Consider the following 144,179-nt stretch of genomic DNA (forward strand, 5'->3'; position numbering starts at 1 on the left):
TTCTTCCATAGAGAATGGAACCTCCATTTGCTGATCTCGTGCAACCGGAACGTCATGTGGTAACAGGTCGGTCGGTATAGCGATGTCCCCAGCGATCTTGCCACAAAATTCACCAGAGACCTCAAGCTGTGAGCGACGACACCACAACCTTCTCTGAAACTATCTAGAAAGAAAGAAAATTAAAGATTGACACTTCGAAACACAGTCAAAATGCACAACCATTGACAAGGCAATGGAGGCATCTGCGAGCCATATTGTTCAGCGACAGGGCAAAGCCACGGTTTTATTTCGGGGAGAGGGGCACCAGTTGTAATAGATTTCGAAAACAGCTATGTTTGAAACGCCATAAGCGCGTTTTGCAAGAATAGATAGAGGAACGTAGAATAGGTGCATTTGATAAAAGAAGTGAACTTGTGTGCGAAAATATTTACTGGAACATTATCCGAGAAGGGCGCTAAGAAATACCTATAAGACATATAAGGTGTAGTCTTTTTATGAATTTTCATTATTCACCTTGCACTGCGCAATCATCTTAGAGCGGAGATGCTTACGTCGTCTATATAAACGTGTACACGTGGCGTCAAACGTTTAGAGACCACTAGGTCTGAGAAAACGTCGTGAGCGCATTCGGCCTAACTGAACGGTGCCTGTTGTTCGCACGTTGAGAACAGGCAGCAAATATGAATTCACTGCCATCTGCCGAAGCAACGGAAATAATCAGTTCTTTCTTTTGTGTTGTGGTCGTTAAGCTTTTTACGCTAAGCGTAAGTCGAAACAACGATATTGGACTTCCAGTAACTTGTATACGCAATGCTCTGTGGAAGAACGCAGTTGAGGAACGTACGCATGGTGGGCTGCTATTGAACGCTTAGGATCAAGTTATTTAGTGTTGAAATGTAAGATGGTACATTTCTACAGTATTTCGAACATCACGGTTGAAATTTAATCAAAAGTTAAGCCTAATATTTATCGTTTTAAAGCCACCGATTTCCAGTTCATACCTTGTGTCATCATGGCAATGGTCTTTGTTCGTCTTCTTTAAAGAAGAGCATGAGATGAAAGCACAATACGAACAAGGCCCTAAGACCTCAGTGCCTTGTCCTGTGGTCTTCTTTTTCTTGTGCTTCCGACTTTTGTGTTGCTTTAAATATGAACCTTAGCGAACGCATGCAGTCTTGCATAATTTGTTCTTCTGTATCGGCTCAGAATGAACTTGGTAGCTTTGCGCTGAATACTTTCTGTATGCATTCCTCTGTTAGAGGTCAACGTAATTAACGTCGGATGGCATATATGGCAAGCGCAAGCCAATATCCATGTTATGTACATCGTGCACACTTGATCGTTTATTTGACATTTCCAACATTCTAGCTTTTTCTTGACAAAGAAGGCCTCGTAAGCTTCGCAACTTTTTTGTTTTACATCTAGGCTACATGAACAGTCAGCGGAAAATGACCCATTGAAATATTTATGCAAGCGATGTATATCGTTTACGCCATTTGCGTTGTTAGAGTACTCACTTGAAATGTATTTTTTCTTTGTGAAAAATGTATTAAAGAAAGCTTTTATTTATTACCCCAATTTAAATTGTCTACAAATCATTCTAAATAACTTTTCTCCTCACGTTTCTAGCTAATTTGTCCGCACATAATGCAGTCTTCTGAAGATAAGCGCACGGCTCACAATATACACACAGAAATTTCATTACCCTAAATAAAAGAAGTTACGTAATAAGCACTAGCACAGAACCACGTGGAACACCTGAAGCTCCGTGACCTGAAATAAGACTTACCCATGGGTTATTGGCATCGAAAACTTACCGCTGCATCTTAATGTGCACGTTTCACAGGACGAAAATTTATTCAGAGAGGCTCCGCATGTTCCGAGTGGAAATCTTTTGCAGAAACCCGTTTTCTGATCAAAGTACCACGTTTGCTTCATCGGCGGACAGGGCCCAGCTTTCGGAGTAACGCTGCACAAAATGCCTCGCTGTTGTGGAGCTGCATTAACAAGAGAACTACTCAGAATCTAGTCAGGATGGCAAGTCAAAAGCCTAAATTCTGCTAAACAATATGTTCATCTTGCAGTCACAAGTTCATTAAGCAGCGTCTCCAAATCCCAGCTATATGAAGGTAATCAATGCACTTCTCGCTGATATCAGCCATATCAGAATGTGAAAGTTGGTCTCAGGGTGCGGATAACGACAGACAATATTTTTCCACGCATGTTTTATTTTCATGCATTCGTGTTTCACCCGCGAAGACTGTAAGCAACGCTCGACGCAGGCCACGCAGAATTGTTTGAGAAGCTTGACGATAACTTGAGATCATTCTGTTGAGAGTGCCCATAGGACGCGAATATTCTAGAGCTTACGCGGCCACCAGCGATAACGCTGGAATCTTGGATGGGACGCGTATAAAAGCCGATGCGCTGTACCGCTTGTCAGATTACTCGATGACCGAGGACTGTTCACACTGCTATCAGTTTGATGTGAATCACTCGCACGTCGTCTTTTCATTTTTCGGGCCCAAGTTCGCCCAAATAAAAAGTTAAGTTTGAACAAGCCGACTGCTTCCTCCGTCAACGTCCCGACCACGTGGCATGTAGTGGAGATGCTGGTTCCTTGATGTTCCGGACGGCGTCCAAAAGCCGTGATCCAAGCCCAAGCCAACAGGACACCGAAGGCATCGCGAATCAAGCTAGCCTCAGACAAGGACTGCCACCAGCGTACGCACCCTTACCCGACAGGACCAGCAAGACTTCGCCGCAGTCGTTGGTTTCCCAGTGTGCAGCCGACAATGACCGTTGTCGAAAGTGGGTGGGCTCAGCCTCCCTTGCTTTTCTCATTGGGGGGCTGAAGCCCACCTTGCACCCTGCCCCCCCTCCCCCGTAGATATGCCCATGACTGCAGAAGTGACTCCTTGGGCTCTGCCTCGCTTACCGGTGCGGGCGCAGTTGAAGTGAGTGATCCAGCGGACTGAGAGGTAGAAAAGCACACGAGGGCGCCGTACGCACTCTCCTGCTTAGAGATTAATACGTCAGAAGGCACAGCGATATACTTTTACATGCGCTTCTGTTGTCTTCAGAATAAAGACTTTTAGCTTGTACGTATACTTCTTTACCCTACCGTGTTAGCGGGTGCCGAATGCAATCTGTGCATGCGCGAACCTTTACGGAACGTAAACTACTCGCCGGATAGGCTTTACGTTTACGGTCCTACCTCGCAAATCCATCTTCGTTCGTGGCTACTCGCTATATCCGCCTTGCGAAAACTCGAGCCGCCGAGTCAAAATAAGCCCAAGTGCGAGCGCCAATTGCGATCACCTTGTTTCAGCAGGATTACCGAGGCTAGAGCGACATAGAATACCGAATCCGTAAACGTGAGAGGCCTAAGGCCCCTCACAGGCTGGATAGGTGGCGCCATCTAGCAGGGCCAAGGTGAACCAGGCAAGCACAAAATTATTATTGCAGAAACATCGAGCATTCTACTTCGAATGTAAATGCCTTGCAACGGCATCATTACGAATGAGTTGCCTTTTCAATATTTTTTTCTCTCAAAAACATTAACCGAAAACTTGAATGAGTTGAGCGCATACGAGGACACGGACAGAAGGAAGAGACGTACACACAATGGCGCTACCTAAAAACTGTTACACTGCTACCCCTTGCGTCAAGCTGCGTGGACATCTGTCGGTCAATTCTAGCTAAAAACAGATCGCTTAAAATAGGTGCTGGGCAGGAGCCGATACATACTCCTGCTTTCTGTAGGAAGGAAACTTGCTTCCTTTGGATGAAAGAGGAAGTTAGATAAAATTGGAGCAGCTCCAAGAAAGCACCCACCGAAACACCGGCTTCGCCGGAATACTTAACGGAGCCAAATTCGTCAATAGAGTCTTCAATGCAAAGCAAAAGCTTGTCACGGGGCAGAGAATAGTAGAGGTTTTTTACGTCGACAGAAAAGGTTTTCAGGCCTTCCTTAGCATGGGTGGCTAAAAACTCTAAAACCTGGTTGGAATTTTTGATAAGAAATGGATCCCGGACTTCGAGAAGCCTAAGCATATCGAGTAGATACACAGCAATCTCCTTCTGCCACGTCCCTTTTTCGGATATGATAACCCTGAAGGGAATGTTCAATTTGTGGGTCTTCGCGCTGAAGAACACATCTAAAAATAATTTGTCACTTTTTTCAACACTTTTGCGTAGTCTATCAAGGCCTAAGCTCTTGCACATTTTCACTGCTCTTGCCTTGACTTTGGCCAAGGAAACATTGTTGTGCTCGTTAAACACTTCCGACACCGTTTTGCATGCTTTTTCGTTAAAACAACTGCGCGAGAAGACGGCAAAGCCGCCTTCTTTATCGGCCGGTATTACACAGAGAGAATGTTCTTGAAGGTAGGAGCACGCGCGTTTCATAGGAAGTCTAGAAGCTGATGTTTTGCAGCGGAGCAACACGTCAACTCCCTCCGAGTTGATTTTTGGCTCGTCCTCAGGGGGGACGCGCTTTGAAACCTGCCGAACTACGGTAAGGAGCTCAGAGTTACTTCGCTTAGTTTCAACACCAAACTTAGGTCCGAGGCTAAGAACGTGGCGCACATCCGCAGGGAGGCTAAAACCTTCAGGAATGCAAACACTGCTGCTGACGTTTTGGCGAGCCTCTGCGCAGCGGCGACGAAGATGCTTTAGCTGGATACCCCAGAGGTGTTCCGTAACTCGATCCGCCAGACGGAGGTGCTTCTTGAGAAGACAGGACGCGACACTGGGTTCAAAGGCCTTGTGTAGCTGAACGCTGAGGTAGGTCCGAAGCAGGCGGGCTTGCCGCTGCCATTCCGAGGGCAATATCTTCAATATTCTTTTGCCGTGACCAATGGACGGAGTAAAATAGCCAAAGATGGCCAAAACGTCTTCTGGTAAAAAACCGTTGCGTATACAAAAGCTGAGAGAACGTGCTTTGCAAACGGCCGTGGCAAGGATGGCAACAGTGCGGCTAGGATCTTGAAACACACATAAGAAAGGGCCCGAAGAACGAGAGATGAAGTCGACGAGGGTGGCGATGGGGGCTTGTTGGTTGGTCATACTTGAATGAGTTGAGCGCATACAAGGACACGGACAGAAGGAAGAGACGTACACACAATGGCGCTACCCAAAAACTGTTACACTGCTACCCCTTGCGTCAAGCTGCGTGGACATCTGTCGGTCAATTCTAGCTAAAAACAGATCGCTTAAAATAGGTGCTGGGCAGGAGCCGATACATACTCCTGCTTTCTGTAGGAAGGAAACTTGCTTCCTTTGGATGAAAGAGGAAGTTAGATAAAATTGGAGCAGCTCCAAGAAAGCACCCACCGAAACACCGGCTTCGCCGGAATACTTAACGGAGCCAAATTCGTCAATAGAGTCTTCAATGCAAAGCAAAAGCTTGTCACGGGGCAGAGAATAGTAGAGGTTTTTTACGTCGACAGAAAAGGTTTTCAGGCCTTCCTTAGCATGGGTGGCTAAAAACTCTAAAACCTGGTTGGAATTTTTGATAAGAAATGGATCCCGGACTTCGAGAAGCCTAAGCATATCGAGTAGATACACAGCAATCTCCTTCTGCCACGTCCCTTTTTCGGATATGATAACCCTGAAGGGAATGTTCAATTTGTGGGTCTTCGCGCTGAAGAACACATCTAAAAATAATTTGTCACTTTTTTCAACACTTTTGCGTAGTCTATCAAGGCCTAAGCTCTTGCACATTTTCACTGCTCTTGCCTTGACTTTGGCCAAGGAAACATTGTTGTGCTCGTTAAACACTTCCGACACCGTTTTGCATGCTTTTTCGTTAAAACAACTGCGCGAGAAGACGGCAAAGCCGCCTTCTTTATCGGCCGGTATTACACAGAGAGAATGTTCTTGAAGGTAGGAGCACGCGCGTTTCATAGGAAGTCTAGAAGCTGATGTTTTGCAGCGGAGCAACACGTCAACTCCCTCCGAGTTGATTTTTGGCTCGTCCTCAGGGGGGACGCGCTTTGAAACCTGCCGAACTACGGTAAGGAGCTCAGAGTTACTTCGCTTAGTTTCAACACCAAACTTAGGTCCGAGGCTAAGAACGTGGCGCACATCCGCAGGGAGGCTAAAACCTTCAGGAATGCAAACACTGCTGCTGACGTTTTGGCGAGCCTCTGCGCAGCGGCGACGAAGATGCTTTAGCTGGATACCCCAGAGGTGTTCCGTAACTCGATCCGCCAGACGGAGGTGCTTCTTGAGAAGACAGGACGCGACACTGGGTTCAAAGGCCTTGTGTAGCTGAACGCTGAGGTAGGTCCGAAGCAGGCGGGCTTGCCGCTGCCATTCCGAGGGCAATATCTTCAATATTCTTTTGCCGTGACCAATGGACGGAGTAAAATAGCCAAAGATGGCCAAAACGTCTTCTGGTAAAAAACCGTTGCGTATACAAAAGCTGAGAGAACGTGCTTTGCAAACGGCCGTGGCAAGGATGGCAACAGTGCGGCTAGGATCTTGAAACACACATAAGAAAGGGCCCGAAGAACGAGAGATGAAGTCGACGAGGGTGGCGATGGGGGCTTGTTGGTTGGTCATACTTGAATGAGTTGAGCGCATACAAGGACACGGACAGAAGGAAGAGGCGTACACACACTGGCGCTACCTAAAAACTGTTGCACTGCTACCCCTTGCGTCAAGCTGCGTTGACATCTGTCGGTCAATTCTAGCTAAAAACAGATCGCTTAAAATTGGTGCTGGGCAGGAGCCGATACATACTCCTGCTTTCTGTAGGAAGGAAACTTGCTTCCTTTGGATGAAAGTGGAAGTTAGATAAAATTGGAGCAGCTCCAAGAAAGCACCCACCGAAACAGCGGCTTCGCCGGAAAACTTAACGGAGCCAAATTCGTCAATAGATTCTTCAATGCAAAGCAAAAGCTTGTCACGGGGCAGAGAATAGTAGAGGTCTTTTACGTCGACAGAAAAGGTTTTCAGGCCTTCCTTAGCATGGGTGGCTAAAAACTCTAAAACCTGGTTGGAATTTTTGATAAGAAATGGATCCCGGACTTCGAGAAGCCTAAGCTTATCGAGTAGATACACAGCAATCTCCTTCTGCCACGTCCCTTTTTCGGATATGATAACCCTGAAGGGAATGTCCATTTTGTGGGTCTTCCCGCTGAAGAACACATCTAAGGATAATTTGTCACTTTTTTCAACACTTTTGCGTAGTCTATCAAGGCCTAAGCTCTTGCACATTTTCACTGCTCTTGCCTTGACTTTGGCAAAGGAAACATTGTTGTGCTCGTTAAACACTTCCGACACCGCTTTGCATGCATTTTCGTTAAAACAACTGCGCGAGAAGACGGCAAAGCCGCCTTCTTTATCGGCCGGTATTACACAGAGAGAATGTTCTTGAAGGTAGGAGCACGCGCGTTTCACAGGAAGTCTAGAAGCGGATGGTTTGCAGCGGAGCAACACGTCAACTCCCTCCGAGTTGATTCTCGGCTCGTCCTCAGGGGGGACGCGCTTTGAAACCTGCCGAACTACGGTAAGGAGCTCAGAGTTACTTCGCTTAGTTTCAACACCAAACTTAGGTCCGAGGCTAAGAACGTGGCGCACATCCGCAGGGAGGCTAAAACCTTCAGGAATGCAAACACTGCTGCTGACGTTTTGGCGAGCCTCTGCGCAGCGGCGACGAAGATGCTTTAGCTGGATACCCCAGAGGTGTTCCGTAACTCGATCCGCCAGACGGAGGTGCTTCTTGAGAAGACAGGACGCGACACTGGGTTCAAAGGCCTTGTGTAGCTGAACGCTGAGGTAGGTCCGAAGCAGGCGGGCTTGCCGCTGCCATTCCGAGGGCAATATCTTCAATATTCTTTTGCCGTGACCAATGGACGGAGTAAAATAGCCAAAGATGGCCAAAACGTCTTCTGGTAAAAAACCGTTGCGTATACAAAAGCTGAGAGAACGTGCTTTGCAAAGGGCCGTGGCAAGGATGGCAACAGTGCGGCTAGGATCTTGAAACACACATAAGAAAGGGCCCGAAGAACGAGAGATGAAGTCGACGAGGGTGGCGATGAACTTGTTGGTTGGTCATACTTGAATGAGTTGAGCGCATACGAGGACACGGACAGAAGGAAGAGGCGTACACACACTGGCGCTACCTAAAAACTGTTGCACTGCTACCCCTTGCGTCAAGCTGCGTTGACATCTGTCGGTCAATTCTAGCTAAAAACAGATCGCTTAAAATAGGTGCTGGGCAGGAGCCGATACATACTCCTGCTTTCTGTAGGAAGGAAACTTGCTTCCTTTGGATGAAAGTGGAAGTTAGATAAAATTGGAGCAGCTCCAAGAAAGCACCCACCGAAACACCGGCTTCGCCGGAAAGCTTAACGGAGCCTAATTCGTCAATAGATTCTTCAATGCAAAGCAAAAGCTTGTCACGGGGCAGAGAATAGTAGAGGTCTTTTACGTCGACAGAAAAGGTTTTCAGGCCTTCCTTAGCATGGGTGGCTAAAAACTCTAAAACCTGGTTGGAATTTTTGATAAGAAATGGATCCCGGACTTCGAGAAGCCTAAGCTTATCGAGTAGATACACAGCAATCTCCTTCTGCCACGTCCCTTTTTCGGATATGATAACCCTGAAGGGAATGTTCAATTTGTGGGTCTTTGCGCTGAAGAACACATCTAAGGATAATTTGTCACTTTTTTCAACACTTTTGCGTAGTCTATCAAGGCCTAAGCTCTTGCACATTTTCACTGCTCTTGCCTTGACTTTGGCCAAGGAAACATTGTTGTGCTCGTTAAACACTTCCGACACCGCTTTGCATGCTTTTTCGTTAAAACATATATTGCGCTCGGAATGGCAGCGGCAAGCCCGCCTGCTTCGGACCTACCTCAGCGTTCAGCTACACAAGGCCTTTGAACCCAGTGTCGCGTCCTGTCTTCTCAAGAAGCACCTCCGTCTGCCGGATCAAGTTACGGAACACCTCTGGGGTATCCAGCTAAAGCATCTTCGTCGCCGCTGCGCAGAGGCTCGCCAAAACGTCAGCAGCAGTGTTTGCAATTCCTGAAGGTTTTAGCCTCCCTGCGGATGTGCGCCACGTTCTTAGCCTCGGACCTAAGTTTGGTGTTGAAACTAAGCGAAGTAACTCTGAGCTCCTTACCGTAGTTCGGCAGGTTTCAAAGCGCGTCCCCCCTGAGGACGAGCCGAGAATCAACTCGGAGGGAGTTGACGTGTTGCTCCGCTGCAAACCATCCGCTTCTAGACTTCCTGTGAAACGCGCGTGCTCCTACCTTCAAGAACATTCTCTCTGTGTAATACCGGCCGATAAAGAAGGCGGCTTTGCCGTCTTCTCGCGCAGTTGTTTTAACGAAAATGCATGCAAAGCGGTGTCGGAAGTGTTTAATGAGCACAACAATGTTTCCTTGGCCAAAGTCAAGGCAAGAGCAGTGAAAATGTGCAAGAGCTTAGGCCTTGATAGACTACGCAAAAGTGTTGAAAAAAGTGACAAATTATCCTTAGATGTGTTCTTCAGCGCGAAGACCCACAAAATGGACATTCCCTTCAGGGTTATCATATCCGAAAAAGGGACGTGGCAGAAGGAGATTGCTGTGTATCTACTCGATAAGCTTAGGCTTCTCGAAGTCCGGGATCCATTTCTTATCAAAAATTCCAACCAGGTTTTAGAGTTTTTAGCCACCCATGCTAAGGAAGGCCTGAAAACCTTTTCTGTCGACGTAAAAGACCTCTACTATTCTCTGCCCCGTGACAAGCATTTGCTTTGCATTGAAGAATCTATTGACGAATTTGGCTCCGTTAAGTTTTCCGGCGAAGCCGGTGTTTCGGTGGGTGCTTTCTTGGAGCTGCTCCAATTTTATCTAACTTCCACTTTCATCCAAAGGAAGCAAGTTTCCTTCCTACAGAAAGCAGGAGTATGTATCGGCTCCTGCCTAGCACCTATTTTAAGCGATCTGTTTTTAGCTAGAATTGACCGACAGATGTCAAGGCAGCTTGACGCAAGGGGTAGCAGTGCAACAGTTTTTAGGTAGCGCCAGTGTGTGTACGTCTCTTCCTTCTGTCCGTGTCCTCGTATGCGCTCAACTCATTCAAGTATGACCAACCAACAAGCCCCCATCGCCACGCTCGTCGACTTCATCTCTCGTTCTTCGGGCCCTTTCTTATGTGTGTTTCAAGATCCTAGCCGCACTGTCGCCATCCTTGCCACGGCCGTTTGCAAAGCACGTTCTCTCAGCTTTTGTATACGCAACGGTTTTTTACCAGAAGACGTTTTGGCCATCTTTGGCTATTTTACTCCGTCCATTGGTCACGGCAAAAAAATATTGAAGATATTGCGCTCGGAATGGCAGCGGCAAGCCCGCCTGCTTCGGACCTACCTCAGCGTTCAGCTACATAAGGCTTTTGAACCCAGTGTCGCGTCCTGTCTTCTCAAGAAGCACCTCCGTCTGGCGGATCAAGTTACGGAACACCTCTGGGGTATCCAGCTAAAGCATCTTCGTCGCCGCTGCGCAGAGGCTCGCCAAAACGTCAGCAGCAGTGTTTGCATTCCTGAAGGTTTTAGCCTCCCTGCGGATGTGCGCCACGTTCTTAGCCTCGGACCTAAGTTTGGTGTTGAAACTAAGCGAAGTAACTCTGAGCTCCTTACCGTAGTTCGGCAGGTTTCAAAGCGCGTCCCCCCTGAGGACGAGCCGAGAATCAACTCGGAGGGAGTTGACGTGTTGCTCCGCTGCAAACCATCCGCTTCTAGACTTCCTGTGAAACGCGCGTGCTCCTACCTTCAAGAACATTCTCTCTGTGTAATACCGGCCGATAAAGAAGGCGGCTTTGCCGTCTTCTCGCGCAGTTGTTTTAACGAAAATGCATGCAAAGCGGTGTCGGAAGTGTTTAATGAGCACAACAATGTTTCCTTGGCCAAAGTCAAGGCAAGAGCAGTGAAAATGTGCAAGAGCTTAGGCCTTGATAGACTACGCAAAAGTGTTGAAAAAAGTGACAAATTATCCTTAGATGTGTTCTTCAGCCGGAAGACCCACAAATTGAACATTCCCTTCAGGGTTATCATATCCGAAAAAGGGACGTGGCAGAAGGAGATTGCTGTGTATCTACTTGATAAGCTTAGGCTTCTCGAAGTCCGGGATCCATTTCTTATCAAAAATTCCAACCAGGTTTTAGAGTTTTTAGCCACCCATGCTAAGGAAGGCCTCAAAACCTTTTCTGTCGACGTAAAAGACCTCTACTATTCTCTGCCCCATGACAAGCTTTTGCTTTGCATTGAAGAATCTATTGACGAATTTGGCTCCGTTAAGTTTTCCGGCGAAGCCGGTGTTTCGGTGGGTGCTTTCTTGGAGCTGCTCCAATTTTATCTAACTTCCACTTTCATCCAAAGGAAGCAAGTTTCCTTCCTACAGAAAGCAGGAGTATGTATCGGCTCCTGCCTAGCACCTATTTTAAGCGATCTGTTTTTAGCTAGAATTGACCGACAGATGTCCACGCAGCTTGACGCAAGGGGTAGCAGTGTAACAGTTTTTAGGTAGCGCCAGTGTGTGTACGTCTCTTCCTTCTGTCCGTGTCCTCGTATGCGCTCAACTCATTCACGTATGACCAACCACAAGCCCGCATCGCCACCCTAAGCGAAAACAAACGTGTCCATGACTGCGGTTGCACGAAGCGTCAAAAGATGTCGACACCATCGTCCGGTAATGCGGTATTACTACATCCCTTTGCTGATACCGGGATAGTGCACATGCTAAAAACCTCTCTTATGATTTTGCCGCAGCGGCAATTCTGTATTATCTAAATTAAACGTAGTTTAAATGCAATTATTATCACCATTTAGTGGTTTGCGCAAATATAAAGGTATACGTTTAGGTACGTACCTAAATGTTTACGTATGGCAAGCTAAAACTCTTCTAAAGCATGCTTTCCGGTAATACGGTAAACGCAGTCCGGTATTCCGGTAACACCGTAACGTTAAAAAGTATACGTGCAAGCTAAAAGTCCCTATTATTGCACGCCACTCTACACAGTGTCTTTAGCTACAGGTAATCCATAGGTGCCGTTCTGTACTACAAGGTGCGCTTGTTTTTTAGGCAAAGCTTGTATAAGTTACATATTACGATGGCAGCGGTGGCGGCGGCGGCGGTGGCATAGTTCGCGAAAAATCCGGCGCCGGTTAGTGTACATAAATACGGGTGTATACAGATGAGGCCCTCGAAGGCGCGCCACTCTCGTGAGTATTTGTATACTCAGTCATACAATATTCGATGCTCTTTCGATCATCGGCTTTTCGGCCATCAGCCGTTTTTATAATGGCAGTCTGATGTTTTATCGAGGTGACCTGTCATTTCGCGTTGGCACATTTCGTTGTTGCCTAGATATGAAAGCATATGGCTGTCGTTGTTGCCTTTAGCTACTGAAAGGGTGCGCTGCTAAGCAAATGGATCAAGGTCCAATTCCCGGCATGCAGGAAGGAAATGGTTAGAAGGGAGCATTGCGCAAAGTGAAAGAAAGAAAGAAAGAAAGAAAGAATAAAGAAAGGAAGAAAGAAAGAAAGAAAGCAAGCAAAAAAGAAAGAAAGAAAGAAAGAAAGAAAGAAAGAAAGAAAGAAAGAAAGAAAGAAAGAAAGAAAGAAAGAAAGAAAGAAAGAAAGAAAGAAAGAAACTAGTACATTCGGCGCACACTCGCCGAGCTTCGCTTGGCTTTTTTTTCCCGATATGGCAAAGACTCCAGGTTTCTTTTTTTGCATTGCATAACGTTTAGGAGACGTGAATCCAGGTACTTCTCATCCAAAATTTTACATTTGCGACGATATAAACAAGACGGAGACAAAAAAAAAAAACATTATTCCCTTAAAAATCCGGCAGATCCCACGCGTTGTGGGAATCGGTTTCATGCGAAGTCCTCAGTGAGCGAGTATTCTATGCTATATTTTATGGCTTTGAGCCATGCGTTACGAGGTGGATCGACGTGTTTTTGTGAGTGTAATAGCTCTGTGCACATCGTGGGCTTACCAGGCACGCCAACAACACTGGCGTTCAAAGTGTAAATTATCGTGCGACGTAACGTCAGCCCTCACGTTGGAGTACATATGTCATTATTATCGAATTTAAGTGTATTTTATGGTGCAATCATGTAAATATCATACTAACTTTCGTTAATGTATTCCTCCACGGTCGAACCATGCTTCAATGCTTGCTGAATCATAGCCATAAAATGTAATGTTTATGAGACTGCTATAAAAGCGGAGCCAACACTAGGACCACAGACGTTAATCTGGCATGACACCTGTACCTTAAGAGTACATGTGTAGTGTTTATTGCTTTCTTGTCAAATTATATAGCCAGTACCACAACCACAATTGACGTTGCACCGATATTACGCCTTGCTACGCTGTTTCTCCAAACCATAGACCTGGCGTGGCGCTGTGGTAGAATACCTGATTGCCCCGCAGAATGCTTGGGTTCGATTCCTGATGGTATCCTAATTTTTATTCTTTCCATTCTTCGGGTAACCGCTGCCGATGTCGGTTTTTCTTAACGCTCTCGGATTTAAATTACCAATGTGTGTCCTCGCCGTTCCTGGGTAGATATAAATTGTCAATCACCTGTGGCGCATACCCGTACACCGCGGCCCGTGGTAAACGGGTATGTTCCACACGTGTCTGGAGGAAAGGCTTTGAGGACGCACGGGACAGGATTTTCACGTTATTCATGTCATGACCCGACAGTCATATTCGTAAAATCCTCTTACCCTTCCATGCCTATGTTGGTCTACACCAAATTAAAGAGGCGACCATGAGAGCACCCAGACGTAGGCGGCTAGATAGATAGATAGATAGATAGATAGATAGATAGATAGATAGATAGATAGATACGTAGGTAGAAACGCTCAAAGTGACAAAAGTTCGCTAGGAAATGCCTCGCATTTAAAAACTTACGACAGTTGTAACACCGATCTGCAAGCACATAAATGTGCTTGCAGATTGGGGTTGCAACTGTGGTAAAAAGAGGAGGTATAGGTATTAGAGCTGTAGGTATTATAAAAAGAGGAGGTGTACTCCTCTCGGTACTCACGCAGGCATTGTCGCTGGCACTGCGCTTCGGAAGGAAAGCTCCTCCTTCTGGTTATTATTTTTGTGCTTGTTGTTGTTGTTATTGTTGTTGCTGTTGTATTACATCTGTATTCAGCGTACATCTTGCACACTCGAGTTCCAAAGTCGATGCCCCATTCTTTCGCATGTTCTTTGCACGTTTGAACTGCTGCTTCTGTTATACAGCGTTGGTATATAAAGGTCCTGACAGCTGAAAAAAAAAGCAATTTCTGAGAGTTCATGAATAGTGCTTCCTGTGCTTAGCTTTATAACATGCATGGAGCCACGTGCAACCACGACTTACGGCGAATCCGTTAATGTGCGGCACACCTATAGTAGTACTGCACATTGTGAGTTGTCCTTATAAGGACAACTGACAGACAAAAGGCATTAATGACATTTCGAATTCCGGTTACTTGTAGCTATCCGATATTATACATCTTAGGGAAACATTGCATCTATTGAATCCGGAACGTGCAGTTCTGACATACGACAGTCGAGGTAGATATGCGTTGCTTTAGTGAGAAATATGGCGAGCACACAACTTGCATCTCCCCCTGCCACACGTGTGCAAGCAATACTCTTAAGTCTTTATGCCTTGTAGCCTACAGCAGGGGGCGCGCTCTGCCGCACAACTCAAGGATGCCAACGTGTACAGTTCCTTCAGCCACGAACTGCATTTGGCATTTCTTACGGCCTCTGTGTTAATATATTTCGGTACAAACGCGCTGAAAACGTCGACTTAAGTGCTTCGAGCCCGTAACATTAATATTAAGGTCCCGTAAAGCCAGTATTCATAATTAAAATAGTAATATCAGTACTGCTACTCCTCGCCACCGAGCGACCAACCGAAGTTGAATTCGACCTGGCATGTAGCGAGCGAAAGCTGTTCAGTACGCAGAAAAAAAATTAGCTACAGAAAGATTAGCATGATTAAAAGAGGATTTGTAAGCGTACGGTCCAAGTTTCAAATAGAGAGCAGTGTTTCTCTGCATGGGCAATGAACTTGTACATTTCAGATACCAATTAAATATTCTTTCACATCAAAGGCTAGAATGCAGAGAGTACCCCCCACCACATTCAAAGCTCAACAAAGAGGACAGCACCATACTCAGAAGACTGCAGAGAAACACTTACACCCACGGTATACTGATGCACAGAGTGTACCCAACGTTGCACGACTACCTCTGCCCAATTTGCGGCGTACCTGACACCTTGCCCCACATGATCCTCGCGTGCCCGTGCAGTATACAGACGGACACAACGCCTTCCCCGAATGCCTGTAACGCCACTCGAGAAAACGAGGACCTTCTCGAAACGTGGGAGGCCAAGCTCGCCTCAGAGGACCTGGACCAACAACGACATCTCGTCGCCAGGGACAAAGAGGCAGCGAAGGCCAGAGGGTTCCTGGAATGAGGAGACCTCCCACCTAGGGTAGATGCGGGACTAGCACCGCGACACCGTTTCATGCAATAAACATTTATTCCTCCTCTTCCTCCTCGCATAAAACGTTTTATCGGAAGATAACAAAAAGCAACAAATGGTAACCTACCTTCCACTTGCAGGAGGCAGGAGGACGCAACTAACAGGCACAAAAGAAGTTTCGCAGCTGTAGTTTCCCGGCGATTCGCTAAAACTTGTCGACTTTTCTGGCTACCCGACAGGTTGTCGATTATTGCAGTTGCTTTGGCGGCTTCCCTTGAAGCCACTAGCCTGCATTTGTCAACTTTCATTGACTACGTGGCAGGATTTCGCGTAGAATTTCGAGAGAAAGCGCACTCTGCTATGGCTGGCACGAAAGAACAACCGATTTGAACGCAATACACTCCGCGTGATTCCCACGGCAGCTCGGTGCTTCAAAGTCGTCCTCACTGCGCCTTATTCTCGCCGTTAGCATACAGAAGCAGCTTTCCATATCCTTAGCTATATTTCAGTCATTGTTCGTGTTTCAGGGAAGCATGTGCTCCGCGCATAATAACTCGGCTGGAAATATCAGCGTTTACGACAACACAAGGAATAATGGTGGACAATATCGCGGCAGCCTCCTTTGTCTTGCATGCTGTATTGAATAGTGTATAGCGTTTTGCGTTCATATATGTACCGGAACAAAGGCGGCGGACGAGATCATGTACGGAATGCTTGATCGAGGCATGGACCTGATTTTTACACGAATATTCCCGAGGCAATCGATGAAAATCCGTTCTAATGCAACGGTGTTTACCGTAGACTCACTGATATATTGATTCGTCAGCCCATGGCTGATGCTTGCTGCGGCACCCAGGAGTGAGCTTAAAAATGTGGTTTTCAACTTCCCTCTAAAGAAAAATTTAAGGCTTAAAGAAAAATGCCCCGCCGATGCTGTGTTCGGGACATTCGTTCGGGGGAGGAGGATGAGGAGGAAGAGGGGAGGGGGAGGGCGCCGTCGCGAGTTAGCTTGCGTGCGGTATTTTAGAAAAATGAATTTTATGGTTAAGGGGTGGTCACGTTCGCCTTCCAGAAATCAGGGCAGCAGGACCATCAAGTACATTACTTGATACCATACACTATATCGCACACCAATTTACAGATACGTCAACATCATCGTCATCATCATTAGCAGCTGACTTTAAATGCAATTAGGCCCGAAGGACTGGTCCAGTTATTTTTCATTCATCCTGTCATTGCGAGCCGATTCCATTTTATCCCTGCGAACTTCTTGATTTTGTCACTCCATCTAACCTGCTACCTTCCTTGGCTGCATTTCCCATTGCTTTGTGACCATTCCGCTGCTCTAACTGGCCACCGGTTGTCTGTGCTGCGCATTTCGTGGCCTGTCCATACCAACTTCTTCGCATGATGTCAACTACAACATCGGCTACCCCCCTTTGTTCTCTGAACCATCCTGCTGTTTTCCGGTCTCCTATGTCAAGTCTATCATCCTCTGTTCCATTGCACGCTGCGCGGTTCTCAACTTTTTGTCCATTCTGTTTGTTAACTTCCTAAAGGTACATAGATAAACTCATTACGCAAAAGACCTGGTTTAAGATATGCGTACAGGCGTTAAGGATGCAGTATGCCAATATAGACGAAAGGCTTCCTTTCGTGTGCCCAAGAAAACATTGTGTAGCGATGCTTGCAAAATATGCATTTGCTGCCTTTCAGACCTTTTTTTACGCTACATAAGTTGCTTACCGCGAAACTGAACCACACAGTAAGCACACAGGGCAGGTCCTGATATGCGAACCGTTTATCGTGCCTAAAAAAAAGAAAACATATAGATGTATGCTTCATATACAAATCTTTAAAGCATAAAATTGCACTTCTAGTGATGATAATGCTGTAGGCAGGGAAAGACCGGTAGGCTTCGCAGATATAACGGCGATGTTAATTATAGGATCTTTGAGCCACATCCGCCAACTATACGGCCATGGCTCATTATGCATCCAGTAGTACTAGCAATATACTTTTATCCAGCCAAATTCATAGGGCGAGCATTTCAACTGCCTGTGCGACCAGTTGACGCTGTTCTTCTTCCCCTTCGGCACCGATCCAATCGCGCCAGGTGGTGGTGGAAAGGGAAGGGGGAGGATAGGAGCTGGATTGCTGATCAGTTGGGCAGTAGGAAAGGTAGTGTGACAGGTCTGCATATGAGAGGGGCAATTGGGACAGCAGGGGTCCGATCTATATTTATAAAGAAAAAAGGCGAGATGGGGTGATCAGGCAGTTCATTTAGATGCGCCGTAGTGTTCGAGCCTCTAGCACCGTAAGAGATGGATGAGGAGGAGGGTAAAGACGCTTGTCGAGTCGGAGCTGGAGGTATACCTCTTTGATAGTATGGCGCAGGGAGATCTTTCCATTGTTCTTCACGGAGCTCCCACTGTCTTCCGATAGTGTCGGGCGGGGAATGAACGGTGCCCGGTGCGATACATCATGGGCGAGCCGGTGAGCCATCTCATTGCCCTCAATCGTCGAGTGCTCAAGAACCCAGCGGAGGAAAACAGGGAAAGGTTTCAGTACAGAGACTACTCGTTCGACCACCTCTTATAGGGAAGAGGTAAGGTGCGGTTCTGTATGTTCCGGATGGTGGCGTAAGAGTATAAGTAACTACACCTCCAACCATCTTCGTATTCCACGGCACATTATGTGTCTAATGAAGCACATTACCAACCATCTTGATATTCGCAGAGCGAGCGTTAAATTAATATACAGAAGAAACTAAACCACCCCAAAACAGTAAGAACCATGCAAAGCTGCATAGAAATAAGATGCAGGTTCGAAATAACAAACAGTATATAGCAATTCTGCATTACCAATACGCGTGTGCAGTTGAAATGACATGAAATTTACGTTTTGTATCAATGTGTTTATCGCAAAAAACAAGAAAACAACTTCCTCCTGATGACGTAAACGAAGCACGACGACGAAGCTGGGATATAGGCGAGAAGTTTCACAGTGTAAGTGTTCTCTGCAATGTGCCAAACAGCGCCTGGACTTTCCTATTATTAGAACTACAGAGGTATGCTCTAATACACGAGAAATTGTGGCACTGGGGATGTGACGTCCACGTTTTTCTTCTTTATTTGCCATAGGAGGAAAAATACAATTGTTGCATGGGCATTCATGCTATATAATCGATGTGCCTGCTATTTTGACCTGGCCGACGTTAGCCCTTATTTATAGAGCTGGCGTTTTAAAATAATTTCCACCTGTGGCAAAGAACGGGCTTGGCCTATGAGTCCTTTCAGCTCTTGAAGCCATGTAGCGCGTACTGTTGACGAGGCAACAGAGAAGAAAGAACCTGAAGGCGAACCTAATTTTTAGCAGAGGTGTCTGGACGGGTCCTCTCCCGTCAGCTTTTGCACCCAAGGAGACATCGGCAATGTGAAGTGTTTGACTCCAGTCAGCCAACCCCTCTTCACTCGTACCACGGCACACACAGATTAACAAATGGTGACGTAAGCAGATCAGCCTACGCTGTCAGAGAAGTAGGAGCAGTGTGCGCATGGACGCCCTTTTCACGACGACCACGACACACCCACAAGAGCAACCGTAGACGTAAGCAGGCGCGTTGTCTTATAGGGGCGAAGGGAAAATAAGGGTCAGGCGCGCGACATCTGGCGAGCGCCGGAGCAAGTGCACCGTACGCGAGTCCTGCCCTCTGATGCACGTAAGGCAAAGTCTTTGTAACCCGGCGCGCAGCCGACTCAATAGGGAGAGGGCATGCGGCGAGGAGGATGTGACGCCAACAACATCAGATGTTCGCAGTACTTTATCTTAAGTTATTACATACCCGTATGTCCATTATATCATATACAATTCTTAGCTTGAACCTATCTGTTCCTTTAATATATGTTTTCGATGTTCGTGTGGCCAGGTGTATTCATTAAGTGAACTTTGTATTTTGCAAGCTGCCGAAGCCGCTTTGAAAGAAGGGCGTGGTTGAGATCTGATCAGTCAGGAGCCGCAACGTGTCCGATCCCATAGGTTTCTCAGATTATTTGCTGTTTGTAATAATTTCTACTAATATACGACTCCAATTTTCATAGATGACCTACCTTGATGTCACCTCTGCTACATGCAATTCTTAGCTTAAAGGGGTCCTGCAACGCTCTTTTAGCATGGTCCGAAGACACTGCCGATCGGTAGTCGAGACTCGTGAAAGTATGTGAGACAAACAATACAGCGCAGTACGTGGCCTTGAATTTACAACTAATTCTCAAAATCAGTAAAAATTGCTCCCTCTTCTCGCATCAAATGATGCCACATACCCAAATTAGTGCGCCATACACCCGAAGTCCACGGCCTTTGGCTGATTTGAACATCGTGAGCTTCATAGTAACGGTGGTCTCCACGGGATGCCGCCACGTGCCCGCGCTCGCGATCACGCTAAGTCGCGCGTTCGAAGAAAAGAATGAAAAGAAAGTGCTGAATGCCATTACGCGCGCTGACGAAGGGACGCATCTTCTCGCTCCCTTTACATACACCCTCTGCGTAGCTTTCAGCGCGCTCACGGGTACCAAAGGATAGCGCTGGAAGCGTGCGACAAATCCTTGTAACTCCGCTCGTACTTGACGGATTCTAAATATGTTTGTCGGCAGTTGATCCGTGATTCAATAAGCTATTCTGAATAAGTCATCAGACGATTACTTTTAAAAGTGTTGCAGTGCTCCTTTAACCCATTCCATGCCTGTTATGTATTTTTTTTATTTCCATCGGAGTTTTCAGACAACTCAGACCGGCGCTTTACAGGGGCTCTGGAAGACAGCAGAGCCTCACTCGGCGCTCGTACCACTAAAAAAACACCGAAGACAGGCCTCCGTCCTGAAGTGGGGGTTGAACAGGCCGAGTATAAAGCCAGTGGTAAATCAATATTAAAAATTTTCTCCTGTTTTTTTTTCTTGTTCATCTTGTGTAATAAACTTTCAGGCTGAAGCAAGACTATATATATATATACATATATATATATATATATATACATATATATATATATATATATATATATATATATATATATATATATATATATATATATACTTCCTATTTTTTTCTCTGTTCCGTCATCTTTCCTCGATATTTTATCGCGTCTCGCAAACAGCGCCCAAGCTTACAAGCTTCAACGTTTAAAACGAAGAGAGCAGTTGGCATGTTGGTTGGTAAGGAAGTTAGGAATTTGACGCCTGAAATCGGCTATCAAGAAATACGGTAATCATGTTTTATTTACTTTGCAGGGGCATTTTGTACGTTCCCTATAAATCTGTGCTAAAGTAGTAACTGCGGAAAGTCAGAGTCTAGAGCAATGTAGAACACTCGTGGCCCATTGGATAGGCGTGCTGTGGGTCCTTGGTGCGTACGCGTGCCGCACTACGGATAAATGCGGCCTTCCATCTTGATGGGAATTCTCACAAGCTTACATGGGGAAAAGGGGAAGGAAAGGAAGAGCATGGAAAAAGGAAGGATGAAGGTGAGAACATCACTGGCAAAGCAACCTGGCGTCCCCTTTCTCCACCCTTTAGCTTCTCCAGGTTTCAAATCTCCGTGGCCATCGGTTTGGGGTAAATGTAGAAGAGAAACTTTATCTTTTTCAAGCCGCAATACGTTAAGTTTTACTACGTATAGCTAAATACCGTGAATACAAAGTAAGTCGTTCGATCATATCTACGGAATGTGAAACTAGAAAGGGCAACGTCGCTAGATTGATGAAGCAATAAAATGTCATCCGAATGTGTAGAGTCACACGGAAGATCCTTGGACAGTGTCCGACAAGGCGCGGAAACGAAATGTTATCGTGATAGGGCGCAAGATGTACACTGCAGCTGCGCACCTGGAATAGCATCCAAACTGTGGTCGGATACAACTTAAAAAGTCCGGAAAGACCCCGCCCATACCACGGAAGCGTGGCAGCGGATCGTTTCCGCGACAGATAGTCCTACTCATGAATTCGGCAAGATCTCCGAAGGCAGGGTCTCCGGCCGTGCAGTTCATGACACGTGTCTGGAGTGCGCGCCCACTGGTGCACACATGTGGGGATCTGCCTTCGAGGAGGAAATGCCGCGGACTTCTAAAGATGTATCCCACTATAGCTACCAGGCTTCTCGAAACAGGTGCATGACGTGGAGTGTTCGGAACTCTTGGCAGGTGTCATAAGTGTAATATTGAAAGGCTGAAGAACACCGTCATTATTTTCAGCTTGAAGTATAGTTTCGGTTCCGCTCAAGAAGAGTTGGTCAGGCGCGATGCGGTGAGAAACCATAGTGAAAAGCGTGTCCACCAGGCTCAGTAGAGTAGTGGCTGTAGGGCGTTGCACCGACATCGGAGCGGAGCCGATTGAGCGATTCGGGGCGATGCGTTCCATTCGACTTTTGTCTGCCTTCATTACACGTACAAGTGTCTTGCGTTCCCATCCCATCTATGGCTGAAGAAGACGTACACTCGTCGACTGAAATGGAACACAAGACGACAGCAATGACGTTTCGGCACCCAATACGGCGTTTCTGCGCCCAAGATTATCTTCCCGCCTGCTCATCAAACATCTCTGCACACAATCTACTACTGACACGATAGATCAGACACGGGGTCCTGAGGTGTACTCAAGCGCGTTGCGTCTTTCGACGCATATATATATATATATATATATATATGAGAGACCGCCATTCATTCGTTCATTGTGAACAAGGCACCCGTACTGGACGCAGAAACGTCACTTCTGTTGTTTTGTATTCTATTTTAGTTGGCGAGTGTACGTTTTCTTCAGTCATGATTTGTGCTCGCCATACGAGTTGTCGTATATACCCATACCCTAGAATCCATCACATCTATGTAGACATTCTTACGAATCACCTGCAAGACAATTGCACCCGTCTCACGCCCACGTAATGCAAGTGTCGCGCTGGCGATAACTGGATTTAGCTCACAGTAATTCCTTTCGCAACAGAGACAGCTGGACAATGGAGAAATTAGATTTTATTTAGTACATACTTGAATCCGAAGACCAAGAAGGAGGGGCAGGAAAAAGAACACAGTGCACGAATTTCAGCAAGTTACACAACAGATTACAGTAAGCATTACAACTGGAAGACAATCGTAGACTTACACACGTGAATAAATATACGTTTGTACGAAAAAAAAATGGCAGAAATTCGTCAAAACATTCTGACATAATTGTTGGGTTTTTTTTTGTCCCAAAACAGCGATATGATTACGAGGGACGCCGTAGTGGAGGTCTTTGGGAATTTTGACGATCTGGCGTTCTTAAACGTGCACAAAGATCTCAGTGCACGAGCCTCCAGCATTTCGTCTCCATCGAAATGCGGCCGGCGGGATTCGATCCCGCGACCTTCGGATCGGCAGTCGAGCGCTATAGCCAATAGATCACCGTGGCTGTTTCAAGGAACTAAGCACACAAAGAAACAACAAATACAAGCTAATTAAGTCACTGATGATGTCCAGTTTTCATCATCCGCGTTTATATGTTAAATTATGGCGTTTCAAATCTCTATTTACGTACATTCATTAGCTTTTTTTTTACTAAAACGAAGTAGTAGTGAGGATAACCGTAAAGGCACAACGGCCAGACTCATTTCCGTATCACTGCGCGTGCTCCAGGATTGCAGGGGCATCGCCACGGTGGTCTCCAGTGGTTATGGCACTCGACTGCTAACCCTGCGGTCGCGGGATCGAATCCCGGCCTCCATAAACGTGCGCAGGATTCGTCAACAGGGGGGGGGGGGCGAAGATTCATCGCAGCGCCCTTCCCTCCTATTAAGTCAATGTACGAGGCAGATTTCGCCCCCCCCCCTTCTTAGTGAAAAGAAGGGTCAATGTACGGGGCAGATTTTGCGCCCCCCCTCTTAGGTGATTAGGGGGGGGGGCTGTGCGCACGCCTATGCCGGCCTCGGCGGCTGCATTTTCGATGGCGGCAAAAATTTTTGAGGCCCGTATATTTAGATTTAGGTACCCCTTAAAGAGCCCCACATGGTAGAAATTTCCAGAGCCTTCCACTGCTGCGTCCCTCATAATCATATCGTGGTTTTGGGACGTTAAACCCCCAGATATTAATATTAGGATTGCGGGAAATAACGCCAGTCCCCTGCCTAGTCTGGCCCGATGTGTCCGTGCTTTCTCTCCACCCTTTCGGCGTGTCCCTCCTTTTTCTTCGGCTTCGGTTGTGGATGATGGGGCAGGCCACAGACTGCAATGGCATTGCTATCTGAAGCAAGAGAAGGTTAGGGCGAATTAGAGGAAAGTACCCCGTGCAAACAGATTTCGACTGCTGTGACAGCGTAATAATGGCTGCGAACAAGGGTATATTAATGAACCAATAAGATACATCTTCGTTTTGTAAATGACGTTACAAGCATTCAATCTAGGGATATATATGACGGACTGATACGTTTATCCACTCGGATATACTAACGTTCGGCAGCATGCTGCGCTCTCTGCAACACATGAAGGCGAAAGCCAGCTGTACTTTTGGTAATTCATTAAGTTATACAATCGGGGACGAGACTTCTGGCAAGAAATAACGAAGCACAGTGCCAGAGGCACATATTTAAATCACCTTGGGAGTCTATTATACTCGTACATTTCAAAGGGCGTTATGAATGCAGAATATTTCTTGAATTTTTCAGATAGCGGAACTTGTTAAAAACCTTTGCATAAGTCAACGCTCGTAAACACTCTGCATCCACCCGTGTCATCTGTCATAGAGTCTATACGTGGCATAGGAAACGGAAAAAGCTCTGTCTGCTTATTAATTTGTCTGTAGTCAGTGTCGAGTCGAAGACTTCCATCTTCCTTAGGTGCAATGGTTATGGGCGACGCGAATGCAGACGTGGATGGACGAATGATCTGTGCATCCAACATCTTTTAGATCTCGTTCTGAAGTCACTTTTTCTCCCTTGACATATTGTAGTGCTTTTTTCTCACCACCGTCGTATCATGTAGCTTGAATGGTACCTCAAACTTTGTAGTTGCCGTAGGATATCCTTTCAAGCGTAGCAATTCCGGGTAAAGCGTCTTAACATAACCTGACGATATCTCCCTTAGAGACATCGAAGGTGAAGGTGAAGCGGTGAGGCTGTGGCGGTTTTCTTCTGTAGTAACTTCTCCAGTCCAGTAGATGTTAAGGTGAAGGGCACTGATGGCTGGACGGGAAAGGAGTAATTCATAGGGCACTCCGTCCAGTACCAGTGCTTGCGCAGCGACAGTGTTGCCGTGACATGATACGGTAACACAAGTCCATTTATCGGGAACATCTCGCCTTCCATCGTATTCGTGCACTTCTACCGGCCGTCCCTGTTTTACTTTCTCACTCCCAACAATACTGGCATTTATGACTGTGACGCTGGCTCCACTCTCAACTAACGCGCTCCTTTGCTTTCCATTAACAAAAATAAATATGTACAATATATTTGTATGAGACAAATGAACAGCTTCTCTTGATGTCATCGGACGGAAGCCGAGACCCTCTCTATTCATATTTTTTTTTGACATCAGCTAGCTCCTCATTATGGCCTGAGTCTCCCTGGTCGATTAAAAACGACACACGCGTTGCAGTAGACTTCCAGTGTGCAAGGGGGCGTCTTTCATCAGCTCGTGTAGTACCTGCACACCTTGCTGCAGTTGTCATGGTTTGACGCTGGGTTCCTAGGTCCTGGAGGTAGAGGTTTCGCATTCCCCGCAGAAGGCCTTCAACCTTCTTGGGTCCTCTCACTTGCATCTGCTTCTGGAGGTCCAGACTGAAACCATGGATGATAAACGGAACCACAGACGTCTCAGGCAAGGATGGGTCAGCCAGCTGGAGCAACAGCCTTTTCTCAAAAAATAGCTAAGTGCAGATCCAGACGTGTACTTGAATGCGATTGCTTTGTCCCATAGCAACACCTTGTTCTCGCCAAAAGAGCTGAGAAAGCTTCCGTTCAACTCTGTCCATGGCGTGTTGCTGTGAGCGTTGACACGCAACTCGTACCAACTCTTCGCTATTCCCGAGAGGAATAATCGCATGTTTTTCACTTTATCCTCGTCACAATGCCAGTAGTTTTCATTGCATGCATATTCGTAAAATGTTAGCCAGGACTCGGGACTGCTAGACTCTCCGTCAAACATGTGTGGCTTCACGTGTTCGAGACTCCGTCTGCTTATTCGTTCGGTCACGTTTACAAGCAACCGCATTAAATCATTTTGCTGCCTGTTCTGTTCCTGTTGCATTTCAAGAAACTTGTCAGCTCGACGGAACTGTAAGACGAAGCAACGGTAGCAGGCTTCGCGTAGTTTCCAACTGGAGTCAGAACAAAATTCTCATAATCTCGAAGTTTCATATTGATCCTCACTGTTCCTTCGGGAATCAAATCACCTGGAGTGAGCTGGGTTATTGTGCTTATGTAGGAGACAAACGCGCCAGTGCTCACTGCTTCCGGAAGAGCTTGTTCCTCTTCATCTTGAGGCGTTGCAGCCAAGATCCGGATGCCACCGCGTTGATTTGCCCCAATGGTGAAGTCCACCCACATCTCGACTTGAATTTTCACAAAGAAACTTTACGTGGCTGCGCCAATTTGTAATAATACAAGTTGGGCTAGACTATGGTGTCAGCCATGTTCTTTATTCAGAATACCCTCATCTTCCCCGTCTTCCTACAGTCCTTCTATAACCTTCTAACAACGTCCACGTACAATCCTTAGCGGTTTTCTGAAATTCTGAGTAATAGGAAGAGGAGTAAACGTTTATTCAACTGCTGACCTATGGTGAGTGATGGGAGAAGTAAAAAAAAACTTACGACTGCATCTGTGCGAGCACACCTTGCACGAGGGAAAGGCGTTAGGATTTGCTCCGCATTTTGCGCCAACAAAACTTTTACAGGAGTCACTTGTGGGATCAAAGTACCAAGTCTTATTAAGAGATGAGCAGGGGCCAGGTTTTGGCATCAAGCTGCATATAAGTTTTCGTTGTGGTGGGGCTGCAGGAAATGTCATTACGAAAAATTTTAATATTCGGCAGAATATGGATAAGGATGGAATACAACACGTAAATTGGCTTACAAAAATGATCAATGCAAAAAAAGGTGACACTCTGCGATCCTAATATCCATTACACTAAGTAACAGCATCTGGTTGTACAAAAATGTGCGTATTTCTAAGCAGGACACGTGCAGTATATATAGAGTACGACACATTACACCATGCACCTGCCATTTTATTCGAACACATATAACAAATATCATGCAAGAAACCATCATTCTTCGCCTGTTCAGGAAGATTCTCTTGATGTACCGATACTGGGATGTCTGATAATTTGCGATATCAGAGGCTACGTTTGAAGCACCACTCTATACCCTTTTTACATGTTTAGTCTGCTCTTGTCAATTCGACACCGCTTATCTTGAACTTTCGCCTGTTTTAAGGGACTACAGTTTGGTGAGGCGAGACCATGCTTCACTGTTGAAGAAAAGCCTGTATCACTGAAACGGCGTTCGCATTACACCTGCGATGCTCTACCTACACCTCTTCTTTCATTCTCTCATAGCGAAGGCCTCGCCCCACAGTCTTAGGTAGCATGCGAAATTTTATTAGTCAGCTGCCACGCCGCGAAAAGGTCACGTGCCACGTGACGCCATCTGGCAAAAAGAGTTCTCCAGTTTGCCCTATCCTGTGTAGGCTGGTTCCACTTTATCCCTACGAACTTTTTAATTTCGTCACTCTATCTAACTCCCTGCCTACCTCGACTGCGTTTCGAATCCCTTGGTAACCATTCTGTTGCTCGTACTGCTCACCGGTTGTCTGTTCTACGCATTACGTGGCCAGCCCGGGTCCATTTCTTTCGCTTAATGTCAGCTAGGATATCTGCAACCGCTGTTTGTTGTCTGATCCATTGTGCCGTCCTCAGGTCTCTTAACGTTACTGCTTTCACTTTACGTTCCATTACACGCTGCGTAGTCCTCAGCTTTTTCTCTAGTTGCTTTGTTATCCTCCATGTTTTAGCCGTATATGGTAGCACTAGCAGCAATTTTTTCATTTTCGCTTTAAGGACAGTGGCAGACTTCCTGGCATTATTTGGGAATGCGTGCAGAATGCGCTGCAGCCTATTCTTATGCTTCGGTCAATTTTTGTTTCATGATTAGGCTCTCCTGTTAATACTTGTCCTATGGGTATACATATTCTTGTACACACTCCAATGTATGGTTTCCAGTCGTGGACTCTTTCTATTTCACCAGGTTATTGATCTTCATCTTTGTCTTAGTCATATTCATTTTGAGGCCTACCTTAATACTTTTTCGGTTTAATTCCTTCAATCATTTTTTGCAATTCGCTGCCATGAATACTGAACACTACTAGGTCATCTGCAAATCTTTGGTTGCTGAGAATTCTTCGTCAACTTTGATGCTTGCTTCTTCCCAGTCTATCTGTCCAGTCTATCTGTTTAAATACTTTATCTAAGTATGCAGGTAACAACAATGGGGATATTTTAACGCCTTGTCTGACTCCTCTTTCTATCGTAATGTTATCGCTTTTTTTCTGGAGAAGTAATGTAGCTGTGAGGTCTTTGTAGATTTATTTATTTATTTATTTATTTATTTATTTATTTATTTATTTATTTATTTATTTATTTATTTATTTCAGACACAGAATGAGTCTTGGATGGCAAGGCTAAAGGCAGAACACTGTTTGCCTGACTGAGGCCTTGTCACCCACACATTGCTCCAACAGTGAGGCAGCATAGAACATAAGGGCAGACAAATTTCTACAAAAGAGGAACAATAATAATAAATAAAAAAACAGTAATAATAATAAATAAGATGTCGCCTAAAGTACTGACATACGTTTTAGGCATTGCTTGTAGACTTAGCGCTCTTAAGACTGCTCGTATCTCTACTGAGTTGAATACCTTTTCGTAGTCTATGAAAGCTAAAATGAAGGTGTCTGTTGTATTCAGCAACTTTCTCCATCACCTGATTGATCACATGAATGTGATCCATCGTAGAGTTGCCTTTCCTGAAACCTGCTTGTTTTCTAGGTTGACTGATGTCAAATGCTTCTCATATCCTATTTGAAATTACCTTCCTAAATATTTTGTATTTCACCGAAATTAGGTTTGTAATTACCTTTTGTACATCACCGAAGTTACCTTTGTAACATTCGTGTATCGCAAGCGTGGGCGTATAGCCCAGTGGTGATGAGACCTGCCTTCGGATCGTGGGCACTGGGGTTCAAACCCTACTTCGCGAAGAAAATTTATCTACTTATTTCTTTATGCGTCGCCAACGCCAGCAAGGGTTATCTAAGACAGCTCAGGTGCAAAAAGAGTGCACCGTTGTACTCACGTACGCACATATGCTGACACGCCTTCTCTGACACAAACTTGGTTTGGTTCGTTAAAGTGCAAGTGTCAGGAGAGAATAGCTTGCACGCTCTTGTTACGAAATCAATACCCCAAGACTGTGCGTGTTCTCTGCATACACGGGCCGTTTGCGATGTCATGCAGTACTTGAAGATGAACTGTTTGATACCTGCATATACCGAAAGAGGAAAGAAAAGAGCTTGGTAATTTTCACGCATACTTTACGCTTCAAGTCATCTACACTGTGCTAAACGTAGAAGTGACATTTGCATTGTAAGGAAAGGTTACTGGGAAGGTCTATGGCCTTAACGACACTTTGGTTGAATTTTGTTTTTGTTTATTCCAGACGACCAGTTCGTAAATTCCATTGTGGAATATCTTAAACTTGTTCAGTAAAGGGAGGAAATCTCTGGCGGGACGTACGCACGAACACAAAAACACAAACATGGAAACACACGTGAACACTCGCACACAAATGCGTGCGTGTGACGTCATCCCAGCGAATATCTAAGCCAGATAAATGAAAAAAAAAGGCAGATCCCACGTGTTGTGGGAATCGGTTTCATGCGAAGCAGTCAGCGAGTACTTCTATGCTTTATTTTATGGTTTTGAACCAAGCGTTACGACGTGGATCGATGTCTTTTTGTAAGTTTAGTAGCTGTGTGCACATCGTGGGCTTAGCAGGCACGTCGACAACACTGGCGTTTAAAGGGTAAGTTATGGTGTCACGTAACGGCAGCCCTTACGTTAGAGTACATACGTCAGTATTATCGAAACTAAGCGCACTTTATGGTGCAATCATGTGAATCTCATACGTAACTTTCGTTAATGTATTCCTCCGGGGTCGAGAAATACTTCAATATAGCTTGCCGAATCATAGGAATAAAAATTTAATGTTTATTAGACCGCTATAAATGCTGGCCCAACACTGTAACCACATACGTTAATCTGATATGACGCCTGTATCGCAGGAGTACATATGCAGAGTTTATTGCTTTCTTGCAAAATGAGAAAGCCAACACCACAACCACAGTTGACGTTGCACCGACATTACGCCTGCAGAAGCTTTTTTCCAAACCTGTTTATAGAACTGGCGTGGCTCTGTGGTAGAATACCTGATTGCCTCGCAGAATGATTTAGTTCGATTCCTGCTGGGATCCCAACTTTCATGATTTCCATTCGTCGGCTCAACGCTGCTGGTGTCGGTATTTCTTAACGCTCTCGCATTTAAATTACCACTGTCTGCTCTTGCCGTTCTTGGGCAGCTATAAACTGTCAGTCACCTGTGGCGCATACCCGTACACCGCGCCCCGTGGTAAACGGGTATGTGCCACACATGTCTGGAGGAAAGGGTATGACGGCGTACGCGACAGCATTTTCACGTTATTCAGGTCATGACCAGACAGTCATATTCGTCGAATCCTATTACCTTCCCATGCCAATTTTGTTCTACACCAAAGTAAGCAGGCGGTCATGAGAGCACCCAGACGTCGGCGGCTAGATAGCTAGATAGATGGATACGTAGATAGAAACGCCCAAAATGCTAAAGGTTCGCCGAGAAATGCTTCGCATTAAATTTTTTTTGAAATGTGACAATGGTGGGAGCTGACCTCGAACTATCGTGCCGAAGGCAGATGCTCGAACCACTATTAAATTGCTCAGCGCAAAAATTTTACACGGTACACATACAAACGACGAGGACAAGCGCAGAATTCCAACAGATTTTTATTACAAATACGCACACATATATAGGCTACAGACCACAATAAGATCACATGCTTATCCAGACACTTAAAAACAAAAAATAAACCAAAAAACCTAAAAGGCAAGAAAGAACCCCCAAAGAACCAAGATATCACCTTGGGACACCACGTGCCGAAGAATTCAAATACGTCAATTCTTTTTCCGTGTTCTCGCCACGCAGCCTAACGAAGGCACTAGAGTCATAATTGAGGCCGCAACAACAGCTAAAGGAAGTTGCATCAGTAAACCGTCCATTTCCTTATGGGAAAAAGAATTGACGTATTTGAATTCTTCGGCACGTGGTGTCCCAAGGTGATATCTTGGTTCTTTGGGGGTTCTTTCTTGCCTTTTAGGTTTTTTGGTTTCTTTTTTGTTTTTAAGTGCCTGGATAAGCATGTGATCTTATTCTGGTCTGTAGCCTATATATGTGTGCGTATTAACGCGGTAGCGTTAGAGAGCTCGTGTCGCAGAAATTCCGCTGTCGGCGTCGGCACCGTTGGTTGTGAGCGAAAAATCATCCGTGAGCGAAAAATCGAGAAAGTAGCAAATAAAATAAACGATAAAATCTTCGGTCCCAATGAGGATCGAACCCGGGCCGTTCGCGTGGCAAGCAGGTGTCTTACCACCAAGCCACGGTGTTGCTTGCAGCTGCTTCGGACAAAAACACTACATAAATCTCATGTAGTGAAAGGAGTCTCGACGCATTTTGTTCGGCAGGTGTCACGACGAAAACGAGCCCATACGGTAGGAGCATTCGCGAGGCCATCAAACTACGTCGAAAAACGCCGGGAAATGCAGCCATCGCCGCTAAATACACACACGAACTTTCAAACAGCTCTAAAAATGGACAACTATGTCCATCTAGAGGAAAACATATCAAGCAAACGCAGCAAACGCTAGATAATGTGCTGCCATCTGTGAAGCCTTGTGAGAAATATGTCTCGACGTTTCATGGCATCCGAGAGGGCCGGCGCGCGGCGTATATCTTGGAGGCCATGCGACTCTTGCTTTAGATCGAAAGCCTGTAAAATTCGCGCGCGTGTGTGCGCGTGTGTGTGTAACAATACACATTAATAAGTATGCACTTAGTGGTTGAAGTGCGCACTAGGGGCTGGATTTCGCTATCGCGTTCAACTCTTAAAGGCGAAGCTTAAGGGTCCCCCAATTTTTTGTAATAAAAATCAGTTGGAAGTCTGCGCTTGTCCTCGTCGTTTGTATGTGTACCGTGTAAAATTTTTGCGCTGAGCAGCTTAATATTTGAATACCAACTAGCCCAATCCCACACTTTACTTCAGTTCGAACTACACCGCCTTAGGTGCCTTTCTGTCTTTGTTACAAGAAAACACAGCAAAAAATTATGGAGGCCTTGCCCTGTAGGGAAAATAGGAGCAAGCGAAACCTTGCGTCTGCGTGCCTGACGTACTACGTTGCTTGCATTTCCTTTCTTTCTTTCTTTCTTTCTTTCTTTCTTTCTTTCTTTCTTTCGCATTGCACAGTGCGCCCACGTTATGCTTTCCCTTGTCCATATGAGGAATCGGACCATCATCCACATGCTTGGCAGCGCAACGCTTCAGTTGCTACCGGTAACAACAACGGCAATGCATTCATAACCAGGCAACAATGAAATGTGGTAACGTGAAAGGGCATACCAACTCCATGAAAGATCACACTGACATATCCGAAACGGCCTCTCGCCGACAAGCACACAGTAGACAAAGCATCAATTATTGGAAAACGGCCCATACAAACACGCATGTGGCCGGCGTACCTTCGAGGACCGCGTTTCTGTAGGCTCGCCGTGTTTTTCGCGTTCTATACCATCGCCACCGCCACCAAAATCTCTAACTCAAAACGAGTTTCGCTTGAATATGTTGTATATTTTCGTGTGACGTCTACTAACCTATGCAAGTGTACATCTTCAGCCAAGATTGATTATGCGCCTGACTCAACCCATTTAAAACCAATAATAATGATATCTGGGGTTTAACGTCCCAAAACCACGATATTATTATGAGAGACGCCGTAGTGGAGGCCTGCGGAAATTTCGACCACCTGGGTTTCTTTAACGTGCACCTAAATCTAAGTACACGGGCCTCAAACATTTTCGCCTCCATCGAAAATGCAGCCGCCGCGGCCGGGATTCGATCCAGCGACCTTCGGGTCAGTAGTCGAGCGCCATAACCACTAGACCACCGTGGCGGGGCCCATTAAAAACCAGCATTACTTTACCAATAAATAGTGCACAATACAACAAGGCAAGTAAGAAAATGCTAAGATCCGTCGCAGTGAGTTGCAGGTCAGAATGGGCATGCAAATTGTCCACGTAAGCACAAGCGCTTCTATTCTGAAATGCCGATACGAGACTGCTCTGTGTTTCAAAACTTCATCACAAAACAAACGTAGACCTACCGTGTGTGCTAGGGGCGCAGCACAACAGAACTAGCAGGCAGACCAATAGTTTCATGGCGTTGTTCTCCAATTTTAACAGGACCGCTGCGCCTTTCTTACTGCTCGAACGCTATAACAGCGTGCATTGTCCTTCTTCAATAATGGGAGCGTTAGGTATTCGTATTGCTCCAGGGGTGACGTTGCTTTGTTTCTCTCCGCAGCACGAACGCTAGAACACTCGCAAGGACTCCAGGTGTGGGTGTGCAACGAGCTCGGTAGGTGCAATTGATGCTCTCTAACGAATGCGCAATGGTGGACAACGGCCTTTTGTAGCGTAGTTACAAGCAAAACCATTAGGATTTTTCAGGAAGGCGAGCTTCAATTGACGCTTTAGTTTGAGAAACCCGTTTGAATTTCATCACAGCTTACACTCGTTTTGCATCGCAAAGCTGCCAAGAACTCCAAGCGGAGTGCGTAATATCTTGCGCGATCACTCGACGATGGCTAGCAGCATCAGAGCTTGAATGATGTTGTCTTTACCTCATCGCCTTGAGCTGAGCAAGCTGCCTTATCGGCGTGTGCGTTGCTTGCCTATCACGTTGCAGTGACATGGCATCTACTGAAATGTCACGTGGGGTCCTTTCTAGCACGAAGTATGGATGAGGTACCTGATTTGAAATACGGTTTCTTCGTTATTGTCCATGCCACAAGGCTAATACCAGGGACAGTAGGGCGGCCTTTGAGTCGCTGAATACCTACCACCGTTGTGGTTGTTCGTGATTGACTACTCAAAGTATAGTGTCAAGAGCTGCGCGTTCCGCAGCCGTCGACGTCGTCGGGTAGTCTGTCTTAAAACTGGCGGCAATAGCTCTCGCTGGGACAACCCTAAGGAACAGTGGACTATTGGCGAGCCGTCAGTATAATCATGCACATGGTCGACATACCTCTCGTGCAAAAGAAACAGGGAGGAGGATACAACGTTTATTAATGAGAAGAAGAAAGAAAAATAAATAAAAATAAAAGCTGTTTCAGAACAGGTGGTGAGAGCTGAGACTTTTTTTAGCACGATTGCGTTAAAGAGCTCATTTCACAGAAATTCCGGTGTAGGCGTCCTTGACTGTGAGCGAAAAATCCTCATCTTGTCCGTGATAAAATAATCTTGAAAGATGCAAATAAAGTAAAGAATAAACATCTTCGTGTTTCGAGTGAGAATCAAACGCGGGCCGTCTGCGTGGCAAGCACGCGTTCTACCACAAGGCCACGTTATTTCGCGAAACTCCTTCGAAAAAAAAAAGCACTACACGAATAATTGAGAAAGATGCAAAAAAGTCGCAGTTTCGCCGCAACACCGAAGCAATGAATGCGATAGCACAAACTGGAATGTAACGGGGTGAACGGAAAGCAGCTCGAAGTTTGCAGGGCGTCGCTCAAGCGCAAACGTCGCACGAAACGAACACACACAGGACGAGCGCGAACTATCAAGTGTCACAGCTCGACACTTAAAGCGCGCTGCTCAAGCATAAAGAAGGACGCACGAAACGAACGAACAGGTATACACAGGACGAGCGCGAACTAACAACTGTCACAGTTATTTCATTCTGTTTGAACAACGCGCTACTTTCACAAATGCGGCCGCTGCAACGAGCGAAGTGATCTTCGTACGCTCTGTAACGTCAGCGGGGTGAAAGCAGAAGACATACAAACCACCCCACAGAGGAGATAAGCGCGCGCGCAGGCGACCACGCGCTGTAGGGCAAAGTGCACCGGCGAGGCAGGAGGCGCGAGGGCATCGCAACGAGCGGGGCGACGACCTTTAAAGCGCCCCCCTCGCGCACTTCGCGCCATCTCACTGGTGACCAAGGAAGCACGCTGAAGTAAATGGTATATATAAGTAGCTCGCCGTTAGTATGCTGAAAGACGTACAGCTCGTGGCCTATCCGGCTAACGCCGCGGGTTGCGCAGCGAGAGGTCGCCCGTTCGATTCCTCGATTCAGAAAAAAATTTTCTGAATTACTTTCCTTTGTGGCTTTTACACATCTATCTATCTATCTATCTATCTATCTATCTATCTATCTATACATACGTATTCAAGACATGACGGCAACGGCGACGGCAAAAAAAACGCCAGGCCTGCGCTGAAACCGCAGCACAGTCACAGCGAAAGCTGGAAGAGCGGCGTTTCTAAAGCAGCGTTGTAAGCTCTCTTGGGGCTACTAATGCAAGCACCCACCACGCCATAAATACAAGCAAGCTACCCACTACGCCATAAATCACAATTTTTGTGAAGTTCGGAAGCACCTACTAAGCCATCATCCGTCATTCTGCGGAGAAGCGAGGCACCAGCTACACGTCTGTAAGCATTATGTGCACTTTGTTGACGCGACGACTGATGACGATGAAGAATTGTGGCTCAACCCATTTGTAATGGGTTGGAAGCTTTAAACGGCCCACCAGCTTTGTAATTTGCATTAGGTGACGCCCGGTCGCTATGTCCCTATCCCGCCATGCTGTATAACATACGTTGAGGTGGGAGAGAGAGGTGGGGGAGGGGGGGCGAAGAACTTTACTGCGACCCCGAGGAAATGGATCATGCGCTTATGGGCTCCCTTGGCAACTAATACAAGTGCACTTGCGAGGAACCCACTATGCTATAAATCATTGTAATTTTTGAGATGTAGGAAAGCAGGCATTATGCTACTTTTCGTCATTCTACGGAGAGCCGTGGTAGGTGCTAAACGCATGTAAGCCATTATGCGCACTTTGTTGATGCTGTGCCTGATGACGATGAAGAATTATGGCGGAGCCCTTTGTAATGGGTTGGTAGCATTCAACAACCTTCTCGTTGCGCAATTCGCATTGTGTGACGCCTGATTACAGGATTAGCGTTGTGCGACGCTTGGTGTTTATTTTACTCTTCCACCCCGCTTATTGCATATGTTAATGTGGTTCCTTCCCGACATGAAGCCTGTATAGGACCTTTTTGCAAAGCAGTTTCAAGCACAAAGAAAAAAAAAACTGGCATGGCTCAGAGGTTGAATACTGGGCTCCCACGCAGAGGACCCAGGTTCGAACCTCGTTATATCCTGGAATTTTTTCTTATTTCGTTTTTTTTTCTTATTTCGAGCGATAGTGGTTACGGACACCAGCGGCGGCGGCGGACAACTACGGCGCCAAAAACGGCCGGTGAAATGGTCTCATAACAGCTTTCGCTGTAAATACAGGGGAGAGTGTCCATATAATTGCTATAGCAATTAAAATAAATCGCAAAAATGTTCGTGTTCGAGTGCGAATCGAACCTAGGTCGTCTGCGTGGCAAGCACGTGTTCTACCACAAAGGCACGCTATTCTGTTTTTATTCTTGATTACAGGGAAGGAAACCGGTGCACTTAGACTGATATTATCCCTTGAAACTGCTTCGGAAAAAAACAACTATATGAATGTCATATAGTGGAAGGAGTCTCCTTAACGCATGTGATATTGCGTGGCAGAAGCGTAAAATCGCGTCAGGATCCTTTCCACATGGTGTGGGCATGCCCCCCAAACCCAGCGTTCCCGCCACTTCACGCCCCTTCCCCCCCCCCCCTACCCGAGAGAGCTGGGAGGCTGCCCTGCTCGGTTGCTCGACCCAGAGGACCAGCGTGCCCTAGTGGCCCGAGCGCGTGCTGCAGCGGGCGCCACAGGGGTCCCGGAATAGGGATTCCTCCTAGATTTTGTAAGGGGCCGGCTCTTAAGGCTGTGCCCAACTCTCTCCTGTCATCTTAGTCAATAAAGTTTACCACCACCACCACAACCAGGCGTCAAAGCATGTGATTGGCGCAACGAGTGGGTGTTTTAAAGGCACACCCATTACAAAGTGCTCAGACATATTTAATCATCATCATCAGTAAAAGCATGAACACAGCGAGCGGCTGCGTAGGTTCGCGTGTTGCCTTACGGACGCGTAGTGGGCCCTTCGCTGATTCGCTAAAGGAGTAATTATGGTGTAGTGGGCACTTAACAACTGCACTTGCAGTAGGCATTGTAGGATACCTTGAAACGGCCAATATTGCGCGCACAGCCGTTCGTTACCTTACGACATGGTTGAGGCATGCACCGAGAATCAAAACCTGGCTAGCAATTGAGAAGGTGACGCGCAGGGGCCCGATTAAGCTGTCGCGTTCTACTCTTGAAGCCGAAGCTAAGGCGTCCTCCAAGTTTTTTTGTTATTCTACGCCATACAATAGCCTCCTATCGTAATACCTCCTTCTTTCTCGTTCTTTCCCTTTTCCCCTTACCCCCGTGAGGAGTAGCAGGATAGAAACCTGCTTTCAAAGCCGTCCTCTCCTCCTTCTTGTCATTGAACAACTTCTTGTTCTTCTTCCCGTTACGCTAATGTGCACTACAGGGCTAGTGAAACACGAGAAATCGATGTAGATGCGGAGCTGAAGCCTGACAGGAGGTTGCGGGAATAGTTCGACATCGTTGCACGGTAAGACGCTTGTGGTGTTTCTGAAGTTACTCTTGCAAGGTGGTGGCCATGGGATGGGGAAAAATGTCCGATGGGAATGTCCGATGGGATCTCTCAAGGCTTCCACTGCAATGTGCATTTTTATCGATTGGTCCCGGGCGATGGCAATAATTGGCCCTGTTGGCGCACATTTTGACAAACCAAGGCAAACTCTGAGCGCCTGAGCTTGTGCAGCCTGCATAGCGCACAGATTTCTCTTGCAAGTTAGTCATTACGGGCAAACTATTTCTTAAAAAACCGAGAAAAAGTGCGCCGCGCAGTTCCAGCATTGGGAAATGTCTAAGAAAACTACACATTTTTCATGTAGCGATCTACTATAATCAACGTGGTCAACGAAAAGTAAGTCATGTGAATCTAGGAAACTGCAATGCTGCAATATTAGTGAGATATTAAATGTCGTAGAAAACTCTCGTGTTGCACTGAAGAACTTTGGGCGGTGTTCTCAAATACGCTGAGGCGACATGTTGGCGGGATGTAGCGAACGAAATGTACTCCCGCTGAGCAGCAGAAACAGCACTCAGGTTCTCGGCACCAGGTGTCTCAGAGCAGTCGAATGACCAGGACTGCTTGCAGTGCTTCGAGAGCTCCCCACCTCTGTGGTGTACTAATAACAACTTCTGGTGCAACGGTGCGATTATGACGCAAACCGTAGTAGAGGGCTCCGAAAATTTCGTCCACCTTACGGTGAGCCTAAATCTAAGTACAGATGCCTCGAGCATTTCGCCTCCTTCGAAATGCGGCTGGATTCGAACCCGCGACTTTCGGGCCAGCAGCCGAGCACCGTAACCACTGCACAACCATGGTGGCTCCTCTGTGGTGTGCTAGAGGAAGGATGAAGAAAAGAGTCTGTTCTTGCAGCTTGAAGTATCGCGTCGTTCCGTTCGTCTGTCATGCTGCGGTATGGCACGCATGGGTGAAAGGGGTGAAAACACGGCAGTGTTTTTGCCCAGAAGACTCATTGCGTTCTTGGAGGCAAAGCACCACTCTGACTTCGCAGCTGAGCATGTCGAGCAATGAGCGACGATGTCATTCATTTGGCTTTTGCTCGTCGCCGTTGAGAGCAAAGGCACAACACTTCAATCGCGTATACGTTGGCATTCTAACCTATCTTGTGCAAGTCAAGCGCGTGTCGTTGCCGTAGCCATAGTGCTGAGGTGACTTTGGTGATAACTTGCTTGCAATCACAACAACTCACTAAGCAATAGGGACAACAACAAAACGAAACAACTGAGGCTTGTACAATGGAAAGGGCTTCACGATATTCAGTCTGCCTCTACGCATGAGCACGTAAACTTCATGCTTTCTTTCCTGCCTAATTACATGAACTAATTATTTATTACAAACGAAGCAACATTAAGGGTAACCACCTCGACGCGATGTCGGTATTCTTCATACGGTAACGCTGTGTGTGCTCCACACTTTTGTAAAACAACGCTATCCACCTGCTTAGTCTGGCCCTAGTCCTCGGTGTTTTCCTTCCAACTGGTCTGTGTGCCGTTTCTGATTTTTCTTCGTGTTTGGTATCGTATGATGAGGCAGGCCACAGACCGCGTGTTCATGCCTATCTGAAATAGGAGGAAGTTGGGACGACTTTGAAAACAGTGCATCACACCAACAAATTTAGAAATCAATGTCAACGCAATGCTGACAGCACTCGAGGGTGTATTCAACAGGCTGTACAATATATCTTTTTTATTGCGACCGCAATTATACAATTATATGGACATTCTAGGCCGTGCCGTTCGATATATATATATATATATATATATATATATATATATATATATATATATATATATATATATATATATATATATATATATACCCACAAAGAAAAAGCATTCACAGCATATCCACTGGGTGAATGATGATGAGTGGGGCGAAGCTCCGGAGAGAATCATCGGTAACCCGTGAATACTCCGAGCGAAAGTGAAAGCGCGCCAACAGCGAGCCGATTTTATTACAACGGTCCCCCTAGCGTACGTCGCCACACCAAATCAAACGATTGCCTTCCACCAACCATAGAGTTTCCTAAAATGACCTAGAGGGAACTCTGGCGCTGCGATCGTTCAGCCACCATGGGAATGACGGGTAGTACACGGATTTGCCTTCGTACTAGTCTTCGTGCTTGTGGGCTTCGAACGCACTTGTGGCTTTGTTTATTGCTACGTTTTGGTTTTCTTTCGGATAAAAGAATGGATCGTTGTGAACTTCGTGACCAGATTTGAATCGGTGAGCCTAAAGAAGTTAAAAGTGGTGAAGTGAAACTGCTGATTTTTGCTGAACTTCGTTTTGCGACAAAGCGGATGCAGGCGACGCGGAGCCAGACGGAGCCAAAAGAACGAAGTTTAGACAAATCCGTGTACTACCCATGATTCCCATGCTGGCTGAAGCGCGATGCATTGCAGGTCCCATAGACACTAGCGCCAGGGTTCCCTCTAGTAAGTATTGTAGGACTCTATGCCACCAACGACACGCGCCATATTTGAATCTTCCGTGAATTCTGCCCAGTACATCATCAACGACGTGAGATCGGGCGCGTTGATACTAAAGGGTCGATGAGAGTCATGGCTACTTGCAGCTCACTTTAATTTTACACGTACGCTGCGAATTTTTATTGCTTAATCACGCACAGGAGAAATCTCACACACGCACTACCTTGGAGGTGAAAATCCAGTGCCTATATATACGGGGTGGTCAGTGAACGGTTGTGCAGCGCGAGCAGTCGGTCTTTTCAATCAAGCAACTCGCTAGCAGACGCTGTCTGCGTCGGCCTCGCGAGACGAGAGAAGGGGGGGGGGGGGACTAGAGCACGCAACTGCAACGCAGCGAGCGCGGAGCGTCGGCGTCGCGAGGCGAGAGAGGGGGGGGGGGGCTAGAGCACGCATCTGCAACGCAGCGAGCGCTTCCGCGCCATCTAGGGATCTTTCTGAGAACTAGAGGTGGCCACGACAGCGCCATCTTAAGAACACTCCAAGAACTAGAGGTGGATACCTGCTACTACATACTACAGAGGAGGGACAGACCCACACCCAAAGGAGCTTCGCCCCTAAAATAGTCGAGAAGGAAATTTTTCAGAAGCGCGCGACGCGGTAAATCACTCAGCCGCGGACGCATACATCCTCTAGCATAAACGGCGAGATATTTATATAACCATTTACCGTTGGCGGTACGCAGATCTCTGAGGTTCTCCAGCGTGGCAGAGGCTTGTTCACTATCACCCGCTAGATGGGGGTGGCAAAGGGCGCGCTAGGGCGTCGCTCCGCCCGTCTTTCACTGAAGCGGCACTGCGCACACCCTGCTCCGTGCTTTGACCTACAGGGCGTGGTGGTCTGTGCTCACGTGCTCATCTCTTGAGTGGGGAGCTTTGTACTATCGCGCTCAGTATGAGCTACGTCACGCGAGCGCGTGGCTAAGCGCTCTGCAAGGATGTACAGCGGCGCCGATTACACCGCCCTTTCGAGTTATCGGGGGAGAGTTTGGCTGCTCTTGCGAGGGCGCATCGCCCCCACTTGCTTGCTTTCACCCTCGAAGTTATCATTTTCGAAGCTGATAATACGTCGCGCTCGCAGGGACAGCCAAACTCTCTCCTGATAACTCGAAAATATGCCATAATCGGCGCCATGTACAACATTGCAGAGCACTCGGCCACGCGCTCACGTGATGTAGCTCATACTGAGAGCGATAGTACACGCGCGTTCATCGCAAAGTTCGCTTTGAAGCCATCGACCACGCGAAGGTCACTTCGCTCGCTGTAGCGGCCGTACTTCAAAAAAGAGTGAGGTGCTAGCCTTTATTTTCGCTTTTGCGGTGAAACTCACTTTTTTGCAAGGAACATCACAGACGTTCAGTCTAGAGGCCGATCTTGATTATTTCATTAGTAATTAGTAAAGCATACTAATGATCCTGTAGAAAGTGAAGTATATAACAGCCGAACGTTTCTAGCATGAATAGAAAAATACGAAATACAGAAAAGAAGTGCTATTTCAAAACTTTTTCGGCGCTAACTGTACCGATATGTAGGAATAACAAGAAGCCCACGAAGAAGCGAAGGCCATAAAAGTTCAGATTTAATTCCGGATTTAATTACATAAGTAACACTATAAGTAACACTACAGAGAACGCGCTGCATTACACGAGAACTAATGGAAATAGCTTGGATATCTTCGGCAAGCAAAATGCGTCGTAAAAGCCTGTTGTAGGACGCGCTCTGTGATTCACTAAGAAAAAGAGTTACTTGAACCATGGCCTCCGCGATTAGCTCCGGCAACGGCGCGTCTCCGGAGCTACTCGCCGAGGCCACGCTTGAACAGTTATTGAACAACGCAGTTTGCCTCTCTTTCAAATTAAAAGGAGAACAATCATCACCAAAAAAGAACTGTCGACCAGCTGACATATCAAAGATTATCATCGGTTTGAACATGAATAATAATTTAGATTCCCTAGATGGTTCGAATAAGATTCGCATAAGTAGGATTTCGATTCGCACAGTAAGATATTGCCCTAGGTGAACAAGGTTAATCCGAAAATCCTCACTGGGTGCCTGATATTCATATATTCGTTTTTGCGCCGAAACTTGAGAATGTCGTTCAACTAAATCTTGGCAATGTTTTCGTTCTGCTTTCTCCCGCGTTGGCTCGTCGGCCTTTGTGAATTTCCTGTACAGATTTTCAGACGCACTAGCCATTTCCTCCACCGTCGGCAGCGGACGCACATCATACGATGTTTGCGTGTCTTCGGAAAGATAGTTCCTGGTGCTGTGTTTGCGGTGCGCAAGCATTTCGCGAGCGGTCGATATAGATTCCGAAGATGCACTTAATAACGATGTCTATATGGTTACCTCTAGGAAGGTTGGTTTATGACTGAGTCATTTTATTTCTCATATACTGTTGTATATATGGATAATTGTCCGGTAGCAAATATCAAGGTCAGGCACCTGTATTGGGCTTTGTGCACTATGGATCGCGGTGCCTAAAGAAGCCCCCCCCCCCCACACACACGCACGCACATACACATACACACACGCACGCATCTAAGAGAGTTTATCAAAGGATATACTTCAATGGTCTGGAAGTGTGCTCAGAGCGAAAACGAAGTTGCTGGGGTAAAATTTGAGAACTCATTGTTTATGTGTGCGAATTTCTGCACAATAACGAAAAAAAAAAAACTTACCACTGCATCTGTGCGTGCACGTTTTGCAGGAAGGAAAGGCATTCGAGTTTGTGCCGCATATTTTGGCACCAAGATTTTTACAGAAACCAGTTTCGGAATCGAAGACCCACGTTCTATTAAGCGCTGAGCAAGGGCCTGGTTTCGGCGTGAGGCTGCACACGAGTTTTCTGTATGATGGGACTGAAAAATATAGTGTTATACAACATGTTTAATTTCAAAAAGAACGTAAGGGTGTAAAAAGACGCATAAATAGAGTCATAACAATAACATATAAATGAAAGAAGGGCAAAGCCCCACTGTGTGCACTTCCACTACACAGGTGCGCATCCACCACATAGGAACCACCCCTCACGCTTCGTGAGAAAGCACATCCTGCGGAAAGCATACGCTGCTGTGAACAGCTCGATCAAATCTGGCAGACGTGCGCGGCAAGGAAAATTTAGAAGTGGAGCGCGAAGTTGCTATTCCGTCAGGCGCCCTCTTTTCGTATAGAGGCCTGTGTCCACTCTCTTCGGAGCTGCCGGCGCCTGCTACATGACGTCGAAAATGAGATAGCCTGCTGTTGGCCAACAGCCGACATAAATCAAGAGCGGCGTTTGAATCAGATATGCTTCTTGCCACGGGATGCCGCCACGTTCCGACACCGCTCTCCATAATCTGCTAATACTATTCGCGAATAATTTGAGTCAATACGCCACCTAGCGGAGAGAGCGCGAAACAGGCTATTGAGGTGAATCTAGCGGGTGATATTCACTTTCGTACGTGCGGTAGCGGTTCTTGCGGATGTATTCGTCGTCAGCAAATAAAAAAAAATGCGTTGCGAAGCAGTTTGCCCGCGTTTCGATATGCACATCAGTGAGGCGGAAAGGCTGGCATATTTTTTCACGAGTTTCCGTTATTTTGAGTGAACCGTGAAGAACGGCGTAAATAAGGAACCTGCGCACCAGCAAAGTTACTCCGACGATGGCTGTTTGTACTCGGCACTTCAGCAACAAGTATTACACCACTGTGCTATAAAAAGTTTGTTACACTCTTCGAACAGCATCAACAAATCCTAAGGATAACATAGCTCGAATTATTCGGTATCTTTTCGTGGGAACGTCACGAAGCGATACAAGCTGCGAGAGACGCCGTAGCGGAGGGCTCCGGATAATCTCGACCAGCTGGGGTTCTGAAATTGCACAGTGCGCATGCATCTAGCATTTCATTCCCTCAAAATGCGACTGCCACAGCTGGGGTCGACACCGCCTCTTTCGCGTCAGCATCCGAGCACCGTAACCACTGTGCCAGAGCGGCGAGCGAAATCGAAATCTTCGTAGTGTTGATGTCAGCGTGCTTGATGCGTGGCGTCAAGGCAGGCCCGAGATGCTTGCTATATTATGACGTATAGTAGCTTTGAGCCTTGCTCTTTAGCTGCTGCGCACTCGATTTTCTTGATTTGTGGGCACGCCTAAGTTGTATAGCCCAGCCTAATGTAGAAACTTTGGTATAGCTTGCCTCACGTCTCAATACGGTTCAGGCAACCGGAAAGGGCCAATTTACACCTACCTACAACGATACACTGCTGTAACAGCAGGTACGCAGAAGAATTTGCGGGCACCACAATTCCGCTCACGTATGCGGATCAGCTGACGCTCACACGCACAAACAGACAAATCAATAAGGCTCTGCGCATTGCAACAAATGGTGAACAAGGTTCCTGCGATCACTTCGTCAGTAGTTAATAGTCATTGTTTCTCTCCACCTCTTCTTGTACACGAAACGCTATTTCGCTCGGTTTACCATCACCACCTCGTTCTTTGGATTTGAACACATTTATACAAGGACGTGACGACGTAACCGGCTGACAAAGTCGTTGCAAAATGCTGACGTGTCGCCGTGATGCTCTAGGCAATCAGCATTTGATAAAAGATGCCCAGCGGTAACTACCGAGTGCATTAGCCCACCTACCTCCCAAACAGTGCCGAACAATTTGCCTGTCTTGCTCATTGACGTGGCCCGTGACAGCGCAGCAGCACTTACATAGCAGTACAAATGAGAATGGCTCATAGGCGTTTGCACTTCGCTAAAAAGCCAGCAGTGCAGGAGGATTGGCCATCGGAGATCACAGGCTCAACAAAAACACTTCACAGCTGCACTGGGATTTCTTGTGGCTCCGAATTCACGGCAGACGTTTACACGAACAGCGCAACAATATTTATTTTATCATCAACGTTGCCCTTTGCGACAATCAAAATGAGGTACTCGGCACCAAGTACGCTCTCACCTTCGACAAAACACAACGTTTTCACACCGCAATCTGGGAAACACGGTATTTCCCGCAGCAACAATCCGCACATGGACCTCCTTGCCGCCGCCATCTTTGCCAATGTCGCCTAACTTTGCAGCACCCCCAGGATTTCGTTTTAGGTGCGAATATAGTGACCCATCAAAAAAAACTAGGAGGGAGCGTCACGTGACAATCTTGAAGCCCAGCCATTTTTCTTCCATGCTAGCCATTAAAAAAATCAAACAGGGGCATGCTGGGAATTGTGACCAGAGCATGGAGCATGAGGGAGGAGTGGCGTCGGAGGAGATTGGCTTGTGGACTCTAGGCGCGCTCCCTGCTATTTTTCCCCTCCACGTAGACACCACACTAGCACCCACAGGAATCACAACGGGAAAGAGCGATACCGTTTCTTCACGCTTGCTCAAGCCCATGGCGCGCGCTGACCTAACTTCTTTCCCTCGGGCCAACATCCCTCCCTGTGTAGCTTCAAGCGTGCTTGACGGGACGACCGAAGAAAGTGCTTAAAGTGCGCGGCAAACTTTTGCAACGCCGCTCGTTCTTTGCGAAGTCGGCAAATTTTTGCGGCAATAAACTCGGATACGGAGGTCATTCGATGATTATTTGGAAAAGTGGTTCAGGAACCCCTACCAAAGAAGCGCCTTTGCTTTTACGGAGCATGATTCGGTTTGCGGGCTATGTGACGCCAACATGTCGCACCTGCGTATGATTTGAATCCTACCTGAGGAGTGCAGGTGGCGCCCTAAACACTGCTGTCGCTGCTAGTAAGTGCTTCGCACTTTCGGTAAAACTATCAGTAATTTTATAGAGTATGAAAAAGAGCCGGTACCGCAGTACTCACGTAAGCATATACGCTGACAGGCTGCCTCTGAAACAAACGTGCTATGATTTGTTGAACTGCAAGCGTCGGAAGTGAATAACTTGCACACCCTTGTTACAGCATCAATACCCCAAGATTGTGCGTGTTCTCTGCATGTGCGGACAGCTTGTGGTGTCAGGCAGTGCTTTAGGATGATGTATTTGATACCTGCAGCATACAGAATGCAGGAAAAAGTGCTTGAAACAATTTCAAGGGTGATACACACTTCAAATTACATACATTGCAGTAAATGCACGATTGATATTTGCAGCCTAGATAATATTGCCACATGCGCTCCTTTCTTTCTATGCTTTATGTTTACGCCCCCTTACACTCGTTACTAGTGCATTGCGCAAACCGCACCAGAATGCCTGAGAACTTTCCAGAGAACATTAGGATGATCGATTAGACTTGTGCGCGGAAACGCGAACAGCCGAGTCTTTTCTGAAATTAACGCGGTCACCAGCGATAAGGCTGGAATGTTCGATGTCGCATGCATAAATGCCGACGCGCATTAGCGCTGAGCAGTTTATCGACGGCCGACGCTCTGTTCGCCGCTATCAGTGTACAGCGTGTATTGCTGCACACTGATAGCTGTTTTTATTTCCCGGCCACAAGTTCGGCCAAATAAACAGTTTCATCTTGAACACGTCGACTGCCCTCTTCGTCGACGTCACGACCACGTGACACCTGGTGGAGGTGCTGCTCGTTCATGTACCGGACGCCCTCGCCAAGCCGTGAACCCAGCCCACGTCGCGAAGAAAACACCGACACCATCAGCGACAGTCGAGCCAGCCGCAGACTGAAAGGACTACCCCCCCCCCCCCAATACTGACCCCTACCGGACAAGCCAAAAGCCACGGCGATGAAGACAACAAACACAATGACGGCCGCAGTGTCCCCTTCAACTATAGTGATGCAGCCGTCCAAGGAGCCGCCGAAATTACGTGGTTCACCATGTGAAGACCCCGAGACCTGGCTGGAGACGTTTGAAAGGGTCTCGACATTTAACAACTGGAACTCCGACGACAAGCTGCGCCACGTGTACTTTTACCTGGAAGACGCAGCAAGGACCTTGTACGAGAATCAGGAGTCCGCACTCCGTACCTGGGACCTCTTCCGCGGCAATGTTTTGGCGACGTTCACGAGCGTCGTCCGAAAAGAAAGCGCCACGGCCTTGTTGGATACACGGGCGCAGCACCCGAACGAAAACGTGGCCATCTTCACGGAAGAAATGAACCGACTGTTTCGCCACGCTGACCCCAACATGTTCGAGGAGAAGAAAGTCCGCTTTCTCATGCGAGGAGTCAAGGAAGAACTGTTCGCTGGGCTGATGCGTAACCCACCCAAGACTGTCCAGGAATTCCTGACGGAAGCAACAGCGATCGAGAAGGTGCTGGAAATGCGTACGAGGCAGTATAACCGGCCGCATTCCTACAACGATGTATGAGGAGGTTCAGGCGCTGCAATCTGATGACCGGCGTGACACCATCAGAGCGATCGTGCGGGAGGAGCTGCGTAAACTGTTGCCCTCCGCCCAGCGTCAAGCGAACCCTATCGCCCACGTCGTACGCCAGGAAATCCAGCAAATTTTGGGAGCACCTGAACCAACGCAGCCTATCGAGCCACCTCGACGGCCGTTCCAGCAAATCAGGTTGGACTTACTGGTGCCGTTCCCAACGTCCAATACCGGAAACAGATAGTCGTAGCTACCGACTACGTCACCCGCTGCGCCGTGAAAAGGGCCCTGCCAAGAGGCAGTGCCGCCTAGGTAGCGAAGTTCTTCGTTGAGAACACCATCCTGCGTCATGGCGCCCCAGAGGTCCTCATCACCAACAGACGTACGGCGTTTACTGCTGACCTAACTCAGGCGATACTGAGATACAGCCAAACAAGCCACCGCCGGACCACAGCGTACCACCCACAGACCAATGGCCTCACCGAGCGGCTAAGCAAGACCATCGCCGATATGCTGGCCACGTAGTACGTCGACGACGAACACAAGACGTCGGACGCCATCCTTCCGTATGTGACCTTTGATACAACACGGCCATGCAATAAATGACGCAAATGACGACGTACAAGCTGGTCTACGGAAGGAGCCCGGCAAGGAAGCTCGGCGCAATGCTACCAACCGCCACCGACGAAGACGCGGCTCATTTGCGAAGGTTGCAGACGGGTGTGGCTGAAGCTGCGATAAAACACGCCGGCCGATTCCATCGTGTGAAGGAGCATGAAAGGGTGCCGGTAGAGGGGCTAGCTGCATTGCTCGGGCAGCAACTGCCAACTTTTATAAAAGGGCGCGGTCGCGCGCGGTATCTCGGTAGAGATCATTAGATGGCTCATACCTTTGTACGCGCAGTGCTCACCGCTTACTTCGCGTTGAAACAACAGACAGCAAGAAAACCGCTTCGCTCGTTGTAGAAGCCAACGTTACTAGAACAAACTCAGTTTCAAAGCTCCGTATCTCCGCCAGCTGAGGAGGATGGTCCGAACGGCGGTTGCGAGAACTAGCGGCGCTGCAGTTCCGTCTTGCGCCACTATCGGCGCGTCGTCTGCTGCCACGGCATAACGCTGCGGTCCGCCGCGCAGTTGCTCGCGGCAACTGCGCGGCAACTTTGTTATTGTACTAGTTCGGTGGATATGCATAAGGTCGTCTGTATGCATTGGCCCGCGTGCGTTGTTCATTGATTGGCTATGAATCGATGTTCGGTCTATATTTCCACGCCCACTTCTTGTTTTATTTTGATGTATTCGGGTTTGACCAGCAAGGACGGTTATCAACGCTCGACGCTGTCCGCGTAGCAGTGTTCGAGCAGCTTCGCGATTGTAGTAGATCGTTTTGGTAGGATTGCGCGCTGCACGCGAATGTTCCAGCTTTGTCGAGAGATAACGCCGCCACCAGCGATATCGCTGGAAAGTTCGATAGCGCCTGTATAAAGGACGACGCGCTTGACCGCTTGTCAGTTGATCGACGGTCGATGCTCTGTTCGCCGCTATCAGTGTATTGCTGTAGTTTGACTTTCAGTTTCCCGGCCACAAGTTCGGCCAAATAAAGAGTTTCACCTCGGACCTGCTGACTGCTGCCTTCGTCGACGTCACGACTCTGTGACAATATTTCAGCTGTCTACATTGCGCTTAACTTCCAAGCATAGAAGTTTTTAAGCGAATGAAGGTTTTCAGCGTAATTTTATAACTACCACCACAATTTTAGCCGCTGCCGTCTTATCTGGACCAAGAACAACCCAACATGTTTGTAAAAGCCTTTATAGTGTACAAAGAAGCGTACTTATTCGAGATACCAAAAAGGTTCTTGAAAAACAGTACTCATGTTTCTACAATTTAGTCAAAAAAAAAAACTTTATCGAAAAATATCACCAATGCTTTGCAATGTTTACAAGACACGTTTTCGCGACGGTTAAAGAAATACTGACCCAAAATCGGAAAATTTTACGAGAACTCGGTAAATGAAATCTCAGTGTGCAATTACATCGAATAGATGTCGTCTCTGAGCAATTTTTTCAGCGGATAGTTGTATTTTCGGTGTCTCATATTTCTACGTCGCATCCTTCTACGGTGCCCTAAACAATTCGAACAGATTGGCCGTGATGTGAGCACCGAGCAGTTACTCGCGCGTACTCTGTCGCTAGAAGAGTCGTCAGTGTTCAACTTCAGGTTTTCAACTTCACGGAGCAGATGTTCCATGCCCGCAGCACTTCTTACACTGTACGACAGCCGTTTGCGTTTCGTGCTGTAGCCGTTCACTACGCAGTTAAACTGCTCGTCAACTACAATTATCCTTTGCACAAGTAAGTCTCCGTTCCCGGAGCAAAGTGTGGGATTGGGCTAGTTGGTATTCCATTATTAAACTGCTCAGCACAAAAAATTTGACACGGTACACATAGAAAAGACGAGGAGCAGCGCGTGTCGACTTTTCTATGTGTACCGTGTCAAATTTTTGCGCTGAGCAGCCCGTTCCCGAGCCGGCCAGTGTAAAATATTCCGCACATCTTGTTCAATACCTCGTAGTAAAATCTCTTAAAAATCCACTGCTTTGAAGGCATAGCGACATCTGACAACTGATCGAATGTCAGTGTGGTGCAATTCTCAGTCTTGGTAGCGTATGTAGGTAATCGCCTGCCTTTCGTTTTGCTGTTCTATTTCTGGCGGCTCCCCCAAATTGGGCACTGGACTTTCGCGGGACGCCGTGCGTTTTGGGGGGGGGGGGAGGATTTGCGCCTAAACCCCGAACATTTTGGCTTTGAAATGTGGGGTGGAAGTGCTGGGAACAAGCGCGGCACGGCACCTGGCGCGAGTTCTCAATTTCCACGTGGGATCAAAACTTGTCCCGCAACGACACGACGATAGTGCTTTACAATGTCGTCACTCTCAAAATGAACGTCACAGACCTCGCATTTCGCAGTAAGATTTCTATATTTGCGATGCAAAGCTTGAATGGCGTAGGGTCTTTTAGAGGTCCGAGGAAAGTGTCGTGAAGCGGAGTCGTCGTTGCGGAAGCCGCTCTTGCAGCCCGGCGCAAAGCAAGTCGGCATACCGCACTGTGAATCTGTTCGCCCTCGTTACGCTTCGTACATCATGCACGTGTCTTCGTACAAGACGCTAAGCCTGGTCAAGAACAGTCGCAAAAATGACGAGCTAACAAAGCGCAGACGACGCTGCAACCAACGTTTTAGGGGCGAAGGTCCTTAAGGCGGCACCCGTTCGTCCCTCGTAGTCGTAGTCGTAGTGCGTAACTAGTCTTATGCTTTGACCTCCAAGGCGGTGCCGGTGGGAGATTTTTCCTGTGCGTTGTTGAACAATAAAAAATTCGCAGCGTTAGCTAAAAGCCGACTTCTTCTGTATCTCATTCCCATTAGCAGCCATTCTTTTACCTCCAAGGTAGTGCCTGGTGAGATTTCTCCTGTGCGTCATTAAACAATAAAAATTTTGTTCAAAACGCCGTTGATTGATGAAATAAACCAACGAAAGACGCCAGATGTTTTGTAAAAGCAAAACGAAGGAACGCCAGATGTTTCTAAAGCAAAACGAAAAGACGCCAGCTGCTTAATGAAAGACGGCAGATGTTTTATAAAGCAATGGTTTTCTAAACAATGAAAATTCACAGCGTACATGTAAAATTAAAGTGAGCTGCAAGTCGTCATAACTCATCGAACCTTTAGTATAAACGCGCCCGATCTCACGTCGGTGATGATGTACTGGGCAGAATTCACGGAAGATTCACGGTTTACCAATGAACCTCCGCAGCTTCGCCCACTCATCATCATTCACTCCGTGGATATGCTGTGATTTTTTACGTTGGCTGCAACCCACGTGCGCTCGTACATCGGCGGCGCCGATCACAACAAGCGCCAGCCGCGGGAGCTAGACGTGACTGCAGCGCCACTAGTTCTCACGACCGCCACGCGGACCGCCTCTCCGGCGGAGCTTTTAAACTGAGTTTGTTCTAGTAACGTTGGTAGAAGCTGTATCCTTTTACGCCAATGTTTTGTACAGTTACGCCAGATCGGATCCTTAAAGGAGTAGCGGTCAGTCTTACTTCGTATACCATTCCAATTTGTTGCTATGGCATTCATTGCTTCACATTTGCAGCAAAACTGGGGCTTTTTTATCGCATATTTGTTTAGCTAAGGCATTCGATTGGTGTTTCTTGCTTTACGGTATAATTGGGCAGGGTACCAAGTCAGCAGCCAGCACATCGGTGAAACTAGCTGGTAAGGGCTAATAACAACGTATGCGAGTGTTGTATACTGAATATGTACTGTTACACTTACTTCAGTCTGATTGCATTTTTTTACTGTTCTATGCTTCTCGTGTACTTTTGCAGATAGTTCATGTTTCGTTATTATCATTGTATCAATTGTATTTCCCGTTTAGGCATTTAAAATGCCTTTGTCGTAAGTGATGTGCAAATCCTACGGGTGAAGTACTTGAATAATTCACTAAGTAAAAAAGGACTAAATGAATAAATGAATAGTATTTATGATGTTTCTAAACCTAATAAGCCAATTGACTGGGATTCGGGATACTTTGCGACTATGGAGAAATCATGAGGGGCATCCCAAAACCTTCGACAGAATTTTTAGAACATAGCATCACATTAGCAAAAGAAACGCCAGGTCTGCGTGGAGCGCGCAGCACAGTCAAAGCGAAAGCTGGAAGAGCGGCCTTTCTAGAGCCCGTTCTAAACGCTCTTGGGGAAAATAATACAAGTACACATGCAAGGTATCGGCTACTCATCAAATCATAATTTTTGTGAAGTAGAGAAGCACCCACTATGCCATTATTCGCCTTTCTGCGGATAAGCGAAGTAACCAATGCACATTTGGAAGGCATTATGTGCACTTTGTTGATGCGGCATGTGGTTGATTTGACTGAGTGAATGAGTAAACTTTTATTTGGTCCAGCAAAACGCGATAAAACGCGCACTCGGCTAATCCCAGGACGGGACGGACAGGTCTAGCCTGCCGGCCCGATCACGAGCGCGCTGATGACGATGAAAAATTATGGTTGAGCACATTGTAGTGGGTGGAAACATTAAAGCACGCACACGTTGTGCAATTAGCATTGTGTGATGCCTGGTTGTTATTTTACTCTTCTGCCACGCTATCTTACGCATGTTAAAAAAATCGTTGCCCGACATGACGCCTGTATAGAGTCTTTTTGCGAATGAGTTTGAAGCACCAGCGTGGCTCTGGAAGTGTTGTAGAATACTTGACCGTCACTCAAGGGGCCCTGGTTCAAATATCATCCGATCCTGGATATTTTTCTTTATTTCATTGTTTTTTATTTCGCGCGGTAGTTGTTACGGACACTGGCGGCGGCGGACAACTACCCTGCTGCCGTTGGGATCTGATAACAGCTTTCGCTGTAATATGTACCGTTATATTTACGTGCATGGTCTAATAAACGATCCACGTAGACACTTCTAGCGGCTACCACTTATGAACCTGAGGCAGCCATTTTAAATCAGCGAAAATATCGCGCAGTGCACTAAGTAATATATAATACAACAAAACAAGATATACTCCAAGATATGTCGCAATAAGTTGCGGGTACAAAATAGGCACACGTTTTCTGTACATAACAACAAGCGCATGCTTTCTGGAACGCCGATATGTGTTCCCTTCTTGTTTCAAAAGAAACTCCGAAAGCAAAGTGTGGACCTACCAAGTGTGTAATGGGCGCAGGACAACAGAACTATAAGGCAGGTCAGTAGTTTCATGGCGTGTTTCTAGAAATTGAGCAAGCCGGTACAGCTTACTTGCTGCCCGAAAGGTATAGCAGCGCATTGTCCAGCGTTAATAATGTAAGCTTTCGCTATTCGAGTTGCTCCAGAAGTGACTGTGCTTTGTTTGTTCTTTAAAAATAGCACAGGCGCTAGAATACGCACGAACGTTCCAGCTGTGCGTACGAAACGATCTCGGTGTGTCTGCAGCTTCATATTTCCTTTATACCTAACCGTTTTGATATCTTGAGAAGCATTTTCCGTAGAATGGTTATTTTTTTAAAGTTAGTATTGAATATTTTGCTTCTTTTTCTAAAAAGTGAGTTTTCCTGCCGAAAAGTAACTGACGCGCATACAATGTCAAATTAGCAGAATGAAGTTTATTGTTAATTACTCAGGAAAAAAAAAAGACTGCCTACCAGCTAATAAATACCAATAAAAACAAAACAAAAGCACGAATGCCCTCAGAAATTTTTTGCTCTCAGAATGCTCTCAGAAATGCTCTCAGTTCGGCAAGGACAGCAAGGTCCGAAACGGGGGAGGGGTCAACAGGGAAAGAGTTCGTTCGAAGCTTGAATACGCCGACTGAGTTTGAGACCCGTCGCATGATAACCTAATTAAACTCACTTGAAATGATTTCTGAATGATTCGACACCCTTTATTATGTCTAATTTGGCGTGAATCGCGAGTGTTACTAATACTGTATGAAGGCGAGCCTTTAACTATCATCACTATTTACCGTTTGTCACTATTTTACTATTTACCGTTCGTCAAATTTACCGTTTGTGTCTTTTCCATCGCATATTTCATCATCGTTCATTACAAGATGACTCCGTCTCTGCTCTCCCGTATGTATCGTCACGCATTATTCACCGACAGGAGGTTGACGTTCCTTCTCATAGGACTTCTACTTTCCATAACTCATTTTTCCTGGGACTTGTGAGGATCGGAATCACCTTCCTGCTCTCATTGCAGTTATACCGATCATCAACGTTTTCGGACCACTTTAACTAACTGTAACTAATTAGTTTACCACAAGTTTTTTGTTGTTTTTCTTTGTTTTCCGATGTTTACTCGTATTAGTGCTTGATACCACTTCCGTGAGGGTACAATGAATGAAATGATAAATGAAATAGTAGTCCACGTTATGCAGATTTGTGTTTGGGTAAGTCAGATCACTTGAGAATATCAGGGCTCGGATTCCTAACCGGTTTCTTTGAGCACTGAAGGCTTTTGGTCTCTCGCCCAGTCACCCATACTTTCGCATGCCGTATCGGGTGGGTTGTACCTTTACGTTCTTAGGAGTATTATACAATATCTACAGACCAGTATCCACGAAACATTAGGCGTTCCTCTGTTTGTAATTCAAAGAGTTCTGCCGGCGAAGACCTTAAAGCAACATGTCCATCTCGGTGGTGAGGTCGTTAAGGTGTTCGGCCGCTGATCCGAAGGTCGCAGGTTCGACCCCGGTTGTGGCGGTCGCATATCGATGGAAGCTAAATGCTAGAGGGCCGTGTACTGTACGATGTCTGTGCACGTTAAAAATTATGAGATAGTCGAAATTTCCGGAGCCTTCCACTACGGCGTGCCTGATAATCATGTGGTTTTGGCGCGTAAAATCCCAGGTATTAATATTTATAGCTACATGGCCGTGCTAGTTTATGTTTGATGCTTTGTATTAAGGGTGCTAAACAGCTCAGTTTTCTATTTCGAGTAGCTCTGCCTTTCCTTGTCGTTAAAAAAATAGGAACTTATAGACAGGAGTAGGGAAATTCTGACAGCGTACATAGAGTCCACGTAATGATCAGTATTTGAAAGTATTTTTACTCCCACCCATTACAAAAGGCACACACATTACTGCGCGTATTCCCTTAAGACCACGTAGTGGGTGCATCGCAGCTTCGAAAAATGTTCTCGCGCATAATAGCTCCTGGTTTAAAGCATGCTGCCATTGCTTGGAGCTGCACTGAAAGTAACTTTCATGCTTCCCAAAAATGCGCGTCCTGTGTACAGGTGTCACAGTACGAGATGTAATATCGGAGTAATATTGCGTGGTACAAGCGTACATTGCCATTGGTCGTCACACCATGTGAATATCATAACGACTTGGTGTTAAAGACAGCCACCCATTACAAAAGGCACACACATTACTGCGCGTATTCCCTTAAGACCACGTAGTGGGTGCATCGCAGCTTCGAAAAAGGTTCTCGCACATAATAGCTCCTGGTTTAAAGCATGCTGCCATTGCTTGGAGCTGCACTGAAAGTAACTTTCATGCTTCCCAAAAATACGCGTCCTGTGTACAGGTGTCCAGTACGAGATGTAATATCGGAGTAATATTGCGTGGTACAAGCGTACATTGCCATTGGTCGTCACCATGTGAATATCATAACCACCCATTACAAAAGGCACACACATTACTGCGCGTATTCCCTTAAGACCACGTAGTGGGTGCATCGCAGCTTCGAAAAAGGTTCTCGCGCATAATAGCTCCTGGTTTAAAGCATGCTGCCATCGCTTGGAGCTGCACTGAAAGTAACTTTCATGCTTCCCAAAAATACGCGTCCTGTGTACAGGTGTCACAGTACGAGATGTAATATCGGAGTAATATTGCGTGGTACAAGCGTACATTGCCATTGGTCGTCACACCATGTGAATATCATAACGACTTGGTGGTTTAAAGACAGCCACCCATTACAAAAGGCACACACATTACTGCGCGTATTCCCTTAAGACCACGTAGTGGGTGCATCGCAGCTTCGAAAAAGGTTCTCGCGCATAATAGCTCCTGGTTTAAAGCATGCTACCCATTACCTAAGGCACACACCTTAGTGCGCGCATTCTGTTAAACACTTGTAGTGTTGGAACTGCGCACTAGGAACAGAATACCGCTATCGCGTTCAACTCTTAAAGGCGAAGCTTAAGCGTCCCCCAATTTTTTTGTGAAGTAGAGAAGCAGCAACTATTATATTCGTCATTCCGCGGAGAATCGTGGTATCCGCCAAACACCTGTAAGCCATTATGTGTACTTTGTTGATGTTGTGCCTGATGACGATTAACAATTATGGCAGAGGGCCTTGTAGTGGGTTGGAAGCATTTAGCAACCTACTTGTTGCGCAATTCGCATCGCGTGACACCTCGTTACTGGATCCGCGTTGTGTGACGCCTGGTAGTTATTACTCCCTTTGCATAAGTCAACATGCTATTCTCTGAGGAAGCCTGGCCATTTCAGTGATGACTCACGCATATGTCGTTTGCTAAGCAAGTGCTATACCTAGCCTGAAGAAATATGACACTTGCGCAGAGAAACAAGGAGTGGCGCGTCCGCTGGTTATAACAGCAGCATTTTGTCATTTCAGTGTTAGGGATGCAGTAAAGTGGTAATGCTACTTTAGCTTTGAGACAGTACAAGCTTCCGGCATTGAAATTTGAACGTTTGTGATACACAATTGCCGTTAGAAATGAATAACTTGAACGAAGGCGCATTAGAAGCAGTCTAGGGGTCTAGGAACACAGAAAGAGGCTTTGCCATGTGCTGGGTCTGGACAGCAGCATACTCATCACATTGAGAGCCCCGATCTGTTGACGAGGTAGGCACCTTGTATCATCTTTTTGTCAAGTTTTATGTCTACTCATTTGCTTTATCTCATTATCTTATTAGTGGCTGGACTCAATGAATCGATAGCTACCTCAGGACGTCCCTGGTCAGGCATGTAAGTTGCTTTCGCAACATGGCCTACCTTCTGAGAGATTGTCCTTCAGCTGCTCAACGCCAGAGTGAGAGGTACTGCATCGCTACCCAGCACATCCACCAAAATCGTACGTGGAAACGATAACACTGACTGAGCATTAAATTACACCACAGCCAAAACAAGGACGTCGCTTTTTCCCCCTTCTTCTCAAAGCCCTTCAGGATTTATCGCACTATGCACTGTTTCCGCCATTAAAAATCATGCAAGAATATTTTCGCAGAGCCTGTTAAAAAACACAGCAGCCACTTGATAGAATTAGTATCATTATAAATCAATCACTTCTTATAACCCTACAATGTTCTTTTCCATGTGTTTCTTTTTAAATTCACATACACTATTTCGTAACTTCATTCCTGTGAACCCGCCACGGCGGTATAGTGGTTATGGTGCACACCTGTTGGCCCGAAGGTCGCGGGATCGAATCGCGGCCGCGGTGGCCATATTTCGATGAAGGCGAAATGTTAGAGGCACATGTACTTAAATTTAGGCACACGATAATGAACCCCACTTGGTTGAGGTATCCGGAACCCTCCACTGCGGCGTCCCTCAAATCAATACGCGGATTTGGAACGTAAAACCCCAACAATTATTTTTAGTTCATACCAGTGCTCCCTAAGTTTGCTTAATCTGATGCTAATGGGAAGTCTACCCACAGTTTTTTGCTTTGGGACCCCCACCACCTGAAATTTCGTGACCTTGATATATGTATTGTAATTTCGTTTAAGATAATAGACCAGATGTATGGCGTAAGTACCATATTCTAATACGTACGACTTGGTTTTTGCGAATTCTTCGGCAATTCTCCCGCATGGCTGGGTGCCCCGGTTACGCAGCTATACAATACAAATACTATAAGTAGTAAAGCTATAAGGAGAGGAAGGAAGCTGTGGGCCAGCTTAAAAGCCAGCGTCCGTTATCGTCAGGTTTTTCAACGCCTGTTTACGAGCATTTCACGCTTATTTGATCAAAATTATTACGTTGTTTTGAGGAACTGAGCCATACCGACTTGTGTCGTTGTGCCTTGCTATTCGTATTATGCTACGCATTTCAGCGGCAATTCGTAATTGGAGTTTTTCAGTATGCGTAATAAAGTGCGGTGTTAAGGACATGCATGTTAACAATCAGAATTGTACAAATAAAGACACCATTTCAAATCAAGGAGAGTATTCTTTTGACAGGAGCAACATACGCAATCTAGTTTAAAACGCACAAAGGTTCCTTAGAAGTTTCTCAGTGCTTCAGCACGAAAATGATGCGAACTCACCTGGAACTTAAAACATACAGGCGAACAGAATTGCTGAAAGTGGACCAGATGTTCTAAAGCGACGGTGTTTTCTTCGTCCCCCAGTCGGTGCTTCGCTGTCCTATTCACCGCACATGCGATTTCATGTGCAGCATTGCAAACAATAGTTCTGTAAGAGATTGGTGCACAGAAGCTCCATTCTCTAGTTTCTCATTTTTAGCGACGCAAATGTTTAGGCGTTAACGAGGATGCCAGATCTGAATCTCCATCGTAGTCAATTTACACGAGACTGTTGCTCCGTAAGGACAGTCAGAGTTTTGCGCATCAAAATTGGATGAGTCTAGTGGCGCCTAAAGGTCATGACAGCCAACTTAACTGAGCTTCGTTTCAGGCCGGCACGTTTGGGTCCGGCACAATAAAGCATGTAATAGCGACCACAGCTTCTATGGGAAGTTTGTTTCTGAAGACGCTTCGATAGAAGGGCATATACAAGAGTATTAAGGCAGCTATCGTTTATTACCCAATACCTTCCTTGGCTCCGCAATATGCCCGCTTCGTGCGAATGTCCCTGAAATCAACAACAAATTTTCCCTGTTCGTATCACCGCATTTTATTGGATTTTAATGTTATGTGACTGGACTGTATTTTGTGTTGTTTTTCGTGACGCTACGTGAACGGACATCGTGAATATGTGATAATTTTTATGGCTTGACTTACTTACATGAACTGACCCTATAGATGCTATTTTTATCTAATTTTTGAATTGCTCTCATTTTTACGAATTCTAATATCTGTGAAAAAGAGTAGCCGGCGCTTTATAAAAGCGCCAACATCTCCTCAACAGCATAGAATTAAACAAACACATTTTCTGGAATGCGGTGAGTGAAATCTATGCAAAACGACAAAGATATTTTGCGGAAATGGAAGAGTTTATGTAAAGTTTTCTAGCTTTGTACATTTCACAACTGCATTATATTTTTTGCCAGATAAAGTCGTCACTGCTAATTCCGTCTGTGAGGAAGGCCTACCAATCGTGAACTTTCAAAACATGCTACTAGATCCCTGCTTAGCAGTTAGTTTCTTTTCGCGACTACATGCAGCATGATTCTGATATCAGCTCTGCTAACCTAAAGATTCTAAAGGACGACCGCACATAATCGCTTGAAAATATATATTTGTTTAAATATTTTATTTGCGCGAATTTGTTCCTCCACTAGAGGGCTATCCAGACCAAGATGTCATTATAGAAAGACATATGCGTTCCAAAGTTTTATTCTTTATTTTATTATTAATTGATTACCCCGCTTAGCTCGAAGGCGCTGCAGCAGGGGTGTTACAATGTCAAAAAAAAAATCGTCATTGGTACAGCACACTTGCTGACCTGATAAGCGATCCCGTTTGCTAATGGAATGAATAAAGAATTGATTGCCATAGAGATTAGATCTTGTGCAGTATTCTAAAACCTTAAAACAATGATCTCTGCGCGAAGAGATATTTTTAGGACTTTGTAGGTACATTTCCTTTCAAATGCCGGCTTTGGCATCAAATATTTGGTAGAAGGGTTTAAACGTAGTTTTCTTCGACGTGATGAGTAAAATTCCCCTCCTAATTCATTTTTTCGATTTCGGTGTAACAGTCATTTCTTAAGTACCGACTTAGGACTGACATTCCTGCTCTCTCCTGGATTTTTTTCAAGTTTGTCACTTAGAGTAATTTGCCAAGGGTTTCACACGGCACATGCGTATACGAGCATAGGGCGAACGTGTGTCAAATACGCCATTAATTTCAAACAAGCCGGCCCATGTCTCAGGTTTCGCTACATAAAGTTTAATGACTTGGGGGCCTTAGCAACCACTGAATTAGCGTGCGCATTCCTTCGCTAGATGAAGCCAGTTAGAGCAGACTAGTGACATACGTCTGAAAGCAGTGATCGTATTTGAAGACTGCGAAGTTTTCTTTGTCAACGGGAGCAACTCATTAGTGCGAAGAACGATAAAACGTTTCTGGCGGAAATCACAATATCTGTACTAGGCTTCGTGTCACCAGATGTCTTGAAATAGCTTCAAAGTTACGATGCAAATACTTAGCAAATATTTGATGAGTCAACCACGTTCCAAATATGAGAACGCTTTTGTGGAGATGTACTGCACGCGGGCTTCGGTTTGTCAATAGTGGTATGTTTCTAACTGAGACTTGACTATTTGTCTACTAGTGCCCATCAGCCTTTAGCTATATACATTCGGTTTCTCTGATTTTCAGGCATTTGTATTCCTTTTTATCACCGCCTACGATGCCATCATGTTTTTTTTTCTAAAGACAATGCACTCGACAAGTATGATGATTTTTCCTCTATATTTAAGCAAGAAATGTTTGCCCCACCTCTCGTATATTGGCCTGGTTGCGTAGAGAGGACGCTTCGCGCCTGTCATGTAATGCACAAACCTCTTAGGTCCCTGACGCCTGACTTCTATAGAATTCCACACTCAGAGTGTTTATGTAGTTGTTTATCAAGGTGTCTTCGTCTCCATTACTGAACAGACGATAAAAAGACACAATTCCATAAATGTTATGGAATGAGTTTGTGTCTTCATCTTATCAACTTCATGTTGGGATACGTGTCCAACAGCTGTAGTCTCCACACACTGGTTTGGTCATTCAGGTTCTTCCGGCCCCGGCTCCGATTTCCAGATATTTCGGCAGAGTCCCCACGAATCCATATCTGAGAAACAAGCTAGAATGTAGTAACAATCAATTTTTACATAACTGTCGGGGATGCTGGTAGATGACTATCACTCGTTGGGCACGGACTTTGAAATGCTGCTCCCCGCCACAGTGGTCTAGTGGTTATGGCGCTCGACTGCTGACCCGAAGGTCGCGGGATCGAATCCCGGCCGCGGCGGCTGCATTTTCGATGGAGGCGAAAATGTTTGAGGCCCGTGTACTTAGATTTAGGTGCACGTTAAAGAACCCCAGGTGGTCGAAATTTCCGGAGCCCTCCACTACGGCGTCTCTCATAATCATATCGTGGTTTTGGGACGTTAAACCCCAGATATTATTATTATTATTTGAAATACTGCTCTGAGTGACGGATACTTCCTTGCAGAGCGTGTCATTTGCCAATATCTTTAAGAGTTTTGCCACAACGGGAACGTGAGAGCTAGTGTTCATTGATAATTGCGAGTTGTTCTTGGTTATATAACAAGTACCTTCTTAGCATCGCATGTTGTTTCAAATAAAAGAGTACCGATTTTGATTTACTCTTCTACGAATACTCTTGGCCTGGTGGTGTATCTGTAAACTGTGTTTCGCAAGGTTGAACAAAACTGTAAAGGACAGAGTACCCTGTATATTTGTTGTAACGGCTGAGGGCAGCTGTCTTGTGTTACCAAGGCAGTATTTTGTTATTCGGTTAGTTACGTAATTCTTCACCTCAACTATGCGAAATTTCGGTAATTCGTAAATAGTATGGGTGGTATTTGAAAACTGCAACGTACGTAGAAACGGGTCATAAGCTCCATTTCCCGTATTTTAATCTTTCGCTGAATCTCGTCATTCGCAGAATTTCAGAAAAATATTGCCAGAAATAAAGAAAAGCAATTATGTCAGTGTGCGCTAGTACGGCTGCATCGTGACTGTATTATTTTTGATGTAGTTAGAAATAATTCAATTGCACCAGCTAAATTTTTTTCAGTTGTTTAATCTAATCAAATATGACCTCATCACTTTATAAAAGATCCGTTAGATTTTCAAACAATTGAATCGGTTTGTAAAAAGAATGTTTTTAAGCTCCCAAACTAGACAAGAACGTGTTCAGTAACGTGATCTCGAAATATGAGATGAAGCCTTGATCAAACCAATCGGCTTTAAGTAATCAAATTTAATTGTATTGTGTTTGGCTAGATGTATAAAATTAGACCGAATTGTGTCATTGCTTTTGATGTCTTTAAAAGGATGCAACCTTGAAGAAGACAAGTCCGCTTGTCGAAACGTCGCCTCCAGCCACTCCCCATGTTCAAAAATTTTTCATTTGTTTAATGAAACACTGTCTGATTCGTTTCTCTTTTGTTTATCCTTGCGTTGTAATATTCTTCCAATATATCTGTTGTAACTGTCTTGTAATCTGTGATAAAATGTGAATTTTGTCCATAAAAATAAAACTCTAATAGCATGCTCTCTAATGCGAAATGTGGACACAGCTCTAGGCGTGTTTTCATTTGGCGATAAATTGAGGCAAGGAATGTGACAGACATGTATGTAAGTACGTACCGTTGCACACTACTCATTGTTTTGAACTTAAGCTCTACAGCAGAGCTGTTATCCCCACCGTTTGTCCGGTTCACGATGTAGACAAGAAGCTATCACTATCATGCCGGCGCTCGCTCCCTTCGTCATCGTCTGCTTCGCTCCACGAACACGTGCCACGTGCGAGTAATTTCTTAGGCATCAGAGCTGTTATGCCCATCGTTTGCCCGTATGAGCAGAAAGAGAGGGAAAGAAAGAAATAGAAATAAGAAATGCAAAGCTTGCACTAAGTCGCGCCGTCGAGCACCGTTTTCGCTGGACTGCGAGTGCTTATTGCTCGTAATATATTAATAATTGCTAAGGTAGGCCCACAGTCCGAGAAATCGACATACGGCCTTCTTGTCGGTGGGTGGCGGGAATAGAGTCATGGCAGCGGTCTTCTGTGGGTCAGGGCGGAATACAGAGTTACTGATGACATGTCCCTAGGAAGAACAGCACTTCGCATGCAAAACAGCACTTTTGCGGCTTCAATGTAAGCCCGGATGAGCTGGTTGCTTGAAGGATCATTCAAAGGCGCCGGATGTGTTCGTCAAAGTTCGAAGCGAAGACAATGACATTATCCAGGTAGACAAGACAAGTCTGCCACTTTAATCCAGCCAACACTGTGTCCATAACGCACTGGAACGTCGCAGGCGCGCAGCAAACAACAAACGGCATGACCTTGAATTCTAACACACCATACGGTGTTATAAAGGCAGTCTTCTCGCAGTCTCTCTCGTCGACTTCAATTTGCCAATAGCCCGTATTGAGGTCCATCGAAGAAAAGTACTTTGCTTCACAGAGTCGATCCAACGCGTCGTTTATCAGTGGGAGTGGATATACGTCGCTCTTGGTGATCTTTTCAGGCGACGGTAATTGACACAGGGAACGCAGACTTCCCTTACTCTTTTTCACGATGACTACTGGGGACGCCCACGGACTCCTCGAAGGCTGTATGACATCATCCTGAAACAGTTCGCCGACATATTGCTTCATAGCTTCTCGTTCTCGCGGCAAAAGTGGTAGGGATTCTGACGGAGTGGTCGAGCATTGTCTTCTGTTATGATTACCACTCCCTGTTTTCTGATAAATCCGGAGAAATCCGATAAACACTCGGCGGTGAAATTTTGGAGAATTGGGATTTATCCGCTAAACTCCGATTTTAACGGCCAATGTGACCCTGTTCCGTTCTTTATCGAAAGGGCATGTTCTAAGCGGTCATTGATACATGAGCCGGTTTGGCCGACATGAAGTTTAGCTCAAGTCAGACCGCACGCATCACACGTTTAAGAAAAGGCTTATCGTGCACGGAGAAAGAGACATCAACGTATGCAGGGCGCCCGGGATCGCGAGACGACATCTTGATGTACGGTTCACCTGGCGGCACTAGAGCACGCCAGACGACATCGAATATACGGGCCTCGTAAAATATGCTCGCGTCTCTTACAAGACTTTAAATTGTAATGGGCACAAACATAGGTGTTTTGTATTCAAGTATTTGCGCTTGTGTGTATGCGTGCGTGCATTCAAACCTCCCAGACATCTAAGATACGCTCCGTGTGTCCTGATGTCTTCGTGTTCAAATATCATTTCAGCTAGGATATTTGAGTATTGAGAATAATGCAAGATTAAGCTTCGAATTTCGGAGAATTGGGGATTTACGATAAATAAACTGCGGTAAACGCCGATTTTCCGCCAAACGAATGACCTCCGAATTTCAAGAAAAACAAACCCGGAAATTACGGAGTCCTAGTTATGATACGATGCTTAGTAGGGGGGATTTGTCGAACCGTTGATGATGGCGAGAAACATTCCTTGTGTTGCTGCAGAAGAAATCGGACCTGGCAAGCGGGAAGACTCGGGCTGACGTTGAAGGATGGTTGTGGTACTGAGGTTGTCATCGTAGCTTCTACAGAATCCGAAAAGGCGGACGCGCCGCTGACGAGAACGATTTCTTCCATACATGCAATCGCCGTGCCCCTGATGAGGTGTCTGTATTCTTGGCTGAAGTTCGTTAGCATCACGCACCCTTTTCCTTCATGCAACCGAGCAACGCCTCTAGCGACGCATATGTCACGGTCCAGCAGCAAGCGCTGATAGCAATCGATCTTCAGATTTTTCGGTGCCAACAGGAATTATGACGCTGGAGCGAGGCAGAATGGTGACTTGATCCTCGAGAACGTTCAAGGCACGGTGGCATCAATTCGTATCCGGCATTGTCTATTTTTCTGATGATAGAGTTATCGACTTGGTTCTCAAGTCGATGACGGCGCCGTGATGGGTGACGCCATAGTGACGTCACAAATTTTCGCTATCTTTGACGTCATGACGTGACGATTTTTTGCATCACTCCTCTTGACGACACCGACGCGGGACGACTGGTCAATTTTCGCGTTTGATGAGCAATCTAAGGCTTTCGCCTTAAAACAGCACAGTGAGAGCAATCGGGCAAAACAAGTTTGCGTCTTTATTTTGTCTACTGCATAGTGACGAACCTTCTCAAGGGTCGTTTTTGCCATATATTCGTTATTCGGATCAATTTGTCATTGTGGCGCTTTTCCTTGTCTGTTGTTCGTCCCTGCTGCGTATGTACAATCCTTTGCGCTAGATTCTTGCAGCAATAGCACCGGGCCCTGGTTCGTATTTTCTGGCTGCTCTGCAGTAGTTCTCGAATTTCATATCTAAAAAAACAAACATAAGATCGGCAGTTAAATTTCGGCCTCTGGGTGGTTTAGGGGCCCTTTAACAGCCGTTTGTTCCCTCACACACTCAGCCCTCTTCCTGTCTCTTAAGCTTGCACCAGTCATTTTCCTTCAGATGGCTCGCTACCTCGTCCTCACTTTAAGTTTAACCTTCTTCGTAAGCCTCCAGGTTTCTGCTCCGTAGGTAAGTACCACTGAGATGCAGCTGTTATATACCTTTCTCTTGAGGGATAGTGGTACACTACGATTCGTCGTTTGAGAATTTTTGTTGCCTTATTCTTCTAGTCATTTCAATCTTGTGGTTCGGCTCCTCGGCCAATACCGGCCTTAAGTAGATGTATTCCTTTACCACTTCCAGTCCCTCGCTACCTATCGCAAAACGGTGTTCTTTTGCAAGGTTGTTAAACATCACTTTTCTGCATATTAATTTTCAGACCTACCATTCTGCTTTCCTTGTCGAAATCAGTAATAATGGTTTGCAATTCGTTCCCTGAGTTACTAATCAAGGCAATGCCATCAGCGAATCGCAGGTTACTGAGGTACTCTCTATTGACTCGTATCCCTAACTGTTCCTAATCTTGGGCCCCAAAAACTTCTTGTAAGCAGGAGGTGTAACCTCCTATACACAATTAAATCACAAGGAAGCGCACAAGTTCAGGGGTATATGGAAGCGTGAAGAGATGAAAAATCTTCGAAAAAGGGGTGTCGCTAGATCTGACGTTTCGACAAGAGGACAGGAGTTTGCCAAGACAGCAACTGCGCATGCCTTGATACAGGCTTCTGTCTTGACAAAGACAAACCTGCTTGTTGAAACGTTGGCTCTAGCGACAACCCTTGTTCATAAATATTTCGTCACTCAAAGGAAACGCAGTGTAGTTTATAAAGCCATGAAGCATACTTACTACTGCAGGAAGCCATGCACTTCTCGCAGTAGAAATATACGTTAAATCCCGCCGGACACTGACCAGCTTTATACCTGTGGCAGGTGGCTCGTAAAGGATCGAAGTACCACCAATACTGAAAATGGCACCACCATACTGGTCTCGGCCGTAGACCGCAGACGGGGAAGCGTTTCCACCAGGCTGTAAATTAAAGAAAAGTAGATTAAATGCAGCCAGCTTCACTCCGTGAAAGCCATCGTAACAGCGAAGCGGAGGCTCCTCTTTCGTCAGGCTATTTATTTATTTTAGCATACTGTTTGCCCTCAGGCAGTTACAGGGGTGGATTACAGTTGTTATCACTAATACAATACAATACAAAACAACATTATTCCAACACTGTTGCCTTTCTGTGGTTTTTTGCAAGTTTTTTTTAAGTATTTGTGTGTTTCTCAAGTCTTTTCTAAGTATCTCTATGTTATATTATCGCTGTTCATTTGACAAGCTATGGGGCGACGATATGCTCAGTCACAGACGCACTGGAGCGCTACCGTAGTGTTCCAGTGCGTCACAGACGCACTCAGTCACAGACGTCACAGACAGTCTATGCTCAGTCACAGACGCACTGGAACACTGCGGTAGCGCTCCAGTGCAGCCGTGGCCCATTCCATCCGCCCAAAACGCGTATTACTATCACGGCTGCGCTGAACGCAAGCAGCGTTGCAAGCGTTGCTGCTGTACATGGCATGCGGGCCTCGCCAATGAAGTTTGGTGGGGCGTCGTTGCGTGTACATCCTCTCCCCATCCGAGAGAGCATTCACAACGAACACACACCGCGCCACCTAAAAAAGTTTAGGTGGAGTTGGCGTACAACGACGCTCCTGACCTTCTCCCCCTTTTGAGCTAGCCTTTCTCTCGCCACTCTCTAACGAAGATTCTGGAGAAACTTCTCTAGGTGGCGTCGCTCTGTCTCGCCACACGCCAAGGCCACGTGGCCAGCGTGCCTCTCTCTCTACCAGCGCCACTCTCTACATGCCTTGCTCTCACCACACTACCGAGGCCTGTTGAGCGTACGACGGCTCACTGCGCAGGGTCGACCAAGAACCGCTTCGCTGTTAAATTAGCTGTGCACGCGGACCGTGGCGCTATGAGCGGCCGTCGGTCTAGACTCTAGGCTTCACATCGCGTCAGCATTATCGGCAGTGGAACACACCGAGGAAAAACAATCGCCCCTGATAAGCAATAGTTTGACGGCCCGCGCGCACGGATGTTTCGCTCGTAGCACGGTTGAGAGCGCGGCAGTACCGTAGAGTGTGAGGGGAGTCACCTGGATTTATTTTACATTTCGCGGGCTTTCTCTAAACGTGGGAAAAGATTATGCAACATGTAAGTTGCCACAAAAAAATGGACGCGTATCTGCGTGCTTCGCTGCAAATGTCGTCTAAAGACGATAGAAGAGGCGCTGCGTGAGATATGGACGCCATCAGGCAGTACGTCGGGAAACATGAGTGCTGTGTTGCGGGCTGGTAGTCCCGGCGCAGAAGCAGGCGAAGACCGGCGGTGACCAACGCGACCGGCGGGGACGCCAGCCTGCCCGAACACGCGGTTTGGCGCGAAGCGCCGAAGCAGAAGAAACGTCCGCACTCAACGAGTACTCTCCACACAGTCTTTCATTTACACGTCGCCTGGGTAAAACAGGAATGCCAGAGCGGCGCCCCATGGTATTTGTATAGTGCAATACTGAACCGAAACCGAAACACAACAATGAGCTCGTGCAGAGGGCACGGGGAAGGGCAAGTTTCAGCTCAGCTTAAGAAACTAGGGTCTCTGGAGTTAAGTATGTATTATAAGGAACCGCTTTATTCGAGTCGAGCTCGAGCTGACACACACTGATGATGATATCTACAGATGAGGAAGTTGTACAAATAATGATAATATGTCCAGTTGACAAAGAAGAATCAGTGACTGCGCTCACACTAATTCCCTCTCGCGCTGGAAGCGGCCGCCTGGCCGCGCGACAGTGTTAAGAGGTACGTCGTGTATACGGCTTCAACCGAGAAACATGCACGATTTCTGTCCCACGGCAACGGTGATCGGAAGGAGGTCTAAGCGGTGAGACACGGTAATTAACGGGCGATGTTTGCTCAATGACCGTGTAAGGTCCAATAAAGCGACTCATGAATTTTTCGCATAAGCCGGGAACGCGCACCGGAGTCCAAAGAAGAACTTCGTCGCCAGGGGTGAAGGCGACAGCACGGTGAGTCGAGTCGTAGCGAGACTTCCGAGCTTCCTGGGAGATGCCGGTGTTAATTCGGGCCAGGTGACGGCAGTGTGCAAGGCGAGAGAGAAATTGTTCGCATAAAAGACTTGCTGAGGTTGCAGGAGCCGAAAGGAACGAGACGTCCAGAGCGAAACTCGGTCCAGGAAACAGGGAGCAAAGCCGGTGGTGCGTTGCGTAGCCGTATTATAGGCGAACGTCACGAACGGCAGAAGTAAATCCCAGTTCGTGTGGTCGGGGTTGATGTACATGGCAATCATGTCCGAGAGGGTGCGATGAAAGCGTTCTGTCAAGCCGTTGGTTTGCGGGTGGTAAGTAGAAGTGGTCTTGTGAATGGTGTTGGCGGCGCGCAGAACCTCAGCAACAACAGAAGAAAGGAAGACTTTGCCGCGGTCACTGAGCAGCACGCGTGGAGCTCCATGGCGTAAAAATATGTTTCGGAGAAAAAAATCGGCGACTTCAGTGGCAGTCCCAGCTTGTAGCGATGCTGTTTCCGCGTAGCGGGTTAGATGGTCAACAGCCGTCACAATCCAACGATTGCCATTGGAGGTCACGGGAAGGGGGCCGTACAAGTCTATCCCGACAACTTCGAAAGGCGAAGCGGGACAAGGAAGAGGTTGCAGGAGACCAGAAGGAGCTGTGGTGGGTCGCTTGCGGCTTTGACAGTGGACGCACGATGCAACATATTTGGCAACGGCTGAAGAAAGGCCAGGCCAGGTGCAGCGACTTCGTATTTTCTCGTACGTTTTGTGGTAGCCGAGATGACCGGCGGTGGGATCATCATGGAATGTATGAAGAATCTCACGTTGTAGAGAACGTGGTATAACTGGGACCCATTTGTTTCCATCGACGTGATAAACGTAGCGATGTAAAGCACCACTGTGTATCTTGAATTGGTCAAGTTGTCGACGCAGTCGGGCGTTCGGTGGAGTAGAAATACCTTCCATGCGTGCTAGAATAGAGCTGCGGTAAGGGTCGACGCGCTGATGCGACACAAGGACAGATGGGCTGCCGGATCTTAGCCAACTGAGCGCTGAGATGTGCAGAGCAGTCTCGGTGGAAGTTGGCGATGGTGAGTTATCACGGCTGGGAAGAGGGCAGCGAGAGAGAGCATCAGCGTCTTGGTGCTTCTTTCCAGGTCTGTAGGCTACATCGAAATCGTACTCTTGCAAGCGAAGCACCCAGCGACCAAGGCGACCCGATAAGTTCTTTAGGGACGAAAGCCAGCACAGTGCGTTATGGTCGGTAACGACTGTAAAGTGGCGGCCATGGAGATATGGGCGAAATTTTTGTACTGCCCAAACAACAGCGAGGCACTCTTGCTCTGTTATTGTGTAATTCTTTTCTGCAGTAGTCAGAGCACGACTGGCGTAAGCGACGACTCGTTCGCGTGCGTTGGTGTCCCGTTGCAGGAGAATGGCACCGAGACCACGACCGCTAGCGTCAGTGTGGAGGATGGTTGGTGCGCCTGGATCGAAATGGCACAGTACTGGGTCGGATGTCAGGGCTTGCTTCAACGCCAAGAAAGCCCTTTCACAGCTTCCGCACCAAACGAAGGGCGCGTTACTTGCGAGCAGTTGATGGAGCGGAGACGCAAGCTCTGCGAAGTCGCGTATGAAGCGCCGGAAGTACGATGCCAAGCCGAGAAAACTGCGCAGGTCCTTTTGACGCAGCGGACGGGGAAACTCAAGGACAGCAGCAAGCTTCTCAGGGTCCGGCCGAATCCCTTCTTTGCTAAGTGCCCGAGAACCTTGATGGTCTTGCTGGCGAAGCTACATTTTTTTGTATTCAGCTGCAGGCCAGCTTTTGCAAGGCAGGCTAGGACTTCTTCGAGACGTTGCAGATGTTGCGGGAACGTGGACGAAAACACTACTATGTCGTTGAGATAACATAAGCAGGTTTTCCACTTCAAACCGCGCAGTACGCTGTCGATCATGCGTTCGAAGGTAGCGGGCGCATTACAAAGTCCGAAAGGCATTACATTAAATTCATACAGCCCATCTGGGGTGGAAAAAGCGGTCTTCTTTTTGTCAGATTCGGACATCGGTATTTGCCAGTAGCCCGATCGCAGATCAAGGCTAGAAAAATACTCGGCACCATGCAACGAATCCAGTGCGTCGGAGATCCGTGGCAGGGGGTAAACATCTTTGCGGGTTATCTTGTTCAGCGCACGGTAATCGACGCAAAAACGTACTGTTCCATCTTTCTTTTGCACTAAAACAACTGGGGACGACCAGGGGCTCGAGGAAGGACGTATGATATTCCGTCGAAGCATGTCTGAGACGTTTTCCTCGATGATCTTGCGCTCTGCCAGAGACACGCGATACGGGCGCCAGTGAATAATACGAGAGCCGTCAGTCTGAATGCGGTGAGTAGCGGCAGTGGTCATACCAAGGGCGGGTGAATTAATGTCGAACAGAGAACGATGCCGGTTCAATAAGGTGAGTGAATCTTGACTCTGGGCTGCTGTCAGGTCAGGGCTTATGGTTGTCGACAGAGGTGTAGAAGGGTTCAGTGGCGGCGAGCTTGACTCTGGTAGTTCTTCTTGACGCGGAAGGGCAACAACTGCAACGGGATGAAGGTCAACCGCGCAAGTGACTGTTGATCCACAGGGCAGCATTAAGGGTTCGGGGGTTTGATTTAGGGCAGTAAGCAAGGCAGACCCGTGAGAGAGGCGAATAAGCCCTGGAACAATGAGAATGCCTCGATGTAGGGTATGACCGTAAGGTAGCACGAGCACATCACCATCCACAATGTTGTTGGAATTAACGCTGATTATTTCTTCTCTAGATGGCCAAAGCACATAATCTGAGGTGGTGACGAGGCGAATGCGCCCCTCGTGTTCAGACAAAGAAGAGTCAGTGGCATTGAGCTGTATGAGGCGCTGACGACAAGATATAGCAGCGGATGCAGAACACAAGAAGTCCCACCCCAAAATGAGTGCGCGGGTGCACTCACGCAAAACAGCAAATACTATATGATGACGAATACCATCTATGCAAACACGAACCGTACACTGTGCCAGTGGGCGAATGATGGCGTTCGTCGCTGCACGGAGAGATGGGCCGCAATAAGGCGTGGTCACTTTTCTGAGGCGAGAACAAAAGTCAGCGCGAATAATCGAAATAGCAGCGCCAGTATCCACAAGAGCTTCGACACGTACACCTTCTACGAACACTACTAATAAGTTCGATGGTCGCTCTGGAGGAATTGTTGGCTGTCCGGCGGATGCAGTTTCCCCTCCTAAAACTGCATCGGGGAGTTTTCCGAGTGGGCGTTTGAGAATTGGGAGGCGGGTCGCAGAGGCGACACTGAACGGCGACGTGGAGATGGTGACCGGCGGCGAGACTCACGAGAATTCCCAGACATGTCAACACTGTAAGGAGGAGAGGGTGAACGGCGGAAGGAAGAGCGGTAAGGCGTTCGTTGGTAGCTCGCGGTTGGACGGACGCCCGTGCGTTCCTCGGAAGCGTAGCCACGTTGCTCGTCCTGTTGGCGCCGTCTGCAAAACCGAGAGATGTGTCCTCGGTAGCCACAGTAATAACAGATGGGTCGAGGAGGTCGTTGTGCGGTATAATAAGGCTGTAGACGCATCGATTGTGGCAACGAAGCCATAGGTGCATGGTCTCCTGGTGTAGGCGCCGGGACGGGGGTGGCTGCAGAGAGCGCCGCAACATCGGCGTACGTTGGCACCTGACGCGCGCAGGGACCGTCGGAACACGGTAGACGTGATGCGGCCGCTATCTCTTGCTTAATGATGTCCCGCAAGTTGGTTGGAGCTGAAGGTAGAGGAGATTGCGGAGCGCAGGAAGAGCAGCGCCTATGAAGCTCTTCACGAACGATGTCACGGATCAGCGAACGTAAGTCCAGAGCCGCACCCCGCACCTCCACCACTTATAAGGAACCGCTTTATTCGAGTCGAGCTCGAGCTGACACACACTGATGATGATATCTACAGATGAGGAAGTTCTACAAATGATGATGATATGTCCAGTTGACAAAGAAGAATCAGTGACTGCGCTCACACTATGTACTTTCTGTTAAAGAAACACACCACCTAACATTTACCTAGTGATGTTGCGCCTCAGATATCCGTAATGTTTGCTTTTTGATCAACAATGTACACAAGTATGAACCTAGTCAGCCGTTCAAGATGGCTGGCCCTTGGGCAAGTGGTTCAACTTTGGCCGGGTGGCTGAATCGAGTGACGTGCCGACAAACAGAAAGACAGACAGAAAGACAGACCAAAATTTCTGCGTTTAGGTTCCCCAAGAAAGACTATCGTCTTTAAAAATGGATCGGCCGTCCTTGGAATGCCCTCTACGACGTAACGAAACGCACTTGGCCCTAAGGTGAATATTACAGTTTTTGCATAATTGATGTTAGTAAATTTACCATTTAAGTGCAATATAAAAATACCCAAACGTGCGCCACACGAGGGCGAACCATATGTCGGCGGTTTCATTCAATCGTGGTTATCCACCTTTTTTTTAATCGTTGATTCTTTTTGCGTGAAACACCCTTCAGAAGTATGGGCCATAAACATTAATAAAGTTGAACTACAGAACGACGCAGTAATATCGCGGCATAAACACAACAAAGTTTCTAGGCAAAACAGAATTGAGGGCCACTTAGTGCGACACATCTTAAGGTGTAGCGCAATGAATCGACGCAGGTCAACAGAAGAGCTGGGTCTTTGCGTTGTTTCTTTTGCTCTAAAGTTCAAGATATACGAAAATATTCCCAATTTTTGTCATATCCTTATGCGGTAGAAGGAGGGTACATCGAGGGCTTGATTTCTTTTTTATTTTTTTTTGTTATAGAACCGCTAATAAAAACGATAGACAATGAAGCTAGGGAAGATATAGGGGGCATTACTTGCATGTTTTAACTGTAGTATAGTAATTATGACATTAATAGAAATGAACTGAAGTGGATGTAAAATCAACTTGCCGCGGGTACGGACCGAACCTAAATCTTTGAGATAACGCGTCCGATGCTCTACCAACTGAGCTAAAGCTGGCAACAAAAGAGCGTTGCACACTCGCCGTCATGTATAGGAGTGGCACTGGCTAACTCTCCCAGGGTTACACGAACATAAATAGCCAATAAAGCTGCTGGGAAAGCGACCACCGCTGTAGCTCAGTTGGTGGAGCATCGGACGCGTTATCCGAAGGCTTTAGGTTCGGTCCCTACCAGCGGCAAGATGAATTTTTATCCGCTTTAATTCGGTTCCACCTGTGTCATAACTACTATACTACGGTTAAAACGTACAAGTAATGGCGACTATACTTTCCTTAGTTTCATTGTTTGTTGGTTTTATCATGTTGTTCTTACGCCGTAGACACTTTTCACAAGGAGAAGTCTTACACAGGGACAGATGGTTACGATCGCTGATTTTTGCGACTGATTGGATTGGTAGCATTCGAGAGGAAACTGGCTTAAAGGAACACTTCCGATATAAAGTAAGAGATATTCAAGTTTAGCGTAATTTTGGCGTTACTTATGTATGCACTCTATTTGGCACTGCGCCTCCGTATCAAATCTATTCTCATTTCCGCGGCATCCACCGTAGACGAACACTTTACATTTCCTCGATTTAGGATCAGAGTACCACGTCGGTTGGAACATGCGGCAGGGACCGGGTTCAGGCGGCATGAAACATTTTTCTGGCCATCCATTACTGAGGATTGCTTCTATACTGGCTGAAAAACAAATTTCACAACACTTTGAATGAGCACGCCATTACGCAGCGAATGTTTCTAGCTAGAAAACTGATGAGTATACAGCTTTAGGACAAAGATAGTTTCCATTTGAGTTTAATAATAACTATCAATATCTCCGGTTTAAGTTCTTCTTAGGTCCTCCAGGAGCGGTGGTGGATAGCGCGGCTCAGCGCGGAGGTCGGAGACCAAAAATGGGCTACCCAGTGGGCGAGGTAGGTTATAAGGCTAAAGTGGAAGACAGGGTCTCCTGGCCTCTTACTGTGCGGTCTAGCACAAACCACAAACCAGCCGGTTCTTGAAATAAAGCTCACTCACTCACTCACTCACTCACTCACTCACTCACTCACTCACTCACTCACTCACTCACTCACTCACTCACTCACTCACTCACTCACTCACTCACTCACTCACTCACTCACTCACTCACTCACTCATCACTCACTCACTCACTCACTCACTCACTCACTCACTCACTCACTCACTCACTCACTCACTCACTCACTCACTCACTCACTCACTCACTCACTCACTCACTCACTCACTCACTCACTCACTCACTCACTCACTCACTCACTCACTCACTCTGGTTTTACGTGTCAAAACAACAATACGATTACGAGGCACGCCGTAGTGGAGGGCTTCGCCCTGGGTTTCTTCGACGTGCACTGACATCGCGTAGTACCTCTAGCATTTCGCCTCCCTCAGAATTTGACCGCCGCGGCCGGAATTGAACCTGCGACTTTAGGTTCAACATTCAAGCACCGTAACCACTGCATTCCCGATGCGGATTTTTATTTGAGTTTACCTCGGCAAATCTATACAAAATCAAAGTGTGGCTACAAGCGCAGTTTTGAAAAACCAAAAATTTATTTAAGTGATTACGATAGAAATATTACATAAGGGCAGTCGATAAAAACTTTGGTATTTGGCATGGCGAATGAAAGCAACCCTCGCCTACCTAAGGAGGTGTGAGAATTTGTGTTTAAGCGAAATTATTTTCATTATTTTCGTTTCATCAGCAGGTTCTTTTCCTGACTCAGGCAGGCGAAATTTCATAAAAAACGATATTTGCAAATCATGTTGAGAGAGCCAATAGAAAAAAAGCAGGGGGGTTTACTGGAACATCAGGTTTACTACCCTACACTAGGGAAAACGGAAATTAAAGATGGAAAGGAGAGCAAAAAAAAAAAAAAAACAGGCGTACACACACACAAAAAAGGAAAAGCGACGAACGGGAGTATTATAGTCCCTCTAATAGGCCACTACTCATTACAAAAAATTCAGTGAAGCCTCGAGAGAATTCCAATGAGACACAAATGTTATTTCTAAAATGAGTAAGTGGACTACTTTATTTCGGAATGAGTAGATCTAGCAGTAGAACTTCAAAACGTTTTTAAGCTTATGCTTAACGAGGACACATGTATAATGATCAGACAGTTAATTCTACATTCGTCTCAGTCAGGCATCTACACACTTTTTTAGTTGTAACATCAGATATAGTAACGTGTAAAAGGTGTCTTTAAGATGCGATTCTTCAAAAAGTGTGTTCTGCTGTTTTGTAATGCATAACAAGCAGTAAGCTACTAATAAAAAGGTGCGTTCTATATATCGCTGGCAGGGGCTGCATGACGCAAACTGAGAAATGCACAATATTCAGGAGCCAACGAGACAAAGCGTAGTCGTTTCTTTCTTCAGCCGACGTTTCGAGCGTATGCTTTTCGCAACATATTCAATATATAACACGGTAACAGTGTTGCACGAGCGCCTCCGGGGGCACCGTGTACATTCTCGTCGCAAATCTTCAATCATATTTTGTAAGTGACCTCCATAATTGAGGCTTTCTAACCTCGTTGATAGTTACACATGAAACTTCAATGTTCTTTTAAAGACGATAGTCTTTCTTGGGGAACTTCAATCAACGCTGAAATTTTGGTGTGTCTGTCTTTCAGTTTGTCTGTCTGCCACCCGATTCAGCGAACCGGCCAAAGTTGAACCACTTGCTTACCGCCCACCCATCTTGAACTGGTACGGCTGTTCATACTTGTGAACGTTGTCGATCAAAAAGTAAATACTACGCATATCTGAGGCGCAGCATCACTAGGTAATAATTAGGTGATGTGTTCCTTTATAGACTTAAAGACCCTAGTTTCTTAAGCTGCGCTGAAAATGCCTATGCGCGCCGACGAACACCCTCTGCCACGGAGGAAGGAAACCCTCTGCACAAGGTCGTGTTTCCCGACGTATTGCCAGATGGCGTCCATATCTCACGCAGCGCCTCCTCTATCGTCTTTACACGGCATTTGCAGCGGAGCACGCAGATTTTCTAATTTTTTCTAATTTGATATGACTCGATGTTGGATGATTACTCCGCACACTGCATTGTGCAAAATAGGTTTTTTTACTGAAATGATGAACTACAGAGTTTGGTGCCTGCATGGGGGCACTGGCTACTCGTTCTCGCTTAGCCAATGAAATGTACAATACTTAAATAAGAAAAAAGGGCATGAAAATATACCATACAGTATAGAATACAAGATGTGCAAGTACAGCACAATCTAACAGAACATGAGTCAAATATTCGAGCACGAGTTCAGGTAAGTGAAATAAGGTCCCATCTACCCGTACAAACTCAGATGTTCTTTGTGGCTTCACAACTAAAAATAATTACACATAACGTATAACACACGCTTACCGCATTGTACACTTCTTAACACATAACAAAGTTAATGTTCAACATATTACTTCCAGGATGAAGTGTCACTTAATGTATTCATTAAATATTCTTTTCTTCTATAAACAATTCTCCTACCGTGTCACTATGTAACTGAAGTTTCTAATAACATTGGCCCGCTTACCTATTAGCGCGTTCATTTTGGTCCTTCCCACAGAGTACTTCCTTTTGGCTGTTTCGACGCTGCTGGCTCTTTTACTGATCCTCTTATCTTTTGAAAGTTGATTACTTTATCTTCCGCTGCTTGATCAGCTTTAACGGTTGAGCGTGTTCTGTTTCATTATCTCTTGACGTAGTTATCTCCATCCGTTTACACTGCTCTATTAAGTCTTGTGTGGCTTGACCGAGCTTGTTTACTTGTTCTTTTGGTTGATTTGCATCCATCATCAGAGTTCAGTCTGCTTCAGGTTATTGCCTCTAAGTCGCCATTTTTAGTTTTGCTTTAAACAGCGTACTTGCTCGCGAGGCCAATCCTAAGTTCATCTGTACTTACTCTGACTTTATCTGAAGGTTAGCCTCCATTTTAGTGGTTGATATTGCTCTTGATCTCGGCAAGTTGAGGGCGATCCTCGCCCTGACTAACCTATGATCACTGTATACTTCACTTTACCCGCTACCTTTATGTCCTGTGACATGGCTGGGTCTCCGCACATTATGAAGTGTATTTTGGCTTCTGTTTCTTCGTCCGGGCTTGTTCACGTGAACTTTCAATGCTTTGTGAGGAAGCTGTTCATCATACGGAGTGAATTGCTATTGCTACACGCGCATACTTGTCTTAAATGCGAAGCATTTCTTAGCGAACCTTTGGCAGTTTGAGCGTATCTATCTATCTATCTATCTATCTATCTATCTATCTATCTATCTATCTATCTATCTATCTATCTATCTATCTATCTATCTATCTATCTATCTATCTATCTATCTATCTATCTATCCGCCTACGTCGGGGGGGGGGGGTTAATGATCGCCTCCTTAACTTGGTGTAGACGAAAATTGGCATGGGAGAGTAAGAGGATTTCACGAATATGACTGTCGGGTCATGAGATGAATAACGTGAAAATCCAGTCGTCTACGTAGTCAAACCCTTTCCTCCAGACACGTGTGGCACATACCCGTTTGCCACGGGCCGCGGTGCACGGGTATGCGCCACAGGTGATTGACAGTTTATATCTGCCAAGGAACGGCGAGAACAGACATTAAATGCGAGACCGTTAGGAAAAACCGATATCGGCAGCGTTGACCCGACGAATGGAAAGAATGAGAATTAGGATCCCAGCAGGAATCGAACCCAAGCATTCTGCGTGGCAATCAGGTATTCTACCACAGAGCCATGCCAGGGCTATAAACTAGTGGTTTGGAAAAATAGCATATATATATATATATATATATATATATATATATATATATATATATATATATATATATATATATATATATATATATATATATATATATATATATATATATATATAATATATGCAGGCGTATTGTCGGTGCAACGTCAATTGTGGTTGTGGTGCTGGCTATCTAATTTTACAAGAAAGCAATAAACACGTGCGCGTGCAAAAAGATATTGTAAGAGGTGTAGATGAAAGCGGATGATTATGTGCTGCACTGCCACTTGTCAAGATAAAAAAAAGCCAGCTGGTTCGAGAGCTAGATTGAGACTAAAGGGACTTTGAAAGATAATATTGAGAATTAAGTGCTGTCCTGGCACGTATAAAGATAAAAAGGCGAACTATTGATCAGGAAGAGATTGTGAGAGGTTTGAATGAGAACGGATGAAAGAAAACAACTCCTGTGTTGATCCTATATGCCGCCATATAGGTCCTGGCCGGCCCTATTTGTATCCTATAACCGCCATATGGGTCCTCTGGAGGTCCTATTTGAGTCCTATATACCGCCATATGGGTCCTCTGTAGGTCCTACTTGCATCCTATATACCGCCATATGGGTCCTGTTTAGGTCCCATTTGGATCCTGTTTGGATCCTATATACCCCCACACGGTCCTATACAATTCCTATATTTAGTCCTGTAAGTCCTGTATAAAACCATACGGATCCTGTATGAAACCATATAGGTTTTTTTCAGTAGGGACTACATGATACTCCTACGATGTCTATACTCCTACGATACAGGCGTCATATCAGACTAACGTCTGTGGTTCCAGTGCTGACTCCGCTTTTATAGCAGTCTAATAAACATTACATTTGTGCTCCTATGATTCAGAAAGCTATATTGAAGCATTCCTCGACCCCGGAGCAATACAATAATGAAAGTTACGTATGATATTCACATGATCGCACTGTAAAGTGCACTTAGTCCGCCAGAATGACGCAGTGTCCTCTTCATTTCTGACAAGGCTGGGTGATGGCCTCATGCTGACCGAGGATGATGCCAAATTTATTAACAGCCGCTTTGTAGGCCAGGCTACGAGGCCACATGCGCCCAGGTAGTCTACGAATACAAGCGCCATCCACTGATGTTGGTCTACGTAGCACTATCCAGGCCTACAGCCTCGACGGCCTATACCTCACCAACGCGAAGGGTGACTTCAGATTCCGACATATCGCCGGCTCTATCGAGAGACGATTTGTCGACGAAATGACCGAGGCATCCACGATTTCGAACAGCTGTACTATACCTCATACTACATTACACATTGACCTCTTGTGACTGCGATCACGACCTGATCCGATAACAAGTCATGACCAGCTGTTGGTGCTCCCTGATCATGGGGATGACGGCCTTGTTCAAGAACTGTCAAGAACTTCTTTCACACATGCACACGGGTTTGTGAAACGTGCGCGCGTTCTCGATCATAAGGGACAAGTATAAGCACAACATATCAGCTTACCGCTTCTGGTGTTGGTAATAGCCACGTTACCGTTGGCAGCGTCACGAAACTGTAAACAACTGGTTATATAACACATATGCGGCTCTTCAACATATGTGTGTGCATATAAAATTTATACAAATCTCCAGCGTCATGTTGTAACGTTTCGCTCAGTAAAAAAGTTACGCCACAGTCACCTCCCGCCGCATGCTTAGTATAACAACCACAACCATGATACGTGGGATCTGCCTAATTTTTGCATATGTTTATCATTTTTTCGTTGTTTACCACACCGTCCGCCTCGGTGGTAAACTGGTTACGGGGCGGCTCGATTGCTGGCCCAAACGTCGCAAGTTCAATCCTAACCGCGGCTCTTGCATTTCCATGAGGCGAAATGCTAGAGCCTCGTGTACTGAACCGTACTCTGTGATGTCATTGCTCGTTTAAGAACGCCAGATGGTCGAAATTTCCGGAGCCTTCCACTAAGCCCTGCCTCATAATCGTATCGTAGTTGTGGCGCGTAAAACCCCAGATATTACTATGAATTGTCCACCACACAACACTGACCCTGCTCCCATTGTTGCTCAAGTTACCAAACATTATTACTTCTACATGCTGGTACAGCTGCACAGTGAATTCACACTCACCAAAAACGCAGGCGCAAAGAATAAAGCCGCCCAACAGCCTCATGGTCAGTATTTGCCAGAATGTACAGGTTCAGTAGTAACGTCTTCTGCCAAAGTATTGTGGGATGTATAGGGAAATTGCCATGTACAAGTTATGCAATGATGAGCCTACACAATTCCTTCTTCAGGCGATACAAAGAATCGGTTTTATCGCAACAACGCTCGCGGAACTCGTGTATCGAAATGAATACTCCCGCTGTTGCAAGAGAAACACTATAATTGTTCGCCCCCTGCTGCATTTCTTGGAGCACATATTCCGCGCGTGGATTAGCTTAGCCTGTGGGCGCCAGCGGCGCATTTTTATTGGGGCTTTTCATAGGAAGAGTTGGACCAGTATTTCCAGAATCGTACCTCTACTTGCTTGCGCATTTAAAGGACAAATAACTTGGTTCGTTTCTTTTAAACTATTGGCACATACATAGTCGATGTTGCACACATCTTGTAGCGGGCGATGTAAAAGAAAAAAAAATGTGAAAAGTTCAACTCTAACTTAGATCGAGCAGCCCTACTTGGAATTTCTTTATGTGCATATTTAAGCGTCGATTATGCGGTCACCAAGTATTTTCAAGCCAGTGGTGATTTGTTCCAATACCTTTAGTCTCGTGTTGAGAAAGGTTGCTTCAGAGACTTGTGAGTCAGCGCGACAATTAGACGTTGCAGTTCTATAGAACTCGGTGGAGCATCTAAGGCGGATCAACTTAAACTTATAAATATACAAAATGTAGCGAAAGTCTTACTGAGTACTCGCCGTGGTGGTATAGTGGATGGTGCTCGACTGGTGACTCGAAGGTCGCGGGATCGAATCCCGGACGCGGCGGCCGCATTTTCATGGAGGCAAAAGTGCTGGTGGCCCGTGCGCTTCGATTTAGGTGCACGTTAAAGAGCTCCAGGGGGTGGAAATTGAAGGAGCCTTCCATTACGGCGTCACTAATAATCATATCGTGGTTTTGGGACGTTAAACCTCAACGCTTGTTATATGTCCCCAAGCATTTTCAAGCCAGACGCGAGGAGTCCGGTCTCTCTAGTCTCGTGTTGAGAAAATTCGTTTTAAAAAATTGTAACTCAGGACCTGAAATGCATACGTTGCGGTTAGGTAGAGTTCGGCATGTAAGGCAAATAAACTTATCACATAAAACTACGAGTTGTAGCGAAAGTCTTACTCAGTAACTAGTGTATATCATAAGACCCTGTGTAATGTATTCAATCCAACGATTCAGTTATCGATCAAGCCTTTAGGCTAAAACGGCACGCTTATTACCATCATTCAGAATGAAAGCGTATAACTCTGTCTGCTTGCGCTGAGGAATTTATTATTGATTCGACGAAATTTCTTAGTTATGTCAGGTTCCTTATCTCAGTATCAGATTGTGTACGTTTCAATTCTAGTTACCTCGTACAGTTCCTCGCACCAGCCGCATTCCACGTTTCTCTTTTTATTCAAGACTTGCAAATGTTTCAGGTTGCCCGTTCATCAGCTTGATGATGACTACGCATAATCTTGACTGATTCATAATAGCGAATATAAGCCTCGATGTCAAATCAAAACAATAAAATCAACAGAAGTGTTTTATTCCGGATTGTATTGCTGACTGAAATTTAATTCTCAATTCGTTGCTCTATTCTTTAAATTACCCTATTCATTTTTGCACAAACGTATCAGACGACAAAAGGCCCTGCCAATCTACTGCAGAGGGTGTGAGCCACAGTGACTAGGTGAACAAGAACAAGCACAGATACAAGAAGGGTATGGCACCTAGAACTGTGTGCTTCCATTTCCACGGAATCCGAAGCTGTGAGTACATTGCATCATTGTGTAAGAATGCCTTTTTATTTACGTTTGATAGGGCTGCTCGTAGTTATCAATCTTAACAAAGAGTGTACGCCTCGACACGAGGATATGGCAGCCCTAATTGATATGGACTTTCTTTCTATGTTTACATTCTTCTGTTAATTGATCAAACGCTAAATGACCGTGCGGGCAAAGTGAGAGCGCCATGCAACACGTTCCACGACGCCGTGCAACCAGACTCACTAACGCACAAGCTTGCCGGTCTTCAGTAAAGCTCACTGCACGAAAAAAAAAAAGATGTCTAAGTACTCGTAGAGGTTTGGTCAGTGGGGCTGAAAGGACACTAAAGAGAAAAAAGAAACAATTTTTCTCTTATTAGCAAGTCACTCTCTCACAATACCGAAAGCACCGCTCTTACCTCGATAAGACGCTTGGTAAGCGTGAGAGCGCGTAGAAAGAATATGCGGGCGGCGGCGCCACCTTAAAGATCCCGCACTAGTCGCCGTGACGTCATAGATTTTGACGGCCTCTACTAGGGACTAAGCATTTCCTAATTTGTAAAATGAAGTACGCTGTTTTCTGAGAGGGCCAGAGAATAAACATGCCAAGTTTCGGGAAAGTTAGTCGAGTCAATTTGACCAAAATATGAGAGAACACCTGAAATTCGTCTCACCATCAGATTGTCGGTGGGACATTTAAAAGTGAAACCTTCAATAATTGTTGGGGTTTAAGGTCCCAAAATCCCGACATCAATATGAGGGACGCTGTAGTGGAGGCGCTGGAAATTGCGACCACCTGGGGTTCTTTAACGTCCCCTTAAATCGAAGCACATAGGCCTCAAGCATTTTCGCCTCCCTCAAAACTGCGGCCGCTGTGGTCCGGGATTCCATCGCACGACGTGCGGCGCAGCAGTCGAGCGCTACAACCACTAGACCACCGTGTCGGGTAGAGGGAAACCTTTGACATTGGTTTTCCAATATATTATTAAACCTACGGCAGTGAAAGCAACGGCACTATGGTTCTCGTAGTGCAATTTCGAAGTTGAAACTGATTTATTGTTTCAATTTTGTGATCCTTTAATGTCCCAAAACGACTCACGAATCGGCGCAGCGCATGGCTCCGAATAATTTCGACCACCTAGGGTTCCTTTAACGTCCGCTCACATCCCACAGTACACGGTTCTCTACCATTTCTCTTCCATCGAGATGGGACCGCCGCGGCCGGGATCGCGCCTACGTTTTAGATGCGAATCAGCTTTTGCTCGGGGCTGTGTCCATCCTTCCATTGGCGACCGTCCGCTCGGGAACCATGCGTACTGGCACGCGCTAGCGCGTTCGGGCCTGTGTAAGGGGCTGGGTAAGACGCTGTGGCCTCTCCCCCTTACACTCTCTCAGCAATCACGTGATGGCGTCGGGGAACGAGATTCTGCAGACGCGCGATGAGCCCAGGTGCTCCCGCGTAGCCTGGCGATGAACCAGGGTGGCGTGCTCCAACAAGAGTTCGGGACGAGTAACAGCAACAGCAACTGCAGTGAATCATGGTATAGCACACTGAAACGCGTTCCGAACACAGCGGGGCGGTTTATTATTGGTATCTTCCCGCCATGTTCCAACTCTTCTTCTTTATCCACAGCAGAGCTACCCCACTACTAGTTTATGTCCCAAGTGCGTCGTGCCAGACAGAGAAGAAAGAAAGTATGCCACAGATAGGGCCCCCCTGCAGACAAGTGGGCCCGTGGGCACTGAGAAAAACAAGGGTCAGGACGGCGCTTGTTCAGAATTGGGTGCCGGCCTTGATCCTTTTCAATGCTGACTGTGGTCTTCATGCCCATTTACGCAGGATTGTAAATGATGTTCCAAGAACGCTTTGATGACTGGAAAGGGACGTCATAGCGAGGCTGAAGAGCACGGCGAGACGCATCGACACGACAACAAAAACGGGTGAAGAGTGTCTGTAGGTTTGCCGGCAGAAAAACGTCGTTCTTAGTATGAGGCTGAAGTTGGTGATGGGCGCAAGTTTTGCATGAAGACCCGCAGACGCTGGACGAAAGAAGATGGATCCGAAACACTCTGCGTAGTAACGGGGCTGATGAGGTCACCAGGCAAACGGAGTGTAGCAGCCATAAACCATCTCGGCTACAGGAGCAGGCAAGGTTCTGGCCGAAGTGTTTGAACGCAGGCCGAGAAGCACGATAGGGAGGTGTGATACCCAATCTTCGCGCGTGAGGCTGCGAGGCGAGTGCTGCTTTTAGATGACGGTGGAGTCTCTCCACTAAGCCATTTGATGCTGGATGATACGCAGTTGTGCGAATACGCGCACAACCCAGTAGAGATGTGACAGAGGTGAAAAGCGCTGACTCAAACTGTCTCCTCGATCGGTAGTCACCGTTGATGGTACACCGAAACGGCTAATCCAGGTAGCAAGAAAGGTACGAGCAACTGTTTCTGCCGTGATGTCAGGCATTGGAGCTGCTGTCAGGCCACCTAGTGTAACTGTCACTACACGTAAGCAAATACGTATTTCCCCGACATGGAGGTAAAAAGGCCCGACAATGTCCAATGAATGGTGTCGAAAACGTGCATCAGGGAGAGGGATTTTCCCCATGGAGGCTTGGTGTGCCGTTGTACCTTGATACGCTGACACGCATGTGCAAGTGCGAACCCAGTCACGAATGTAGACGCGTATGCGCGGCCAGACATAGCATCAGTGACCAGTGTTGCGTAGCTCTTACGCCTGGATGGCAGATGAGTGGAGGGTGTCAAAAACAGCACGACGCAGCTGTGAAGGAACATAGATACGAGTGCAAGTTGTGTGAAACATCGCACCAGAGCGTAAACGTCGTCGTCGGGAAAGGTGACTTGTTCCAGGTCGGAGGGAAGTAGAGTATCGGAGTCGTGGAAGCTCATCGTCTGAGCCTGTGCCTCCGCGAGCGAAGACAATGAAAGGTCGGTGGTGCCTGTCGTGGCATTGATGGTTAATAAGCTGAGAGCCGTCCGCTGCACTGTTAAAAACTGCCTTTACATAACGTATGTCTGTGGTGAATTCGGCAATGAAAGCAGGTGCCGAAGTTCTCTAGGAGTGTGCGTGGGCACTGCAGGAACGTAAAGCCGAACAAGTGGCTTGTGGTCGGTAAGAATGGCAAAATTGTCGCCCTTCAAGGAAGTACCTGAAATGCTTCACCGCAGGTAGGCTGCGAGGAGCTCCCGTCCGAAAGTACTGTATCGGCGCTCAGTGTCGCGTAAACTTGCGGGAGAAGAAGGAAATTGGGCCCATGCACCATTGATCCATTGATGAAGAGCGGCTCCAACTGCTTCTGAAGAAGCGTCCACCATGAGGCTAGTGGGAGCAGTTGGTGAAGGGTGATGCAGGAGGGTGGCCTGGGCGAGTTTGGTCTTAACGGCGGAAAAAGCTTGATCCGCGACCGTGTCCCAGGGAAGTGCGGCTGACTCGGCTTGAGAAGTCGAGAGTAGTGCTTCCAGAGGCTGCAGCAGTGTAGAGCATGTAGGGATGAAGCGGCGATAAAAATTGACGAGTCCGAGAAAACGTCGCAGACTACGTATGGACGTGGGAGGCGGGTACTCGAGGATAGCTTGAACCTTGTCAGGTAGAGGAGTGATGCCATCTTTAGTGATCTGATGTCCGAGGAAATGCTATCTCCGAGACTCCAAACTGACACTTTTCTACATTGATGACAAGGTCGTAATCACGCAGTCGAGTGAAAAGCTCACGTAGATGTGCCTTGTGCGTTTCAGCGTCCTTGCTGGCAACGAGAAGATCGTCGATATAGGCGAAACAAAACGGCAAGCCTCTTGTGACTTCGTCTATAAAACGCTGAAATGTCTGAGCTGCGTTTCTCAAACCGAAGGCATTCGTAAATACTCATAGAGCCCAAATGGGGTAATTATTGCAGTTTTGGGAATGTCAGAAGGCTCAACGGGGATCTGGTGATAAGCTTTCACGAGATCAATCTTCGAGTATACTGTTGTGCCGGTTAAAAAGGCAGTACAGTCCTGAATATTGGGTAACGGGTATCGATCTGGAACGGTGACTGCATTGAGAGCCCGATAATCACCACAGGGCCGCCAGTCATTGTTCTTCTTGGGAACCATGTGTAGCGCCGACGACCACGAGCTTGATGACGGACGAATGATCTGCAGCTGTAACATATGCTCAAACTCGTTGCGAGCAATGCGAAGTTTATCAGGGCCAAGTCGGCGAGGGGCGGCAGTGAACCGGTGGGCCTGGGTTACGATGCAGTGGGTCACAGTGTGCTTGGGGTCTTATCCATTGGAGACTGCGTTGTAATCTCCGGAAACTCGTTGAGCAGAGCTGTATATGGTGACGTAGGCGGTTTCACGAAAGTGGGGTTTAGGGCCGTAGCGCGTGACAGAAAACCATTGACCGATAGCCGGTATAGCTATCCACCAGGCGACAGCGGTTCATATCCACGAGCAGATAAAAATGCCTTAAGAAATCGGCGCCTAAGATTGCGTAGCGTACGTCTGCTATCCAAAATAACCACTGCAGTTTCCTTTTGAGACCAAGATCAAGGGTCAGAGACTTCTGTCCGTAAGTTGCGATGACCGAAGAATTGATCGCTTGTAAAGGAGTAGACTTCTCGCGGAGACGCCGGTCAGTTTTTGGACGCTGGAATTATGCTGACTTCTGCTCCAGTGTCCACCAGCAAGCGAAGACCTGTGGTTCTGTCGGTGATGTGGAAGAGGCGGCTTAATGCTTGGCCTTGATCGCCCGCCGCTGTTACTGACGATCGGCCGGAGCGTTTCCCATGCGCCATGAGCAGGGTGGCACACATCTGCGAGCCGCGGCACGAAAACGCCGGTGATAGTAGCATGTGTTCTGCGTTGAAAAGCGGTGCTCGGGCTGGTGGAGGGGCCGTTGCGGAGCAGGCGACGTGAGAGATGGTCGGTGTGGACGAGGATTGGTGATTTAAGTATGAATGCTCAGCAAATTGCAGACGCAAGTTAGCGACTTCAGCTGCGAGATCTTTTACCGTTTCTCGAAGGGAATCTGCTTCAGAAATCGGAGAGGTGTGGGCAGCGTTTATGACTGCCGGAGCAACGTCCATCATGTCATCGCCATTTCTGCCAGCTCCGACAGCGTCTTATCCTGAGCTGGGACAAGAGCCATTCGCACGGTAGGTGGAAGACGCTGCAGAAACAACTCACGTAGTATGGATGTTCTAAGCCGTCCGGCTGGTCCCCAGCAGGTGCTGCAGGTGACGTAGAAACTGTGTGGGACGGCGGTCCCCGAGCTCTTCGTTGCACAAAAGTTGCTGAATGCGCCGATGCTTAGGCGGAACGAGTCGGTGAAGAAGAGCCTGTTGACTGTCGTATATGGAGTGTCACCAGGCGGGCCCACGAGGATGTCGCGTATTCGGCCATTGCCTGTGGCGGCAACGCTTCAACGAGGAGCTCATGCTTGCGAACTTCTGACATGATGCGATGAATGCGGAACTTGTTCTCGACTTGAATGAACCATAAGGAGGGATCGGCAAGCCACAGCTTGGTAGCGTTATGTAGTAGTACCTCCAACAACGCCGGAAGAGGGTACATGGCCAGGTGCAGTGGCAGCGGTACCAGGGCTGAGGCCGTCGAGATGCTCACGCTGCTCCATGGAAGGTCGCGTTCGTAGTCCGGTCACCAATTAAATATAGCACACTGAAACGCGGTTCCGAAAACACAGCGCGGTTTATTATTGTATCTCCGCCATTGTTCCAACTACTTCTTCTTTCTCCACAGCAGACTACCCACTACTAGTTTATGTCCCAAGTGCGTCGTGCCAGAAGAAGAAGAAAAGTATGCCACAATGGTGTGCTCCACTTGCAAGGACGCGTTAACAACGGGCAAGGTGCCCGTGATGAACGGAACTTTAGTCGACCCATGCGCTGCTTCGCATCCCCACATGGTTCCCTTTAGTGGGAGATGGTGTAATTTTTTTCGGGTCAGCTACCGAGCATTGCAACCACTTAAGAGACAACAGCGGCTAGCTGGCTGAAAGTAGGAAAGAAGAGGGATGCGGAAGACAAGAACACTTAATAATCACCACAAATCTGCTCAGTACTAGAGTTTATCGAGCACATGATTTCTCATAATTCCCGCAATGTGCTTGATCTACGACTGAGGATTGCGCTACATAAAGCATCAGCCAAACGTGTGCCTCGTCGTTAATAGAACATTGGTGATCTCGCGGTGATGTGACTAATCGTAACGGCATACTGCTCTCTCACACAAGACTGCAAAGGGTATCCCAAATTGTTCATTTTCTGTTGTAAACATTATCTGTATTAGGGGGCAGCTTACCGCTCTTCTATGTTGGAGCGAATAGCACTCGAAACCATCAAATATTATTTTATACACAATCGCACCTAGAAGTTTGAGTAGTGTTTAATTTTGTTTTACGCGGGCCTGGCCTATCGTACATCCAGTGTCTCATGTCGTTTGGTCACGCTCGCAATCAAGTGCTTAATACAGGCCTAAAGGAAGTTCAGAAATGCTGAAAAATCGGGTTAAAGAGAGGCGCAAGAGAGGGCACCACCGCCCCGACAAGCACGCGATTGCTTCTCCCACCGGCTACGGTGCCGCGATGCGCTCGTTCGCTTCCGCTGGCGCGCGCATCGAGGCACTCTACCACGGACGCTACGGCGGCGCTTCGTCGCTACATCTGAATGGGGGAAACAACCTGGCGGAACTCGCTGCAGCCGACACGTAACTCAACTGCCGTAACAAGCCGGAAGTCGATAAAGCGCACAACCAGTTTGCGAATCTCCCTAACAAGATTCTACTCGTGCCGGGAAAACCCTGCATGCTTACCTCAAACGTTGACGTCATCGAAGGTTTGGTAAACGCAGCAGTGGGAACTCACAAACGGGAATCGCTGGTTGCTCGTGCTACGCACTTTCATCAGGTTTCAAAGTAGTTGACCTACATTTAGCGCAGGATTTAGAGCTACACCAATCGCTACACACGAACGAGTTGCTCTTTTTAAAGGTTGGTAACAGGAAAATTAGGGCGAGTTGGTGGTGCGTGGTGAACAACAGCGCAACTACGGAGACGAGGACGATAAGAAGGGGGTCAGACGAGGCGCTGACTTACAATTCCTTTTAAACCGATAGTCCCTTACAATCCCTTTTAAAAGGGATAGTTTACTGCTCTCGCTTTGTAGGGTACACGGTATCTAAACAATTCCCTTTTTTTAATAAACACACGAAGTCGAAACTTCTACTTCATTGTGGTCGGGAACATGGCGCATATGCCACAGGACGGGTTCGCGCTCTGCTTTAGTTGAGTACAGAGTGCTCCTAATCAACCCCCTTTTTACAGCGAAGTTGCCTTAGGCTAGCCAGTGCCGTAGTAGTAGTAGTAGTAGTAGTAGTAGTAGTAGTAGTAGTAGTAGTATTAGGCTAGCCTGTGCAGCAGTAGTAGCAGTAGTAGTAGTAGTAGTAGTAGTAGTAGTAGTAGTAGTAGTAGTAGTAGTAGTAGTAGTAGTAGTAGTAGTAGTAGTAGCAGTATTAGGCTAGCCTGTGCAGCAGTAGTAGCAGTAGTAGTAGTAGTAGTAGTAGTAGTAGTAGTAGTAGTAGTAGTAGTAGTAGTAGTAGTAGTAGTAGTAGTAGTAGTAGTAGTAGTAGTAACAGAGAAGTTTAATCTCAAATTACTTTTACCTATGAAACGCAAAATTTCCAAAAGGCGAAAATGTGTCTGTAACTGATGCAGGGTGCAAGCATCACGTTCCCTTGCCGGTGCTGAATTTCTTCTTCGGCGAAGCGCAGCAGTGCAGAGTGCTGCGCATCGTGTTTGGCTTTGTCTTTGGACTTTTCATGGGATACTGTGAGTACCGCATCTTTAGAGATGCTTGTATACAGCAAAGTGACAAAATACTTTCCTGCAAGAAATCAATGTATCTACTGCAAGTGGTCCTTTGCGACACGCATTATGACCCACTTTCTCTAAATGCGTGAAATTTACATAATCTTATGCCAAGATTCCGGTGACGAAATTTACAGCAAGTGAATTGTTAGAATAAATTATAGTGTATTTTACAGGAATAAATTGCAGTTGCAACGTAAACTGTTATCTAATTAATGAACAGTCACTCAAGCTATATTTCTGCATAGCCGAATTCAACGATTCACTCAAATTACATGAGATAGTAATCTACTGGCAGCGAGCATGTCTAAAGAGGAAGAAAAAAAATTGGGGGACGCTTAAGCTTCGCCTTTAAGAGTTGAACGCGATAGCGATATCCTGCCCCTAGTGCGCACTTCGAACACTACGAGTGTTCAGCAGAATGCGCGCAATAAGGTGTGTGCCTTATGTAATGGGTAGCATGCTTTAAAACAGGAGCAATTATGTGCGAGAAACTTTTTCGAAATTCTTAAGGGAATACGCGCAGTAATGTGTGTGCCTTTTGTAATGGGTGGCTCTCTTTAAACCACCAAGCCGTTATGATATTGACGTGGTGTGACGCCCGATGGCAATGTACGCTTGAACCACGCAATATTACTGCGATATTACATCTCGTACTGTGACACCCGTATACAGGACGCGTATTTTTTGGGAAGAATGAAAGCTACTTTCAGAGCAGCTGCAAGCAGAGGCGTGGCTGTGTGGTAGAACACCTGCTTGCCACGCAGACGGCCTGGGTTCGATTCTCACTCGGACCCAACATTTTTATTATTTATTTTATTTGCAGCTTTTTCGATTTTTCGGCCACGGACAAGATGATGATTTTTCGCTTACAACCAACGGTGCCGACGCCGACGGCGGAATTTCTGCGATACGAGCTCTTTAACGCTATCGCGTTAATATTTCGAAATTGCTGCCGAGATGCCCCACGGTATAGCCTTCACCAAAGCGATTGTGTCCAGCAAAATATTTCAGCCAGAAGTGATAGAACGGAACTTTGGGCGACAAGAATGCTAAATTTACCATTAGCTGAGTGTTATTTTCGTCCTTGCCGATGATGCACAGCAATGGCAAAAGTAACTTGCGTGAAAAGTAAGACGCCGTGTCGCAAAGGGGTAGTAGGTGCATCAACTACTGGGGAAGTGCACAGTCAAGCACAAAGGTTTACGGACCACGCGAGCGAGTATTAAATTGCCTGTCCGTGCCCCCTATCGGAGCGTTACCTACCCTTGAACGCAGCGCTGTTACAAAACGGGTCTTGCTGTTCACTGGCATATCAGTTTTCTAATGCTGCGCAGCACATAGTTCCTTATTTTAACTCGAAGCGCTTATCGGCAGTATGAGCGTCACATATTTACTTTTATAGCTGAATCAAAGCTATCACGGCGTGCTTCGAACGGTGTGCCATTGATGCCGTTGAAAAGATTGCGTCTGTAAACAGTCATGCTGACAGACTGCACTCGAGATAGAAACGCGTAGCCATGCTACCGAAGAGCGCGTCGCGCTAAAATGTTAAAGGCGTAAAATATTTGTAGCCAGCGAGAAAATAGTCAGACCATCGATTAAAGGGCCCCTAAACCACCCCACGTTCAAACGAGGGAGTGGTTTTTCTCACCTTCGCTACCCTTCATACAGGCGATATCTCCTCCTCGCCACCTAACTATTTCTTAAAAGCATGCGTACAATGTCAGGACTAAGGGTTGAGCCTATGAGGATTTCGCACTTGTCGGCTACACGCTGTTGTCTCCGCTTGAGCATTCGGAAACACACAAAATGAAGTGTAATCAGTTGATCAGGCTATAGTCATGCGAGACAAGAACGGGTGGGCGGCTGCATGGCGAAGCAGTGTAGGCGGCAATTCACAACTGATATTTCGCGCATAAGCACCAATCGAGAGTATGTACCGTAATGACGTCACGTGAATCGCCGTTCTTGCGTCGCGATGTGCGCCAGAAAGACGAGAAACGCCGGGAGAAAACAACACGCTCGTTTTTATTATTTTATTTTTAGAGGCTGGTGAGGGGCCCTTTAAGAGACGGGTGCGTCTTGGGCGTGGCGCTGCTCTCGATCGCCGCTGACGGTGTCGAGAAGAGGCTCTTGGCTATGCAGTCGCGTATTCCGCAATCTCTTGTGCTTGACTGTACGTAGCGTAGCCCGAGGCGAAATTCCGATGCCGCGAAAGCTTTATGCGTTCCCCATTAAGATGTGGAATATCTCTTTCGTGCGTGAATACAGTCTTCTACGTGGGCATCGTGCGTGAGCTGTTCACCACGGAGCTGACGCTTCGCTGCATGGGAACCGCCGTCATACTCCTCACTGGTGCTGGCTACGCGCTCTCGGCGAGGGCCCGTGCGATAACCTGGCTCCTGGTACCCTTCCTATGCGGCCGAGCCGGTCGCTCGGCTCTGGTCACCGCCAGCGTCTCGCTCATTCTCAGAGGCGAGTTGACAGGGCGCTGTTTTCCGCCTGATGAGGTTGGAAGTGTAAGGTGGTCAGCAGTTCAGATAAGCGAATTACTTGTAGAGCTACGCGTGTAAAAATATTAAACCCATTAAACCCACCTCAGTAAACAGCAAAACTGGCAACCAAGCGCCACCACTTGGTGAATGCACATATTCTTTCTTTATCTTGTTTTGTCTTTCTTTCATCATTGTTTCTTTCTTTATCTCTGTCTGTATCACCCGCTCTCCTCCTTTCTCTTCTCCTCAGCCGCACTTCTCTTTCCCACCTCTTGCTATGCTATACCGTACATGGCTGTGGTATGGTTTCCCCTCTCACATCTTCCTTTCCCTCCTCCTCCCACTTACGTCAGTCTTCTTCACCCTCACTTTTCTTGATAAATTATACTTTACAAGGCTATGGCTTAATTTACCCTCTCCCCTCCTCCTTTCGATCCTTCTCACTTTTCCATAACTCCTTCTGAGCGAACTTCAATTCCCTTTCCACTTCTTTACGGCAGCAACAACTTGTCGAAATTTCTTAGGAGGAACAATGTGGCAGATACGCGCCCTATCGTTAATCACTTATTGATTACTTTAGCTGAGCGCAATTAATGTTCTTGTTGCCTTTCTTGAACTGCAACATTCTCTGTAGGTCCGATAGAGAGTATGATGACCAATAGCAAGGTTGCTGTGGACTCGTTCATGTGCCTCGGCGCTCTGTCCTACAACCACACCAAGGAACGCCTTCTGCTGATGTACAAGCCCATCAAGCGGATCATCTGGGACTTCGACGTGAGTTCTTGCTGGTGTGTGTACTGTGAAAAACTAGAAGTTGTTCCGTGTACGAATACAACCGATGAGCGAAGCTCCTTAGAAATGGGACGTAAACGACTATGCGCCTGAACTCGCTGCTGGCTTTCATGAAGACGGTAAGGTGGGGAGCGGGTTGGGAGAGCCTTTGCTGCGCTCGGTGGCGGGAACGACTGAGCGACTGAGTGTGCGGCGTGCGAAGCGCAGGGAGCGGGGTGCGAGTGGTGATGCTGCGGGGAGCTTCGACGGGGGCGACGGAACGCCCGCGCGGTGTTCGGCGCGCGCAGCGTTTCATTGTCTTTTAGGAGCGAAGCTCCTTGGCGCGCGCCCTGCCGTCGGCGTTGAAGCTCCCTTCTCTTAAGCATCGCTTTAGGTTGCAGTGGCCGGTGATTTAAGAGGAGATGTTTGGGCCTTAAGCGGGTAGGTTCTAGCGCACGAGAAATTCGACGTTAAAAGAGGTAAGCTCTGTGCACAAGTGGTCATAATGGTTGTGTTCACTTTCACCACCTTTACCGTGGATTGTGAAATGACAACCATCATTCTAGCGCACTACGGGTGCTTTGTTGAAGGTAGTGGCAGACGCTCTCCCCACCCCTTTATTCTCTCCCTTCCTTGTTTCCATACTCCTCATCCTCAAATCACTCCTCACCCTCGCTTTTCTTTTCCGCAACATTGCTGTACATGGTTAGGCAATGCATGATACCGCCTGGATAATGCCATACATGACTATGCTATGGTTTACCCTCTCCTTTCCTCCTTTCCATCCTCCTAACGATCGTATCACTCCTCTTCACGCTCACTTCCCTTTCCCACCTCTTGCTATACATGACTATGCTATGTTTTGCGTGCGTGACGCCAAGCGGCGACATAATATGACAGCATACGATGACAGCATGCCACCTTCCTCCTCCCCCTCCCTTTCCTACTTTCCCTCCTCCTCACCCTCTCATCGCTTCTCCTAAGCCGCACTTGGCTTTCCCGCCCCTTTGCTATCCATGCCTATGCTATTGATGGCTATGTTATACGTGATTTTGCCTGCGTTATACCAAGCGAGGGTGACAGCATACCACAGCATGCGACAGCCCGGGCCCCTTAAGTGCTCCGCACTTAAAAGCATGATGCCGTTCATGGCCCTGGTGAAAAAGAAAGAACCGAAATACAGTTTGAAATTCCGCAGGGAGATTACTCCTGAGGTCAGTGCTGGCTAATGGTTCGCGTTCTCACCAGTTGTAATCGTGAAACTTCTCCGTGTCAGATGTGTTTCACCTGTCAGATGAATGGCACTGGTTTCAGAGAGCTACGTTACTTGCTTTCGGAAGTTTAATTTAAAGGACGCGTATTTTTATAACCTCATGCATATATTACTCAAGAGGCACAGAATTTCTTTAACGAGTTTTCATTGAGAGGACAGCCGGTGCAGCTGGAGACACAAAACATGAGTAGCTGAGGGGGCCAGAGCTTGCGCGATGGTTGGTTCTCGAGTGTCAATTTAAGCGTTAAATCACCCTCGGTGAAAAACCTTCGTGAAATCACGTTTAACTAGCGGCACGGTTCTGCATTTCAATAGTCGTGCAAGGAACAACCTCGTCCAACTATTGCCACGATCTTTCTACTTGTATCTTTGTGAGTGCGTGTGTACGTTTGCGTTTCCGAATTGTATGGCCAATTATGTTGCCTTACGTTTTACGTTTGGATCGCGCTTCTAGGAGCAGGCGAAGATAATCCACAACGAAACAGCGGCCATTGACGAAGAGGTCAAACCAATTGAAAAAGAGGTAACCGCCAATCCACCCATATAGTTTCTCGGGCTGCCTACTGTAGCCGGGTTGTTGTTACTTTATTTTGTGTCTTTTTTATATTATACGCTCACTGTATGCTCCGAACGTTTGAAGTTCATGTGATATCGCTATAAAATTCCTCCGTGCTGTACTTTGAATTGTAATTCTCACGTCGAAGCTCCCCAGAGCAACGTGTCGAAACGGAACCAAAAATAGTGCAATGAAATGAGTGTTCCCGGTTTCCGTCATCAGTTTGAAATGCGCCTTCAATGCACGTCCATGTATTGCAAAATGTGCAAATAGTAACTCACTGCACTAAAGCCTTGTCACCCGTTATATACGTGGCTTGGTCCTTGCTTCTGCCATTGCCTCATTACCTACTGAGGAGTAGCAGGCTAAAGGCTAATTCATACATGCGACTAGCACCGGCCGCGCGACCATTTGCGACGGGCGACCAAGAAGCAACCCTAAGCACCCACGTTCACACCTGCTATTGCGGCCTACACCCGTCGCCATATTTGATTCGCGTCGGCTCGCACTGCCATTGCTTCTCAATATAAACTGGCTTCCTGTTCCTGCTTATCTGATTGGTTCGGAGGTTTGCGACTGCAGTCGCGTGATTCAAAAGTAGAGCAGCGAGTGCCAAAGCCAAAGCGGCCATTTGAGACTTGTAGCTTTGCAACTTACTTGGTCACGCGACCGGTTCTAAGTCGCATATGTGCATCGGCTCTGAACGTAAGTGATTTAACGAGTGTCTTTTGAGAGCATAGGCATTCTTATGCGCTCTCCTAAGTGTTAGGCAAAGGGACTGTAAACTATTGAACTATATTTTTCTATTAGCTAAGTACGTCTCAAATCTGCTATTTTGACTAATGTCCAGTTTTGTCTAATAGAAGTGTCATAAAACGAAATAATACGTGTGCTACTAAACGTATACTGCAAGGCAAACAACGTGACTGGTGCTTTTTTTTCGTTGATTACGCAATGCCAACTAGCCCAACAATCAATGTTGTACTCATTAATCTGCATCTCACGTTACCACACTTGTCCGCAGGAATAATGGCCGTCAAGTTCTTTTGTGCTATATTGGCAGTTTCAAAATTTCGCATGGAAAGCGTTACGCACGATACTCGCGCGCAAAGCTTTGCGTTAGCACTTGTGGTCACTGCGCATGCGTCATACGCTAACCTCTTGGGTACGCAAGTTATATTTCTCAAATAGGCTGTGTTACAATAGGGTACGCAAAGATAGCGTTCGTTGCGTACGTACAATATTTCCTTCACTTAACGTGGGTACCCAATAGGATAGCGCACGACGCATGCGCAGTGGCGGCAAACGCTAACGCAAAGCTTTGCGCACCCTATTCTAAAACTGCCTACTAGCGTACGTATCCGAGCAACGCATACGACATGAACCCTATTCTAAAACGTGTTTCTTGTGTCGCGCGTATCCGCGGGCTGCGGCAGGTATCCGGCGACGTCCGTGAAGAGAGGGCGCTTGAAGCAGACGCCGAGTACGTTGACAAGGTGTCCGACAATGATCCACGCTCGAAGCTGGTGAGAGAGAAATACGAGGAGCTCAAGAAGGAGCTCGAGAGCGATGACGAGTTCGAGGCCGACTACGCCAAGAAGCTAGAGCTGCGATGCGAAGGTGAGACAATAGCCAACCGCTGTGTAGTTTCCGCAGAAAAAAAAAAAAAAGAAAGCTTACTCCAGTTCCACCTAGTGCGAAATCTGCAGAAAATGCGGAGCTGTGGTTCTACTGTGGTTTCCTTGTGATTTTTCGTGATCTATTGTGATTTTGTGTAGGTATCAGTGATGACGTTATTTGTATAGTAGATATGCACAGGAGAGGACGTTGGGCAGCCCCTTCCACACCCGTCCTTGTTACAGTGACTTTAGGCATTCGAGCCTCGTCACCGTGCGGATGCCGTTCACCCGTTTCACGGTGCGGCTGCCGCTCTGTCCACGACCTACGCCATCTGAGGGCGTACCTGGGAACCGGAGCGTGACATGCGACGCGGACAATCATATGTAGCCAGGCCAAGCCGTAGAACAGCTCCGCTTAAAAAAAAATACCGTGGTTGAACACAGTTAAACCAAGCTTGTCGAGCAATTGCAGCAAATAACGCGGAAAGCATGCAGCGGCCGTGTCCCGCACGTCGGCGCCACCGCGCGGCAGGCAGCGGCACTTCGTATTACCGGTGCGGGAGTCAGGTGACAGGAGTTGAGCTCTCGAGGCGCGTGTGGCCGCCCAGTAGCGGCTTTCGTCGACCGATGGAGAGAGGTACACGGAAGAGAACAAACCGACACTGTGCATCTCCGTTGCTATGACTACGCAAGTGCGAGGAAGAAGAGGAGGAAATTCACGCTGGCTGATCTTCAAGCTCAAAAGCGCACGCAGCAATACAATTGACTCTCAAGGAAAAAATGATGATGATGATGATGACTTTCGCCTCGGAATTGCCTTAGACAAATGCCTAAGGGACGGTGCGACTTTCTTTTTCTATGTTGCAGGCATTTTCTCTCAAGGAGTCAGGGCTTGCCGAAACGCTTTCAAGTCGGCCGAGACGCGCTGTTTCGAGGCGCTATCTATCCTTGGCTACCTGTTCTGCTGGCCGATGAAGCTAACCATACTGTGTCACGTTGTTAGTAGTAAGTAGCCGCCATATCACGGTTGTTAATTTGCGGTTGTGATAACACTATTTTACCAGCGCGTTTGAAAGAGACTACCAATCAACAGTAGTAAGAAAAATCTGGAGGCGGTCGTAATCCTTAACTTATGTGTTTCTTGGTGGCACTTCGTATGCCCTGGTGCATTGCTTTTGTTAAAATTGCGTTTCAATGCGCTCCCCCCAAAACAAGAAAAAAAAGACTAGACATAGATAAGATAGGGCTTCGAGACCAAGCCTCTTCTCATGGTGAGTTTTCCGAACAAAGTGCCGCACTTCGTGCACTCGGCCAACGTGATACAACGCCCCATTTTTGCGTCATTTTAAGTTTGCTCATTTTGCGTCTGCATTACTGCGATGCAGCTTTTCTTGGTAAGAGAACCTGCGACGGCCTGCAACCCATCAATGCGGGATTTGGTCAGAGCATCTCGGCCATGGAGGCCGTCAAGCGGGAATTCGACGCCAACTTTAAGGTCAACGTGCAGTACAAGGTAAATCAGTACATTTCAATAAGCCCCATGATTACCTAAACGTACAGAACGTGAGTTATCTCTAACTGATAGATTATTGGGAAGTGAGTGCGTTTCTCTGCACGAGGCTTTGGGTAGACAAATTGTAAATTTATGCACGCGCGAAACAGACTTGTATTCTCTAGCATTACGTGGAGAACTTGCAAAAGTACTTTCTATTTCAAAGATGAAGATATTTTGAGTTACGTAAAGAAGTGCGTAATCAACAATGTTACAAATAGTGACGCGTAGCTGCTACAATTTGAATCCTGAGGGAAAACAGTTTTCATTGTTTGAGGTGACGCATCATATCATTGCTGTGAGTGTGTGCGATAACCAATACTTGCGTTCACATTTCTACGTTAGATTCATTACCGGCCATTGTATGTAAGTTCAGACAGTTCATATAACTAATTCTACACCATTTTTCATGTTATTAATTGGTTTGCTGATCGATTGAGCTTATGTTGTGTTGTGAAATTCCGTTAACCTCTTTGCAATAGTCGTCTTCTGCATATTCGTCTGCCTGAAAATGCATAAAGACTGTGATCTCTAAAGAGTAAAATCATTCCTGTCCCCTGGTTGCTCACCATGTTCCGTGCATCGGCGTGCAGCTGATAACTCCCGAAGATGCGATCAACGTCATCAGTCCCGAAGACCTGGCTAAGGGCGTGCAAGCCGAGTTTGAAAATCGACACAGAGCCATCCCTCTTTTTGCAGTTGCACTTAGTCGACTCTTCGCCGTCGTTCTGCTCTCTGCCGTCTTAGAGTGAGTGCCGGTGGCTTTGTCCTTACCTTGGTAACGTATGTCAAGCAAAAGCTATCTAACTAGGGCGAGAGATTAATTTTGAGTGGCTCAGTTCTATGCCGGAAAAGGTTTCAAAAGAATGTGTCAGTTTATAGTTCTGCAACATGACCTCAGAAATACTAGAAAAATCACGTACTTTCAGTCGTCAAAGCAAAAAAGTGATCCGCAACTCCACCTTCACTAAAGCACAACATTAAGTTAAAATCGCCGCATACACGACAGCAAAATTCGCGAGAGAGCATTTGATTGGTGGGTTACAGAGAACCAGCAGGATGCACAGAAATTTTCTTCTCATATTATCAAATGTCACATTTTCACAACACTAAAGAGCACGGCTACTTTTGGCCAACAAGCCTGTAGTTATTTCTGAGTCAGTAAAGAGTGAGCTTGGGCACGCCTCACCAAGGCTGCCTCACGTCTCGTCATGGAGTGAGGTGGATCGGGATAAACCCTGCGGTTGTTGCGCATCTCGTCTAATCTTGCGCGCCTGTCGGATAGAGGCTGTAAGTTGGATTCAGGCAGCACGGAAGGAGCCATTGTTTAAACAGCATCATAAACAAGGAAAACTCTTCTTTTCCCCTGTCTGTATGACCGTCATGCTCTTATAAGGATCAAGATGGCATGGAAGTGACTGATAACGAGGTGTAGCTCTCAAAACGAGCTAGGTTAGCAACGGCCATTCTGGGAGGTGACATGCACGTAACAACTCTGCAAGCAGAAACGTTACAAAGTTTCACACTCTCCTTACAGGGCTAAGGGGTACGTAGAAAGCTACCTAGACGACCTGGCCTTTGACAACATCTACGTTACCGAATACTTCTGCAAGATCGACGAGAGGCGAGCGCGAAAGGTAATCTTTCTGAAGCTAGGTAATATAAGCCTTCAAGTATATTTAAGCTGCTAAGCGACATCGCATTCAAGCAGTTGCTCACGTTCGCGTTGCTGACGTTCGCGGTAGAGCAATGCGTAGATGTTCTTAGGGACGTAGCTGGTATGTATCCGCATGAGAAGGGACGCATTACTTTTCTAGCGGTAGTTTTTGCAAAAAAAAAGAACAGTAAAACAACCTGACACGTATTCTTCGCGTGGACGGACCTGCGTGTATACAGTTCATCCACGAATGTATGGCCACATTTTGATAGAGAACATTTTAATCCTTTTGAATATTTTCGTGTTGCAGGGTCTCAACACGCTACTGCCGCTCAAGCGCTACGAAGCCATCGACATATACGACCCACTGGAGTTCCGCTTCTCACGCAAAGAAACAACACTTGTGGTAACAGACATAGCATCACAGTCTGGGTGTACTGTGTTGCACTCTCTCGCGCTATACCGGGAGCTGTTGCGTTGTGAATGATAAGTTCATTCGCTATTCATATGTCGCGAAAGCAAAGCTGCTTATGAGTTTCTGACGTTCAATCGCCGTCTTCTTATTACCGCACTAGTGCTAAACAGCCTAACTAGTGAGTATTGGAGGTTTGACGTTTGAATGGTCGTAGTGAGTATTGGAGGTTTGACATTTTAATGGTCGTACTCAGCGCGTGGTTAACACTACAGCGATTCGCCATTTGTCGCGCCAACTTCCCTATCTGAAGTAGGCCCCTCCATTACTTACGTCTTTACTGTGTCTTCTTTTTGCAGAAGCTTGCTCTTCTCCCCCCTCCCCTTTTGAGTTTGGGGGAGAGTGAGCAAGGCGTACATAAACACGCTGCTAAGGAAGGAGTTTGTTGCCTTGATGAAGATAGGTACATCTATGGAAATGATGGCGCCAGTGGCATTTCCTGTTCGACAATTTCTAAATTTTTACACGTGAGTGTTAACCCTGACCTTAAAATTACAAGGAAAGCAGGGGCCATTAGCGCGCACAGAGATCAACAAACTTATTTGGAACGCTGGAACGGCATTCTTGCGGTACGTTCCATTACGATCCGGCTCCTCGTATACCGATGACAAATAGTTTGAGATAGCCCGTACTTGAGCATTCATTCTCAGAGGTCGCGCATGCTACAATTTGGGCTCTTCAAAACGAGGTGTAATCGGCAAACGTTGCCAGTGCAGTCCGGAGCGCGCCGTTCCAGTGTCCTAGACAAGAGTGTTGACCTCTGTACGTGCCATGACGGTTCTGCAGGTGCGTGCGGTCGCCTCCGAGCTCGTGCACGTGGCCTTCGGCAGCATCGTGCTCGGCCTGGATTACCTTATCTACGACGTACTGGACATAATACGACGCAACGCCGACGTCGAGTTCATTCAGGAAGGTACGCAGGGGTCCCTGTACGCACCTCTGTTTTTTTGACAGTAAATTTTAATTCGACCGCCGCCTTCCAACGTTGCTCCCGTCGTTCTTCACACAACAGTTCCGCAACATAATACAGGGCACATGGTGCTTTGGCTTAAAACATGTACGAATGTTGAACACCTATCAACGCACTGTTTACATCCTTTTCCCCAAACTGCTTCATCTTGGTGCTAAGATAACACAGATTTCATAAAAAACTAAAGTGAAAATTAAGGCAGCTTCGATACTAGTGGTGCCAAGCCTGAAGGAAGTGCCGAGCTGGACGGCCTGCCTTCTTTCTCTTCACTCTTCTCTGTCTTTCTTCCTTGCTTTCTCTTTCTCTCTCATTCTTGTATCCCTTGTTTTTTTGTTAGTTTATTTATATTTATGTCTTTATCTATTTCTTTCCTTTTCCCGCACTCTATTTTCTCTCTCTCTATTTTTCTCTCGTTCTTTCTGCCTCATGCTCTCGCTCTCTTCTGTCCTCATTCATTCGCCCATCAGAGTTATTGCATTCCACGCAGCTGAAATCGGCACACGTGTTCTGAAAGCGAAGTAGAAGGCGAAGAAAAAAACAAAGAGGTCAAAAAGGGCGCATGCCGGTTCATGATGATGATAGGTTTCTGTTCGCTCTGCACGGACTAATGGTCGGCTTAAACAGGTGCGCTGTTAAATGCATGAGTACATCGTCCGTGCATACGTATTTTACGCATGAGACTCACCGAACGGGGAGGTGAACGAGAGTATTAAAGCTTGGTTCAAACGGCCTCCTCAATGTTGACAGTCGTATAGTGGCGAAATCGCTAAGAAATTGCTAGAATAACTTTGTATTTGCCGTCCTAAAGACAATATACAGTAACAGATGGTAACGTAAATTAACGGTCGATGCGACGATATACGAAACTTTAAGAACAGCCCAGCCCAAATGCGGAAGCTGAAACCCACAGGAGATCCCGTGCACTGTAATGGACTTGTGTGTGGTGTAGGCTACACGACAGGGGTCGTAGTAGCGGCTCTACGTTCGTCTTCTGTTCTGGTTTCTCCGTTATGCCCATATGAAGTTTTCTCTGTTGTTTAGGCTATCATCGCATCGCCCTGCAAGTGTTTGGGACAGGTGCCGTGAGTAATCTAGTGCGCAAGATCTTCAAGGACTTCGACATCGAAGAGAAGCTTGAGCGCATCGCCAGCAACGCGCATTGCTTGCCGAACCCAGTGAGGACGTCTCGCTGGCTGATCCTCAGGCTGTACCTCATCTACGGCTCCCTTGTCGGGCTCGTGTTCGCCCAGCTGTTCGCAACGAGGATGAGGAGAGCAGTGTGTGGCTACTTCTTCGGCAAGGTAGGCTACCTGGATGAACACTGTACGCACCTGCGATGGAGTGCGCGGCTCTAACACAACACTAAGGGTCTTCACACCGTACAGTGTAGCCGTGGAGCTCGGGAACTTATCGAGGAAGGACTTTGCAACAAAAGTTGGTTAAATAGAGATAAATACCTCAGACTGGATGGCCGACGCTTCGAGAGGTGGATCTATATTTACTAAAAGTGGCCTTGTAATTCTTGGTGTTTAGCTTTAAGGCTTTCATGGGCGACTTCAAAAGTTATTTTCTTTCTTTAAAAGAATGTGATGGAACTTGCCATAGCTCAAGAACTATTTATTTACTTTCAATTTAGGTTTAAACTGATTTTGACACCGAAGCTGTTTAACCTATTGGTAACTTGTGCTCCGTCGAGCAAAACTCCACAGGAATTGGGCGAGCCCCACTATCGAGTACAGCAGGTGCAAGCGTTAAACGTAAACTCTGCTCGGCGAAGTGGAGCACGTGAAAAACGTGAAAGAGCGAGAGAAAGAGAGAGAAGTAAAGAGGAAGAGAAAATAGAGACAGAGAATGAAAGAGAGAAAGCGGTAGAAAGAGAAAAACACAGAAAAATAAAGGGAATAAAGACATAAAAAGATAGAAAACAGAGAAAGATGTAGAAAGAGAGAGAAAAAAACGCGGAAAAGCGATAGACAAAAACAGAGTGCAAGACAGAAGGAGAAATAAAGACAAACAATGAAAGAGAGAGAAAGAAATAGAAAGCAACAGGTACAGAATAGAGATACAATAAACAGAGAGAAAGCGAAACAAAGAGGAGAAAGAAAGCAAAAACAAAGAGAAACAAGGAAGGCCACCCAGCTCTGCTCTTTCTTCAGGCTTGGTACAACTAGTGCGAGGCTACCATAGCTTTTTTTATTCAGAACACGACGCGGTGTAATTTGCGTCTCAATGTAAACCAAGATTATGTTTTTCTCTAATTTGTGATTGTTTTCTAGTGAGGTTTACAGACGTCAGTGGTCGGAGAATAGATTCAGCGTAAAATATACCTTTCGTAGAGTAAGTATAGATTACTCGGAATTTTATATATAGCGCTATTTTACAGGATAAAAAAGCAAACATACCATTCTGGCGAAACTTCTGGAAGCATATAGGACAGGAAAAAATGCGGCAACAATATTGAGATTCAAACAAATTACACAAGAGCCTTTTCCCAATATATAAGCCGAATTTGGCATTGAAACGAACAATGATACTGTTAGAATAGATTTCTGGCAAGTATCACTCAGACGACATTGTGCAGAATTCGGAGGGCTCCCACGTGACCAAAAATCATGTTCGCTTAGAAAAATTCTACCAATCCAACGCTTGCAAACAATGCATCAGCACGATTATTTTTCCAGTACGTTTGAGAGGGTCGCCAAAATGGCTGGTATATTTGGCGTGGAATGACCTTTCTACTACCAGAGATTATAGGAAGCACGAAACCGCATTTAAAAAGCATAAGTGAGTATTTAGTGCTACGATAAACTCTCGAACAATGGTGAACATTTAGAGTTGTGAATATAAGTGCTGAACGTAAGTGCCTTTCAGTGGTACATTTTTTTTGTTTCATTGTTAGATGATCTTTCTTCTATTCTTTCACAGCACGAAGAAAACTGGACGCAGGGAAAAAGAACTAGCACGGGCACTGCCCTGTCTTCTTCTCTGTGTCCAGTTTTCTTCGCTCCACATCTCACTGTGAATCTATAACCAACTCGCCCTGTACACCACGCCACTAAATTTCGGTTTCACCTTATTATTGGCTCCCTCTTATCCACCACATGGTCATTACTGTCTGGTGTGCAAGGCCGCGATATTCGTTTTCTGTTTTATGTCCCCAGTTTCGATCACTTATTACTCAGACTACTAATACCCTACAGCTACTGCAGCGACGAGTACTAATGACACCTTCGTAATTTCTTGCTCCGCTACTGTGATTATAAAAGCTGTGCTACAGTTACCGCGAAATACGAAGTTAGGGGGAAGACACAACACGAAGTGGACACTACTACTCAGACTGTAGTGTCCACTTCGTGTCGTGTCTCCCCCCTAACTTCGTATTTCGCGGTAACTGTAGCGCAGTTTTTATAATCGTAAAAAACCAACTAGCCCAATACCTCACTTTGCTTACGCCGCTGTCACAGTGACTACAAGTTCGATCTAATATAACTGATCCTAATATTACAAACAGCTCCTCTTAAACCGTAATACTAGCACTATTGCGATAACATCGACTCCGCCTACACGAAGGGTCTGAAACACACGGCCCCCGGACGTTTCGCTAGCGGCCCGCCTGTACATGAGTTAACAAGAACTTGTTGCGGGGCGAGTTGATGATTGCATGACATCTTCATTTCTGCGCTAAGAAAGACGAACACATGAGTGAACACATGCATCACTGTGCTATATATTTCATTGCAACCATTGCGATAAACCAGTTGTTAGTAGCGCCCGTCCTTTCTTCTCTAATGGGTTCGTCTTTTTTAGCGCAAAAATGAAGATGTGGATGACATGACTCTTCGCCCCCCCTCCCTCACACACGTATAGACACACACACACACACACACATACACACACACACACACACATATATATATATATATATATATATATATATATATATATATATATATATATATATATATATATATATATATATATATATATTCTTATTCATATATATATATATGAATAAGAATTCTTATTTCAGAACCAGCTGCCCGATTTCATTCACTCTGGAGAGTTCAGCATCGGTATGTTTCTGGAATCATGATGCCGAAATCTCTGTCCTCCGAAATGACCCATATATCAGATATGAGCAAGGTCTTCATTGAAGTGGTGCCGTTAGCTGATGATTTCCTTAAACACAGACCCCGCCTCCCCCTCCCCCCTCCCCCCTGCTTCTTCACTGTCCCGGCCTTTGTGGGAGACTCAATTTCGTTACTCGAGCCCGCTAGCTGAGGTGAGCTCCAGAGCTCTGGCCTGTACGAAAGCGAGCCATTCTGATCTGATTCTTACTTCACAAAGTTACTAAGTGATTATTAGTGATTACGAAGGGTTACTAAGTAATTCAGCAAGCGTTCAATGTCTCTCCTATTTCAGCGGGAGAAAAAGCGTATTCTGCACTTGTACAACAAAATGCTGAAACAGAGGACGAGCTACCTGCGATACGTGCGCCGCCGGATCAGGAAGCTCGTACGGGACCGGGAGTTTGACGTGAGTGCTCGAAATGAATTACGTTGATGTTATTCTTACAACGCGCCCTTATATAGAATTATTATCTGACCTTGGGATTGACACGTCGTGCCTTGCTGCAGAGTAATAGGTCCTTACCGAATAGCTTGTCATAAAGCTAGGAAAGTCGTGTGGTCATTGTTTGTTCTTTACAGTATAAAAGCTAAATTTTATAACTACATGAGAGCTGTTCTATGTCCTGTTCAGCCATTGGCTCGTTAAACGAAAATTCTCGAAATATCTCAAGTGTTACTGCACTGAAGAGCTGAGTATATAGTGGAGTGCCTCATTAAATAAACGCAGTAAAATATATTTGTAAATTTTATATTGAATTGCGTAAGAGTTCCGCGAATACTACACAATCAGAGAAACAAACAAACAAACAACAAACAATTTGCTTTCTTTCTGCAGTCACTGTAAGAACTTGAACGGCGACCGCGAATGAAAACAAAACAAGTTGATTTGCTTGTTCTGTTTTTATTGCTGGACGGTGTTCAGTTTCAACTTCTGACAATGCCTTCCCTCGACCAGGCGGGATTCTGTGAAACTCTTGAGATCTACAGTCGCCCATAACAACTCTGGCAAACTCAAACTGTGGTGGTATTTGATGGAGCGCTGTTCTGGTCGGGCAGTGTGTTTGTTCTTTGCCATTTTTTATATTTTTTTCGCGACGCAACTTCATAGACTAGTGTAAGGCCTTCATGTACGCTGCATTGTGTAAACCACAATGCAGAGTACCACTCTTTCATGGTGGCTAAGAACTTTGGGAAACCATCGTTAGCTGATATATAGTGTTTGTTCTTTCGATCGCACTTCGTGCTCTAGTGAAGACTGAATCAAAGAATGAATGCGTTTCGAGGATTTCCAATAGAAAGCACAGCGTGAACTCGCGTAAACGCGATTTCAGCTCGACGTCGGATGGTTCGAGTTTGTGCGCAAGATGGCGCCACGTACCTACCGCCTGCTTCAGCTGCTGGGCATCGCCCACCAGCGCTGCTGCCTGGTGTGCGGGGACCCAGAGGACTCTGTCTCGTATGTGTGCCCCACCGAGGTGTGCCAGTGCATCTACTGCTTTCCGTGCTGGAGCGAGATTGGGGTATGCCATCCGCATTGTCATTCGTTTGTATGAGCTTAGACAGTCATGTAGGCAGAGAGAATATATTTTTCGAATGATCTATCGGTTTATGACTGCAATAATGAGCAGCCTGTTTACTGAGTCGACTTATTTATCAATGAAACGAAATAGTTAATGTATGTAGGATTTCTTGCGTACCGCTCCCCTTTAGAACGACCGACCGACTCGTCTGTCCCTATGGCGTTCATATCAGTGCTTACCATGGCCGCAGCTACTTCGTTTATATTGCTATATACTAAGTAGTCGGGACTTGACGTCAAGTGGACTTGCGTGAACTAAACTGGCCAGACAAATTTTGAAGGCATGGAGCTATTGAGCATGTGCCTAAGTTTGACTTCACAAATGTTCGCATAAGTCGCGTCCTCAAAACGAACAAAGCTGGTGATGCAAGTTGAATTAAGGTTTATTTGTCCTGAATGTTGCAGGTACACGCGCAGAGTCTAAAGGTTATACAGTCTGACAAAAGCGTCTGCTCATATTAATAGTTTGGCACGCAGGCAGATGTGCATAACGATCCATCATAATATTGTTATATGCATTAGTGCATATTTCGAACATTGCACAACCGCACGACGAAGTGAACATAGAGTTTAACATAATGCGAAATAAGAAAGGAACATTTATATCCCAAAGTGCAAGATGATACATGATGTTTTATAAGTTAAACGCAGTACACGAGATTATGCAAACTCAATACCATCGCATGTCAAGACAGACTCGATCATGGGGATAGAATATATCTAAGGTGAACCTACGAGACTATGCAATCGCTGCGGAACTGAACCTCCTACCTCGAGCTCAAAATCGGGACATTAAATCCACTGAGCTGAGCTATCTCGGCGGGTGGTTGGAAACTGCATTTAGACAGTGACAAGGTTTCTCGGTACTTAAGATACGCGGTTTCCGATTTTTTTACGGAGATCTGAAGGACTCGTGCTATTTTAATTTGCTTACTACATTCGTGTTTACAGAGATGCTACGCCTGTGAACCCTCGGAGGACGAAGAGTCACCGTTGTCTGGCGAAAGTCCGCCATTTGTTGCTTAAGTAAGACTGCCGTCATTAGCTGTATATGTTTTCAGTTAAGCTGAAGTTATGTGATATATTTTATAGTTTGCAGCATGTCACTTGAAACGCCGACAATAACGGTTTTTTTAATAAAGATACGATTTTTAACCTGCAGACTTCTGGCACAGTTTTATTTTATTGCTTGTCAACATAATAATAAATTCTGAAAAAGAAACAGCACCCGATGTAATCGCGTATGGTCACGTGTCCCGTTTGGAGCCATTCGGGAGTTTTGTTGCCTACGGCGACTTTTCGGGAGGATTCTCTTCTGCGAAATTATTTCAAATTCGCATTCATACAATCTCTTTGGAGCGTATGCTGTTCTAAGCATCCGCAAACCAGTGTATGAAGTGCTACACGTACAGAATAGTATCTGCTTCTATCGCATACTATTCCGGACAGTGGAAGTTTTAGAACAATCTCCACTGATATGCACCGTTAATCATTATCAACACATGTGTCTGTTATATTACGTGCGATGCTATGTACAACTCTTTTCTGTTATACTTTCATACCTGAATAACTCCTGACACGTGGTATCTTACTGATGGAGTGGAACAAAGCAAACATAAGTCATACCAAACTGCACCAGCTGAACCCTTCACTGCAACTCCGACCTCCACCCGTACTTCATCAACGTGAAGCCTCGCTTTTCATTCGTTCTTGGTTGGGGACTGCCTTTACGAAGATGTACAAAGCACTAACTGGAATGAGGTCTTCGGCACCGGAGAAAACATGGACAATCTGTTATTTCACTGCCCTCGATTCGCCTCGGAAAGAAGAAGGCGTTTTGACGCGTTACAATGACTGAGCCATCGGCCGCTCTCCGTGCACGTGCTGCTGGAACACCGCGCCCATCGCTCCTCGGCCCGCAAGGCAGCGAAGGCAATTTCGAGCTTCTTCAGGACGACAGGTTTATACGAACACGTCTAACCGGTGCCGCTGTTCCATCCGCATCAGCGCATTTATTGCTAATTTCTTTCTTTCCTTTCCACCTCTTTCCCGATCGTTTACAGCGAAAGCTGTTATGAGATCACAACAGCCGATTTTGGAGCCGTCGTTGTCCGCCGCCGGCGGTGTCCGTAACCGCTATCGCGCGAAATAAGAAAGAAAATAAATTTAGAAAAAAAGGTGCATAGCCTGCACTAGAGGCGCAAGGCTGGAACAATCTGCGGAGCAAGTGTACGACCTGGCTAAATTTTGCTACAGTAACGCGAAGCCTTTGCTAGAGATGCTAAGTTTTTGCTAGAAGCACTAAGTATGGCTAGAGTTGGATAGACATGTCCCGTGACTACCTGTTACGTCATGTGATTTTAGTCACGCGACTAGCTTTTGCTTCGGTTTTGGCAGGAACATGTCACGTGACTACATGTTACGTGGTTTATGGCAGAAAATGTCACGTGACTAGCTATTTCACGATTTTGCGGGATTTTAGTCACGTGACTAGATGCCTCGTGACGTTTTGCAGTTGTTTTAGTCACGTGATTAGTTATTGCGTGATGCTACGTGATCTCAGTCACGCGAATAGTTATTACGTGGTATTACGTGATCTGTAGTCGCGTGACCAGTTCTTACGTGATGTTACGCGATATTAGTCCGGTGACTATTTGTTACGTAATCATTAGTCACGTAGCAGACTCGCCTATCATACTTATTGTATTACACGCCGGACATATCGCCGCACGTGTTGTGGGAGCGAAGCAAAAGTTGCAGAGGACGACACGAGCGCGCACCGGTTCATGACGATGATAATTCATGTTCGCACTTTCCGGCGCAACGAGAAGTTGCGCCGCTTCAACGCTGTCAGGAATCGGTGTGGCAACGCTAAGTGAGACTGTTATTTTGTCAGCAGAGTGCTATCCGACAAAGTCAACAGCTGCTGTCAAGGCTGTTATAGGTTTTCTTAATACTACACGACTGGACACGAGATTCTAGCGAAACCCCTATGGTACACGGTTATTGTACAGTGTCAATTTTTATGAAAGGGAACACGGGAGCGCATGACCTGCGCGCTCCAGCGGCTGCCATAAGCTCCGTCAACCGACAGCTAACGAAAGCTTGCCCGCTTTTGGCGTCATCTATTGGCTAAAAAAAATAACGAATCATGGCTGGTTGAGAAGCGCCTTTAGATAACGCTGCCTCTCGGCTCGCGATAAGGGCAATTCCTGCAGCTCGCGCAGTGCTGGCGCGGCACGCTCGATTTGTTGACAGGCAGACGACGCGCTGCCTGCATCGCCCGTTACGCGAGCCGAGATGCAGCGTTATCTAAAAGCGCTTCGCAACCGCCATGACTTGTTATTTCGTTTGCCAATCATCATCATCATCATCAGCCTGTCTACGCCCACTGCAGGGCAAAGGCCTCTCCCATGTTCCGCCAATCAACCCGGTCCTGTGCTTTCTGCTGCCACGTAATACCTGCAAACTTCTTAATCTCATCTACCCACCTGATTTTCTGTCTCCCCCTCACGCGTTTGCCATCTCTTGGAATCCAGTCAGTTACCCTTAATGACCACCGGTTATCCTGCCGACGTGCTACGTGCCCGGCCCATATCCATTTCTTCTTCTTGATTTCAACTATGATGTCATTAACCCCCGTTTGTTCCCTGACCCACTCTGCTCTCTTCCTGTCTCTTAAGGTTACACCTATCATTTTCCTTTCCATCGCTCGCTGCGTCGTCCTCAATTTAAGTTGAACCCTCTTTGTAAGTCTCCAGGTTTCTGCTCCGTAGGTAAGTACCGGTAAGATGCAGCTGTTATATACCTTCCTCTTGAGGGATAGTGGTAGATTACCATTCATGATTTGATAATGCTTGCCGAATGAGCCCCAACCCATCCTTATTCTTCTAGTTATTTCACTCTCATGGTTCGGCTCCGCGGTTACTACCTGTCCTAAGTAGACGTACTCCTTTACAACTTCCAGTGTCTCGCCACCTATCGCAAAGCGCTGTTCTCTACCAAGATTGTTCCACATTACTTTAGTTTTATGCATATTAATTTTCAGACCTACTCTTCTACTTTCCGTATCCAGTTCAGTAATCATGAGCTGCAATTCGTCTCCCGCGTTACTCATCAATGCAATGTCATCAGCAAATCGTAGGTTACTGAGATACTCTCCATTAACTCTTATCCCTAGCTCTTCCCAATCTAGGGCCCTGAAAACCTCCTGTAAACACGCGGTGAATAACATTGGAGAGATCGTGTCTCCCTGCCGTACGCCCTTCTTTATTGGGATTCTGTCGCTTTCTTTATGGAGGACTATAGTGGCTGTGGATCCGCTGTAGATTTCTTCCATTATGTTTATATAGGCTTCGTCGATGCCTTGATTCCGCAGTGCCTGCATGACTGCTGATGTCTCCACCGAATCAAATGCCTTCTCGTAATCTATGAAGGCTATGTATAGGGGTTGGTTGTATTCCGCGCATTTCTCTATCACCTGATTGATAGTATGAATATGGTCTATTGTTGAGAATCTTGTACGAAATCCTGCCTGGTCCCTTGGTTGATTGAACTCCAATGTCGTATTAATTCTGTTAGCAATTACTTTTGTAAATAGCTTGTAGACAACCGACAGTAAGCTTATGGGCCTGTAATTTTTCAGGTCTTTGACGTCCCCTTTCTTATGGATCAAGATGATGTTGGCATTCCTCCAAGATTCTGGTATCCTCCCCGTCGAGAGGCACTTCGTATACAGGGTGGCCAGTTTCTCTAACATAATCTCTCCACCGTCTTTCAACAGGTCTGATGTTACCTGATCCTCACCAGCTGCTTTGCCTCTTTGCATTCCCTTTAGGGCTTTCTTTACTTCTCCTGTCAATACTGGTGGGATGTCAGATTCCTCTGCGCTATTACTCCTTCTTACGTTATCATCCTGAATGGCTCGGCTGCTGTACAGATCTCTGTAGAACTCTTCCGCTACCTCAACTATTCTATCCATATTGTTTGTGACCTTGCCTTCCTTATCCCTTAATGCATACATCTGATTTTTGCCTATGCACAGTTTTGTCTTCATAGCTTTGAGACTTCTTCCGTTCTTTAGAGCATGCTCAATTCTCTCCATATTATACTTTCTTATGTCGGCTACTTTACGCCTATTGATTAACTTCGAAAGCTCCGCCAGCTCTATTTTGTCTGTTGCATTTGAGGCTTTCATAGCTTGACGTTTCTTAATGAGGTTTTTCGTCTCTTGGGATAGCTTACCAGTGTCCTGTCTAACAACTGTACCCCCGACTTCCACTGCACACTCCTTGATGATACTAGTCAGATTATCATTCATTGCGTCAACGCTAAGGTCGGTTTCCTCGGTTAAAGCCGCGTACCTATTCTGAAGTGAAACTCTAAATTCCTCAACTTTCCCTCTCAGAGCTAGTTCATTAATCGGCTTCCTGCGTATCAGTTTCTGCCGTTCCTTCCTCACGTCAAGTTTAATTCTAGATCTTACCATTCTATGGTCACTGCATCGGATCTTGTTAACTACTTCCACATCATGTACAATGCCCGGGTGGCCGCACATTATGAAGTCTATTTCATTTTTAGTTTCGCCATTAGGACTCCTCCACGTCCACTTACGAGTAGCCCATTTTCTGTAGAAGGTATTCAAGATGCGTAAATTATTGCGTTCTGCAAACTCTACTAGTAACTCCCCTCTGGCGTTTCTAGAGCCGATGCCATATTCCCCAACTGCATGATCTCCAGCCTGCTTCTTGCCTACCTTTGCATTAAAGTCGCCCATCAGTACAGTATACTGTGTCTTTACCTTACTCATTGCTGATTCTACGTCTTCGTAGAAGCGTTCAACCATTTGATCATCATGGCTGGATGTAGGCGCGTAGGCCTGTACCACCTTCATCTTGTACCTCTTATTAAACTTAATTACGATACATATCACCCTCTCATTAATGCTATAGTATTCCTCTATATTGCCAGCTATATCTTTATGAATAAGGAACCCCACTCCTAGTTCTCTTTTGCCAATAGATGACGCCAAAGCGGGCGAGCTTTCGTTAGCTGTCGGTTGACGGAGCTGAAGGCAGCCGTCGCAGAGCGCAGGCCACGCGTTCGCGTGTTCCCTTTCATAAAAATTGACACTGTACACACGCATACCTCTTTCCTCTCCCCGTCATCACCCCTCATCAGTGCTTTTTTTTACCCTTTCCTTTTTCCCCTGTGCAGAGTAGCAGGCTAGAGCGCAGTCGCTCAGGCCGACCTCTCTGCCTTTCAATGAATTCTCTCTCTCTCTCTCTCTCTCCGCTCTTAAAGATTTCTAGGGCCGTATGGAATTTGAACCCGGGCGCTCTGCGTGGCAGTCGAGTATTCTACCACAGATCCACGCTGGTGCTTCATACTCCTTTGCAAGATTACCCTATACAGTCGTCATATCGGGCAAAAAGTCGTGTAAAAATATGTAATATAGCGTTTTGGAAGAGCAAAATAACAACCAGGCATTCCACAATGCGAATTGCGCGACCAGTGGGTCGTTGAATGTTTCCAACCAATTAAAAAAGGCTCAGCCATAATTCTTCATCATGATCAGCCACAGCACAAACTGCACATAATGCCTTGCAGATGTGTAGCGGGTAGCAAGATTCTCCAGAGAATGACGAAAAATGGCACAGTGGATGATTTCCTACTTCACGGAAATTACTGTACTGCGTAGCGGGTACTTTGCATTTGTAGTTGTACTAGTTGCCCCAAAAGAGTCTACAACGGGCTCTAGAAGGGCCATTCTTCCAGCTTTCGTGTGCTGCGTGTTCCGCGCAGGCCTGGCGATCTTTTTATTCCCGTTTCCAAGTCCTCTAGCGTAGGGTAGCCAACTGGAGGCTTTTCTGGTCCACCTTCCTGCCTATTCTGCATCTGCTTCCTCCTCCGTTCTCATAATGCCGTATGAAATTAAAAGCGTGATCAAAGAGCTTTGTGGGAGAGCCTTTGCGAGGAGGCTCAACCTCGACGATCAGCTGAATCTGGTCTCTACGGCACGGATGCGGCCTGAGCTGAAGGTGTCCTCGACTAAGGACGCCTGTCCTGAGCTCTCTTCTCAAATAAAGGCGCCTATTTTCTCTTTCTCTCACCGATTAACTTAGAACACTTTGCTTATGTTAAGAAATTGAAAAGAAGGCAGCAGTCCGGGGAAGGTGGAAGCTCGCGATGAAATATTCGTAAACAAGGGTGTGCCAAAGCCGACGTTTATGCACGCGACCAGGCTGCAGCCTTGAAGGAGACAAGTCCGCTTGTCGAAACGTCAGTACCGGCACAGCCCCTGTTTACGAATTCCTTACGTTAAGAAAGACAACAATAACTGTTAGCGTTTAACGCCCCAAGACCCCTATATGATTGTGAGAGACGCCGTAGTGGAGGGCGCCGGAAGTTTTGACCACCTGGGCTTCTTTAACATGCACCTATATCTCAGTACGCGGGTCTCAAGCATTTTCGGCGCCATGGAAAACGCAGCCGCCAAGGCAGGCATTCGATCCCGTGACTTTCTGGTGAGAAGTCGAGCACCATAAGCACTAGACCACGGCGACAGGTGTGTCAAGAAAGGCAAATGGTTAACATCATCACTTTCAGTGAAACGCGTCAAAAAATATCTTCCACCTAGGTTATTGTACAGCGACAGGTTCTTATTTGAAACTGCAAATTGTCTTAGCGACATACCAAACTCGGCAGTTTCAGATTCATAATGCTTTTAATCGTCCATAGATATCTCGCTGTATTCTTAGAAGTGTTCAACTGGTTCAGTTTTTAATGCGTTGATTTTGTTAACAATAGTTCGCTACGCATTGACCCAAGTTAAAGCAGGCAGTACATCGTTATTATGGAATCCAGGTCCCGTTAGTGCCTTAACCTCTTGAGACCTGACTGAGAAAAAAAGTAAACAAGGTGGACTGATATGAAGTCTTTAAGCATTTTGGTGCCACGAAACACTCCTCGGACGAAGAGAAAACGAAAACTGCAATTTCGGAGGAGAAAATCGCGGCATACCTTTGGGTACATCAAGCCTAAGCTGAGTAAAAGTCAAGAAAGACGTTTTTGTTCTAGAATGCAAACAAACTGCTCACATTTAGTGCATCTAACGCGGGTTTTTCCGCTGCAATATCGATTGCGGCGTACCATCTGAAACGTTAGGGGCACATGCTCTCGAAATGTCCATTCATGTCAAATCGGACCTCATTCGAAAACACGCATATGACGTCATTTTTCTTTTTAATCAACATATGGGATAAGATTACCCAGCAGCGATGACTGTTCCGCTCTATATTGGTGAAACACGAAATGTGCGTGTTTTCGGCGCCGCGGAACGTCAGAGACCAAGGCGTAGAACGCGGCGCGCACCAAGCACTGCCACACAAATTACGTATTTTTGTCACGATATCATCGCTCGGTGCTTCCGCGGCGACTGCGGAAGTGACACCTTGCGCTTTTTCTGGCGTTCCGGTGTGCACGCACTTGAAGAGAGCGAACGAGTAGGCTGACAGGTAAAAATGGACGCGCGTGCGCAGCGCGCTCTCGAGCTCCGCAGGCAGCCGTCAGAAGGCGCCGCGGTGCTGTATGCCACGCGCTCCCGTGGTCTTTAAAATTTTGACCGCCACTGTACGTACTATCGCGCTCAGTATGAGCTACATCACGCGAGCGCGTGGCCGAGCGCTCTGCAAGGTTGTACAGTGATGCCGATCATGGATTATTTTCGAGTTATCGGGAGAGAGTTTCGCTGCTCGTGCGAGCGCGCATCGCCCCCACTTGCTTTCACCCTCGCCCTCGTGTTGCCCTGCGGTGATATCAGCCTCGAAAATGATAACTTCGAGGGTGAGATCAAGCAAGTGGGGGCGAGGCGCGCTCGCACGAGCAGCCAAACGCTCTCCCGATAACTCGAAAATATGCCCTGATCGGCACCACTGTACAACCTTGCAGAGCGCTCGGCCACGCGCTCGCATGATGTAGCTCATACTGAGCGCGATAGTACGTGGTACGCATCCAAGAGTGCAGTGTTGTTTAGAGCTGAATCGATTCGCGTTTCTGCCGTTGCCGCTATAGATGAATATTTTACGCACACCTTGTGAACGGTGGTGATGCCAACAAGGCAACGTTCTTTGCCGATTTCAAATCGGGCGACAGATTACAAATATATTGTTGTTTCGTTTGGGCTGTAACATATAAAATGAAGAGGCCACGCCATTTCACAATGTACGAAATACAGAATCTGCAAAACGTTGGACGCTACAGAAGTTTGTCGTGATTGTGGTTTCAACCACTGAACAATATGTTACACATACACACATGCGCAAGCAGGTGCATTAAATACTAGGCAGAAATGCCACATGTGCGGCTTCGCATATGCCACCTTGCTTAACGTTGTCCAGGGATATACTGTTCAGGGACTGACGCGAAGCACAGAGAGTATTGCATGACGACTTACCAAAATTATGATGTCACATACAAATTCACGCCCGTGACCTCAAGCAAAAACAGCACACCGCCATAGCCACGTGATGAATTACCATGGCGGGGCTATGCTGGTATCTTTGTGGCGCAGGAATACAGCATTCCCTGCGTTACTGCCACATTGCGAACGCCAGGCTTATGTCTTCTTTCCGCAAAGTGTCAAGCATTTTTCTGCTATCGGATGCAACTAAACCGGAGTGATTGTAAGGAAATGGCTAAATTGCAGCTTAATTTTTACTTTTGCACTGTGACGCCCTAATGCTAGTAAGTGCTCGGTTGCAGTCTAAAAAATTCGCCGCGTATCTGCGTGCTTCGCTGCAAATGTCGTTTAAAGACGATAGAAGAGGCGCTGCGTGAGATATGGACGCCATCTGGCAATACGTCGGGAAACATGAGTGCTGTGTTGCGGGCTGGTAGTCCCGGCGCAGCGGCAGGCGAAGACCGGCGGTGACCAACGCGACCGGTGGGGACGCCGGCCAGCCCGGACATGCTGTTTGGCGCGATGCACCGAAGGAGAAGAAACGTCCACACTCAACGAGTACTCTCCACAAACTCTCTTACTTACACGTCGCCTGGGTAAAACAGGAATGCCAGAGCGGCGCCCCCTGTCATTCGTACAATGCAATACTGAACCGAAACCGAAACACAACATGAGCTTGTGCAGAGGGCACGGAGGAATACAAGTTTCAGCGCAGTCGCATTTTCAGCGCACCTTAAGAAACTAGGGTTGTAACATTGTAGGGCGAGTAGGGCCAGAAGGACCGTCACGACGAAAGCCTGCCTCCTCAGCCGTATTCGCCTGGAACGTTGGTGTGGCTTCGCGTTCCCTCATCCGCTCCTGGCCTTTCCACAAAGCTACTGCCCAAGTACGAAGGCCCCTACCGCGTCCTACGTCAAGCATCCCCAGTTAACTATATGACTGAGCCTGTTCAATCATCTACGGACCGCCGTCGTCGCGGCCGCGAGACTGTTCACGTCGATCGACTGAAGCCGCATTATGACCCACCAGTTGTACCTGTTCCTTAGGTCGCCAGGATGGCTCCTTTTCCGCGGGGGAGTGATTTGTAACATGGTAGGGCGCAGACAAGAACGCCTGCGAAAGAAGAAGACGAAGACGGTTGTTGTTGGCGCTCGCGCTCGCTCGGCTTGGATCGCTGATCACTTCAGCTGTGGCAATCTTTTAATAAACGCGTTACTGTCTCAACGTTAAACACATACCATCAAGGTCTTTAAAATTGCGTATCCATGTATTTTCTATTAAAGGAACACACCACCTAATGCTTACCTAATGATGTTACGCCTCAGATATGCGTAATATTTACTTTTTGATCGACAACGTTCACAAGTATGAACAGCCGTACCAGTTCAAGATGGGCGGGCGGTAAGCAAGTGGTTCAACTTCGGCCGGTTGGCTGAATCGGGTGACGTGCCGACAAATAGAAAGACAGACAGACAGAAAGACAGACCAAAATTTCTGCGTTTAAGTTCCCCAAGAAAGACTATCGTCTTTAAAAAACAACGGGAGCTCTGCGCAGTGAACCGCGGCGTGCCCGCCCTTCACTTGCGAAAAACAGTCGGTGCAAGCTGGTTTCCGCTGTAACCGTAAGTACTCTTTCTCGGCTAATGTATATACTGCGCATATTAAGAATTAAATGTTTATGGTTGCTACCTAAAACATTACGTTTCACTGAGCAGCGATGTCCGAATCACGAAATTTACCAGGACGTTCGAGCTCGTCACCCAAAACCAGTGACACGAACGTGGGTTTGTATGGTAGAGTCAGCTATCTGAAGCACTAAAGAAGGTTTTGACGTCACGAAAATGAGTAAGCGCTATTGGACGGAGCACATATTCAAATTACCTGTACGAGGTACAGCGATGGCTGTGGGCGGAGCTGGCATTCCTTCTTATGTCGTAAATGAGTGCAGTATTTCGGTCCCTGTGGACCAGCTGGGGCTTCAAGTAAGTAACCGCTTGCGCCGAATGGAGCTTAACATGGGTTGGGAAGGGAGGCACAGTTTCAACGCAAAAAGATTAGCACAAGTGACTGGTTGCCAGAGCGGCAAGACTGCGACACGAGGCGCTGTTTTTCCCGAGCACGCCGATATCGAGAGTGCCAAGCACGTTCCATTTTCCAAAGCAGGGGTAACTGGCAGAAAGCACTCCAACAAACAGCTTTTTCGGGGCAGCTGCGATGAAGATATACGGTTGCTATTTTTTATAGCAACTCCAGCGAAAAAGTAAAAACAAACAAACAAGAAATCATGTGCGTGGCCACATCTGTGGATAAGCAATGAGCAAGCGTTTCTTTAAGATATGGGTTTTCGGGTGGGCGAACAGCAAGACGGGCTGCATTCTGCTGGTCCGCCGGCCTCCCCTGCTTTGGAAAATGGAAAGTGCTTGGCAATATCGCTATCGGTGAGCTCTAGTACTGGGAGGGCTGCAGTTGCCGTTGCGAAGTCAGCATACTTTCCGTCCGCCAACACGTTTCACCGAATCGTCTGCAGGCTGAGGCAAGACGCGTGCAAGTACTGCGAGAGGGTTGGGGTGCTCGGCCTCATCATGCGCGGTGATCTGCGTCCATTGCCTCCCGTACGTGCCATTGAAGTGTATAAGCGTGCGTGGAACAACGACAAAGCCTTTAACTTCGATGTGAAGTGGCACCAGCTCTCCTATTTCCCGCTGCATGAGGTGGTGCGGCGGAAGAGCGCCGCGTTCTCCGTTGTTCTTACCTATAAAGGATTCGGCAGGGTGCTCGAACCCGAGGTAGTGCGGCTGATCAACAGCCGATTCGTCTCCACCTAGCATGTAATGCACTCGAACGGAAGGAAGAGGACACAGCCATCCTAGACGACCGACAGAAAAGACCCAGTAAATGTGTGCGCCTACCTTTCGTTACGATGACCACAGATCAAGACACAAACTCGCAGGGTCTCTTATGCACTCACCTAAGACGACTGGAAAGCGAAATCGATCTGCGTTTTCTTCTCAGTCGATGCATTGTTCCTGCCAGCCGCCCTCCGAAAGATTTCTGCACCGAATGTGATTTTGCATTGCCTCCAGGATCGGAGGCACTTCACCGGGTTTAGCACCGGCTCTGTAATCGGCCCACCGTTGACCAAGCTACGATTTCATGTGATGACGTCATAATATGACGTGACGTCACTGTGCCGTCATGATGACGTCACAAGCTTTGGTGAACTGTGAGGTCATAATGACGCCATATGGTGGCGTCATCACGGGATGACGATTTTTGGCATCACTCGGGTTGACGCCGACGGGAGATGGCGACGCGGTACGCCGGTCAATTTTCGCGTTTGGTGAGGCATATAAGCCTCTCGCCTTAATACGTGAATTCATGTCTTTGTTAAAAATTCTGTGTCACGTCTGTGTTGCGTACTCTACAGCGTCTCTCGTAATCTACCTTCTTAGAGAGGAATGACTGACTATTTTTAAGCTGCTCTCATTCTTCGATGTTGCCAGTTCCAAGTTCAGCCCCGTAGCCGCTTCCTCTTCTCCACGAAGCCATGTTAGGGACGACTAAAGCTTTCGGCGTCACCTTTTACGAGAGGCAAACAGTGATAAAGGGATGTTACGTGTTTGGCAGTGAGTTTCGCACTGAGCCATTGACTGGTCTGAGTGAAGTTCAGGTCATAGCTTTACTGGCTTGTTTTATTCTGGCTTTCCAGGCCATTGAAGTGGTCCTCTGATAATATCACGGCATTTATATTTCGGATCGACATCTGTAAAAAGCAAACAAATAATCGACAACTCAGAGCAAGGAAAAAAACATGTTTCACACCGCTTTATTTGAAACGCTGAGGGTTGACACAAACAGCGCGACACTAAGACGGAAGAAAGGTCAGGCAGGACAAATGTACTCCTGTCCCTTCTTTTGTCTTTAACTATTAGTTCCGCGTTAACTTCATCACACCGCGGATCCATACCAACTCGCCGAAATGTCTACGCGACACACAGACGCCCTCTGTTGTGCCTGTATTCCACGCCATCACTAATGCACCAGGTTGATCTTGCGAAGAAGGCACTTGCCTCGTGGACTATCCATTAATGATCTTCAGATAGGGCGAGTGTCAAAGGGGTACTGTTTCAAATTTAGCGGCTGGGGTAGCCTGCGGGATCGATTGTCGTGAACATGCGTATATCATCTACCAAATCTGAACATAGAATAGAGCTTAGAAAGCAATTTGAATGAATTTTGAAGTTCGTGTGCCCGATCCAGCGCTATACTACGCACCTCGCGACACTGACATCATGCAAAGCGACCTGAGGGTGACCCCAAACTTCCGCGACGTCACAACTGTGGCCGAGCTTCGACATGCCCAGCTAAATCATGATGTCATAGTCGCCATGGCGGTTTTGCCGCGCTTGCGCCAGCAGGCTACTATTGGACGGCTGCTCGCGAGTCTGTGCTCGCGGCGAACGCTTGGAAGCCTCAAGAAAGTCTATGTCACCAGGTGACGATGACGACGACGACGGCAACGACATCGCGCTGCACATGCCGCATGCGAAAGAAAGCGAACAGAAGATGCAGGCTGCGCGGAAGTGCGTCACAGTTGTGTGTCGTTTCCGACGCTAGATGTCGTTAGTTGCACACGGCGGTTCATTGTTATCGGAGCTCTCCCAAACGGAAACTGAGACTAGTCGGTAATAAGCAGACTGTAATTAATTATCTGTTACGCGCTGCAGGAAGCAATGTGCTTTGTTGTGATAGGCCTCCAAGAAAGTATTGCAGCAAAAAAAGAAAAACGCCACACTACGATTTTTGTGTCAGTACCCTTTTAACAGGGAAGAGAGCAATTCTCTCACTTGTGTTTCGTCGATCCTGGCTTCGACTACTTGATATAAAAGAAGCGAGACCGAACTAGGTACAGAGACTACCATTACAATTTTTTTTCCAGAAAGAAACTTACGACTATTTACACTTCGTTAGCCATGTCTGTGACCACAATAGCGTTATCTGCGTATCGTAAATTGAATATGAAAACTAGGAATCGTAATTAGTGATGTAATGAAGAGGCCGGTTGTAGCGACACATCTTATCATGGCGGAAATCAGCTTGTTGCTCGAAGGCCATTTAGACCGAGTCAGCGGCGGCGTTTTGTATCTACGTGATATCTCTAAGTGAGAACGGAATCTCAGAGGAAGCGCATTACGCGGTAGAGTTTTGATGTTTTACGCGCCGAAGCATATCGCAGTGTATATTCATAAATGCACACTGCGATGTGCTTTGTACACTTTTGTACACTGCAATGTACATTCATAAATGCACACCACGGTTCGACCTTCACCGTTTGGAAATCTCGGACGGGTATACCCTTCTGCGATTTGATGTTGGCGAAGGTCGATCGGTGCTGACCCGGCCTACAGCAGTTTCTCGTATACTAACAGGAGTGATTAACACAAGTCAACGTTTACTGTTAATGCCGTGTAGGATAAACGACGCGTTGTGTCGGCTAGTTCTGGGGAACGTTGGCTAAGTATTGGCTAAAATTCTAAAAGCTGGCTAGAGCTGAAATACAATTTGCATATGATAGGTAGTGGCCCTTAAGGCTGGCTAAATACCCTCCATGCTAGCTTAACACGTGAGGTGTTGTGTTGCTAAGCCGAAGGGTCGGAGGGTGCGGGTTTCATTCCTGGCTGCATTTCGAGGGGGTCGCAATGCGAAGAACACCCGTGTGCTTAGATTAAGATGCACATTAAACAACCACAGGTGGTTTAAATTGATTCGGGATGCCACACTACGGCCGGCCTCATAATTATATGATTTTCTAAGTCATATGGGAAATTCCATCAATTACTGATTTATTAGGCTGGTTGAATAATGGCTAGTGATAGCTGAATGATAAATGTAGAGTAATGTGGGCTTTCGCTGTCGCCTCCATTCAATATCGATCCAAAGATGTAGTTGGCTGTGCAATTTTAATAATTTCTGGGGTTTTACGTGCGGAGATCGCCATATAGTTATGAGGCACGTCGTAGTGAGTTACCCCGTAACAATTCTGGCCAATTCCGGTAGTCCAATGAGAATAATGAAACCAAACGCAAGAATTTTGTGCGTCATAAAAGTGTGCGCTGGTGCCGATATTATCTCGTAGGTGCGTATCAATTCGTTATGCTTGAATTTTTCTGGATTTCGGCAGTGGATCTTTAAGCTGCTGTACGCTTCGTACACCGCACCGAATCCCAAACAAAATACGACTGCAATGCGTCACCCAATTGCCTTAGTTATAGTAACTTAGCGAGCAGGAAAAAGTAACGTAATGAAAACAGTCGTCGAATGGAGAAGGAATACTTACTGGAGCATCTTGCGATGCAATCCACGCATTTGTAAAATCTGTTAGCACTCGTGGCGCAATAATTGTGAGGAAGTTGCTGGCAAGTGTCCAGAGTCGAGTTAAAATACCATCGGGGGCCCCGCCCCGCGCACCTCTGAACGTATGGATTTTTGGTACAGACGGTTTTCGGGGTTCTTCCAGCTGCAAGAGGGTCAGAAATAAATTAGGTTTTACAATACGTGATGTTCGAAACAAGCGAACTCGAGTGGAGCTTGCAGTCGAAAAAAGAAAAAAGAAATTGGCGAAGCTTGCACAAAGCCGCGCAAGGCTTCAAGCAGCGAAACTGGATGATTCTGAAGACTAATCAGGTTGCTTCTAGTTTTTTTTCTAGGCCTTAGCTAGGTGATGCCGGTCAATTCCAGGTGGCTTCTAGGTCGTTGCTAGGCTTTCGCTAGGTCATGCTACGTTGCTTCTGCGTTGATTCTCAGCGCAGAGAGGTTAGAGTTAAACCATAGACAGTCACAGACACGACATGGATGTCCAAACTCCAGAGACAGAAACTCGCGCTGAAACCAAGCGTTCACACCTCTCCTAGATCTACGGGCAGGTCGTATGGTGGTGTAGGCCTTCCATCGCTTCGGGGTCTTCTCGCAGCCGCCGTTGCCTTTCCCGTTACCTAGTATTCTCTTGTTGTACGTGCTCAGGGTCTTCGGCTCGCCGCCGTCGCTTCGCAGTTATTGGCTGCTGGGCTCCCAGCTCCGCTCTTCCTTCAGTCTTGGCACCACTAGTTGGAAGCTGTGCTAAGTCTTTTTAGCGCCCCATAAGAAACTTTGCGCTTCCTTTGGCGCCTGTGATGCCGATGGACTTGTCATGGCCTCCGTCACCTCTTGCGAGGAGCTGGATGTGCGCTCTCGTGAGCGAGTTGCACAAGCTAAAAGCCAAGTCTTGGCGCCCACCCGCCTGAAACCCGATGGTTCCTTATTAGAGGATGGCGTAGAAAAGATTTCCAAACTTCTGGGAACCAGGAAAATAAGAAAATGTGCCACGGCGCCGCCTTATCCGCAGCATCAGCGCACACACACACCGCTATGAAGGAATAGAACACACATATCGATTTCTTGAAAAGAGATGCCATACTTTTTTTTGGTGCTGATGCGTGTGTTTTTTTCTTCTTTTTTATGCCTACAGCCGCAGTTCAGGTGGTGAAGCACGTCACTACTGTTGTAGAGGCGCCTTCATGGTCAACGCGCTATGCACAGGCTAAAATTAGCCTCGGCAGCTTCGAGATTATTCGCCGAATCTTCGTCGCCTAAAGCATTAACCTGAAACCTGCGTAAATAAATTCCCCGGTGAACCATACAGCCACGGTATACATGGTCTTACTGGCTTGTGTACCTTGTTTTAAGGTATTGTGACTACCCTGTATTTGGGCGAGGTGCTTTAATGGAATGCTAGTTTTGTTCTGCTTAAGTGTTTCCATGTGTGTACAGGCAGAATGTTTCGATGCCTCCAGCTTTGCATGACCCCATGTTCAGCCAAGCTCATGAGCTATTCATACCCTCCCCATCGTTATTAAGGCGAAAGCCTTTAATGTCTCATACCTGCATCCGTCCATCCGTGCCCTGACACGGCGCCAGCTGTGGCCTCTCCCCCTCACACTCTCTCAGCAATCACGTGATAGCACACCGGCGCATAGCAACAGTTGCGCGTTGCTCCTTCTAGAACGCGTTGCACAACTGTTGCGCAACGCGGCGGCGGCGTTCGCCCGTCAACGCGAAACCGTTGCGCGTTGCACAACGCGGCGGCGGCTTCCGTCGGCGGAGTCAAATAGCCACAGGCTTTCGCCAAACGCACTTTTACAAAGTGTCCTTCAATTTTTGCATTTGTGGAATGGGCCCGTCAACGGTGCCGCGTAACAGGGATTGGAGCTTCACCAAGCATCAGCAGCTTTAACATCTTTCGCATCGAGGTGGCTGGCCACTCACTTTTATAATAATACACAGTTCCGCTAGGCTGTGGTATCAGCCATCTTCTCTATTCCGAACACCCTCATCTTCATCGTCTTCCCTCAGACTCTCTGTAACTTCTTCACAACATTCATGTACAGCTTTGTCATCGCTACAGCCACTTTGTTAACTGTATCCTTATGTCTGGGGCCCATACTGTCTCAGCTATGTCAGCCTCGGTGAAAGAAAGGGTTTGGACTCCCTTTTCAGGGTTTTTACGGTTTAGTGTTGCACAGTTTGGAAGCTTTCTCTCGTGAGCTCTATTTTAGGACGATGCGATATTGAGGTACTGACTTCAAATCCGGGAAAAGCTATTTTGTTGGGGCAGCCCCGGAAAGTCTTTGGCCACGGGTTAGATTTCCGGAGCAAGATTAATTCTTCTTTAACTAAGAATATTTTGTTTTTTTTTTGAAAATCCGTATGGGTGTCTTTAGAGCTTTGTGCTACAAACGGGTGGTTGAAAATTCTCCTTTTCATAACGCTTCACCCACCTTGCGGCATTCCGCAGAAATGATTTGCGATCATTGTAAATCTGTGATATACAAGAATAGATTTATAAATTAGCTAGCTTTCGCATAAAACAGTCAGTAATATTTCACGTTGGTCGCACTGAGTAATACAGCTATAGTTGTTACGTGAATACGAAGATTTATATCAATGTACTTACGCAGACACTTCGTTAAGCAGTTCTTTTCGGAATGAAATCGGTTCTCGTTCCCTCCGAAGCCGTAGTATACGAACATCCTGCAGTACATTTTTATAAAATCAAAAAACCAACAGTGTGTATGTTCTCGGCCCCAGCCAGAATTGACTAGTAGCGTGCACCTATGTGGTAATCCATGGTTGGCTGCAATATGAAGACACACCGTTAGCACAATAATGGAAGGACTCAGATAGCTCACAACTTTCCGGGATTTAAATAAATTAACGATTCGCCTTTCATCACGGGTGTCCTTTCGAAACGTAGATATGTTTTAATGTTTCAGCGATTTGATCCAGGGATTTCAACACGTAGTAGTGCTGTAAGTTCGGCACGTTGAATCAGGAATGCTAGGCTTAATATCAATATCTGTATCAAGTAGATAGCAACGACAGCCTCAGATTCAGCACTTAATATCGAACCCGGTTGCTGACTCAATGTAAATCTTAACATCGGATATTGTGCACAGTGTCAAGCATTTGTTTTCTCTGTGAGAACAAGTATAAACTAATTTTAAGCCAGCTATATATCGATGAGGCGTCGATGATCCCAAGAACTTGGACTACATATGCAGTGTCGTCGAATCTGTTTGCTCCATAGCTTAAAGTGATTCACCTTGGCTCGTGGGCTATTTACGAATGCATTTTGTAGCCGTGTTACAAACCATACGTGCAGAGAAGCAAACATAAGAACTAAGAAGAGAGAATGCTGATTTTTATTTATTATTTGTGTTTAGAGTTGGCGATGGATTTATTATAAGAAGCTGCTACTAAAGATAGGGAGGAAATGAGCGAGTCCTTGAACGCGAACATAAAGACACCACGGATTAGACGTCATGAGAGCCGAAGTCTTCTTTCATTTGGTAAAACAACGTGCGCGCAAGACTTAACTGTGAGCGTACGTCTTCACTTTGCGGCTTTTAGTTGTTTGAGTAGCTTTTGATTTATTCTACGTTAGCATTTAAACATTCCAATGAAGCTAAGAATAGTTCCACTATGCTATCCTTGGGGTAATATCCACGCTTTAGAAATAAAGTAATATTCAGCGCAGATCCTCGGCTATTTCAAAGGCTAAACCAGTGTAATTTTTGCAACTTCATATGTAAGTGTTTCTTCTGTGACATTTGCAATACAAATTCAGCTATTTAATGTGTAATAATAATACTATCTGGGGTTTAACGTCCCAAAAGCACGATATGATTATGAGAGACGCCGTAGTAGAAGGCTCCGGAAATTTCGACCACCTGAGGTTCTTTAATGAGCACTTAAATATAAGTACACGGGCCTCAAACATTATCGCCTCCATCGAAAATGCAGCCGCTGCGGCCGGGATTCGATCCCGCGACATTCGGGTTAGCAGTCGAGCGCCATAACCACTAGACCACCGTGGCGGGGCAGTTATTTAATGTGTAGAACGGCCCGTTTTCACCTGTCGTTGTATAGCTTCTCACTTTAAATGAAGTAATTTTCTATGAAATCTATAGCGCCGGGGCTCTTTGAATTCTTCGTGTTTCCCATGCACTGCACCATGGAAACCAAGAGGCTTCGACTTCTTTGTTTATATACTAAGCGAGGAGGCCTACTCGTAAGAAAAAAAAAGCAAATTTTTGTGCGATATGTATCTATTCAACAGGAAGCAAAACAGGTGGAAATGCACCTATGTATATTAACTGGCGTAATATAGATTGGAAGACAACCACTCACCATGTACAAAAGCTGCGCAGGAGAGAAGAACAGGTACAATGCTAAGCATAGCTATATTGTCCAATATGGGCATAGGAGAACTACATATGACGTCGGTGTGGTAGATGCCGCACTGTGCAGAGCCTTTTGTAGAACAGCTTCAAAATAAATTCACAGCTCTGTCGCGTTTATTCTGGAACAATCATGAATAACGGCAGCACGAAAAAGTACACAAAGAGCACATATAGACAAGGCAAGTGCTTCTATTATTGGATTTTGAGGATCGCTGACGTACTAGCAAACATCACGCACCTGCTTTATGGTGAAGGCCATTAGAACACATGTATTTTTTCCGATAAGAAATAGAGGTAAGCATCAGCAATCCTTGCGATAGATTCTTGCTTGTAGAGTAGAGTAGAGTAGAGTAGATCCTATAACTCTGGCACACACCCACGCTGTGGATTGGCCAAGAACCGGATAGTTTTTAAAATCTAATTGTTAAAGTAAAGCGTAGATTTTGTCTATTTAAGAGGAAAGAAGTAAAATGAAAAAAAATTAAGAATAGAAATAGAAAATCATATAAACAATGGAGCGGAAAATTTGAATAAGAAAGAATAAAGAAATTTTGAAAAGTAGAAAAGCAAGAGGAAAGATTGATTCTATAGCCTAAATCTCTGTGAACCTTTAAGAAACTCCTGCAGGGCATCGGCAATCTTCCCGTCACTGTATCCAAGAGACGAAGCCCCGAATGAAAGTACTTCTTGCTTGTATTTCTGGCATACGTTTTCATTGTCTTCATGATTGCACCTGTTCTGCATGTGCATCAGCAGCGGAAATTCTGAGACGAATAACAATACTTTGAATGGCAGATGGTATTTTCTTGTCAGGGAATAAAGGGGCCGAAAGAACTGCCCTTGAAAAACGTGCAGAAAGCGGGAAGAATGCGCCGGTTCTTTTCTTTAAGAATGGATACAGTGGGGTGTCCCGTAACTGTCCCGTAAGATCACTACAAAAACGAAATGCAGAGACAGAGAGAGAACAGGAAGGGATGGTGGGAAGGTTAGCCTCAAGCAAGCCCGCTTTTCTACCCTGCTCTGGGGGAAGGCACAAGAGAAAAGCAAATAGAAAAAGAACGGAAGAGAGGGACAAGGGTATTGGGATTCCTTATTCTCCAAGCGTTTCGTAGGCTAATTGCCAACGGCTGACAAAACTGTTCCAGACTTCACCGTTGACGCCAAGTAGCAGCCCTGCTCAACTCGCTTATTATACGTATCATTCAAAGGACAGATCAGTTAGCCTTACTAATCAACTGGTTGGAAGAACCTGTTGATTCCCTTGATCTGCTCGGGAAAATAAATTTTTCATTCGTCTTATTAGAGTGTGCGTATGCGTTGCCATTTTAAAATCGAATGTACTTTTTTTCTGTGGTACATTGCGCATATTGGGCAAAAGAGTACAGTTAGTTCCTCAGTGAACTAACCCAACCCCACCTGGGCGATCGGTCGCTAATCGTTGTATGAGATGGTTAAAACATGTGTACTAAAATAAATTCAAATAAAGTCAATGAAGAGTAAATACTTGAAGAAGTTATAGACCAATTGACTCTGTACAGAAAACGCGAAATACTAATCAGATGTCTATCAGCACAGTTGATCTTTCTGCTGCAACGTTTATTGTGATCAAAACGACTTTTACGTGTTAATGCGGGTGTATTGTTTAACGAATGAAACCACTACTGCCTCGTTTAATATGTATTGTGCATGCTGCTTTTATTATTTGAAATGACGAGCTTGAAATTTAATATCGTAGGTCTTGACTCTTCTGCCTTCATCCGCCTTTTAGATGACCGGACATCTCCAAAACTATTTTAGAAGGTGTAAGCCTTGACAATGTTTGGCTACTGCCTTGCAGTGCGTCGTTTATTCTGATGGACTGAAATAGAGCTCCCGTTTCGCAGAGGTGCAGACGTGGGACGAGGTGCTTATTCCGGATTTCCAGGCCCAGGCAGCCCTTTGATGATTTGGCGACATTTATGTCGTGGATCGTCATCTGCAGAAAGAAATGTCATTTAGATGTTACGATAAGAAAAAAAGAGTACTTTATACGTTATGTTCTAACTTGACCCTTGAAGCCGTGACCCTATGTTCCAGCTTTTCTGCACGACACTACGACTTCCACAGTAGATAACCCGGTAAAGTTACTTTCGTTGAGGACTATCTGCTGCTGTCCTAGATGTCATCGGGTGTTAATGGCCCTGATTTTGTTTAAATCGTCGGGTTTGTCATGGATTCCCTATTCGATTTCTTATTGAGAGATGCGAGAGAAATCTTCGTTATGAGATAAGTACTCATTTATTTTTTCATTGTGCTTTATGCCACCGCTTTCATCCCACGCCTATGATTGCAACATAGGCTTATGCGGGACGAAAATAATAATTGCAGGGGTTTTACATCCCGAAACCAGGATATGGCTATGAGAGACGCCGTACTGGAGGGCTCCGGAAATTTCGACTACCTGGAGTTCTATAATGTGCAATGAAATCTAAGCGCATGAGCCTCTAGCATTTTGCCTCCATTAAAAAGCCGCGGCCGTGGCGGGTGTTCAATGCTAGAACCTTCGGGTCAGCAGTCGAGAACCATAGCCACTAGACGGGTTATTTGATAGCAGCGGCTTATTTGATTTGCGATATTTTAGCGAACAAGAAAACAAAGTGGCGAAGCTTGCACTAAGCCGCGCAAGGTTTGAAACAGCGAAACTGGACGATCCTCAAGACTAATCTGGTTGCTTCTAAGTTGTTTCTATGCCTTAGCTAGGTGATGCAGGTTTTAGGTTGCTTCTAGGTTGTTGCTAGTATTTAGCTTGGTGATGCTGGGTTGTTTCTACGCAGATTCTCAGCACAGAAAGCTTGAGCAAAGTGAGGTATTCGGCTAGATGGTTTTTCATGATTAAAAAAACTGCGCTACAGTTACTGCGAAATACGAAGTTAGGGGGAGACACGATATGAAGTGGACACTACAAGCGCAAGCTTTCGCAGAAAGCTTCGACTTAAACCACAGACAGTCACAGACACGACACGGTTAACCAAACTCCAGAGACAGAAACTCGCGCTGAAACCAAGCGTTCGCACCTCTCATAGATCTACGGGCACGTCGTCGTTGGCGTAGGCCTTCCATCGGGGTCCTCTCGCAGCCGCCGTTGCCTTTGCCGTACCCTAGTGTTCTCTCTTTGTACGTACTTGGGGTCCTTGGCTCACCGTCGTCGCTTCGCAGACATTTGTTGGGCTAACTATTGACTTCTTCCTTTTTAGTGGACCGGTGGTGAGTAGTGGGATTTGCCCAATTTCTGTGGCACATACCCGTTTATGATGACGATAGTTCTTTGGATCGACTGACAAGGAATGATTTGATAAACAGCTTCGCTTTAAAAAAAAACATAACTAATATAATCGTCGAATAGAGGAGAGGTACTTACACGAGCATCTGTGGATGCATTCCAGGCATGTGTAAAACTTATTTGCGCTCGTTGCGCAATAGCCCAGACTGGTTTGTTGACAGGTGTCCCGCGTGGCGTTAAAGTACCACCGAGGACCACTCTTACGACACCTTTGAATATACGGGCTTTTGCTGCAGACGGGTTTGCGTGTTCTTCCGGCTGGGAATCGGTGAAAAACAAATCCAGTTCTAAGACACAAACGTTGGAAACAAACTGGATGACATCGAAGTTAGACAGAAGAATATAATTTTTAAGAATACCATCAGCAACAGCTATCAGAATGTCCTGTTTATAATATAATAGTTGGTGGGGCTTTGCATGGCAAAACCACGATTTGATGATGAGGCACACCATAGTGAAGGGCTCCGGAAATTTAGCCGATCTGGTGTTCTTTAATGTGCACTGACATCGGACAGTGCACGGGCCTCTAGCATTTCGCCTCTATTGAAAATGCGACCGCCGCGGCCGCGATTTAAACCGCGTGTCTTTTGGGTCACCAGTCGAGCACCGTTACCACTATACCACCGAGGCGAACATGTCATCATTTGGAAGACTAGAAAAAGTTATCGAATGGTCAATTCCTGTTGCAAACTTTTTTTTGCCATAGATTGCTAGAATACATCATGAGCACATCAAATGAGTCGATGTGTAAAGAAGTAATTTGAAGCCGTTGACATTAGGGAGTCGATATGAGTCTTTAAAAACAATACGAAAGTCGAAAAAGTCAAAATGTGTGAACTAGCAATTTCTCCAGATGGGCCTGTCCTCCGGAGCATTCGTTTTCGTCTAGCGGGGTCCAAAGGGTTGCGCTGGCTTGGCGGAGTGGCTTGGAAGTTTTCTTGCGCTGAGCATCTGCTTTTTCCCTCGGATCCCATTTTCCACGGTCACGGCTAGGCAGCCTCAGTTAAGGCCTGGAAGGCTCCTATTCCCACTTACCCGGGTGCACAGTCTATAGCAAGCAGTCGTCGCCCTGTCTCGAGAAAGACGAATAAAGTGATCAACTCTACGCTTGACTTCTAAGCAGTTATAGTTGATATCCGATTTAACCAAGTGTTAACTACGCTCGAATTATTTCGTTAAAAGGGCAGGTTCGTAACATCAAGAAAGGGAGTTTTCGGTCCTTCAAGGTCTACAATTGTCACGTAACTACGCCGAAAAGCTACCGCCGTATCTTATTTGCCGCTAACCATTAGTGTGCTAATTATCCGCGGTGATGGCCCGAACGCTTCCCATATGCCCATGATCCCATGCTCGGGCGATCCAGGCCACGTGAAGGCTATGCTAAGAGGCCTATATTCAAAGGCGAGTGAACGACAGCAGTGCATTGCGTGAACAAGAAAGTTGCAAGGAGAGCAGCCATCGTTTCCTTAAACCATAAAATAACGAGAGCAACCACCATAATGTTCCCGTGAGATTATATACAGGGACAATAAAACATCGGCGCCCCTAGCCCCAGTGGTACGCAAGAGCGCTATCGACTTCTGTGTCCGCCGTCGCGTGCACGGGCGCGGCATACAGCCAGGTCAGAATAATACTGGTGTGGTGACTAAGGCGTGGTGTGGTGACCCATGCTCAAAGGAAATTCCCGTCTGAGCGAAAATTGGAGAAAAATCACCAATTTTGTTAGTCATCTAGCTCTTGCAGAAAAGTAGAACTTGGTTAAATCGAGTTTGGAGCCAAGTTAGATTGATTAATTCGTATTGATGACAACATTGGAACCTGTGAGTACCTGCCGGGGAATGAAAATTTCTTTACCAGATCGGGAACTTAGTAAAGTCTTGGTTGGTTCGATCGAGTTTTAAATGTAGTACTGTTACTTTCACTTTGTCGTATCAAGAAATATAAATTGCTCGTAAGTGAAAACGAAGATTCGTGTTAATATACTCACGCAGACACTTCATTAGGCAGTTTTTTTCTGAATGGAATCGGTTCATGTTTCCTCCTTCACCGTAGTAGATGAACATTTTGCAGTAAAGCTTTAAAATATCAAAAAACCAACTCCGTGTATGTAGCGCGCCATGACCAGGATCGGGTGGCATGGAGCATCTGTACGGCATCGCATTGTGGGCTGTAATACAAAGAAACATCGTTAGCGCAATCCTGAAATACTGATATTTCTAAGCTCATTACCTCATTCAAGCCAGAGAGATGCCTCGAAATGCTTATTTATTTAATTGCCTCTATGGTACGATCTCAAGGTTCAGTCACTTAGATGTATCACAAGTTTGGCACGATGATTTGCACAAGCCGGGCTCAAATATAAATTTACATCTGACAATGACAGCTTTGTTTGTCATTTAATATAAAACCTGGTCACTGTATTAAGTTTACTTCAACAGCGAAATGTTGTATAGCGTATCAATTAGTAATTATATTTTGAGGCCATAACGAGTAAAATCTATACTGGCCCAGATATCGCCATGTGGTGCCAATCATCGAAATTGCACTGTATTCACAAGATCAATGTAATATTTATAGGAGACAGCGAAAAATGATCGCGCGTGGGCTTATTACTGATGGGTTTTTGCAACAGTGTTACACCCTGATTTATGTAAGACAGCGTTCATAAAAATTAAGGAGAGAGAGTGTAATATTTTGAAGTATTAGTTTTGCTTACGGCAGACTACCGATTGGTAGTCTGCCGTAGGGAAGAATGATTTGCTCTTATACCCCGAAATAAATACACATAAATCTGTAACAACCGCGGACGTAGCTGCATTGGCATAAGAACGTATACGCGCAGTGCTGAATGGTTTGCTGCACGGCTCCTGCCTGTTGTAGTTGGACTCATCACTTCGACCCATTTAGCACAAGCATTTTCGTTAAAATAGATAGTGCCAGTGATCATTAGAAATGTCTGTCTTCTATGCATTGCAACCCGGCGAGGATAACGCTTCGTAATCTTCTTCATATAGTGAGTGTGAGGGTATAATTCAGGCTTGTAATAAAAAAAAGCTTTCTTGCGGCAAATGTCATTCCCAGCTCGAAGAGAACGTTTATAAATGCAGCTGTCGCTCTTGCGATTGATTAACTACTATGTCGACGATTAGGAGGTAATCACTTACCAAGCACGACAACTACGCACAAGAGAAGAAGCAGTGCTTTGCCGAACATAGCGATATCGTTCAATATAAGCATGGGAGAGCTACAATCGAGGTCGGCGTTTGTATATTTTGCACTGTGCAGAACCTTTTGTAGAACAGCCTCCGTATAGCAAATCTATAAATATACCGGCCATGTGCTGTTTATTTTGAATATTCATGCATACTGACAGCGCTAAAGATGACAGAAGCAACACGTAAAAACGGGACAAGCACATTTATTTGCGTATTGAATCATTTATATGCTTGCCATGCCTGTGCAGCTGCTTTGTATTGAAGAAGAAAGGACCACATGTGTTTCTCGGATAAAAGGTATAGCGATGTAGCATCAGGGCTCGCAGGGGCAGGTTCTTGCGCGCATTTCTCGTGTACCTTTGCTTGTGTTATTGTTTCCATCCTTTATATAACTGCATCGCCTAGCGCAGATTATAAGATGAACAACATTATTGCCAGAAACGTAATGTGTTTTCCTATCGGCGAATGAAAAGGGCAACTAAACTGTCCCTGATGTACGCGGGAAATTCCGGTCTGACGTAACAGACTGGCTGAGTTCCCTGCGCGCAGGGCGGGTTCAGTTTCGATACCTGCCATTGAAATTCGATTATGAATATCTCAAATTGCGTGCAGCTATCGTGATTTTTAAAGAATGTTTATATTAGAAAGTTGTAGTCCGTGACAGGTTATTGTTACGCGATGCAACTTTTAAAAATAAACTGCCTTCAAGTAAATAATTGAAATGTTAATTAACGTCTTCTTGCGTATTACTTGCTTCAGTGTCATTTTAGCTGCGGCAAAGTATTTCCGCCTCAATGTAGAGTTCGTGTGCAAAAATGGCTTGGACATTACTATGATATGATTTATCTGAAAATCAGTATTGTCTAAAAAGAACATAGTTTTGTCGCAAGGGCAAAGGAATGGATGCGATAGCAATAAATTGCAATGCTTTACGAAGTAAGGCTAGCAGCTGACTCTTTTGGATCCGATGTCGCGTAACTACAAAACGCTGGTTAAACGAATACGGGCGTTTTAGGGTGCGAAGCGCTTTTCGTGCCGTCTGTCATCTCAACGCAAAGCAAGCGGTGAGAGCACAGGACGTATACGAGTATACGAGCCGTCTACTGATGTCTGGAGAGATATCGCGCGCCTGCTGTCGCGACCGCGTCCTTACAACAAAAGTTCGCAGTTGTTGCTCTAGTGACGACCCCCTCCCCTACCGGCATCCCTGCATGCTCCTTTGCCCGAAGAAAGACGGACGGGGCGTTTCCGCTCTACTTGAGGAGCCATAGATAGGAGGCCTCGCACGTGGAGCGATGTTACCGCATGCGCGCTTCGTGCAACGGAGATGCCCGGCTCCTTGCATCCCTGCTTCAGCCGCGTTCGTCCCCTGTGCTCGCGTGCTTTTATTAGCGCCTATATCGCACGATGCGGAAGGCGATGTTTTTGATTTGGAGTTCATACGTAAGATAACGGCGACGACCAAAGTCCGCCAAGAGTGTTCTTATATTTGCTATCGCAATAAAAAGCCCTTCATATGTGCGTGTGTTTGTGGGGTGTGCGAACTTCCGCTCCTTATGTTTCAGTTAAGGCCTGGCGCCCAGGCTCAGCCTGTTTAAGTTTCTTGCTTTTCTATTCTATTTTATTTCTCTCGATCATGGGCTAAGACAAGAATCAGAGCTCATCGATCAGATCACCATACGGAATCAAAGCAGACATACTAAAGTGCGGCCGAGGTGGCGCGGTGGTTACTGGGATGGGCTGTTAACTTGAAAGACATAATTTCCATACCGGCTGTAGCGGTCACATTTCGAGGGGAGCGAAATAGTAGAGGCCCGTGTGCTGTACGTCTTCAGTCCACATTAGAGAATCCCAAGTGGTCGAAGTTACCCGGGACCCTTCACTACAGCCTGCCTCATATTGATATCGTGGTTTTGGGACGTAACCCCGATAATTGTTTTTAGATTTGCAATAAATTGCATGAAAAGTAGAATACTCCGTTCGGGGGCACCTTCACCTGTTCATTAAATCTATCATCACTTTACCTGCTGTGTACATACTCTGCTGTGGAAGTAGTAATGGTAAAAAAACCCTATTTTTTTTTTTTTTTTTGTGGAGTGCCAGAGGGTGGAGTCCTCAATCCGGGGCTTCATTTGCTACTGCAATCCGGCTGGCTTTGGCTTTCGCTAGTCGTCCAGGGCGTGGCCGGAAAGAGCGACTTCACACTGATGTGGAAAGGGGTTGGGTATTCTACGTTGACTGGGTGGTTTGAGGCATTCCCACGTGGAATGGTAAATGTTAGGGTGTCCACCACAGAAAGGACATTCAGTTGCATAGGTGTGCACCTCTGTGTAATAATTCACGTGAACCCTTTGTTGGTATCGCTTGTGCGGGAGGACACAACGGCCTACTGATCTAACCCAGACCATTGGTGCAGGCGTCTGCGGGAAACAGGCCCTAACATGACTTTTGTCCTCCTGGCTAAAAGAAACCCAAGCCCAGCCAGTTTTCTACATGGATTCGCCTAGGCGTCGCGTTCACTCTACGCTACGCTGACCTTATCAGCAGAGAGGACAGCCCGAACTTTGAGCGCTGCCAATTGAATGAGTCTTAAACACATCTATTGCGCGACTGCCCTCTATACGTGCCCCAACGAGAGATGCTGGCTTCAACGTTGACAGGCATCGGTGGGAAAGCTCTCTGTGAAGCTGAGCCTCTTGTCCGCAATGTCTGACCAGACAGCATCAGCAAGAGCAACGAGGGCATTTATAGAATTTCTGAAGACAATTGCAGTGGACACAGGACTTAGAGAAAACCACTGTTTTACGTAATTATTGTACATAAGCATCACTTCCCCCTGACCCCATCATCATCATCATCATCATCATCATCACCATCACCCTTTTTGCCCCTTTTTCTATACCCCTGTGCCGAGTAGCAGGCCATTGCTCAAAAGCTCAGGCCGACCTATCTGCCGTCTCCTAATAAATTCTCTGACTCTGAAACCACCAAAGTGAAGCTTATGTCTTTTTGCAGAAATAAAAGATCACTGTAGAGTTTATTGAAGAGACATAGTATGTTCACCACCACGGTCCCGTCCAAGGTGTTTGACTGGAATTCAGCAGGTTCACTTATTCAGGATCAGGAGTCCCGTGTTAATATTGCATAAGAATGCTGCAGGTCTCCTTGGCTTTCAGATCTAGAACGACAAAATAAAGTGATTGTTTGAAATATGTAGATGAAAAGAAAGAGAAAAATGTAATTGAAAGCGAATTAGAACAGTGTTCCAGATCTCAAATAAAAGTTCTCTGTAGCACGTGCTCCGAAAATTTGCAGCTTTAAAGGCGCAAATATACTCCGGCGTAACGCACATGTGCGTAAGAGCACGTCATGTCTGCGCTGCGTCAGCAGACATAAGTGGCTAGAGTTTTGAGAACTGGGCACCCGGCCTTGGGTTCTTTCGGGTTGCGTAAACGGCCTGTGGATGCTTTAGAAAAGGGGTTGTCATCCAAGGAAAAGACGCTTTTTCTAGAACCCTAGAGAGGAGCATGGCTCGGTTACTGTGAGGAAAGGTCTGGTGGAAGAGAGTGCGAGCACAGAGAGAGGGGGAGCGGAGAGCAGCGTCTCTATAATCGGTTACCACCGAACAACAAAATGTAAAGTCCGCCCACAGAACCTTGGCGCCTGCCCTTAACCTTTGGAGGACAGTCATATTAGCTGGTTTCTGCTGAAACCGTAACTACGTTTTCTCGGCTGATGCAAATACTGCGCACATTAACAGTTAAAGTTCAATAAGGTTGAGAGCTGGGCTAGTTGGTGACTGATCATTATGCCTATATGGTTAGGTAGCGCACTTTCGACGGGGACAAAAGAAACAGAAAGGACACGACACTCGCTACACTCGCAACTGAAATAAATTCCTGAAATAAATTCAGTTGCGAGTGTAGCGAGCGTCGTGTCCTTTCTGTTTCTTTTGTCCCCGTCGAAAGTGCGCTACCTAACCATATTGGCATAATGGTTAACAGTTAAATGTTCGTCGCTACTACATAAAGCATTTCGTTTGGGTGAGCAGCGATGTCAGAATCCCTGATGAAACTTGCGGGGACTTTCAAATTTAGAACCTAAAATCAGCGACACAAACGTTTGTGTGTATGCTGAAAATCAGCTATCGGAAACACTCGAGAAGTGGTTGACGCCACGAAAATGAGTAGACGCTATTGGGTGGCGCATTTGTGCAAATTCTCTGTGGGAGGAACAGTGATATGGCTGAGGGGGGAGCTGACATTTTTTAGGTTGTAACCGACTATAGTCCATGCGAGGGGCACGAGACCCTTACAACCCGGCTGTCCAGCCAAATGTTCTCAAGGTCTACTGCACGGCCGCCTTCAAGACGTGGGTGTGTTGGCGGGTCGGGAGAAGAAGCTCCTCCTAGATTGCCTTTTGTAGCCCCTTTAGACGGTGTAGGGATATGGTTGCACGCTGTTGGTGTAGTGCCGCACATTGTCACAGAAGACGTTCCAATGTCTCTTCTGCCCAGCACACTGTATAGAAGCTCTCTGACACAGCACACTGTGCAAGCGCCTCTGAACTTCCAATATGATACTAAAATTTGCAACGGCGCCTGGTACGACGCATATTAGAGGGAAGAAGGCAAACTTACTTGTGCAAGCCTTCAGACACTTCCGACAAGATGGAAACTTGTTAGCTCCGCTTGGGCACAGACCAAAAGAATACCGAGTGCAGGTAGCCATATTTGATTCAAAGTACCACGAATCCCCAGAAACGTTGCATCTGCCTGGCGTTGGCTTAGGGCTGCAGACTGGCTGTTGCCGCTCCTTTGCTGCAGGTTTATTCCAAGTGTTGAGAATGGAAAATGTTCATGTTGGGTTAAAATCAGTGGACGAATAATTAAAGCTGAATCTGCTGACTGCGGAATATAGTGAAATAGTGCTTTAGAGTGATTTGAAATTACACGAATATTACATTATTTAACCATCATATTCGAACGCTAGTCGACGTAAGGAAACAATATACAGCACTAGCCGACAACAATGGCTGTTAACTAGCCAACACTTGCCGGTATTAGCCTTCATTTAAGCTACCTTGCTGAAAATGAGCCAGTGCGGACCTTTTGCTCGTAATGCTGAAAAAAATTCGGTAGGTGAGGTGTTGGTATTATGCGAGTAAATACTATACTCCAGCACTCCCATCACAGCTCACCGTTCTGCTTCACTGTTAGGATTGGTTCACTTTCGTAACGCCCTGTTTTAGTACGTAATAGACGGACGGCTTGACAGATGGAGGCACGGATCGTAACCCAAGACTGTTTACGCATTATTAATTTATCTGACCGATGTTTCTAAGCGAACATTATGCACCAGTAATCAGCATGACGCCGTACGACAAGATACGCGAACAAAGCAGGTCGTAAAAAAGAGCTGCCGTTAGCACCTTTACACAATATGATGACAGCTAGCCTAGCGTACAACTTAGGACGTGCCTTGCCCAAGCTTCGGCAATTCCCGCTTTTTCTATATTAATGCAGCGTGCACTTCCAACGCCTTTACACCTACCGGCTGTTAAAAATTTAGCTTTATGTTTAATTTTTAAAATTCGGCACTGGCACGTACGTGAAAAACCACCTTTACAGATAAATTATGTATCCACGGGGGACACAATGTGTAAATAATTGTCGCTGTCAGCCGCCCAATTAACCAACATTGAATAATGAGCTTATTACGGACTGAAGTGAGTGACCATGTTTCTATGAAAACGTTTGCGGCAGACGCGTTTCTACGCAGTTATACTCCGAATTCTTTGAGCATGTCTGTGCTCCGAGATATCCTGCTGCAAAAGTTTAATCACGGCTTGCATGATTACGCATGCAGGGCGGTGAGGATCCGCGCAATGTTCGTCCCTGATGTGACAAGCAGTCATACCCTGCTATCGCCAGCCGTCTTGCATGCGTAATCATCTGAACCGTTTATCCGCTGTCAAACATCAAGCACCAACATAGTAGTCGATATGAGGAAAGTTCAACACTGAAATAGTCAGTCGCCGGTCGCCTGTGCACTGCGAACCGACTTGCTGATGCGCCACTCCCAGCCATGGATATGTGGATATCAATCTCTCGCTTTTCTAATCACTTAGGTCCTCTCGAATGTTAGACAACCTTAAAAGCTTGCGGCATTTTATTTGTACCGATCTTTGAATTAAGCGCCATGACGTATGATCGGAAAGGGAAATGATACAGGCTCAGCGGTAGTTCGCATTAATACGATTTATACTTTACATACATCATTTTACAAGCGCACTTTACATAGCCAGGTATTAGACTACACCAGAAGTAGCAACCACGGGGGCAGAACCAACAACGATAAGGCCGGAAGCACCAGGAGCATTTCCTGTCTTTCTTTTTCGCCGTGTTTTTTTTTTTTTTTTTGCAACAGACCCAAATGGTCCATTACCCTCGTTGTAGCGGACAGGGTACACGACGTTTCTGGCGGCACCGCGAGTGAACCCATTGCAGAAACAGCAAAGGTTTCCAACGCTAGGCTTGTGCTATACAAATTTCCTAGGAAAATTATTGGAGTGAACTGCGGCGCTGTGTCAATGGGAGGTGCAAGCAAGACTGTTCAGCCCGCGTGGAAATGATGTTTAGAACGTGAGTTTACCTAAACTTCGATTTTGGTGCTTTACACGGCTTTGTGAATTAAAAAAACACCGGTGGCATACGACATAATAACGCGTTAGAAACGCTACAACTACCCATGAATATTCACGTGCAGCGATATTTCGGGCCTTATGTACAAGATGTACGGTTGCTTAGAAGTTAAGGTATCTGGTAGTGTGAACGTTAGCTCCTCTGCTGTTACCTAGATTTATGAGTGTATGTAAAGATGAGAGTGCCAGGTACTAATGGTGTTTTCATGAAAAACTCCTACTTTTGCGAGGGTTCGGAGGCCCGTGAAAAATATGGTGCAAATCATCAATGAAGAAACCGCGGTGCGCTGTGTCCGATTACTTCATTGTCTGGCATCGCCTCTTAATAAGAAATACGGAATTTATTTTTGCCCTCCTATAGCTCTGAGGAATTACCTTGCTTGTAAGATCGGCGAGCAAAAAGATATGGAAGCTTTATTTGTATAGACTGGCGGAATAACTTGAAATCACTGAGATACGAAACGACAATTCCATGCAAGCAATATAATTTTTTTTTGTAATATAGGTGAATAGAATGATTGCATTGTTGATATAAAATATCTTGCTAAGGAAATTTCAGAAACGAAACAAACTGCAATATTCAGAGAGATATTTGGCAACACTTACTTAGGCACACTTGCTGGCATATGTTTTCCGAAGGAAACTGGTTGGCATTTCCACCACAACCACCGTAAATAAACATTTTGCATGCTTTATGCTTACGATCGTAATACCAAGTCGGCTGGTATGCTCGGCACAGACCAGGATCTGGGCGCTTCTCACATTGGTGTGAAGCTTTCGTTGAATTGGCTGGAGAAGAAAAAAAAATGACTTCTTATGTGACTGAAATATAGCTTCTTAGAGTTACTTATTTTTGTCCAAGTCTTCGTAATTTTTTTCTTTACTTTCCTATCTTCTGTCCTCTTTCTCTCCTCCTATCTCCCTTTCATCCATCTCTTCCCTCCTCCCGAAAGAGTAGGCGGGCGTTGGGCACGTAGAGGTAACTGTTGTCAGCTTGTTCTCTCCCTCTTTCCTCTGTGTCCTCGTGTATTTGTGTGTGCAAACACACAAGAAAAATACACATAGATACGTGTGTTGTGCAAGAAATATCTAGTGCATCCACATAGTGAAGAATGGTAAAACACTCCAACATCTGTAATATTTGCACGCTCCGCATGAAGGAAGCACGTGTCTTTTGCAAAGAATGACTGGAGACGAAAACATAAACGTTACATTCCTATTTGTGATAGCAACAACTTATTGGTTTGAGCAATTCGGTACATCTTGCGAATTACCTGAAGCAGCGCTTCCTTGCCCTCGATTTCTTTTTCGAGCTGTCTAAAGTTACTTATATTAAGAGAAGAAGAAATATTGTTACCTAATTTTGTAGTGTTCTTCACTGCTTGCGAGAAATTACTTGCTTTCTGCCTTCTTGAATTCGCTAAGTTTTTTCCAATGTCCCCTGAAAAAGGGTACATGCGTGAACAGTGCAAGAACGGAGAAAAAAAGCAGGTGTTCATCGTAAAGTGGTCACAGGAAAATTCGTGCAACATTAGTTATTTGTTGCAAAGTAATGAAGAGAGATACAATAATAATTGTTGGGGTCTTACGCCCCAAAACCACGATATGATTATGAGGCACGCCGTAGTGGAGGGCTCCGGAAATTTCGACCGCAGGGGTTCCGTAACGGGTCCCTGAATCTAAGCACACGGGGTTCTAGCCCTTTGCCTCCCTCGAAGCGCGTCCGCCACGGCCGGCATTAGACCCCGCGACCTTTGTGTCGGCAGTCAGGGAATATAACCACTAAAACCATCGCCGTGGGGCAGTAGCGTAGCCAGAAATTTTTTTCCGGGGGGGTGGGGGAGGGGGCGAAGGGGGTCAAGCATACTTTGTGTGTGTTCGTGCATGCGTTTGTATGTGTGTGTATTTATACACATGCAAATGAAAAAAATTCTGGGGGGCTTTGAAACCCCCCTGGCTACGCCACTGCGGTGGTGTAATAAAGGGTGTGCACGGGTAGTCGACTACACAGCAAATTTTGTTTCAGTAAGACCAAGGTCGCGGGATGGAATCCCGGCCGCGGTGGCCGCATTTCGATGGATTCGAAGCGTTAAAGGCCGATGTACTTAGATTACCCATTAAAGAACCCCAAGAGGTCGACATTTCTGGAGCCCTCCACTACGGCGTCCCTTATAACCATATGGTGGTTTTGTGACGTAAAAAAACCCCAAAATTATTATCATATATCAGGACAACCGGAGGGTATACGAACCCCACGAAAACGAATAAGGGTACTGGCAATGACTAACGGTTGGTGTCTTGCGTTATATGGGATGGACTATAGAAACAAGCTAATAGCTTCGAAAAATTCTATATCAAGCAATAATTGGACAATGGAATGTTTTTATCACTCATTCTTTCAATTTGCAGCAACTGTGAGATGCGGTTTTTTTTCATATCAGCTAATGAGAAGCAAAGGAGATATGTTACTGGTTATCGACGTTTTATTCGTGAAACACACATTTATCACCGCTGAATTTCAAAACGACATAAATAAGCTAATCGCTGTGACGATATGTACATTCCCCAGGAGGCGTTCGTATGCCTCTCGTGAACAAAAATTGAAGCAGAGTATATGAATGTTACAATTTTCTTGGCCCGCCCTACAAACATCTTACCTCTTGCAGCAATAGTATCCGCTGCATATCTAATAGATAATTGTCTTGGTCAACTTCAAACTTATACGCCATTAGCAGTTAAACTGCGGGCAGTTGCGTTAGGAAGCACACAAACAGGCAAAATTAGAAAATTATTGTGCAGAAATGAGCAACAAGTTTGCAGGGGAATATTGAATTGTGGAATAGTAATGAAGAACGTAACGGTGCATTCTAATGCAACCACTTTCCAGAATGATTGATATTTTGAATACTTAATATCAAATAACATAATACACTTTATAATTGAAATATTTAGCCGCATGATACCTAATGATTAGACCAGATGATTCTGTCAGATATTTCAATGAGCTTTATGAAATCGAAGGGCATAACTTCTCTTTCCAGTTTCTTGTTAGTGAATTAAACATTTTAAATTACCTTTATATTATGGTATCGCATTTCAAGCGGTTCATTACAATGTTAAGTGGTTGTTACATTCTGGTATATACCCTTTCAGACACCACCTGTGAAGAACAGTCTGTACAGCGTCAAATTGAAAGAGCCTTATTTCAAGGCGCATGCTATTCTATTGCAACAAATATGCATTCATGAGGCCTCAATTTATATGCTTTATAGTAATCAATCTTAAATAAATTGCTACTAAATATCTATTTATCATGAAAGTATTCACGTTCTGCTTTGCATAAATAGAGTCAGATTTCAGGCTAGCTACATGGCGCACATTCGTTTTCTGTTGTGTTTACTTCAAGCAAAAGAGAATTCTTCGGTTGACGTGCCTAACGGAAAGCGGAACATCGAACAACTCGTCAAACATGGCAGTACCTTCAGTAAAGTGATTATTTGCAAGTGTCCACTGCAATACGAAGTTAAATGGAGACATATTGATTACGCAGGAGGTTCGATTTATCTAACCCTCACTGTATTGTGCTCTTTCATTGCAACTAGTCGACACACTTGGCAAGAAGTGGTGCACACAACTGTGTACAAAGAGTCTCAAAAGAATAAGCAGGAAATCTAGCAATTTATATCGCCATAATTGAATTTGCTGCATAAAATGCTCATTTCTTTGACAATATTTCGTGCATTCACAGACAAGC

At 46.2% G+C, this 144,179-nt stretch overlaps 3 protein-coding genes across 8 annotated transcripts; 1 reads left to right on the forward strand and 2 right to left on the reverse strand.

Moving 5' to 3' along the window:
- Nucleotides 1-22,510: 22,510 nt before the first annotated feature.
- Nucleotides 22,511-58,222, reverse strand: LOC119375490 (tissue factor pathway inhibitor 2). 6 transcript variants are annotated; one of them, XR_005180361.2, is made up of 7 exons: nt 58,105-58,222; nt 45,825-46,010; nt 42,697-42,876; nt 38,967-39,089; nt 28,870-29,055; nt 26,329-26,508; nt 22,511-23,763 (listed from the first exon to the last, which is right to left on the reverse strand). XR_005180361.2 is itself a non-coding variant. In XM_037645669.2 (6 exons), the coding sequence occupies exons 1-6, from the start codon at nt 53,083-53,085 to the stop codon at nt 23,648-23,650; spliced, it is 903 nt and encodes a 300-aa protein (XP_037501597.1). In that variant the 5' UTR covers nt 53,086-53,182; the 3' UTR covers nt 22,511-23,647. The 6 variants fall into 6 exon arrangements, 2 of the variants coding, with proteins under 2 accessions (XP_037501597.1, XP_037501598.1); XR_005180359.2 differs by lacking the exon at nt 58,105-58,222 and adding an exon at nt 53,031-53,182; XR_005180360.2 differs by lacking the exons at nt 28,870-29,055; nt 58,105-58,222 and adding an exon at nt 53,031-53,182.
- Nucleotides 58,223-81,866: 23,644 nt separating this feature from the next.
- LOC119375489 (E3 ubiquitin-protein ligase DCST1-like) lies at nt 81,867-108,100 on the forward strand. Its single transcript, XM_037645668.2, has 15 exons — nt 81,867-81,994; nt 89,722-89,835; nt 93,007-93,146; nt 94,871-94,939; nt 96,409-96,592; nt 97,459-97,596; nt 97,977-98,104; nt 98,737-98,891; nt 99,681-99,780; nt 100,111-100,206; nt 101,059-101,185; nt 102,284-102,543; nt 105,665-105,778; nt 106,704-106,892; nt 107,903-108,100. Exons 1-15 carry the CDS (start codon nt 81,949-81,951, stop codon nt 107,975-107,977), a joined length of 1,935 nt encoding a protein of 644 aa, XP_037501596.1. The 5' UTR covers nt 81,867-81,948; the 3' UTR covers nt 107,978-108,100.
- A 20,885-nt stretch (nt 108,101-128,985) lies between these two features.
- LOC119374152 (BPTI/Kunitz domain-containing protein-like) lies at nt 128,986-133,757 on the reverse strand. The gene is made up of 4 exons (XM_037644217.1): nt 133,673-133,757; nt 132,496-132,675; nt 130,587-130,766; nt 128,986-129,164 (listed from the first exon to the last, which is right to left on the reverse strand). The coding sequence occupies exons 1-4, from the start codon at nt 133,743-133,745 to the stop codon at nt 129,097-129,099; spliced, it is 501 nt and encodes a 166-aa protein (XP_037500145.1). The 5' UTR covers nt 133,746-133,757; the 3' UTR covers nt 128,986-129,096.
- Nucleotides 133,758-144,179: the final 10,422 nt, after the last annotated feature.

The sequence above is a fragment of the Rhipicephalus sanguineus genome, chromosome 11 (genome assembly GCF_013339695.2).
Source record: "Rhipicephalus sanguineus isolate Rsan-2018 chromosome 11, BIME_Rsan_1.4, whole genome shotgun sequence".
Taxonomy (NCBI): domain Eukaryota; kingdom Metazoa; phylum Arthropoda; class Arachnida; order Ixodida; family Ixodidae; genus Rhipicephalus; species Rhipicephalus sanguineus.

What these genes read in the sequence shown, in the direction of transcription:
- LOC119374152 (XM_037644217.1), bottom strand. Translation starts at nt 133,745, where the DNA reads ATGCTTATATTGAACGATATCGCTATGTTCGGCAAAGCACTGCTTCTT. An exon ending in GTGCGTAGTTGTCGTGCTTG is followed by an intron (nt 132,676 to 133,672) that starts GTAAGTGATTAC and finishes TTTGTATTACAG; the next exon opens with CCCACAATGCGATGCCGTAC. An exon ending in ATGCATCCACAGATGCTCGT is followed by an intron (nt 129,165 to 130,586) that starts GTAAGTACCTCT and finishes TTCTTTCTGCAG; the next exon opens with ATGACGATCCACGACATAAA.
- LOC119375489 (XM_037645668.2), top strand. Translation starts at nt 81,949, where the DNA reads ATGGCACCTAGAACTGTGTGCTTCCATTTCCACGGAATCCGAAGCT. An exon ending in TGGACTTTTCATGGGATACT is followed by an intron (nt 89,836 to 93,006) that starts GTGAGTACCGCA and finishes CATTCTCTGTAG; the next exon opens with GTCCGATAGAGAGTATGATG. An exon ending in GTGGCTACTTCTTCGGCAAG is followed by an intron (nt 102,544 to 105,664) that starts GTAGGCTACCTG and finishes CTCCTATTTCAG; the next exon opens with CGGGAGAAAAAGCGTATTCT.
- LOC119375490 (XM_037645669.2), bottom strand. Translation starts at nt 53,085, where the DNA reads ATGAAACTACTGACCTGCCTTATAGTTCTGTTGTCCTGCGCCCATTAC. An exon ending in CTGTCAGCGTATATGCTTAC is followed by an intron (nt 42,877 to 45,824) that starts GTGAGTACTGCG and finishes TATATTTTTCAG; the next exon opens with TCCCATCATACAGAAAACTC. An exon ending in GTGCTCGCACAGATGCAGTC is followed by an intron (nt 23,764 to 26,328) that starts GTAAGTTTTTTT and finishes CTCTTGCTTCAG; the next exon opens with ATAGCAATGCCATTGCAGTC.